The following is a 144,179-nucleotide window of genomic DNA, read 5'->3' on the forward strand; positions in this document are numbered from 1 at the left end:
TTGTTATCCACAATCACCAGAATTGAATATTCTTAAATGTTTTAAAAGGGAGTGTTTTTCTCAAGTTTGATTTAATTTATCAAAAGTGACATGCAAAATGGAATGCATCCAAGCCAGGCAGGGTCGTGGTCAACACTCTTATGTATTAATTCATTGATGTTGTCACTGGTTATTGTCGTGATATATTTGTACTGTCAATACCCAATATTTGTGTACCAGATAAGAGCAATAACCCATTCATTCACTCACTTACTCCCTCACTCACTCGTTCATGATGTAACTGAATTATTGATCAAAGCTGTTTCATCTACACACTTACGATTAATTTGCATATTCAGTGAATCGAACTTTACCCTTCATATATTTGATATGTTATCCGCTATCAATAATTCAATCAATGTTTTAATAAGGAGTGATTTTTATTAATTTTGATATGATTTATCAAAGTGATATGAGGTTGCAAGCCAGGCAATATAACAGTCTACACTCTTGTGTATTTAATTCAACATTGATGTGGTCACTGGTCATCGGGATCAATTTGCAGAACACATTTGTCCACATGGTCAAGAGACAAAGAACACATTTTGTTATTGTTTCCTGAATGTAATGACTGAATCAGCTGCTGCCATGTTATTGTATTCATTACCTAACCCGGGTTTTGTGTAGTATGTACCATATTTGTCTCATAGTGGATTCATTGCTATTTGTGTCAAAACACAACTTGTGGATTAACTTGCGCAGTTCAGTATGGATTGTTGATATTGTACCTCCAATGACTGATCACCATGATGAGACCATACAGCCTATGTTCCAGACTTTTGATACCGATTTTAAGGATCAAGACATTTTATAGATCAAGATAGCCACATGCAGTGATACATGACATTTATTTAACCCTAGACCTGTAAGTTGAAATAACAAATGTTGTAATATTCAATTACCATGTGAAAGCTGTTCTTAACATTGTGAGAAACATGACCCACATGCGTTCTTCTTGGACAAGCCGAACACCCACCCGTGCCCATTGGAATGATGTCATACTGGTGGATGAACATCAGATCTACTTCACACATGGAACTCTATTTGTGTTGAATTCCATCAGTAATAAGCATTGCTGATGCACTAGAAGCTGCTACTTTAGAGATATATTAACCTGTTTTATACAATACATTTGATAATGAAGATGATGATGATTTATTGATAACACGGTCAGTGTAATTATTACCAGCTGTTCACCTTATATTTGTAAATATATATTTCTGAATATAGTGTAATAATTGCAAATGGGATTTTGGTCTTGAATTTATCATATTAAAGATTTTTCTCAGCTGGGATGATGATGATGATCTGTAGTCCCAAAATGGACCCACAAAAAGAAGATGTCATGGAGAGTTCAATTATGGAGATTAAGTGTATGCGGTGTCTACCAAATGCCTGAACTTGCATGTAACCTTGCAGCCAAATACACATTGCCTTTTAAGAAAGTGGTCAAATGTAACAGATTTGGGATTACACTTTCTCAGTAAAGTACAGATTCTAGAACTTTTGTTGGGTTGAGTAACATCTAGGATTCAAACCAACACTCAGTCAGGCTCCTAATCACCAGCACACAAAGTCAGCTGCCTAACCCCTCGGTATGAAACTCCCTAAAATTTCAGCCAGACCACAAAGCTGGTTAGATGAAAACCTTGCCAGCTCTGACCAAAACTTACCTGCCCCCAAAATATCTTCATATATACATATCTAAATTTTAACCCGACCATAGGACAGGTGAATTTGATAATCTGGCAGTCCGTGTTGAAAATAACCCGTCCCAGGCAGACAGGTATTTCAAACGCTACTAACCCATCTGGGGTAGCTTCAGTGGGTGTGTGGGTTAGATGGCTGACATTTTGTGCTTTGTTCAAAGGATAAGTTCGTTTTCTTTTAGAACAAAAGCACATGATCTCAATGCACAACAATATGTTTAATAGTAAATATACTAGAAATTGTTTAAATATCAACAAGTCAGTCAATCACCCGTCAAGATCCGAGTTAGAATTGGTCTTCACCAACACATGCTCGTCGTAAAAGGCAACTACGGAGTAGTCAGACTCACTGACTTGATTGACACGTCATCGTATCCCAATTGCGTAGATCGATGCTCATGATGTTGATCCCTGGATTGTCTGGTCCAGACTCAGAGACCGCCTATAGCTGGAATAATGCTGAGTGTCTCACGAACTGCATCATTTGCCCTTCTGCCCAGGCCTGTCTGCAATGCTGTAGCTCTCTGTATGTAGCAAGTCTAGATTTTCTGAGGTTCAGGTTCTGAATCTCTCACCTCCTTTTCAGTTGAGACAAAATTATTTGTTTCTATTTAAATAGTATATACAAGTATTCAGAGACGAAGGTGAATGTTGTGTGTCCCTCGTGCAGATGTCCTACAATGTATGGCACATGGCTCTCCATTTATCCATCTCTTGCATGTTTTGAATGAGTTCAGTTTTATGCCACTATAAGCAATATTCCCGCAATATCATGGCGTGGGACATCAGAAATGGGCTTCACACATTATACCCATTTGGGGAATCGCACCCGGGTCTTCAGCGTGATGCTTACACCACTAGGCTACCACCCCGCATGTTTCGAGAACATGACGACTGGGTGAATTCTGAGAGCCCAAAACACGGAGATACGGTTCTCCTGTTTTTAAGCCTTTCTCACCACAGGTGAATTGCAAAAAAATGTAGAATTCAACATTGTAACTTGCAAAGGCGTGTGCTCAAGAACTCCCAACAAGGGTACCATTGTGTGAATCCCATTCCAGGTGCTATTGTTTAAATATTGTGAAAGCAGGTAAAACCTATATTTGCTCACTGGTTATACTAATCCAGACTTATACTTGTTCTATAGTGCTAGCCTAACCAGATATCATGCATCTTGTTGAAGCAAAACATGGATACTTCTTTCACACGCAGTATACTAATTGTGCTTTGGAGGTCGCCTTCGCCGGTTGGCATGTCGGCAGTTTTCAAGATGACCAGCTTGTTATATCCCAACGCCAGGCATCAGGCAGGGTAACAAGAAGTACCATCTTCCAGGAGGCTTTGAGCCTCGGACCTTCCACTCCCTGGCCAGGCACAAGGCAACATACTGTCACAATGAGTGGGTTCAGTTTTAGGCTGCTTTTAGCAGTATGCCAGCAATATCATGGCGGGGAACGCCAGAAATAGGCTTCACACAATGTACCTATTTGGGGAATTGAACCCAGGTCTTCAGTGTGATGAGCTGACACTTTAACCACTAGGATGTCCCACAGTGACAAGGGTAACAATGTAACACATTATGTTTTAAATATTTTACACTTTAAGAATATTTTGAAATATGTAGGTGTTTGAACAAAATATAAACATACTGGTTCACAAAATGACAAACATAAGCAGCCAGTTATCTGAAACTACCTCCAATGCAAATTCTCTGTGAATCTGAAAAGACTTAATTCAAGCTACCCATCAAGTAACTCAGTGAAAAGACAAACAGCCTGTTGGAATTGTCGTCATATTTATTTGCCCCGGATGAACATAATTATTCATGGCCAGATTTACTTACAAATATTTACATATGTACATACAAGGTATTTAAATACACACTGGTGCATCACACACCTGACATACACAACAAAACATTCTCTCTGTATCATACATATGAGCATCATCAAAAACATCGACATTTGATTTTATAAAAACAGGAATAAAAATGTGCAACTCCATTGTTTCCGTGCTAACATGCAGTGATACGTCACTCCAGATCCCCTCCAGACATTCCTATTCCTATTCCTATTCAATGATACAAGTCGAAAATATCCATTCCAGATTGTCAGTGTTCAAAAAGACTTACTGTGCAGCTTGTGAACTGGACATTTGGACGATTCCAGTCAGTAGTTGTCATGATTAACAGGGTTCTATTATGAATGCACCTGGAACTATCACTACAGTACCAGTTAACAGCAAGAGGAGTGTAAAATCATTCTGTTTCAGATTTAAGGGAATCTGGCCTAACATAGTGTAATAGGGAACAGTGGGTGTATTGAGGTTGGAATATGGTGTTACCTCTTTTGGTTTAAAATGGACCAAACACCAGACAGAAACAAATTATGTTACCTTTCCAAAAATCCAATGAAATGGTTCAAATCTTTGCAACTGTGAGATTCTTGTGTTTCTATCGTTGGCAATAACTCCCAAAGGTTTTCGATTTTGATATTTAATTATATTTTTATTTATTTGGGAAAAGATGCAAAATAAAAATAAATAAATGAATAAATGGGTACAAATCGGGCCTACTTACGATGCCCATTGCAATAACCATGATCACTTATAGATGATACAAACATGTGACACTTTTTTATCAACAAATTTCAAATTTCAACATTCACACCAAAACCCATTCTCTTCCCACAGAGGTTACTTGTCCTATCTTCCTACGAACCTCTGTTCTAATACGGCCATATTACCCGGTTCTCGTAAAATCCCCTAGCGGCAAAAGATCGCAACACGAATTATCTCCCTTCTTTCTATCCAATCAGAACACGTGTTACATCGACTCAGATTCAACTTGACTAACACAAGCAAATGTGGGGCCACAAATATCCCCCCATCTGCCGGGGGACTTGTGTTGATGTTACACACAGGACGTTTAATGGCTAGCTTGTCCGTTGTCAACGAGTGCGATGGAGACGCCACTGATCCGCCATAACATGACTGAGTTCTGTCTAGAAGAAATGTTTGCGCATCGCGCAGGGGAAGAAGTTTAGTTTTCTCGAAGCATACGGAAATTACCGAGGCTTTGCGAATGATCACTTTTGAAACAACGTCGCTGATTGCACAACTAAATCTGATTGCCTCCAATCACGAGTGTTGAACGCTCACACCATGAAAGGGCCGTATTAGAACAGAGGTTACGTAGGAAGATATGACAGGAGTAACCTCTGTGGGAAGAGAATGACCAAAACCTTATATACTATGGAATGAGTATCAAACAATGAAAGGGTGATGTAGTTTAATTCAAACCTGTAAGTTCCATCAAATTTTGATATCACATGTAGACAGGTTGTAATTTACAAGATAAATCCAATCAGCTTAATATATTGTACAAACTGTTGCCCTATTGCATGGTTTTTAGACCTGACAACTTTAGTGGTAGAGTTACATCCCTTTGAATACAATTTGAGGCAGGGTTGTGTCCCTTTGAGTGCAATCTCGGTAAGTCCTTCAGTTTTAGAGTTCAATGTAAACAACATAAACCTTGTACAATTTTTCTCTCAAACAAAATCAGAAAGTGAAACAAAGCAAGACAGTTGACAAGATACTGCAGATTAATGGCAGAATGGAAGATATTATTTTCCCTATCCTGGGATATAAGAACTTCCTGAGCCATGTGACCAAACCTTTAAAACAGAATAAATTACACAATTACTTGCATACATATCTGTAATTCAACTACATGTATTATAATTATATAATAGTTGAAATATGTCACTTTTTACATTTGCCATATGCAGTCACCATGGAATGGCATTTGTGTGTGCTGAATTCAGCCAGTGAAACAGTGTTTCAAATATCATGGATTTCATGACATATGGTTACTAAGAGGAACAAGAACAAACTTATCCAGTTATCGTAGCTACAATTTTTCAATCCCAAAGTGATTTTTCCAATGACATAGTGGAAAGCATATCAGAAACTGTCTCATATGCTGCCACACGTCAACATATTATAACTAAAACTATTAACACAAAGAGTTTTGATAATCTATGTTAAAACTGGAATAAAACTAAATGTAACTGAACAACAGCAATAATTTATATATCCAGTACACAGTCCATATAATTATTGTTTGCCTTTTATTTATCGGCACATTTCGGATTTCTAGAAAAATGCAGTTTTAATGTTTAGGAGCATGCCAATTTAAAGTGATTTTGTTCAAATTTCATACACTTTGTATCCTGGGATTCTTAAATTCAAATACCAAAGATGACCTCATGGGCTCCTTTCATTTTGAAAACCAATGAACAGATGAACATGATAGATGAATATGACAAAATAACATATCATGACATGTCTTAAAAGCTAATTTGATGATTGTACACATGCTCTCTAGTTCAGTGCTCTTTAAACTTAAGAAAGAGTCTTAGAAATGTATGATCTTATATCTTCCATTTGCAACATCACACGGAAAATTGGATGAAGCCAAGCCATTTATCTGTACTGAAGAGTTGTGGTGTACTCTGCATCACAATGATTGACATACCGTCGATGCTTCACATTAGGACAGCCTCGACCCTTTGATCCGCACAACCGACACAGCTGTCTGGTGAATTATGCCACCTGTACGTTTCTATGACGATACCTGTCAGTCAAGGCTGACAGCTTGAGATAGTGTTCATATCACACGAACAGTGCATGATGGTCCATCAGCAGAGATAAGTCACTGAGTTGGTCATCAGGAGAATTTAAACCTCACGAGATTCCGGACAACAGTTCACTCTTCCTTTGTTTGCTGTCATCCTGAAATGAATGAATGAATTCTTTATGTTCCACAACTGGAGTAATAAAACAGTAGCAGCATCAGAAACAGACACAAATGGGAACTTATCCATGGTATCAATGTTATCTCTTCAAGTGCCGCTTTTAGCAATATTCCACAATATCATAGCTGGGAACACCAGAAATGGGCTTCACGCACAATACCTATGCAGGGAATCAAACCGAGGTCTTCAGCATGGTGAGTGAACCTCAAACCACTGTACTTTCTATTGTACTGTCCCTATCTCTTTAACATGGGTGGTGGTTAAAACGTTCGCTCGTCACACCGAAGACCTGGGTTCGATTCCCACATGGGCAAAATGTGTGAAGCCCATTTCTGGTGTCCCCCCGCCATGATATTGCTGGAATATTGCTAAAAGCGGTGTAAAACCAAATTCATTCACTCCCAATCTCTTAAAAAAATCGACACTAAAGGAAAGTCATTCACTGTGTTAACAGTTTAGCATAAAAACACAACTTAATGGTTATTTGAAAACATTTCAGATAGAATTATTTAAATTTGGATATAAATATACAATTTATAGTAGAATTTCCAAACTTTTAAACTTATCCTATCTCACGGTATACATTATCCCACGGTTGGCTGGTGGGGGATTACCCTGTGTCAACTCTACAAACGTGAGGTCGCATAACACAAGGCGGCCAGGAGAAAGCACCAACTCCCGATATGCTAACTCCGAACTTGTGATGGGTTGCTTCAGATAACCCCTTAGCTTACACAGCACAAAAACTCTAGGGAGTGGGCGGTCCCGAATTAACGTGGTTTTCAGCCGCAACATTTGACAAGCCAAAGGACTCAGTTTGGCAAGTGGATCCCGCCACCCGCGATTTATCAAGTGACCCCAGTGAATTAAAGTCGAAGACCTCAATCTGGACAGTCCCTGCTTCGAAACTACCCCCCACAGACACATGCTGGAAGGCGGTAAAAGAGGGAATAGCCCGGTTGCTCAACTTGTTCAGTACCAATCCCCCTAACTTACCGAAGGTGAGAAAGGACTTAGGAGCGCAACGCTTCGAAAAACACGAAGGTAATCGGAAATCAACACTTCACTGACGTAATTGCTCAGAGAGTAGAGGTCAGTAAGCGGAGTGTCGGCCACCTCTGCATGTAGCACAAGACTGGCCTCTGTTTTTATGTTTTATTTTTCTACATATTATTCGTCTACCTCAAGCAAATTGGCTTTGCTATGTACCAGCCTCACGATTCCCATTTTGTTTAACGTTTTATCTTATCACTCACACTCACTCACACACACACACACACACACACACACACACACACACACACACACACACACACACACACACACACACACACACACACACACACACACACACACACACACACACACACACACACACACACACACACACACGTACGTTAGCGCGCGCACACACACACAGCAGAATCTGCAATAAATGCATCCCAAACAGTATGTGTGTTTGAGAGAGGCAGAAGTCAGCTGGAATCAAATTTAGATATCAAATTGAAACTGCAATACAATCTACCCCCTACACACACACCTTCTCCTTTCCCCAAATTACGTTTACTATAAATGCTTGTTTTGGAGGCACTATCCACCCCCTTTCAGATGACGTAATCATAAGGACATATCTTATTCTAATGTTTTTACTTATTCATACATGACGCCTATGGTTCAAGCTAAATATTGAATATTGTAAACAGTGCGAGCTTGAATATCTGGACACTATGTTTTTGAAAGATTAAAAATGGGGTGTCCTTAAAATACAACCCCGTCTAAACATATATCAGGCAAATCCAAATCTTTGAAAGTTGATTATGACGGGAAGTCATCCAATACTATACTGAACATATTTTATATGATATTATCTGAGGGCATACCATTATCCAAGAGGATACCAAATGTCAGATGTTTTTTCATAAAGAAATATTATACTCCAATGTGGTTTGATGACTAATATCTCTCTTAACCCCACATTAGCCCCACATACGAGAATGTGGCAAGAATTTTGCTTCTGATGAAGAAAGTCTGGCTTTGCTGATATTTTTTCCTTCAAAATAAAATGGAAGCAAGTTTTCTAAAACATAGGACATCGAGATATAGCTTTGCTGATGATTCCTTAGACTGAATACATTTTTATATAAGCATATGATATGATCCTCCTTAGTAAAACAACGTATTTGGTTAACAAAACCTCGAGCATGTAATGATAGATTACCGATTGAAACCGGCAGATGGCCTAATATAAACATAAATTTGAAAAATAGAATAGGTACAATTTGTAACCACCATATTGTTATATGTGACGAGTTTCATATTATCTTATCATGTGCAGCTCTTGATGTATAAGAAAGGTGAGGTGAGGTGAAATGGGGTTTAACGTCGTACTTAAGAATATATCGCTGATATGACGACGTGCATACCTGTATGTGTGGCTGGTTGTACTAGCCCAAACTTGAGCTGGTTTTATAGTGCTAGCTCACTGTGATTATGATATCATGCCGCAGTTAAACATCAGCGCGCCACTCACATTAAACTGACTCCGAACCGGCCAGTCCTTGTTGTACCCATTACTATTGGTGTGACGCGGCCGGGGATCGAACCCGCGACCTTCCGCGCTCCGTACAAGCAAACGCCCTGGCCCGCTAGCCCGGGGCTAGTAAAAATCCAGTCGGGCCAGTAAATCTCAACAGTCTCTGGCCAGTCTGGCTAGTGAATTTTCACCAAAACAAATTTGATTTTTGTAAATACATGTATATCACTCTCTCCGACTTGTTAAGTTATAATACACTTTTAAATCGTGCAATATTATGGCCTGATAAAAATGTTCATAATATTAGCTGCTTAATGATGAAACCCGTGTCTACATTAGAGTTTCGGGCCAGTGAATACTTTTGTGGGCTAGTAACTTTCTGGCATAGCTAGCCCGTCTGGCTTGAAAAAAATTGGAACTATTTCGCACACTGGGTGTGATGGTGATTTTTATGGAGTAGTATGTACAATGTGAATGCCCGCCCACCATCCCACCCTGCCTAAAATTTATGTTTTTTATGTACAAAATTGATAGAAAATCTCTCCCCCCAACCCCAATCATCATCACACACGCACGCACGCACGCACGCACGCACGCACGCGCACACACACACACACACACAGAGGTGTGTTAAACCAGAGACCATATAATATTATTAAACAGCTAAAGTTTGATTGTAATAAAAACCAATGGAAATATGTTTTCCTATTTGCTGCGGGACAAAGCTATAAATAGCTTTGGTTTTCCCGTTTTCATATTTCCCGTTCAAAATAGCCAGCATGTAGATGGTGTAGTTACCAAATCTCACAAAATACCTTTATATATCAGGGAAAGAAAGACAATCGATATGGTAGGGCCAAATTGAAGACGGAGCGGGAGCTTGTTTTGGTGTAGATCTACGAAGTCACTGCAAGTGAAAGTGAAAGTAGGATACGGAAGTGGGTGTAACCCGCTCGGTTCAAGTCGTCGTCCACTGCCTCGCAACATTTGGAAGGCTTGCAACGTGTGCCGTGACTTCTTGCGTCGTGAGTAGGTTCAGAAATGTGTATGTAATTAGTTGGTAATGTGACTATGTCTACAGTGTTTTTCAAATCTGTGTGCCGAAGATTGGGCATCTACATACAAACGCCCGAGGTGAAGTAGATACAGGCACGTTAGTGAGTTATATCAATGTCAGACAGCCCCACTGGACTCAATTTTGTGTCCGTCCGATTGTACACCTGTCGTCATATTATATCGACCTATTTTAAACCACAAAGAGTATAAAGCTGAAACTTTGAACACAGATTACAGTGTCTCATAATAGACTCATATTAAACGCTGTATATGTTCACACAATTTCAAAATGGCTGCAATTTGAGCTCTGTTCGTCCTTGTCAGAAGGTCATTTGTGCTTCACAAATGTTTTCTCTGGAAATACACAAAGGGAGCGGAAGCTCATCATAACATCCCAGTCTCATTGGTGACATGGCAAGACAGACAAACTCAAAACTCTCATTTATGGCCATCATCAGTATGATTATTCAGCCACATTTTGTTATACACCGACCTTGAGAAGTCAAGGGTATATATACTAGGCACATAAAGAAACTGTGCATACAAAAATTTAAAATCTAAATTTATCAAACCTGTGTAGACACATAAGGATTTAAACTCAGAGATTAGTGATATGTATCCAACATGCATGCATGTGCCATGTTCCGTGATGTCAGTGGTTTCGTCCTTGAGACGTGCAAGACTTTGTTGCACGTGCAGTCCGGGACATTACTTGCTAGCAAACAGTTATTGCTGCATTATTGCAATACATCAGTAACACACATGCACAGTTCTGGTCAGTTACAGTTCCGGTAGTTTTTCCCCATGGTACTTGAAAACAATAAAGGACAGTAGAAGTAAATTCTTCACGGTAAGTAACAAGTTCACAAGTCATTAATTGTTTCATTCCCTGTCAATCTACTGTAAAAGAAACACTCAAATAGTCACACAATCAATTATTCGGGGTGACTGTATGATATAAATATATATACTGAGTCAAAAAAGAAACTTCACAGAATGTAATTTGAAAATTAATGAATAATTTTTGTCTGATGATACATCTATGTGTCCGAAATGGGATCCCTATCTTTTGACTCTAGAAAAACGTTAGCAAAACCCACTCAAACCCATCCATTCGTCGTGCACATGACGTTAGTGCCAAATCAGGTTTTGCACGTGCAGTCGATCACGTGATCTTCGCATCGAAGTTTTCTTCATATGCACGTGTTTGCATTGCCCTCAAGAATTGAAAAAACACTTTTGAACCACAGTTCTAACGGTACTTGAAATGCCACCATTGTCAAATGTGCAACGTGAACGTGCCGTTGGCATGTTGCAAGCAGGAAGATCAGTTATTGACTTCGCAAGAGCAATGGGATGCAGCCGTCGTACTGTGTATGACTTACGAGGTCGTCTACAACAAACTGACACCATCTTTGATCGCCCAAGGTCGGGTCGTCCACGTGTCACCTACGTGACAGATTTCTGCCGGCTACACGAACTAGGGCTGAGATGTTTAGAAGTCGACTGTCCTCACAGACCATTCGAAATCGGTTGCGGGCTGCCTATCTCCATTCTCGACGTCCATATCGTGGGCCAATATTGACACCGTTTCATCAACGTCAACGTCTGCTGTGGGCCTAACGTCACCTCCCATGGACCCAGAGAGACTGGAATCGAGTCGTCTTTAGTGATGAATCCAGGTTTACCCTCAGATTCGCGGACGGCAGGCATAGAGTCTGGAGACGACGTCGTGAACGGTATGCCCAATGTTGTGTACAGGAAGTCGACAGATTCGGGGGCGGAAGTTGCATGGTGTTGGGTGCTTTCTGTGAGAACAACCGTTCCCGACTTCTGGTCATCCGTGGAAACCTCACAGCTGCTGCTTACCGCGACCAGGTGCTCATCCCTGAACTCGTTCCTTTCATGGCGGCTCATGGCCCAGGTCTACAGTTCCAGCATGATAATACTCAGCCGCATACTGCGATGTTGACACAAAATTTCCTTCAAAACGCTGGAATCAACGTCATGGACTGGCCATCGAGGACCCCTGACCTTAATCCAATAGAGCACGTTTGGGATGCACTTGGGAGAAGGCTTCGTGGTCTTAGGAACCAACCTCAGAATTTGCAGGAACTTGGCGCTGCCTTGCAAGAGCAATGGCGCAGAATCCCCAACCATGTGTTCACAAGCATCAGGCAGTCGATGAGGAGATGGTGTTTGGCAGTGGTGAATGTGCGGGGCGGCCATACACGATATTGAACTGAGAAATTTCGCATTTTTATTTTTGTGACTTGACATTCTGTATACCCATGTTTTAGAACGGCGGTGTAGCCTAATGGAACTGATTATGGCACTGTCAGTGTATCGAGTACATCACACAGATCTCAGCAATGAAATAATAACAATTTAACCATCTTACCATCTCTTGTTCTTTCATAGTGCCCTGAAGAAAGAATGTGAAGTTTCTTTTTTGACTCAGTATATACATTTTTTCACAAATGACATGAGAAATTCTGAACGGCAATAACTGTTACAGTTAGTTGTGAGAAATCATCTATTTGTACCGACATGATTCCCTTCTGCTGCATTATATGAAAACATGATCCGCGGCAGTGAACGGGCTGGACACATCGGTGAATAGCTAATTAAGTATCATAATTAATTCTGTTTCATTAATTTAACTAAAGGCGGAGTAATTTTCTTAATACCATTAAAATATCGTGATAACTGTTCGCTAGCCAGTACAGCAATATAAGAACTTGAACTTCGAACGTTTTTCAACCAAGAGCTTGAAAAGTATTTGTGTAACAGAGAGCTGTCAGCAAAGCTTGGTTCCGATTTTCAATTCTTTTTTTAAAAAATTGCTTCAATTTACATATTTCAAATCCAAGGGAAGTTTTGTTCTTGAACTTGATGACGTTTGAATGGATTGTTTGCAAACTTTGGGGATATCTACAGGAGAGATGCAGTGCAAAGTTACATTGTGATATTGTTAATGTAACGATAATCATCACAAATTGCATCTCTGGAACTTGAGAAAAAGTCCCACATCAATTTGTTCGACCAATAATTTTACAATCACTTAATAGATTGTTTTTTTCAGATTTAGGTTATGACGGAGGCGCAATGCAAAGTTCAGTTATCAATTGTAACTCAGCCATAGTTGGGAGTTCTGGGTTTTACTGAGTCCTGCTTACTTGAACACATGTTCCAATAATATGAAGTACAGTCTTGACCATGTTTCTAACTTTTCTGAAACTAAACTTCCCAATGATGTTCCAATGGACAAATAAGCTGAAACTGAACCAGCTTGGAGCGGCCATTTTGAAAGATGTTTGTGGTCATTGGACCATTACTTAAAATGAAATGGAATCTGGTTTTAACGAAGTTAACAGTTGCACTGTTACCGTTGCATTCATAACTAAAGGTTTTCTACTATTTAATATTAGTTTCCTTGATTAACATTTGTGTTTTGGCCACATTGACACTCGTCCTCTGCTTGTGTAAACATCATCACTTCCAAAACTGAGGAGACCATCGGTATGTGGTCTTGGCCTGAACTTAGACAAGCATGTTTCTTATTTCACAAAAAAACACTAATGAATTGTGACACTTCAGAACGCTAAACACTTGATCTGATTGTTTGTTGGGGTTTTTTTTGGTTTTTGTTGTTGTTTCATTCCACACAGCAATATTCCAGCTACATTGTGGCAGTCTCTAAATAATTGAGTCTGGACCAGACAATCCAGTGATCAACATCATGAGCATCAATCTATGAAAATGTTGCAGTTTCGTGCAGTCCAAAATGGATACAAGGAACATAAAAAAGAAAAATCTTGGTTTGATGTGGTATGAACCATCTTCCAGGTAGTTAATTTGAACTGTTGCTGGGAATAAATCTGGGTGGCTGCATGGTTACCTGACTTTGACTTACATCATAGACACCAGACATATGATGGAATTTAACTCGGCCATTATAATTCTTTCATCATCAAATATATACAAAGTATGAGTCCAGTCAGGTTGTTTGTAAAAGATATATGAGGTCATTCAATAATAGCTACAGAGCCCTGGAACAGTGTTGTCAGACCGGCTTACTTATTGTCACAGCATGTTTAGATTTCCCACATGATTTTGACAGACAGAGCACGTTGAAGTGAAGAGGTGAACTTGAGATGGCCAGTAGAGACAAGGACAATGGACACCATCTGGTCAAGGCCACTTCCAGTGAGTCATCTGAAAGTCACATGGCCACTTCTGGTGAGCATTCAGAATCTGATGTTGACATGGCCAGTTCAGACAAGGAACATGAAGGTCACTTGGTACTCGCAGGTTCAGCTGAGCATGAACGTCATATGACCCCTTCCAGCGAGCAGCCTGACGGTCACATGGACATGTCAGCTTCGAGAGGTGACTTGCATTTTGCTGATGCTGACATTGCCAGTTCAGACGAGGAACATGAAGGTCACTTGGTACCCGCAGGTTCAGCGTACGAGGAGGTTCTAGAGAGCCAAGCAATCTCAATAAGTACAGGTGGGCGTCACTGTTGTCCTCCATTTTGTCATCTGAGGTGACATTTATATGAAATGAAATACACCAAGGGGGCCTGTTCTTCTTCTTGTTTCAAATTACATATCAAATGTTACATCGGTGAATTTTCGCTCAGCTTGTCATTGATGTATTTATTTCTCATTAATATGTTTAGATCAATTAAATCAATTGTTCCTGACAGGATAAGATTTATCATCATGAGAAAAGTGAAAGTCTGCAGGGCTCCAGATAAGGGCCGTATCAGCGTATGTACGGATAGAACATATGCTTGATACGGTAGGAAATAATTTAGAAAACGTAGCAGATACGCCTCACAGCAATGGTGTACGGTCTTTGTATCATTTACAGACGTATTTATCTGAAAAAGTATTATTGTATTGTTTATTGACCCATTTACACAAGAGCAGCAATGTTGTGGTGCATATATGAAACGAAACACAAGATCACTGATACTGCATTAAATTCCATTCAGTACTTGAAATGTACTCTTAAGGTTTTCAGTACTCCTATATTTTAAAAAAAAAAGGAGTACGTACACCTGATGTTGAAAAATTATCTGGAGTCCTGCTTCTGAATGATAGAAACCCGACTCTTTTGCACAGCAAACCCGTGAAGGTCCGGGTATGAATCTTCAGTAGTCCATGCTTGTCATAAGAGGCGACGATCAGGATCGGGTGGTCAGGCTCGCTGGTTTGGTTTACACATGTCATCGGTTCCCAATTGCGCAGATCGATGCTCATGCTGTTGATCACGGGATTGTCTGGTCCAGACTCAATTATTTACAGACCGCCACCATACAGCTGGAATATTGCAGAGTGCAGCGTAAAACTAAACTCACTCACTTTCACACTGCAATAATCTGAAATAATGTTATTCCATGTGGAAAGGAAACAACTGATCAATTATGGTTTTGGTAACCATGGTTACTGATGATTCCTCCTGTTTGGTGTTGACAGGTGAACATCGTTCAGGGAACGCCCAAGCTGCCAACATGATCAACATCGTCACTGGAGGGGCAGGACAAGGAACACTGGGGAGAGGTGAGTGTCGATGGCGGAAGGGTCAGTAAGTGACCAGATCTTGTTCAAGACTGTTACCATTCCCAGACAGAAGATCATCATCCCTGGTCCTACCTGTCACCCTTATGGATTGAAATGGGTGATAGAAGAAAATCTTGTATACAAACTCCTGATGTATTGACAGCAGTATTTTGCAAAACTACTGAATCTCGAATGATGTATCTGTATAAAAAACAACTGTTACACACCTTGTGTCAATTGTGGTATGCTTGCACACACAATAGAAATAAGTGAATACTTTGTCGTCTTATGTTTACATCGAAGTCTTTGCTGTTATTTTTAATTATTTTTTTTCCTACACAGATACCCTTGATTTACGCACAGATGAAGCAAGGAAGAATTTTGCTCCAACTGAAGCCTACAGAAAAGTGAAACAGAAGTTGAAGGAATTTGGTCATGTGACTGTCTGTGGTGCTTCAGGAGAGGGCAAGACAACAATGGCTCTGGTGCTGGGTTCACAGTATAGACAAAAAGGGTACGAGGTAGTGTTTGTGGACAGCCTTAAGAAGTTTGACTTTGACCGCTGTCTTAGTACCTACTCAAGAGTATTCCTGATTGTTGATGATTTGTTTGGTACTGTTGGAGTATCTGCTAATACTTCACATGTTAAAAACTTTCTGAACAATCTTCTCCCCCATTTAGAACAAAAGCAGAGAGCAGAAGAGAAAAGGTCAGAATTGAGGGAAAACAGTGATGCTGGTGAAAAATTCAGAAACAAAGTGCAAAGTTTAACAGAATCTCAAACAAAGGACATTCATGTTATCTTCACATCAAAATCATACAATTTCCATGATGGACTTGCAAAACTGCAGTATGAGGGTTTCAAATTGTTCAAGGGTCAGACAGTAGTGGACTTAACAAAACAAGAAAAATACAGGCTTTCTGACAAAGAGAAGAAATCAATATTTGAACGACATAAACATGCTTTTGGTGACTGCTCTGTGCAACATATTCCAGATTACAATGAGCTGGAAATCTGTTCCAACATCTTTGGATTTCCTCTCATTTGTAAACTTTGTTTTGAATTTTCCTCTTTCTTTAAAAATGCAAAATCGTTTTTCAAGGAACCACTCTTTTATCTTAGGTTAGAACTGAAACAGTTACTTGAAGACAGGAATGATAGATCTGCCAGTTTGGTTCTGATGCTGCTGTGTGAAGACAAACTGAACCTGACCAGGTTAGACAGTGGAGATGAAGACAAGGAAATGGACAGGCTGGTCAAAACTGTTCAAGACCTGATGCCAAATACTACACGTTCAGGCATGTACAAAGCCGCTAAAAGTTTTAGAGGTACATTCTTCACAAGAGGAGACACTGTTGGCTTTGCCCATTCTGCAATCTATGATGCTTGTGCCTGTGCTTTGTTCAATATCAGTCCAGTCTTTGTTTTGAAGAACTGTAGTGATGACTTTCTGTTTGAAAGAGTACAAGGTGAAAAGGTTGAAGAAACTATAGTTGATGACCATCTCCATCTGATATATGTCTCAGATAATTATGATGACCTACTTACCACAAGGTTTGCACATTCTATTAAACAAGGAAAGTTTTCTCAATCAGTGACACATTCTGTTCTCAAACTAGACACAACAGCTTTCAAACTGCTGAACAAACTTCAGTGTGATGGGACAAAGCACCACCATCCGCATAATCAAACTGATTCTAAAGATGAACTTTGGTTCCACAGGAGAGAGAAAGGAAAATGTTTTTTGTACTGGGCAGTTCTTGGACATAATGCACATCTAGTTACAGATATAGAACACACAACTGGAGAAGAGTTCTCTCAAGAGGAGATCAGTCAAGCTATGGAAGGGTGTGCCCAAAGCAACAATGTGACAGTATTGAAATGGCTCTTCACTAGCTCCGAAAAACATGATCATCAATTGACACTCAACAGACTCTTGTTGCAAGCTGCTGAAAATGGCAGCTCCGATATTCTAGTTTATCTGCTCCAGGAAGGTGCTGATGTTAACACTAGAGACAAGAAGTTACAAAACATCTTCCATCTGGTTTGTAAGACAGGAATTGAAAAATCCCTGAAAATCCTGTTAAATAGGAAACCTGGAGATAATGTTATAAACTCTGTTGATGTGAATGGCCGAACCCCTGTCATGGTTGCAGCACTTTCAGCATCAGAAGGTTGTTTTGAGTTACTACGGAAAATATCAAACTTGAAAGTGAAAGATAAATATTGCAATGGAATTATTCATCTTGCCTGTCATGGTGGCATCAACGCTGTTGTGAAACATCTCCTGTCTCCTTCTAACATCAACAGTAGAGGTCAGTATAGCTGGACTCCAGCAATGTGGGCAGCTGTGAGTGGACATCAAAGTGTTTTTGACCTCCTTGTGTCCAACCATGCTGACCTGACACTGGTGGCTACATCTGGTGATAGTTTACTTCATCTTGCCTGTCAGGGTGGGAACACTGCTATAGTACAACACCTCCTGTCTCCCTCTAACATCAACAGTAGAGGGAGACATGGATGGACGGCAGCAATGAAGGCAGCTGTCAATGGACATCAAAGTGTGTTTGACCTCCTTGTGTCCAGGCAAGCTGACCTGACACTGGTGGATACATCTGGTGATAGTTTACTTCATCTTGCCTGTCAGGGTGGGAACACTGCTATAGTACATCACCTCCTGTCTCCCTCTAACATCAACAGTAGAGGAGAACATGGCTCGACACCAGCAATGAGAGCAGCTGTGAGTGGACATCAAAGTGTGTTTGACCTCCTTGTGTCCAACCAAGCTGACCTGACACTGCTGGATACATATGGTGATAGTTTACTTCATCTTGCCTGTCTTGGTGGGAACACTGCTATAGTACAACACCTCCTGTCTCCTTCTAACATCAACAGTAGAGGGATGTATGGCTGGTCACCAGCAATGAGAGCAGCTGTACATGGACATCAAAGTGTGTTTGACCTGCTTGTGTCCAACCAAGCTGACCTGACACTGCTGGATACATCTGGTGATAGTTTACTTCATCTTGCCTGTCAGGGTGGGAACACTGCTATAGTACAACACCTCCTGTCTCTCTCTAACATCAACAGTAGAGGGAGACATGGATGGACGGCAGCAATGAATGCAGCTGTCAATGGACATCAAAGTGTGTTTGACCTCCTTGTGTCCAAGCAAGCTGATCTGACACTGGTGTCTACATCTGGTGATAGTTTACTTCATCTTGCCTGTCAGGGTGGGAACACTGCTATAGTACAACACCTCCTGTCTCCCTCTAACATCAACAGTAGAGGTGTGTATGGCTTGACACCAGCAATGATGGCAGCTGTACATGGACATCAAAGTGTGTTTGACCTCCTTGTGTCCAACCATGCTGACCTGACACTGCTGGATACATATGGTGATAGTTTACTTCATCTTGCCTGTCTTGGTGGGAACACTGCTATAGTACAACACCTCCTGTCTCCTTCTAACATCAACAGTAGAGGGAGACATGGATGGACGGCAGCAATGAATGCAGCTGTCAGTGGACATCAAAGTGTGTTTGACCTGCTTGTGTCCAACCAAGCTGACCTGACACTGCTGGATACATCTGGTGATAGTTTATTTCATCTTGCCTGTCAGGGTGGGAACACTGCTATAGTACAACACCTCCTGTCTCTCTCTAACATCAACAGTAGAGGGAGACATGGATGGACGGCAGCAATGAAGGCAGCTGTCAGTGGACATCAAAGTGTGTTTGACCTCCTTGTGTCCAACCAAGCTGACCTGACACTGGTGGATACATCTGGTGATAGTTTACTTCATCTTGCCTGTCGTGGTGGGAACACTGCTATAGTACAACACCTCCTGTCTCCCTCCAACATCAACAGTACAGGGAGACATGGTAGGACGGCAGCAATGAAAGCAGCTGTCAGTGGACATCAAAGTGTGTTTGACCTCCTTGTGTCCAACCATGCTGACCTGACACTGGTGGATACATCTGGTGATAGTTTACTTCATCTTGCCTGTCACGGTGGGAACACTGCTATAGTACAACACCTCCTGTCTCCCTCTAACATCAACAGTAGAGGGAGACTTGGATACACACCTGTATTGAAGGCTGCCTTCTGCGGACATAAAGATGTGGTTGACCTCCTAATCCAGCACAAAGCTGACCTGACACTTCTGACAGACAGTAATGAGGACATCAGACGTGTATCTGAGATGGGAGGGCATCCTTCATTAACCAGTTATCTACAAACTGTACACCAGCCTCACTAACTACACCTATCAAACAGCACCACAGGACTGCAGTGGTCGAATTCAGGAAACAAGAGTCACAGTGATCTTCTATTCAACAACCTATTTAATGTCTAAAGGTCATTTGATATTCAAGTGGTGTTGGGCACTGGGATTTCTTGAAATACCAGATAATATGTGGAGAACAAAATCAGATGTTACATATGATTGCAATGAAACTTATTTTTTTGCAGGACAAGTTCACCTTTCTTTTAGAATGTTTATTCTTCCTGATCAAACTGCTGCCACTAATGGCACAAGGCCTCCATTTTGTCTGTAACCTATGGCTGTTTGATTTCTGGTTTGCTCAAATTATATTTCTTGCTTTGTCAGCACGATTCCTGTACTCATGGGTTTCCCCAAAGTAGTAACATGTGCGACATGCCTCACTTCAGGATTTCCTTCCTTTCTGAGACACCGTGACATCTAGCTGACACACCATGACATCTAGCTGACACACCGTGACATCTAGCTGACACGCCGTGACATCTAGCTGACACGCCATGACATCTAGCTGACACGCCATGACATCTAGCTGACACACCGTGACATCTAGCTGACACGCCGTGACATCTAGCTGACACGCCATGACATCTAGCTGACACGCCATGACATCTAGCTGACACGCCATGACATCTAGCTGACACGCCATGACATCTAGCTGACACGCCATGACATCTAGCTGACACGCCATGACATGTAGCTGACACGCCATGACATCTAGCTGACACGCCGTGACATCTAGCTGACACGCCGTGACATCTAGCTGACACGCCGTGACATCTAGCTGACACGCCATGACATCCAGCTGAAACGCCATGACATCCAGCTGAAACGCCATGACATGCCATGACATCTAGCTGACACGCCACGACATCTAGCTGACATGCCACGACATCTAGCTGACACGCCACGACATAACTCAATTACTGATCAAAGCCACGAGGTCTAGGCACTTGTGATTCATTTGCATATTCAGTGAATCAAACCATATCCCTTCATGAATTTGATTTGTTATCCCCAATCACCGGAATTAAATATTCTTAAATGTTTTAAAAGGGAGTGTTTTTCTTAAGTTTGATTTAATTTATCAAAAAGTGATATGCAAAATGGAATGCATCCAAGCCAGGCAGGGTCGTGGTCAACACTCTTATGTATTAATTCATTGATGTTGTCACTGGTTATTGTCGTGATAAATTTGTACTGTCAATACCCAATATTTGTGTACCAAATAAGAGCAATAACCCATTCATTCACTCTCTTACTCGTTCATGATGTACTGAATTATTAATCTAAGCTGTTTCATCTTCACACTTACGATTAATTTGCATATTCAGTGAATGGAACTTTACCCTTCATATATTTGATATGTTATCCGCAATCAATAATTCAATCAATGTTTTAGAAAGGAGTGATTTTTATAAAATTTTAGATGATTTATCAAAGTGATATGAGGTATGCAAGCCAGGCAATATAACAGTCTACACTCTTGTGTATTTAATTCAACATTGATGTGGTCACTGGTCATCAGGATCACTTTGCACTGTCCACATGGTCAAGAGGCAAAAGAACACATTTTGTTATTGTTTCCTGAATGTAATGACTAAATCAGCTGCTGCCATGTTATTGTATTCATTACCTAATATTTGTGTAATGTACCATATTTGTCTCGTAGTGGATTCATTGCTATTTGTGTCAAAACACAATTTGTGGATTAACTTGCGCAGTTCAGTATGGATTTGTTGATATTGTACCTCCAATGACTGATCACCATGATGAGACCATACAGCCTATGTTCCAGACTTTTGATAGATCAAGATATCCACATGCAGTGATATATGACATTTATTTAACCCTAGACCTGTAAGTTGAAACAACAAATGTTGTAATATTCAATTACCAAGTGAAAGCTATTCTTAACCTTGTAAGAAACATGACCCACATGCGCGTTCTTCTTGGACAAGCCGAACACCCACCCGTGCCCAATGGGAGGATGTCATACTGGTGGATGAACATCAGATCTACTTCACACATGGAACTCTATTTGTGTTGAATTCCATCAGTAATAAGCATTGCTGGTGCACTAGAAGCTGCTACTTTAGAGATATATTAACCTGTTTTATACAATACATTTGATGATGATTTATTGATAACACGGTCAGTGTAATTATTACCAGCTGTTCACCTTATATTTGTAAATGTATTTTTCCTGAATACAGTTTAAAAATTGCAAATGAGATTATGTCTTGAATATATCATGTTAAAGATTTTTCTCAGCTGTGATGATGATCTGTATTTAGTCCCAAAATGGACCCACAAAAGAAGTCATTGCGAGTTCAAGTGGTGTCTACCAATTGCCTGAACTTGCATGTAACCTTGCTGCCAAATACACATTGCCTTTTAAGAAAGTAGTCCAATGTAACAGATTTGGGATTACACTTTCTCAGTAAAGTACAGATTCTAGTACTTTTGTTGGGCTGAGTCCCATCTGGGATTCAAACCCACACTCAGTCAGGCACCTAATCACCAGCACACAAAGTCAGCTGCCTAACCCATGTGGGGAAGCTGCAGTGGCTGGGTGGGTTAGATGGCTGACATTTGGTACTTTGTTCAAAGAATATGTTCAAGTTCATAAAGAAGAAAAGAACATCATCTGAATGCACAAAACAATATGTTTAATAGTAAATATACTAGAAATTGTTTAAATATCAACAAGTCATTCAATCACCCGTGCAGATCCAGGTTAGAATATTGTCGTAAGAGGTGACTAACCGGATCAGGTCAGGCTTACTGACTTCACATGTCATCGGATCTCAATTGGCTACATCGATGCTCATGCTGTTGATCACTGAATTGTCTGGTCCAGACTCAACTAATTACAGACCGCCACAGAGAAAATAAATGAAGCAGACTTTTTTTATTGTCAGCATAGCCATTATCATGACACTGGTGGGGACAATGACTGGTTGATTCGGAATGTAAACGTGCCAGGAATGAAGCAAGGCGTAGGCTGAGACAATTAATAACTGTAATAACACACAAGAAAACAGACTACTTTCTCTGCAAGAACAGATGAATAGTTAGCTTGTTTTTATGGCAAAGATCTTTATAAAATGTACTAGTAAACTGTCTCCGCCTATGCCTTGCTTCATTCCTGGCACGTTTACATTCACGATGAGAGTTTCCAGTGGAACAAAATTTATACGCTTCAGTGAGTCCTGAAACAGTTATACGCTCACAAGGGATGAATATTTCTGTGTCAAAACTGTGAAGGATCTTTATTAGTAATGTTAATTATCATTTAATCATTGAGTTTTTAAAAGAAATGGAGTTGATTGATCAATTTTGATTTATATGCTTTGTGAATAGATAAGTGATATTATACAATTGGTAGAATAACTTAGCAACTAAGATAGTTAGTGGCTGTATCCTCGAAGGGGGTTAAACTGCTGTAAAATGATTATCCTCCTGAGAGGGAACGTAAGTCCCAAAACTTTCAAAGTCAATTTAGCTCTACACACGTTTTTAATCGTAGAATATTTGTTTTATTATGGCCAAATATCAGTACAATCGCCAATGGCTGAAGGGATGGTATAAATCCAGCTAGGGTCCATGCAGGTAGCCAAAGTACTGTAAGTCCCCGTGGTCCCTAGAGTGGTGGTTTACCTTCAGTTGTTGACCATCCTCAGCCCTTTTTGATGTTGTATTGTCCTAATCTAAAATCCTATTTTAGAGAGAGAGATGGTAGTTTTATTTCTTGATACTGTGATTTACTAGTTGGTTTTACTGTCATTCGTCGAAAGGTTTAAGAGTTTATTTTACACGACGTTTCAGAGTTAATTCTTGCTCCTTCATCAGGTGAATACTGGGTCAGTACAAAGAGTGATGTAAGGAGGGAGAATGTACAAAGATACAATATAATTACATAGCCAACAATATAATTACATAGCCAACAATATAATTATGAATCCAATAAGATTACGAAGCCAATAAGATTGGATTAATGCATAAAGAAAACAATGTATTGTGTACACAAATCCAAGAGTGGGGGTAGTGTGATGTACAAGAATAACAACATGATAGGAAACCAATTGGATAAGCACTTTGCCCCTCATTGGCGAAACATGTAAATTTACCTGGATTACCGTCATATAGCCTGTCGTACCAAAGTCCTTGTTTTCCCTACCAGAACTTCCTGAGCCATGTCAGCAAACGTTTATAAACAGAATAAATTACAGAATTACACTGTAATTCCGCTACATGTATTATATAGTAGTTGAAATATATACATCGTACCACTTTTTTACATTTGCCATATGCAGTCATCATGGAGAATCGCACCCGGGTCTTTGCCGTGACGAGCAAGCACTTGTTTACACCGCACTCAGCAATACTCTAGCTATAAATAACCGAGTGAGTTAATATTTAATGTCACATTGGCAATGTTTCAGTCATATCGTGACGAGAACAAACGTTTACAAACAATATGTATATTTTATAACCTGTCGTCAATGCACCATGGGGACTTACAGCCATGCTACCAGCATGGACCCTAGTTGGATTTACACCATCCCTTCAGACGCTGGCGATTGGAGGAAAATTTAGCCAAAATTTAAAATAACAAAAATACTAAGTTTACGGCATTAAGGGATGCTACAATTACTGAAGGGTTTACCCTGTTACACAAGGATTGGTCAGATTACTAAAGGGTTTACCCAGTTACAAAAGGATTCACCAAATTACTGAAGGGTTTACCATGTTACTCAGGGATTGGATAACCTAAACTGGACATGCAACTACAAAATACATTGACAATAGTATATGTCCTCAAATATTCCTTAAAGTCCACCCCGTACCTACACCAAGTATTATCCTGAATATTCTGCCACAATCCTAAACATCAATACAATGTCAGAAAACAACACAATTCCCCAAATATTAAATAATGAAATGCACACTGAAATAGGCTGCACAAGCTCTATAAATTTCAGATAGAGTAACAGTTAAAGGGAAGCAACTCCGTATGGCTTATTCTGCATGTAAACTGCACATATTTTATGAGCGCTTCAATGGAGCAACTTGAACATGAAAGTTTGGCAAACTTACACCTAAACGACTTACGCATTTATCAAGAGTGCAAACTGTGTTTCTACAATACCTAAAGCATAAAGGACTTAAAATATCACATGCTGTCACAGAAGTCTAAGGCAATAAACGCCATAAAGTGCTGTACGTGAATTATGCCTGATCGAAAGCTGAACAGTGCTACTTCTTAGATTACAATAACAAACTTATAATCGCTTTAACATGCCTCAACTGATACTTATGCATCTAGATTTACATGAAATACAAAATAGAAGACTTAATACATACTCGCTCGTTGCTGTGTTACTCCTATATTACTCAAAATGACGAGGATTCCTTAGTCTGTCGTACAGACCCTGAAGCAAATATATCCAAGAAAGCCCACACAAGTCTAGAAAATGTGGTAAGTCTAGATTTCCTCAGCTTCTGAAATTGAAGAAAGTCTCAGGACTCCTTCTCATTATATTTTTTTTTTTTTTACTATGAACTTTTTTCAGTAAAATGTTCATTTCAGAGACTAGTTGTTAGTCTAAGGATTCCTGAATATTTGGCCATGCCGCCTGAAACCTGCAAACTAGTCCAAACCGGATAATAGTTCTTAGACTGGTCATTTATATAAATTACGCAAGAAAATAAACCACCAGACTAGGTTTAATCTATAGATGGGTAAGAAATAGAGAGCTGTTTCGCACACGAAACAGGACAGGTTGAATCCTTTTTTGACAGAACTACTTAATTTGATGAGTTTGACATGGTGTAAGAGAACTCAAAATCAAAATGCAATGCAATGAAAAGAACAAAAGCCAACAAATCAAACATCCATTTCTATGAAACAATCCAGCGAACTAACTGCCTGAGTAAGGTAACTTCGTGTAATAAAATCGATTTGTTTTAAAAATGTACTTATTTGTCATTGCATTGGTTCAGCTGTAGGCGGCATAAATAACCCAGTCTAGACCTGACACTTCAGTGATTGATATTATGAAGCACAGGTCCACTTGCGCAATGACCATGCGATTAGTTAAAGTGTTCGATCATCACGCCGAAGACTCGAGTTCGATTTCCCATATGGGTACAATACGTGGAACCCATTTCTGGTGTTCCCCATCGTAATATTGCTGGAATATATAGCTAAAAGTTGTGTGTAAAAGCAAACACCCTCACCACCCGTGAAGATGCGAGGAGACTAACGGGATCGGATGGTCAGGCCCTCTGACTTGGTTGACTCATGTCATCGAATCCCAATGACGTAGATCGATGTTCATTCTGTTAATCACTGGATTGTGTGATCCAGACTGGATTATTTACCGAGGCCGCCATATAGGTGAAAGATTGCTTTTTTATCATTTTTTTACCATCACATTCTATAACCCTGTTGCTGTTTGCCATTAAACAACAAACCAACAGCCCATATCTCCATTAACGCAAAGATATTAAAATCAATTCTGAAATTATTCAAACCTACAACAGCCAAGAAACCTAACCCTTTCCTGGGTCAAACTGACATTGAAAGAAGCACATTTTAAACACAAGGTTTTCCACTTAGTGGCTCCAGATAAAATGGAGATTTGACCGGGGGTCTTTCCCCGTTACATGACCTTTAGGATCATAGTTCTACATTCTTCCACCATGTATTGTTTTGTTTATATTCCATTACTGTAAGCAGCATTTCAAGTTGATTTAGTTGATGAAATCCAGTTGTTAGTGCTCTCATAAACAACCTTGCTTGGCAAGCAAAAGTCCATTAAAACTGCCTGGAAGCGAAAAAACTGGAAAATATCATACTGAATTCTCAAATTATTACAAGGGGTTTCATTCTCTTTTATTATAATTTAATATACTCACTCCAAGGAATGTTATGTTCCGATGGCTAAACATAATACCACATTCAATCCAGCAAGAATCCCCAGCCTTATGGCACTTCTTATCGCCCAGTCAGATGTAACAGAGAGACGATCCCTGGATGTAGCAAGCATTCCTTTTTACATTATCAAATGAAGACAAGCAAAACATATATGATTATGGTATTAATGTAAGCTGGGTAAGGAATACAGAGAGTTTTTTATCTTCTATAGAGAGACTTTATTGTTCATTGTGGATGGATGAATCCATGTAACGAAAAACCTACAACAAAAGACAAGGCAGTTTGTCAGGACATGCCGAGATACATACTCTTATCAACAAATCATACTATAATTCAAATACAATAGACATGATAATTACTACTTATTGATGTTGACCAGCAAAAGTATTACATATGATCAATCAATATTATAACATCACTCTTGACTTTTTGAACAATAGATGAAATGTACATGAACTGAGGTTGATTAATTAACATGGCTGAAAATACCAGTAACATTCAAACCCATCTCTACACATGAATCTTATTACAATACAAAATATCCTATGAGACGTGTTACGCTTACGGTTGAGAATTACAAAATGCAATTGATGTTAATAATTATGAAAATAATGATGTACAGAACTGCCCCTTTAACTCACCCCCAGGAGACAAGAACACTCCTTTCAGCAACGGTCAGTGGTCACATGACCCAGGGCACGGACCAACTAGTCCTAATATCAAAACAATAATTATACTTAGTACAATAATAACCAAACGTTATTATGCAGTAAAATACAATATAATTCTAACAACTGTGCATAGAAATGGCATAGTTTATGAATATAATCGAGGAGAGGTAATCAGAAACATTTGTAAACAAACACTGCACAACGAGGGAAGGGAGGTAACTCTTTGTGATCATCACGAACAAAGAAAAACTCGCTTGGTTCAACCCATAATGGTCATACAAAACTATTCTACAAATAACAACAAGTTCAGTGAATAATTTACAATTCACTCGCAATAAAATATGTTGAAACAAAGACTAGGATTACTAATACTAAAAGCACGTGGACTACACACAAGTTGTTGTGAATCTTGTGAGGATGACCATCTCGCTTGTGCTTGAATGTTATGAATGAAATATTACAAAACACGCCCTTTCTAACACCTCTAACCTATTGTGAACATAAAAGCAAAACACTACGAGCCAAGAGCATGTACTCACATTGAAACTGTTGTGACTAGCAGAAGAAACGATTGACTTGTCTGCTTGAAAACTGCGCTTCATCTGAGAGGTGATGTCGCGAAATGGAACAATAGCGAACTGCACTATGGGAAAAGATTTTATATCTTTTTACATCAAACACCTAAAAGTTGGATAAATGTTAATGGAACATATTATTGTTAATGATAAATAGATAAGAAAGATTTATAATTACGAAAATGGTGTATTTGTTGGTGATATGAAATTCATGTTTCCGACTACTTCCGGAAACTGCCGAAGATTACAACGTGAAAACAAGGGCAAAACAAAAGTGTATAGAAACTCCTTTACATTAAGAAACAAATATAGTGAAAATTAAAAATATAACCCAAACGAAATTAGAACTATAGTTATTTTAGCTCAATGCTGACACGATGGAGCTATGCGGCACTAAGCAACAGCCAACCAGGTTCAGCTGTAGGCGGCGTAAATAACCCAGTCTGGACCCGACACTTCAGTGATTGATATTATGAAGCACAGATCCACTTACGCAATCTCCATACGATAACATGCAATCAGCCATGTCAGGCAGTCTGACGGTGACCACACTACCCGCGAAGGGGCGGTGGGGTAACCTAGTGGTTAAAGCGTTCGCTCATCACGCCGAAGACTCGAGTTCTATGTTCCATATGGGTACAATGCGTGAAGCCCATTTCTGGCCACCATTTCTCGAAACAAACTTAAGTTTTTCTCAAATTTCAAACTGAGTTTCACAATTTGAAACAGCTGAATTTTTAACTCAACTACATTTTTTAAATAAAAAAGCTCAAACAACTTAAGTAATCTATCCACCAAACTCAAAGTGTCTACTAAGTTTGAGTTTAATATTGATTTCAGTTTATTCTGGAAATGCATTTCCTGCGTTTTCTCAAATTTGAGTAAAAACTCTGATTTAAGTCAAAACTCAGGTTAAGTTTGTTTCCAGAAATCGGGGCCTGGTGTCGTGATATTGCTGGAATATAGCTAAAACCGGCGTAAAAGCAAACGTCCTCACCACCCGTGAAGTTTCGAGGCGACTACCGGGATCAGGTGGTCAGGCTTTCTGATTAGGTTGACACGTCATCATATCCCAATTGCGTAGATCGATGCTCATGCTGTTAATCACTGGATTGTGTGATCCAGACTGGATTATTTACCGAACGCCCCATATAGCTGGAATACTGCTGAGTGCGGCATTAAACAACAGCCAACCAACGTGATCACAGGATCCCCAAGTCTACTCCAACGGTCGGCATGCTTACTGGTCACCAATTCCAATCTGGGGTATATCATGGTATTGAAGAATACTTTGTTCTGATTGGTTTAAAAGCGGTATTCCTTTTCCTACTGAAAGGTCTTTAACAATCAGCCTGACATACCGCCGCTTATAGTCTGTCTCACAGTCTCTGAACCTCCTTATTTTCCCTACTGCATAGCCCTTTCTGCTATTTAAAACCCTAAACGAAACTAGTCTAGATATCCTCAGGTTCAGGATCTCTGATCTCCCTTGGGCTCCCTTTCTGAGTTGATTTGTTACAATCAAAATTATATATATTCAGAGACTAAGCGTTAGTCTAACCGCCGCCATATAACCGGAATATAAAATTTGCTGGGTGCGGTGTTTAACAACAAATATTTTAGCGTGGAAAAGAAAACTGACATCTCGAAAGTTGGTTTGGACCTGGACTATGCATGTAAGTCCTCCTTCATGTCACGATTGTACACAGCCTGAACACAGGCCCCCACTGCGGGAAAGAAAATCGATAAACTAGGCCCCGGTTTAGTATCAACACCGCCTACTATATATGTATTATATAGTAGGGGGTGTTGATACTAAACCGGGGCCTAGTTTATCGATTTTCTGACCCGCAGTGGGGGCCTGTGTAACGGAAGTACTGAAAGCAGGGGTACGTGTTACTCGGGTGCTACCCGCTCGCTACAAGTCGCCGTCCACCATCGTGCAACACTTTGAAGGGGTGCTACGTATGCCGTGACTTCTTGCGTCGTGAGTAGGTTCAGAGGTGTGTATGTAATTAGCTTGTAATGTGACTACAGTGTTTTTCAAATCTGTGTGCCGAAGATTGTGCTTCTACAAACAAACGTCCCAGGTGAATTAATGGCACGAATTAGTGAGTAATGTCGAGGTCAGACAGTCCCACTAGACTCAATTTTGTGTCCGTCCGATTGTACACCTGTCGTCATATTATATCGACCTATTTTAAACCACAAAGAGTATAAAGCTGAAACTTTGAATACAGATTACGGTGTCTCATCGATAATAGACTCAAGTATACGCTGTATATGTTCAAACAATTTCAAAATGGCTGCAATTTAAGCTCTGTTCGTCCTTGTCAGAAGGTCATTTGTGCTGACCCTATTTTATCTACCTATGACTAGAAAGCCGAAACTTTGAATGGACGATACTGATTATACAGTGTCTCTTGTTAAACGCTCACTTTAATGTTCACCCAGTTTCAACATGGCTGCAAGTTAAGCCCTGTTCGTCCTTGTCAGAAGGTCATTTGTGCTGACCCTATTTTATCTACCTATGACTAGAAAGCCGAAACTTTGAATGGACGATACTGATTATACAGTGTCTCTTGTTAAACGCTCACTTTAATGTTCACCCAGTTTCAACATGGCTGCAAGTTAAGCCCTGTTCGTCCTTGTCAGAAGGTCATTTGTGCTGACCCTATTTTATCTACCTATGACTAGAAAGCTGAAACTTTGAATGAACGATACTGATTATACAGTGTCTCTTGTTAAACGCTCACTTTAATGTTCACCCAGGTTTCAACATGGCTGCAAGTTAAGCCCTGTTCGTCCTTGTCAGAAGGTCATTTGTGCTGACCCTGTTGTCATATTATCGACTTATTTTATCTACCTATGACTAGAAAGCTGAAACTTTGAATGAACGATACTGATTATACAGTGTCTCTTGTTAAATGTTCACCCAGTTTCAACATGGCTGCAAGTTAAGCCCTGTTCGTCTTGTCAGAAGGTCATTTGTGCTTCACCAATGTCTTCACTGGAAATACACAAATGGAGCTGAAGCTTCATGACAGCCCAGTCTAATTGGTCATGTGGCAAGACAGACAAACTCAAAAGTCTTATTTATGGCCATTATCATTATGATTTTTCAGCCACATTTGTTATACACCGACCTTTAGAAGTCGAGGGTATATAGTTATACCCATTAAAGAATTACGTAAGAAGACAGATTGGTTCAACGAATAACTTGAAAACTAATGGTTGGATTGATTTCAAAGTTGGTGATCACATTTGATGTCCCACGACCTATGTATAATAGCAAGTTCAAGTTCACAAGTCATTAATTGTTTCATTCCCTGTCAATCTACTGTAAAAGAAACACTCAAATAGTCACACAATCAATTATTCGGGGTTACTGTATGATATAAATATATATATATTATTTCACAAATGGCATGAGGAATTCTGAATGGCGATAACTGTTACAGTTAGTTGTGAGAAATCATCTATTTGTACCGACATGATTCCCTTCTGCTGCATTATATAAAAACATGATCCGCGGCAGTGAACGGGCTGGACACATCGGTGAATAGCTAATTAAGCATCATAATTAATTCTGTTTCATTAATTTAACAAAAGGCGGAGTAATTTCGTAAATACCACTAAAATATGGTGATAACTGTTCGCTAGCCAGTACAGCAATATAAGAATTTGAACTTCGAAAGTTTTTCAACCAAGAACTTGAAAAGTATTTGTGTAACAGAGAGCTGTCAGCAAAGCTTGGTTCCGATTTTCAATTTTATTTTTTTTTAAAATTGCTTCAATTTACATATTTCAAATCCAAGGGAAGTTTTGCTCAGCCAAGAACTTGATGACATTTGAATGGATTGTTTGCAAAATTTGGGGATCTCCATATCTACAGGAGAGATGCAGTGCAAAGTTAAATTGTGATATTGTTAATGTAACGGTAATCATCACAAATTGCATTACTGGAACTTGAGAAAAAGTCCCACATCAAATTGTTCGACCAATAATTTTACAATCACTTAATAGATGGGTTTTTTTCAGATTTAGGTAATGACGGAGGTGCAATGCAAAGTTCAGTTATCAATTGTCACTTAGCCATAGTTGGGAGTTCTGGGTTTTAGTGAGTCCTGCTTACTTGAACACATGTTCCAATAATATGAAGTACAGTCTTGACCATGTTTCTAACTTTTCTGAAACTAAACTTCCCAATGATGTTCCAATGGACAAATAAGCTGAAACTGAACCAGCTTGGAGCGGCCATTTTGAAAGATGTTTGTGGTCATTGGACCATTACTTAAAATGAAATGGAATCTGGTTTTAACGAAGTTAACAGTTGCACTGTTACCGTTGCATTCATAAGTTAGGGTTTTCTACTATTTAATATTAGTTTCCTTGATTAACATTTGTGTTTTGGCCTAATTGACACTCGTCCTCTGCTTGTGTAAACATCATCACTTCCAAAACTGAGGAGACCATCGGTATGTGGTCTTGGCCTGAACTTAGGCAAGCATGTTTCTTATTTCACAAAAGATACAACCACTAATGAATTGTGACACTTCAGAAAGCTAAACACTAGATCTGTTTGTTTGTTTTTTTGTTTTGTTTTTTTGTTGTTTCATGCCACACAGCAATATTCCAGCTACATGGTGGCAGTCTCTAAATAATTGAGTCTGGACCAGACAATCCAGTGATCAACATCATGAGCATCAATCTATGAAAAGTTGCAGTTTCGTGCAGTCCAAAATGGATCCAAGGAACATTAAAAAGAAAATTCTTGGTTTGATGTGGTATGAACCATCTTCCAGGTAGTTAATTTGAACTGTTGCTGGGAATAATTCTGGGTGGCTGCATGGTTACTCTGACTTTGACTTACATCATAGACACCAGACATATGATGGAATTTAACTCGGCCATTATAATTCTTTCATCATCAAATATATACAAACTATGAGTCCAGTCAGGTTGTTTGCCAGGATATATGAGGTCATTCAATAATAGCTACAGAGCCCTGGAACAGTGTTGTCAGACCGGCTTACTTATTGTCACAGCATGTCTAGATTCCACATCATTTTGACAGACAGAGCACGTTGAAGTGAAGAGGTGAACTTGAGATGGCCAGTAGAGACAAGGACAATGGACACCATCTGGTCAAGGCCACTTCCAGTGAGTCATCTGAAAGTCACATGGCCACTTCTGGTGAGCATTCAGAATCTGATGTTGACATGGCCAGTCCAGACGAGGAACATGAAGGTCACTTGGTACCCGCAGGTTCAGCGTACGAGGAGGTTCAGAGAGCCAAGCAATCTCAATAAAGTACAGGTGGGTGTCACTGTTGTCCTCCATTTTGTCATCTGAGGTGACATTTATTTGAAATGAAACACACCAAGGGGCCTGTTCTTCTTTCTCAACCAAATTCCATATCAAATGTTACATCGGTGTATTTTCGCTCAGCTTGTCATTGATGTATTTATTCCTCATCATGAGAAAAGTGAAAGTCTTCTGCAGGGCTCCAGATCAGGCCGTATCAGCGTTCGTACGGATAAAACATATGCACGATACGGTAGGAAATAATTTAGAAAACGTAGCAGATACGCCTCACAGCAATGGTGTATGGTCTTTTGTATCATTTACAGATGTATTTATCTGAAAAGTATTATTGTATTGTTTATTGCCCCATTTACACAAGAGCAGCAATGTTGTGGTGCATATATGAAACGAAACACAAGATCACTGATACTGCATTAAATTCCATTCAGTACTTGAAATGTACTCTTAAGGTTTTCTTAAAATTATCTGGAGCCCTGCTTCTGAATGATAGAAACCCGACTCTTTTGCACAGCAAACCCGTGAAGGTCCGGGTATGAATCTTCAGTAGTCCATGCTTGTCATAAGAGGCGACGACCAGGATCGGGTGGTCAGGCTCGCTGGTTTGATTTACACATGTCATCGGTTCCCCTATTGCGCAGATCGATGCTCATGCTGTTGATCACTGGATTGTCTGGTCCAGACTCAGTTATTTACAGACCGCCACCATACAGCTGGAATATTGCAGAGTGCGACGTAAAACTAAACTCACTCACTTTCACACTGCAATTATCTGAAATAATGTTATTCCATGTGGAAAGGAAACAACTGATCAATTATGGTTTTGGTAACCATGGTTACTGATGATTCTTCCTCCTGGTTGATGTTGACAGGTGAACAGCGTTCAGGGAACGCCCAAGTTGCCAACACTCTCAACATTGTCACTGGAGGGGCAGGACAAGGAACACTGGGGAGAGGTGAGTGTCGATGGCGGAAGGGTCAGTAAGTGACCAGATCTTGTTCAAGAGAGAAGATCATCATCCCTGGTCCGACCTGTCACCCTTATGGATTGAAATGGGTGATAGAAGAAAATGTTGTATACAAACTCCTGATGTATTGACAGCAGTATTTTGCAAAACTACTGAATCTCGAATGATGTATCTGTGTAAAAAACAACTGTAACACACCTTGTGTCAATTGTGGTATGCTTGCACACACAATAGAAATAAGTGAATAGTTTGTCGTCTTCTGTTTACATCGAAGTCTTTGCTGGGATGTTAAATAGTTTTTTTCCTACACAGATACCCTTGATTTACGCACAGATGAAGCGAGGAAGATTTTTGCTCCAACTGAAGCCTACAGAAAAGTTAAACAGAAATTGAAGGAATTTGGTCATGTGACTATCTGTGGCGCTTCAGGAAAGATGCCAAGACAACTATGGCTCTGATGCTGGGTTCACAGTATAGACAAAAGGGGTAACGAGGTCGTGTTTGTGGACAGCCTTAAGAAGTTTGACTTTGACCGCTGTCTTAGTACCTACCTCAAGAGTATTTCTCATTGTTGATGATTTGTTTGGTACTGTTGAATTATCTGCTAATACTTCACATGTTAAAAACTTTCTGAACAATATTCTCCCCCATTTAGAACAAAAGCAGAGAGCAGAAGAGAAAGGGTCAGAATTGAGGGAAAACAGTGATGCTGGTGAAAAATCCAGAAACAAAGTGCAAAGTTTAACAGAATCTCAAACAAAGGACATTCATGTTATCTTCACATCAAAATCATACAATTTCCATGATGGACTTGCAAAACTGCAGTATGAGGGTTTCAAATTGTTCAAGGGTCAGACAGTAGTGGACTTAACAAAACAAGATAAATACAGGCTTTCTGATAAAGAGAAAAAGTCAATATTTCAACGACATAAACATGCTTTTGGTGACTGCTCTGTGCAACATATTCCAGATTACAATGAGCTGGAAATCTGTTCCAACATCTTTGGATTTCCTCTCATTTGTAAACTTTGTTTTGAATTTTCCTCTTTCTTTAAAATGCAAAATCATTTTTCAAGGAACCACTGTTTTATCTTAGATTAGAACCTAAAGCAGTTACTTGAAGATAGAAATGATAGATCTGCCAGTTTGGTTCTGATGCTGCTGTGTGAAGACAAATTGAACCTAACCAGGTTAGACAGTAGAGATGAAGACAAGGAAATGGACAGGGTGGTCAAAACTGTTTCCAAGACCTGATGCCGAATGCTACACGTTCAGGCATGTACAAAAGCCGCTAAAAGTTTTAGAGGTACATTCTTCTCAAGAGGAGACACTGTTGGCTTTGCTCATTCTTCAATTTATGATGCTTGTGCCTGTGCCTTGTTCAATATCAGTCCAGTCTTTGTTTTGAAGAACTGTAGTGATGACTTTCTGTTTTGAAAGAGTACAAGGTGAAAAGGTTGAAGAAACTAAAATTGATGATCATCTCGATCTGATATATGTCTCAGATAATTATGATGACCTACTTTACCACAAGGTTTGCACCACCATTCTATTAAACAAGGAAAGTTTTCTCAATCAGTGACACATCCAGTTTTCAAACGAGACACAACAGCTTTCAAACTGCTCAACAAACTTCAGTGTGATGGGACAAAGCACCCCCATCAGCATAATCAAACTGATTCTACAGAAGAACTTTGGTTTCACAGGAAGAGAGAAAGGAAAATGTTTTCTGTACTGGCTGTTCTTGGACATAATGCACATCTAGTTACAGAAATAGAACACACAACTGGAGGAGAATTCTCTCAAGAGGCGATCAGTCAAGCTATAGGAGGGTGTGCACAAAGCAACAATGTGACAGTATTGAAATAATCTTCACTCGCTCCGAAAAACATGATCATCAATTGACACTCAACAGACTCTCTGTTGCAAGCTGCTGAAAAATGGCAGCTCCGATATTCTAGTGTATCTGCTCCAGGAAGGTGCTGATGTTAACACTAGAGACAAGAAGTTACAAAACATCTTCCATCTGGTTTGTAAGACAGGAATGGAAAAATCGTTGAAAACCTTGTTAATTAGGAAACCTGGAGATAATGTTACCTGAAACTCTGTTGATGTGAATGGCCGAACCCCTGTCATGGCTGCAGCACTTTCAGCATCAGAAGGTTGTTTTGAGTTACTACAGAAAAATATCAAACTTGAATCTGAAAGATAAATATGGTACTACAATTATTCATCTTGCCTGTCAAGGTGGCAACAAGACTGTCGTGAAACATCTCCTGTCTCCCTCTAACATCAACAGTAGAGGGGAGACATGGCTGGACACTGTGCAACAATGAATGCAGCTGTCAGTGGACATCAAAGTGTGTTTGACCTCCTTGTGTCCAACCAAGCTGACCTGACACTGGTGGCTACATCTGGTGATAGTTTACTTCATCTTGCTTGTCAGGGTGGGAACACTGCTATAGTACAATACCTCCTGTCACCCTCTAACATCAACAGTAGAGGAGAACATGGCTGGACACCAGCAATGGTAGCAGCTGTCAGTGGACATCAAAGTGTGTTTGACCTCCGTGTGACCAACCAAACTGACCTGACACTGGTGTCTACATCTGGTGATAGTTTACTTCATCTTGCCTGTGGTGGTGGGAACACTGCTATAGTACAACACCTCCTGTCTCCCTCTAACATCAACAGTAGAGGGCAACATGGCACGACACCAGCAATGAGCGCAGCTGTCAGCGGACATCAAAGTGTGTTTGACCTCCTTGTGTCCAAGCACACTGACCTGACACTGGTGGCTACATTTGGTGATAGTTTACTTCATCTTGCCTGTCGTGGTGGGAACACTGCTATAGTACAACACCTCATGTCTCCCTCTAACATCAACAGTAGAGGGATGTATGGCTGGACACCAGCAATGGTAGCAGCTGTCCATGGACAACAAAGTGTGTTTGACCTCCTTGTGTCCAACAAAGCTGACCTGACACTGCTGGATACATCTGGTGATAGTTTACTTCATCTTGCTTGTCAGGGTGGGAACACTGCTATAGTACAATACCTCCTTTCACCCTCTAACATCAACAGTAGAGGAGACCATGGCTGGACACCAGCAATGGTAGCAGCTTTCAGTGGACATCAAAGTGTGTTTGACCTCCTTGTGTCCAAGCAAGCTGACCTGACACTGCTGGATACAGCTGGTGATAGTTTACTTCATCTTGCCTGTTGTGGTGGGAACACTGCTATACTACATCACCCCCTGTCTCCCTCTAACATCAACAGTAGAGGGAGACATGGCTGGACACCAGCAATGGTAGCAGCTGTCGATGGACATCAAAGTGTGTTTGACCTCCTTGTGTCCAAGCAAGCTGACCTGACACTGCTGGATACATCTAGTGATAGTTTACTTCATCTTGCCTGTCAGGGTGGGAACACTGCTATAGTACAATACCTCCTGTCACCCTCTAACATCAACAGTAGAGAGACCATGGCTGGACACCAGCAATGGCAGCAGCTGTCAATGGACATCAAAGTGTGTTTGACCTCCTTGTGTCCAAGCAAGCTGACCTGACACTGCTGGATACATATGGTGATAGTTTACTTCATCTTGCCTGTCAGGGTGGGAACACTGCTATAATACATCACCTCCTGTCTCCCTCTAACATCAACAGTAGAGGGAGACGTGGTTGGACGGCAGTGATGAAGGCAGCTGTCAAAGGACATCAAAGTGTGTTTGACCTCCTTGTGTCCAAGCAAGCTGACCTGACACTGGTGTGTATATCTGGTGATAGTTTACTTCATCTTGCCTGTCAGGGTGGGAACACTGCTATAGTACATCAACTCCTGTCTCCCTCTAACATCAACAGTAGAGGGAGACATGGTTGGACGGCAGTGATGAAGGCAGCTGTCAATGGACATCAAAGTGTGTTTGACCTCCTTGTGTCCAAGCAAGCTGACCTTGACACTGGTGTCTACATCTGGTGATAGTTTACTTCATCTTGCCTGTCAGGGTGGGAACACTGCTATAGTACATCACCTCCTCTTCTCCCTCTAACATCAACAGTAGAGGCCTTGGTTCTGGACTTGCAGTGATGGAGGCAGCTGTCAATGGACATCAAAGTGTGTTTGACCTCCTTGTGTCCAAGCAAGCTGACCTGACACTGGTGTCTACATCTGGTAATAGTTTACTTCATCTTGCCTGTCAGGGTGGGAACACTGCTATAGTACATCACCTCCTGTCTCCCTCTAACATCAACAGTAGAGGGAGCCATGGTTGGACGGCAGTGATGAAGGCAGCTGTCAGTGGACATCAAAGTGTGTTTGACCTCCTTGTGTCTAAACAAACTGACCTGACACTTATGGATACATATGGTGATAGTTTACTTCATCTTGCCTGTCAGGGTGGGAACACTGCTATAGTACAACACCTCCTGTCTCCCTCTAACATCAACAGTAGAGGGAGACATGGTTGGACGGCAGTGATGAAGGCAGCTGTCAATGGACATCAAAGTGTGTTTGACCTCCTTGTGTCCAAGCAAGCTGACCTGACACTGGTGTCTACATCTGGTAATAGTTTACTTCATCTTGCCTGTCAGGGTGGGAACACTGCTATAGTACATCACCTCCTGTCTCCCTCTAACATCAACAGTAGAGGGAGCCATGGTTGGACGGCAGTGATGAAGGCAGCTGTCAGTGGACATCAAAGTGTGTTTGACCTCCTTGAGTCCAAACAAACTGACCTGACACTGCTGGATACATATGGTGATAGTTTACTTCATCTTGCCTGTCAGGGTGGGAACACTGCTATAGTACAACACCTCCTGTCTCCCTCAGACATCAACAGTAGGGGAGACATGGTTGGACAGCAGTGATGAAGGCAGCTGTCAGTGGACATCAAGTGTGTTTGACCTCCTTGTGTCCAAAGCAAGCTGACCCTGACACTGCTGGATACATCTGGTGATAGTTTACTTCATCTTGCCTGTCAGGGTGGGAACACTGCTATAGTACAACACCTCCTGTCTCCTTCCTAACATCAACAGTAGGGGCTTTATGGCTGGACACCAGCAATGGTGGCAGCTGTCAGTGGACATCAGAGTGTGTTTGAACTCCTTGTGTCAAAGCACGCTGACCTGACAGTGTCGGCTACATCTGGTGATAGTTTACTTCATCTTGCCTGTCAGGGTGGGAACACTGCTATAGTACAACACCTCGTATCCTCCCTCTAACATCCCAACAGTAGAGCTGGGGAGACTTGGATCTACACGCCTGTATTGAAGGCTGCCTTCAGCGGACATAAAGGTGTGGTTGACTTCCCTAATACAGCAACAAAGCTGACCTGACACTTCTGACAGAGAGTAATGAGGACATCAGACGTGTAGCTGAGATAGGAGGGCATCTTTCATTGACCAGTTATCTACAAACTGTTCACCAACCTCACTAACTACATCTATCAAACAACACCACAGGACTGTAGCGGTGGAATTCAGGCTAGAAGAGTCACAGTGATCTTCTATTCAACCAGTTATTTAATATCAATACAGGTCAAATGTAAGTCATTTGATATTTAAGTGGGGTTGGGACCTGGAATTTGTTGAAATACCTGATAATATATGAGAACAAAATCAGATGTTACATATGATTGCAATGAAACTTATTTTTTTGCAGGACAAGTTCACCTTTCTTTTAGAATGTTTATTCTTCCTGATTTAACTGCTGCCACTAATGACACAAGGCCTCCATTTTGTCTGTAACCTATGTGTGTTTGATTTCCGGTTTGCTCAAATTATGTTTCTTGCTTTGTCAGCACGATTCCTGTACTCATGGGTTTCCCCAAAATAGACATAACTCAATTACTGATAAAAGCCATGTGATCTAGCCATGAGATCAAACCATATGCCTTCATTGTCCCCCTCCGTAACGCGGAACGGGGGACTATGTATTCAGCGGCCTCTGTATGTACGTAGGTAACACTTTTCAAACTCTTCACGCAATATCTCATGAACTGTTGTACCCAATTTCTTCAAGTTTGGTGACAGCCTACATTAGGGGATAACGCAGACAACTGTAGATATTGGTGACCTTGACCTTATTTTCAAGGTCACACTTTTCAAACTCTTGTTAACACGATATCAAATGAACTGTTGTACCCAATGCCTTCAAATCTGGTGACAGCCTACCTTTGGGGATTACGCAGACACCAGTCGATGTTGGTGACCTTAACCTTATTTTCAAGGTCACACTTTTTAAACTCTTGTTAACGCAATACCTCATGAACTATTGTACCCAATGTTTTCAAATTTGGTGACAGCCTACATTTGGGGATTACACAGAAACCAGTCGATTTTAGTGACCTTGGCCTTATTTTCAAGGTCACCACGCCACTTTGACCACTTTTCTTACTCTTGTTAACGCAATATCTCATTAATTCATAAACCCAACCAATGTCCTCAATTATGTTGACAGCCTACATTGGGTGATTATGCAGACACCAGTCATTTCAGGCATCTTTTATATGACAAAAATTAAAAAAGTAGTAAATATGTTATGAATATTTCGTTCTTCTTTAGCGACGGGGGACATTACCATTTTAGTGGCAAACACTTGTGAATTTTGATTTGTTATCCACAATCACCAGAATTGAATATTCTTAAATGTTTTAAAAGGGAGTGTTTTTCTCAAGTTTGATTTAATTTATCAAAAAGTGACATGCAAAATGGAATGCATCCAAGCCAGGCAGGGTCGTGGTCAACACTCTTATGTATTAATTCATTGATGTTGTCACTGGTTATTGTCGTGATAAATTTGTACTGTCAATACCCAATATTTGTGTACCAAATAAGAGCAATAACCCATTCATTAGTATCAGTTTATTGCATGAAGGCCAGAGGCCCATATACAGAATAAATATGTATGATATGTACAACATATACAACATGCGACACACACGTTACATTGAATCTCTTCTCAATATAAGCGCGTGATATATAAATAGAGCTACCTTATATTGTAATAGGGATGCTTTACATGAAAGTATTGAATACAGTTTTGTAGCATTAATATTTGATTGTAGCCATTGCGGAAAATACAGTTGCCTTAAATCATTATATGCAGGACAAAGAAATAGAAAGTGTAATTCATTCTCTACAGTATTACAAAATGGACAGAACCTTTGTGATTTTATAATAGATGAATATCTTCCTTGATTGATATATATAAATCATTTAGGCCAAGTCTCAGGCGCATGAAAACACTACGAAGCTTTTACTACGTAAGTTGTATAGATACGACTCAGGTTCAAGTAAAGATTTAAACTCACGATAGCAATCATATCTTGAACTTTCATATAAAGATGAATGCCAGTCTTGTTTAAAGATATCAATAGCCCTGGTACTGAAAGAGTTTGATAAATGCATTAACGTCGCCCAGGGTTTGGGATATGAGACAAATCCAAAGCCGTATCTAAACAAAAGAATACGAATACGGGTTGCCCAAGTATTTTTACCAATATTATCAAGATGGACAATCATATTGTAGGTTTTTTTGGGCAGACGATGTTCTGGCATATTTATTACTTTACACCAGTACTTTAAACAGCGAGAGTAAGAAATTATGTACAAAGGAAATCTCCCACATTCACCGTACACCATATTATTAGGGGTAGACATCCCAACATTTAAAAACCTTTTACATGCACTTTTTACATTCATTCACTCACTTACTCACTCACTCACTCGTTCATGATGTAACTGAATTATTGATCAAAGCTTTTTCATCTACACACTTACGATTAATTTGCATATTCAGTGAATCGAACTTTACCCTTCATATATTTGATACGTTATCCGCTATCAATAATTCAATCAATGTTTTAATAAGGAGTGATTTTTATTAATTTTGATATGATTTATCAAAGTGATGTGAGGTTGCAAGCCAGGCAATATAACAGTCTACACTCTTGTGTATTTAATTCAACATTGATGTGGTCATTGGTCATCGAGATCAATTTGCACCGTGCACATGGTCAAGAGACAAAGAACACATTTTGTTATTGTTTCCTGAATGTAATGACTGAATCAGCTGCTGCCATGTTATTGTATTCATTACCTAATATTTGTGTAATGTACCATATTCGTCTCATAGTGGATTCATTGCTATTTGTGTCAAAACACAACTGGAGGATTACCTTGCGCAGTTCAGTATGGATTTGTTGATATTGTACCTCCAATGACTGATCACCATGATGAGACCATACAGCCTATGTTCCAGACTTTTGATACCGATTTTAAGGATCAAGACATTTTATAGTTCAAGATAGCCACATGCAGTGATATATGACATTTATTTAACCATGGACCTGTAAGTTGAAATAATAAATGTTGTAATATTCAGTTACCATGTGAAAGCTATTCTTAACCTTGTAAGAAACATGACCCACATGCGTTCTTCTTGGACAAGCCGAACACCCACCCGTGCCCATTGGAATGATGTCATACTGGTGGATGAACATCAGATCTATTTCACACATGGAACTCTATTTGTGTTGAATTCCATCAGTAATAAGCATTGCTGATGCACTAGAAGCTGCTAGTTCAGAGATATATTAACCTGTTTTATACAATACATTTGATAATGATGATGATGATGATGATTTATTGATAACATGGTCAGTGTAATTATTACCAGCTGTTCACCTTATATTTGTAAATGTATATTTCTGAATATAGTGTAATAATTGCAAATGGGATTTTGGTCTTGAATTTTTCATATTAAAGATGTTTCTCAGCTGGGATGATGATGATGATCTGTAGTCCCAAAATGGACCCACAAAAAGAAGATGTCATGGAGAGTTCAATTATGGAGATTAAGTGTATGTGGTGTCTACCAAATGCCTGAACTTGCATGTAACCTTGCAGCCAAATACACATTGCCTTTTAAGAAAGTAGTCAAATGTAACAGATTTGGGATTACACTTTCTCAGTAAAGTACAGATTCTAGAACTTTTGTTGGGTTGAGTAACATCTAGGATTCAAACCAACACTCAGTCAGGCTCCTAATCACCAGCACACAAAGTCAGCTGCCTAACCCCTCGGTATGAAACTCCCTAAAATTTCAGCCAGACCACAAAGCTGGTTAGATGAAAACCTTGCCAGCTCTTACCAAAACTTACCTGCCCCCAAACTATCTTCGTATATACATATCTAAATTTTAACCCGACCATAGGACAGGTGAATTTGATAATCTGGCAGTCCGTGTTGAAAATAACCTGTCCCAGGCAGACAGGTATTTCAAACGCTACTAACCCATGTCGGGTAGCTTCAGTGGGTGTGTGGGTTAGATGGCTGACATTTTGTGCTTTGTTCAAAGGATAAGTTCGTTTTCTTTTAGAACAAAAGCACATGATCTCAATGCACAACAATATGTTTAATAGTAAATATACTAGAAATTGTTTAAATATCAACAAGTCAGTCAATCACCCGTGAAGATCCGAGTTAGAATTGGTCTTCATCAACACATGCTCGTCGTAAAAGGCAACTAAGGAGTAGTCAGACTCACTGACTTGATTGACACGTCATCGTATCCCAATTGCGTAGATCGATGCTCATGATGTTGATCCCTGGATTGTCTGGTCCAGACTCAGAGACCGCCTATAGCTGGAATAATGCTGAGTGTCTCACGAACTGCATCATTTGCCCTTCTGCCCAGGCCTTTCTGCAATGCTGTAGCTCTCTGTATGTAGCAAGTCTAGATTTTCTGAGGTTCAGGTTCTGAATCTCTCACCTCCTTTGCAGTTGAGACAACATTATTTGTTTCTATTTAAATAGTATATATTCAGAGACGAAGGTGAATGTTGTGTGTCCCTCGTGCAGATGTCCTACAGTGCATGGCACATGGCACTCCATTTATCCACCTCTTGCATGTTTTGAATGAGTTTAGTTTTATGCCACTATAAGCAATATTCCAGCAATATCATGGCGTGGGACATCAGAAATGGGCTTCACACATTGTACCCATTTGGGGAATCGCACCCGGGTCTTCAGCGTGATGCTTACACCACTAGGCTACCACCCCGCATGTTTCGAGAACATGACGACTGGGTGAATTCTGAGAGCCCAAAACACGGAGATACAGTTCTCCTGTTTTTAAGCCTTTCTCACCACAGGTGAATTGCAAAAAAATGTAGAATTCAACATTGTAACTTGCAAAGGCGTGTGCTCAAGAATTCCCAACAAGGGTACCATTGTGTGAATCCCATTCCATGTGCTATTGTTTAAATATTGCGAAAGCAGGTAAAACCTATATTTGCTCACTGGTTATACTAATCCAGACTTATACTTGTTCTATAGTGCTAGCCTAACCAGATATCATGCATCTTGTTGAAGCAAAACATGGATACTCCTTTCACATGCAGTATATTAATTGTGCTTTGGAGGTCGGCAGTTTTCAAGATGACCAGCTTGTTATATCCCAACGCCAGGCATCAGGCAGGGTAACAAGAAGTACCATCTTCCAGGAGGCTTTGAGCCTCGGACCTTCCACTCCCTGGCCAGGCACAAGGCAACATACTGTCACAATGAGTGAGTTTAGTTTTACGCTGCTTTTAGCAGTATGCCAGCAATATCATGGCGGGAACGCCAGAAATGGGCTTCACACAATGTACCTATGTGGGGAACTGAACCCAGGTCTTCAGTGTGACGAGCAAACACTTTAACCACTAGGCTTCCCCACAGCGACAAGGGTAACAATGTAACACATTATGTTTTAAATATTTTACAATTTCAGAATATTTTGAAATATGTAGGTGTTTGATTGTCATGCCAAAGACTGAGTGGAGTTCCCAGTGTTTGACTTCAATTATGGTGTCTGTGGGTGTTACTGCCGGAACATGGCTGTAACAACAAACAATAAACATACTGGTTCACAAAATGACAAACATAAACAGCCAATTCTCTGAAACTACCTCCAATGCAAATTCTCTGTGAATCTGGCTACTCAACAAGTAACTCAGTGAAAAGACAAACAGCCTGTTGGAATTGTGGTCATATTTATTTGCCCCGGATGAACATAATTATTCATGGCAAGATTTACTTACAAATATTTACATATGTACATACAAGGTATTTAAATACACACTGGTGCATCACACACCTGACATACACAACAAAACATTCTCTCTGTATCATGCATATGAGCATCATCAAAAACATCATCGACATTTGATTTTATAAAAACGGGGAAAAAACGAGTAACTCCACTGTTTCCTTGCTAACGTGCAGTGATACTACGTCACTCCAGATCCCCTCCAGACATTCATATTCCTATTCAATGATACAAGTCCAAAATATCCATTCCAGATTGTCAGTGTTCAAAAAGACTTACTGTGCAGCTTGTGAACTGGACATTTGGACGATTCCAGTCAGTAGTTGTCATGATTAACAGGGTTCTATTATGAATGCACCTGGAACTATCAGTACCAGTTAACAGCAAGAGGAGTGTAAAATCATTATGTTTCAGATTTGAGGGAATCTGGCCTAACATAGTTTATTAGGGAACAGTGGGTGTATTAAGGTTGGCATATGGTGTTACCTCTTTTGGTTTAAAATGGACCAAACACCAGACAGAAACAAATTATGTTACCTTTCCAAAAATCCAATGAAATGGTTCAAATCTTTGCAACTGTGAGATTCTTGTGTTTCTATCTTTGGCAATAACTCCCAAAGGTTTTCGATTTTGATTTTTAATTATATTTTTATTTATTTGGGAAAAAATACAAAATAAAAATAAATAAATGAATAAATGGGTATAAATCGGGCCTACTTACGATGCCCATTGCAATAACCATGATCACTCATAGATGATACAAACATGTGACACTTTTTATCAACAAATTTCAAATTTCAACATTCACACCAAAACCTGATATACTATGGAATGAGTATCAAACAATGAAAGGGTGATGTAATTTAATTCAAACCTGTAAGTTCCATCAAATTTTGATATCACATGTAGACAGGTTGTTATTTACAAGATAAATCCAATCAGCTTAATATATTGCACAAACTGTTGCCCTATTGCATGGTTTTTAGACCTGACAACTTTTAGTGGTAGAGTTACATCCCTTTGAATACAATTTGAGGCAGGGTTGTGTCCCTTTGAGTGCAATCTCAGTAAGTCCTTCAGTTTTAGAGATCAATGTAAACAACATAAATCTTGTACAATTTTTCTCTCCAACAAAATCAGAAAGTGAAACAAAGCAAGACAGTTGACAAGATACTGCAGATTAATGGCAGAATGGAAGAAACTATTTTTCCCTATCCTCGGACATAAAAACTTCCAAGCCATGTCACCAAACCTTTAACACAGAATAAATTACACAATTACTTGCATACATATCTGTAATTCAACTACATGTATTATAATTATATAATAGTTGAAATATGTCACTTTTTACATTTGCCATATGCAGTCACCATGGAATGGCATTTGTGTGTGCTGAATTCAGCCAGTGAAACAGTGTTTCAAATATCATGGATTTCATGACATACGGTTACTAAGAGGAACAAGAACAAACTTATCCAGTTATCGTAGCTACAATTTTTCAATCCCAAACTGATTTTTCCAATGACATAGTGGAAAGCATATCAGAAACTGTCTCATATGCTGCCACACGTCAACATATTATAACTAAAACTATTAACACAAAGAGTTTTGATAATCTATGTTAAAACTGGAATAAAACTAACTGTAACTGAACAACAGCAATAATTTATATATCCAGTACACAGTCCATATAATTATTGTTTGCCTTTTATTTATCGGCACATTTCGGATTTCTAGAAAAATGCAGTTTTAATGTTTAGGAGCATGCCAATTTAATGTGATTTTGTTCAAATTTCATACACTTTGTATCCTGGGATTCTTAAATTCAAATACCAAAGATGACCTCATGGGCTCCTTTCATTTTGAAAACCAATGAACAGATGAACATGATAGATGAATATGACAAAATAACATATCATGACATGTCTTAAAAGCTAATTTGATGATTGTACACATGCTCTCTAGTTCAGTGCTCTTTAAACTTAAGAAAGAGTCTTAGAAATGTATGATCTTATATCTTCCATTTGCAACATCACACGGAAAATTGGATGAAGCCAAGCCATTTATCTGTACTGAAGAGTTGTGGTGTACTCTGCATCACAATGATTGACATACCGTCGATGCTTCACATTAGGACAGCCTCGACCCTTTGATCCGCTGACAACCGACACAGCTGTCTGGTGAATTATGCCACCTATACGTTTCTATGGCGATACCTGTCAGTCAAGGCTGACAGCTTGAGATAGTGTTCATATCACACGAACAGTGCATGATGGTCCATCAGCAGAGATAAGTCACTGAGTTGGTCATCAGGAGAATTTAAACCTCACGAGATTCCGGACAACAGTTCACTCTTCCTTTTGTTTGCTGTCATCCTGAAATGAATGAATTCTTTATGTTCCACAACTGGAGTAATAAAACAGTAGCAGCATCAGAAACAGACACAAATGGGAACTTATCCATGGTATCAATGTTATCTCTTCAAGTGCCGCTTTTAGCAATATTCCACAATATCATAGCTGGGAACACCAGAAATGGGCTTCACACACAATACCTATGCAGGGAATCAAACCGAGGTCTTCAGCATGATGAGTGAACCTCAAACCACTGTTCTACTATACTGCCCCTATCTCTTAACAGGGGTGGAGGTTAAAGCGTTCGCTCATCACACCAAAGACCTGGCTTCGATTCGCCACATGGGCAAAATGTGTGAAGCCCATTTCTAGTGTTCCCTGCCATTTGATTGCTGAAATATTTTCAAAAAAGGAGTAAAACCAAATTCATTCACTCCCTATCTCTTCAACAATACTTTGACAGTAATAGTAGCAAGGTACTGATAACATGAAATACTCCTGCTATGGGTGTCTGCTGGTCAAAAGCAAGAGTAATGCAATATACAATCTGCCATAAACGGAAACTTTTTATCTTTGACATTTCATCTGATTTAATCTCAGCATCACAGCCTCAAAATCATAATGGATTAAGGAAACAATTTAATTAAGCAAATCCAGGTAAAACAATGTAGATAAAACAAACACACTCAAGCAGACATACATGAAGATTTCAGTTAGCCATGAGGTTTGTTTGAAGCAAACTCCTGTCTTGAACATATTTTTTCAAATTTCATTGCACACTATGAGTGCATGAACAAAGACAAATACATCAAAACTTTAAAATCCAACGACTACTTACTATTGCAAGTTGTCGTCCAATATTGCCCATCGTTACTCCGCCCGAGAAAAATACACATGGCAGCCATGACCTCACGAACAGGAAATCTGGCTCTGTGTACCTGGAAAAAACATAACAATCCAATTAAAAATATTTAACACCAACACTATCATCAGTGAACAATAGACAGGAGGAAGAGTACTGCATTTGTATGTTATTTTATTGTCATCTTTTCACATTCAGTTTACATGGTTCACCTGACTCAAGAGGCTTAATGGTTAGACTAATGGTTAAAGTGTCATTACACGCTGATGACCCCAGTTCGATTCAATGGGTACAATGTGAAGCCCATTTCCGGTGTCCCCCGCCATGATATTGCTGCAATATTGCTAAATGTTACATATGTTATGTTTGGGATTACACTTTCAAAGTAAAATACAGATTCTAGTTCTTTTTGGGGTTGACCCTCAGAGTCAGGCACCTAATCGCCAGCACACAAAGTCACACGCCTTGACTGCTCAGCCACCACGGCTTCCATAAAAATTGAAGTCAGACAACTGGTAGTCTAGACTGGGACTTTGTGTACAGATTCTAGTACTTTTTTGGGTTGAGTCCATCCAGGATTAGGTGCCTGACTCTGAGGGTGAGGGTTCGAGTCCCAGATGGGACTCAACCCCAAAAAGTACTAGAATCTGTACTTTACTAAGAAAGTGTAATCCCAAATATAACATGTTAGATTTGACCACTTTCTAAAATGGCATTGTGTATTTCAATATTGCTAAAAGTGGTGTAAAACCATACTCATTCACCTCAAAATAAACTAAGCACCAAAACAAACTTGGAATTAGAGTTAAAGGCCACCAAAGTTTTAACATGCAGTTTCTTTACATGACTAATGCCTGTTCATATTGACTGAAATTTGAACAAGAACTGAAACTTTTTTGAGTGCCACGTCACCATAAGCTTATTTGAACAGACACAATCTTGTTGATAGTCATACGTGGACATACCATGAATTTGATGAAAATGATGAATGTAAATTATTTTGTCCTTTAACTCACCTATAAACTCCATTATAGACTAGAAGTTGAGCTACAAATGTTGCAAGCACTGCAATGGCCACCCCCAGTCCAAATCCACTTCTGGACCGGTCAAACAACCACCAGAGACCAATAGACATTGCAGCAAGTGACAGAGAAAGCTGCAGGTTGTTGGCAAAGTCAATTTTCTGTATCAAGTTAAGGAACAACAAACAATGCAAAATACAAAGCTCGGGAACAAAATGCTTACAAACACAGGTGTCTGAGCCATGAGTTCTAAGACAATGTTGCTAAGCATGGACATCATTAGTCAAGTCAAGTAGTTGGTAATACACATTAGCACTGGTAGCCTAGTGGTTAAAGTGTTTGCTAATCACGCCAAACACCCTTGTTCGATTCTCCACATGGATACAATGCGCAAAGCCCATTTCTGGAATTGTGAAGCCATGATATTGCTGGAATATTGCTAATAGTGGCATAAAAACTAAACTCACTCAGTCACTATTTTGCACTGATAGAGCTTTTTGTGGAAAAACAGGACACTTCAAACACAAACATGTTAGCACTTAATTAGGCGCGATATCTTAATCTGGCACATCCACTTTAGTCATACAGTGTAACCTGCCAACACTGGCACCTGTCTAATCCAGCACACTGTCAAAACCGGCAAAATATTTTGGTCCTGCCATTTTACAACGATATAAATTGTCTAATCCGGCACCCTGTCTTAACCAGCATTCTATTTCGGTCCAATGGGGTGCCAGTTTAGACAGGTTTCACTGTCTTTGTTTTTGCCATCATTTGAAACAGTGAAAATGTTGTCTGCCAATTTCTTAACCATATTAATACCATTTTTCACAATCTTTACCACATTAATCATTACATTATGCAGGTGAAAACAAGAGTGATGTGTTCTCATCAAAGGATACTGCACTTGCATGGTTGATTCCAACAAAGACTGCTACACATCGCATCACACTTGACCATTCCCGCTTGAAGCAAGGAGTCTCCCCAAGCTTGTGGTCAAGACAAGGATACAGCAAGCCTATCACGGCTGAAAAAATAAAACAAACCCAAATGAAAAATCAGTTAATCCCATGCTTGAAAAAATTCCAGCTAAACCATAAATTTGTATCCTAATTTAACTTTTCATGTAATTCCGTAATCAATTCCATGCTGCAGCTGATATAATTACAGACATTTGTTATGAACCCTGCACAATTCACATTCAAGATTATTTTGAAAACATAAATGTTCCGAGTATACAACTATCATAATTTAGTAATTACTTTATGATATTAACTGGGTTGTTTTATGGTTTATGTGAAAGTTTCATTGTGCGGACTCAGACATTTGTCCCACTTCATCATATGATGATAATTAGGACAGTATGTGTCAAAACCATTCTTGCTTGAGTACATGTCTTTGGGATTTTTTTACACTGTATTTTTAGTAAGTTAGAGGAGTTTTTCAACCATCTTTAAAATAGTGGCCAAAGTCGCAGACTGTCACAAAAACCAATGATTGATCATAAAATAGTTCATGAGATATTTTCCAAGCCACATGAGATTTCTTTAGGAATAGGATAGGAGGATTCTTCTATTGCTGGTGCATTTTCAATTTCTGTTAGTCTAATACCAAAACCGCAGATTTCAAAATACAAAACCTCTGACATAATAATTCATAGTTAGTAAGTATTATTATTAATCATTTTATTCTACCACTGCTTCATTGTGTTGATATTATAGGCCCCAAACATGTATCTTCCATCTTTGTAAGTTCTCACCTGCTGCTGTTCCACAAGAAGGAGGCACCCACCATGCCGAAGAGAAAAGACTGGCTAGAACCTCTAGGGGGAAAAACTGTAACTTGACGTTGAACTTGCAATAAATTTAGAACAAGTGCAAAGAATACTCCAATACTAAATAACACAGTCCCACGGATAATCAACTGCTGCAGTGTAGCCATATTGGAATACCTGGAGGGGAAGACAAAATATATGTTCATACAAAATAAAGAATTATAAATATATGTCATAAATAAGTAATTTAAAGCTACACAAAACGATTAAAACGGCTATGTTTAAATTTCACTACATATTCGGCTTGCACAGTCTGTTATCATGGTCGTGACGATAGTGTCTTGTGTTACAACCTGTCACGACGTTTGTGCAGAATTAAAGTATTAGGCTGGGCCTAACAGTTAGTTAGTAAGTGTTTTCTTACACTGAAAATGAACATTTATTTAAGAAACAGGAACAGCTCTGGTGAACGATCGTCGACAAAATATATTTAGGCTATTACGTTATCTTACGTCACAGCGAAGTTTGGAAGATCTGTCAAAATGCGATGTTATCAGCATTTAGATTTACATGCGTAAACTGAAAATTAATATGCAATTATAGCTCTTTTAAGTCCAAATACTAACCTAATATCGATAGAAATCAGAATACTGTGAACTCTGCTGAAAACGGCTAAATATATCCCAGGGTCTAAAGTCCACCAGTCTATAAGACATGCCAAATGCATGCAGCGATTCCGTGATCAGCTGACGAACAGAACATCAACACCAATGAAAGTGTCTTTGCTTCAAGAAAATACAGCAGTTCATATATAAATCTGTTATTCCTTACACAGCATACTAAACTCACCTAAGCGTGCGTGAAGCGTTCCAACTGCCAGACTACGATATTATGTCAAGCAATTGTTGTCCAAACAGTAAAATACTATACTACCGGCACAATCGCACGGTGTTGAATCGTAAGACGAGCATCACACCATCGCACTCGCCTGACGAGTGTTAACCAATCATATTCAGCTACGTCACCACGTGTTCATTCCTTTGAATGGGGTCACGCGGTCGGTAACATTCTCGGTCAGTCAATCAGCCAATCAAACTTCAGGAGATCGAAAAATGCGCGCTTTCATGGGGTCGCAGACGCTCCTAATTACTTCCGGGTCATATATTTGTTTACATCGAAAACTGCCGATTCTGCCCGAAGACGATTGGTCACATGATTAACTATTCTTCAAAATGGCTGCGCCCAGTCCTGGTGGTAGCATCTTTGCAGGAAGGCCTAGAACAGGCTCAACAAAATTCCCTCCCACTCAATTAGATGCAGACGGTCGAGAAGTTGAGGTATTTCTTAACCAAACAATTACATCTAGTATGTCATGATCGTACAATCCAACAACAATACATTCAGAATAAAATATGGCAACCAAAACATTGATCATATGTCGCCTTGAAAAGGGGCGTGGTTTAAAGCAGTCCCCAACATATGAATATCGTTATCTACTGTAAATGCACCCACATACACTGTCTGCTGTCTACTGCTTTGAACAGACAGCGTAAAAAAACTATCACAACGTTTCTACGGTTTTGCTTTTTCTCTTGTGTATTAAAGAAATGTGAGATTGCCATATTCTCAATGTAAAAGCCACCAAGTTGATGTAATGTAAAATCTCTCTCTCTCTCTCTTGGATTGGTATTTTTTAAATGATCTAATCTTCACCTCCTTGCAGGTTGAGACCAGGGAAGATGAGGAGCAAAATGTTAAACTACAACAGACGATTGAGTTGCTCCTTGCTGCAGGGTATTTCAGAGCCAGAATCAAGGGGCTTTCTCCCTTTGACAAGGTGTGGCGGACTTATATATTTTATATGTCTTATTTTGTCTGTCTGAATTACTGTAGGGATGTTGCTTTGCCCATGTTTATATGTCATGTCTTTGCACTAGGTCATTGCAGAGTATTTGCCCAGAACATTGAATAGCCTACATATTTGTATAATACTGTTGATGTATGAAAAATACCCATCTTTTTACTAAAGTGCACTTTTTGACTCAAGTGCATGATGCATGCAAGCTTCTCACTCAAGTAAATATAAAAACTAACAACATGATTTCATTGAAGTCGAAAAATCTGAGGCCAACTATTCTCCAAATGGAAATAATAAAAACATGCACTGTGTATATCTTCAGTGAAACCTGATATTGCATGATTATCAGAAGAATTTGAAAGTAAGGATAGAATATGAAGAGAATTGAGGCTTGAGACAGCTTTGTGGTTACCAGCTGACAGTGTGTCATCAATGGCACATATTGAGATCATCAAGGAAGACATAAGTAAAAGCATACGATCAAATCTAAACATATGCATAAATATTTTATTGATTTTAATTTCCGTTTCCAAGCAATATTCGATATATACACTGACACACTAGAAAAATGTAATGTCATGATGTCATGTGTCTTTGTTGTTGTGACAGGTGGTTGGTGGCATGACGTGGTGTATCACCACCTGCAACTTTGATGTCGATGTGGACCTGCTGTTTCAAGAAAACTCAACGATTGGTCAGAAAATGTAAGTTGCGCCACTCATATCTCTTCTATAAATATTCAAGGGTGGTGGGGTAGCAAAGTAGTTAAAATGTTCACTCGTCATGCCGAATGCCCACGTGGGTACAATTGAGTTGAGTTGAGTTGAGTTGGGCTTTACGTCACATCGGCATTATTCCAGCCATATAGTGACGAGAACAAGTCTGCATTAATATACATTGTAAGTACCAAGTGGTTTCATTTCAAAGACGTGGGTACAATGTGTGAAGCCCATTCCTGGTGTCCCCTGACGTGATATTGCTGGAATATTGATAAAAGCAGCATAAAACCATACTCACTCACTCTATAAATATTCAGTTGATACAGGATATGATTGCAATGATATGACTTGAATATTGTCGGCAATAGTGCTGTCTACACTAGTGGTAGATGGTGCAGAATTGATTAAATCTTGTGAGATCAAACTGTCAAAATCCACATGTATTCACTTGAAGATCACTATTTTAGGATATAATCACAACTTGTACATTGCAGTTTTGTGTATATCCTGCATAAGATGCCAGGTGCTTTAATTATCCCAAATAAGTCAATCTACACATTTTTACCTGTTGAGCAAGTGATCAATAATCAATAACCTAATCAATGAGAAACTTTACAAGCCACTTGACTAGCAAAGTGGATACAGGCCTTGTCAAATGAGGGTGCATTTTGATGTCTTCTTGTTGGGTTGCTTTGTAATAATACCCATGAAGATCCATATTAAAATCCATCTTCAGCAAGCCATGCTTTGCCATAAGAGCCTAAGAGGCTATTGATAGGATCAAGCAGTCAGGCTCAGGGCAAACGGTTGGTTGACCATGTCATCCCAGTTGCATAGAAAATTTGTAAAGAATGAAAAGCCTCATTTTAAAATGTGTTTGGAAATAATTCCAATCCAAATTATTAAGAAATCAGTAAATTTACCTTTTTTTAAGGCATTTGTCTGCTCGAATTTGGGGGATTTTCTCGGAAGTCAGAGTGAGTCATTATAGGCAAAGTCTGTTTATCAAGACAAAGACATGTATCTTTTATTTGTGTTGCAAGGGATTTCCTGACTTATCAGAGGTGTTATCAGCCTTAGGTGTTTAATAGATGATAATTCTGTTTTATGAATCAAATTTTTTTTCTAATTTCAAAACAATGAGAATTTTTTACGCTTTTAGCAAATTCCTGTGGGTTTGACACACACTGGGATCAACCCGGTTCTTGTGAATCATCTTAACCCTGTGGCCCGCAAGACCCCGGGTCATTTTTTCTCTCTCATACCCATTCTCACCCCTGCATCAAAACAATTTCAAGGCAGTTCTGAAGCATCTTGATGGTCTTCTTCACAGAGCTCTAACAGAGAAGATCGTGGCTGTATTACCAAAGATGAAGTGTCCACATCGTATCGAGCCTCATCAGATTCAAGGCCTGGACTTTATTCACATATACCCGGTTGTACAGGTGCGTTATTCTTCTGAAGGTTGGGATAAGTGATGAAAGTCTCTGCGTATCAACTCTGTTCATTAAAGTTCACAAATATAGATTCCTCAAAGGCAGATAAATGGGTATGATGTAGTGAACAGAGAGGAGTACCTGGACACAGAGATCTTAGCACTAGGATGATTTAACACTAGTTGTATAAAACTGATTTAAAGCATGGTTGATCTTAGCACTAGGATGATTTAACACCAGTTGTACAAAATTGATTTAAAGCATGGGTGATCTTAGCACTAGGATGATTTAACACCAGTTGTATAAAACTGACTTAAAGCATGGGTGATCTTAGCACTAGGATGATTTAACACCTGTTGTATAAAACTGATTTGAAGTGTGGGTGATCTTAGCACTAGAATGATTTAACACCAGTTGTATAAAATTGATTTAAAGCATGGGTGATCTTAGCACTAGGATGATTTAACACCAGTTGTATAAAACTGACTTAAAGCATGGTTGATCTTAGCACTAGAATGATTTAACACCAGTTGTATAAAACTGATTTAAAGCATGGGTGATCTTAGCACTAGGATGATTTAACTCCAGTTGTACAAAACTGATTTGAAGCATGGGTGATCTTAGCACTAGGATGATTTAACACCAGTTGTATAAAACTGATTTGAAGCGTGGGTGATCTTAGCACTAGGGTGATTTAACACCAGTTGTATAAGCTGATTTAAAGCATGGGTGATCTTAGCACTAGGATGATTTAACACCAGTTGTATAAAATTGATTTAAAGCATGGGTGATCTTAGCACTAGGATGATTTAGCACCAGTTGTATAAAACTGACTTAAAGCATGGGTGATCTTAGCACTAGAATGATTTAACACCAGTTGTATAAAACTGATTTAAAGCATGGGTGATCTTAGCACTAGGATGATTTAACACCAGTTGTATAAAACTGATTTAAAGCATGGGTGATCTTAGCACTAGGTGATTTAACACCAGTTGTATAAGCTGATTTAAAGCATGGGTGATCTTAGCACTAGGATGATTTAACACCAGTAGTATAAAACTGATTTAAAGCATGGGTGATCTTAGCACTAGGATAACTTTATCTCCTATTCTTTAAAATAAACTTAAATTATGAAATCTTATCACTGAGATGAATGTTAATCTTGTTCATTAAAATTAACTTGAAATGTAGGATATCTTAGCTCTAAAATGATTGCATCTCCTGTTCTTTAAAATTGACTTAAATTACAGGAGAATTTAGCGCTAAGATGATTGTAATTCAAATCTGACATATGTATAGGATATCTCAGAGCTCAGATGATTGTAACTCTTTTAAAATGTATATTGAAGTGCATGATACTTTAGTACAAAGGTTTTGTAACTTGCGATCCTTAAAACTGCCTTAAAGTGTTGGCGACTACACTAATACTTATACGGCTACCTCATGTTGCAGCGTTCTGGTGTACCCCACTGTGATATTGCTGGAATATTGCTAAAAGCAGCACAATACTAAAACTCACTCCTGTTGCAATGGGGGTGATGGGTAGCCTAATTGTTAAAGCATTTGCTCGTCACACCAAAGACCTGGCTTTGATTCCCCAATTTGTGAAGCCCATCTCATTGTCACCTGCCATTATATTGCTGGAATGTTGCCAAAAGCGGTGTAAAACTAAACTCACTCACTCATGTTTCAGTGGCTGGTGAAACGTGCTATCGAGACCCGAGAGGAGATGGGTGACCAGATCCGTATGTTCTCTGTGTCTCAGTTCAACAAGAACTATGCTACTCCCGAGGTAAAGAACCATTTTATTTCCTCAAGATCACAGACATATCCAAGGGTCACTACATGTGGCTTTAGTGCAGAAATTTTCCTTTTTCTCAGCATGAAACTTAAAAAATTTAGCAGAAGGGTGTGTGAAAGAGTATGAAATATTTAGTTAGATTTCTGTTCACACTGAGATTCAAATGCAGCTGATGGATATTGGTATAAATTAATAAAAGAAAGATTTACAATTTAGAAATTATTTGAAGTGGGACACAACAATATTTATCCAGAACAGTCAACCTTCAACATTTTGTCCTGTATGTTTTTAGTTACATTGTGTGTTCTATCCTTGAGTGGGCTGGGGTAGCCTAGTGGTTAAGGCGTTCGCTCGTCATGCCGAACACCCGGGTTCGATTCCCTTTCCTTGAGCAGTAATTTGTAAAACTTCACCTTTTTTTAGGTTATGTACCTCCTCTTGTTCTTACGACTATGGAGAGGAAATGACAAGGCACAAAGTTTTCATCCTCTTTAAACACTTCATACGAATTCACCCAGCTCTATCTATTGTTGTAGATGGTCACAGGTAGCTCATGCATTGCATGAATCATGTTCCGGTCGATCATGTGACTTCCATCTCTCTTCATTCACTTGTTCTGCATCTTCTGTAATCTTCAGGGTCAGGTTTTAACTTCTAGTTCTAGAAATGATACAAAAATCAATGAAATTAATTTGAAGTTCATTGAGAAACAAAGATTTAGGGGCAAAACCTTCATGAGATTAGACAAAAGCCTACACACTTCTGCCCCTTTCCTGAGAAGATCCAGGTTAGAAGTGGTCTTCAGGAAGCCTTGCTTGTCCCCCTCTGTGAAGATCCAGGTTAGAATTGGTCTTCAGCAACCCTTGCTTGTCATAAGAGGCAACTAATGGGATCGGGTGGTCAGGCTCTGTAACTTGGTTGACAGATACCGTCATATTCCAATTTCGTAGATCGATGCTCCTGTTGTTGATCACTGAATTGTCTGGTTCAGACTCGATTATTTACAGACTGCCACCATATAGCTGGAATATTGCTGAGTGTGGCGTAAAACAACAAACAAACAGACAATAGTCCTGTTCAAACCAACTCTTACATTACTTCCGCCTGTCTAATTTAGGTTAACCAAACCATCCCAAACAAACCTTCTCTATTTCTCGGCATGCCTTGACTATCCATATGATAGAGCTCAAACATGGCTGCCACCAAGACATGTGATGGTTCCCAGTCACTATCCACACTTGAAGGGCCGCCGTGAAAAGCGGCGAAAGCTACAACTCAGAATGATTACAAAACTAGGCTCTATTTCACTCATATTATTTCCCTTAAAACTAACTTTTGTGCCAGACATTTACACCTGAGCCAAAACCACTTATACACCATCCCAGTATTGTCTGATGTAGGGTGACTTGGGTGATGCTCTTGTAAATCAGCTTTAAATTTAATTGTCATTTAAGTGTAGGCTTTTACTGACATACTGCAAATAAGTTAATATAATGTCCAACCTACACTATATGTGAATGGGCTGTAACAGAAGAACATGTGTCAAATTTTTCTTGCCATGTTTACACGCACACAGACACACACTCACTCACTCCTATTTATGCACGCGCACTCGTGCATGGGACATACACGCACTCACACACACACACACACACACACACACACACACACTTACACACATCACACACACACTTGCAATGTTTCAATACATTGTCGGATACTTGCTTCTCAGTGAAACAAGAATCTGTATCGAATCGTCGCATCACCTGAATATAGAAATTGTTCATCCATAAAGTTGGTCCTTATGTAAAAGGTTTGTCAGTTTGAGTAGATGTGTGAAAACTTGTGTAAATGTGCGCAGGGGTGCATATGTCAGCTTTATCGAAACGTCGCATCACCTGAATATAGAAGCTGTTCATCCATAAGGTTTGTCCGTATATAAAAGTTTTGTCAGTTTGAGTAGATGTGTGTAAATGTGTGAAAATGTGTGTAAATGTGTGCAAGGGTCCATAGTCAGCTTTATCGAAACGTCGCATCACCTGAATATAGAAGTTATTCATCCATAGTTTGTCTGTATATTACGCTCCAACTAAATAATGTCACACAAAGACATCAACACATGTGTACACCTTTGTCAACAAGTGTGTCTAGTGCTTCACAGAGTTTTCCTGTAGGTACTTCCAGTGAATGGGGGTGGTGGGGTAGCCTAGTGGTTAAAGCATCTGCTCTTCATGCTGAAGACCCGGGTTCGATTCCCCACATGGGTATAATATGTGAAGCCGATTTCTGGTGTCCCCCGTCGTGATATTGCTGGAACATTAGTGCCGTAAAACCATACTCCTTCACTCACTCTTTCTGGTAAAAGTAGTTAAGTAGCATTGTACCCTTGTTTTGCAAAATGGCTGGAATATAGTCTGAAATGCCAAGACAAGAAGATGAACATGATTACAGAAATCGTCTTTCTTTGAAGAACTATCTGCTTAAACCTAAGTGAACACAGCTACACTTTTCCAGGGTAGAATAGACTGTATACTGCCCCAGTACAACCTGCATGTTTTGGAGCCAAATATATGGAGCATTGTCAGATTACGTTTTGTTGCCTGATTAATTATGTGTCTTCATGAAGTGTCTGTTCAACCACTGGTAAGACACTCACTCACTCACTCACTCACTCACTCACTCACTCACTCACTCACTCACTCACTCACTCACTCACTCACTCACTCACTCACTCACTCACTCACTCACTCACTCACTCACTCACTCACTCACTCACTCACCGACCCACCCACTCACTGACCCACCCACCGACCCACCCACTCGCTGACCCACCCACTCACTCACTCTATTTGGTTAAGTTTAACCTTGACCTTTCTTTTAGAGCATTTTCTGAACGGGTGACCTGAAGACTACTAGTATCTCATAAAACTTTGGTACTTCATTCAAAAAATCTGAATGCGTCTTATCTTTGAGCGTGACTACAGAATGTCATGTTGTCGTGGTTACTTAGATAGTGGGTTGTATTTAGGGAAGGTAGGAGAATTCCTTATCTGTCTGTTAACAAAACAGATCATTCTCCTGATGTTTACTACCAAGTCCTTGGACCGTTTTCTGACAGTGAGTGAGTGAGTTTAGTTTTACGCTGCTTTTAGCAATATACCAGCAATATCACGGCAGGGGACACCACAAATGGGCTTCACACATTGTACCTATGTGGGTTATTAAACCCTAGTCTTCGGTGTGACGAGCGAACGCTTTAACCACTTGGCTACCCCACCGCCTGACAGAGTGTTATAGAATACAAATGCTGTTCCAGTAGCCCTACAGATCATTTCATTAAGCATCCTTTAATGTTTGTGTGTGCGTGCGTGCGTATGCATGCAAGGCATATGCAGGAAGGGCATGAGTGTATTTGAGCGCGTGCGTCATATGCAGGAAGGGTGCCTGTGCGTTGATGCGTTAGGTGCCTGTGCCACGTTCGTGTGTGCCTGTGTGTGTGTATACATGTATGTGTAGGTAAGTGCATGCCTGCATGTGAGTGCTTTATCATGTTTCTGTTTCTGTTTCTGTTTCTGTTTCGAGTGTGTGTGTCCCTGTATGTGCCAGTATTTTCAGACCCGTGAAGGTCTGGGTTAGAATATTGATCTTCAGTTACCCATGTTTGTGGTAAGCGGCGACTAACGGGATCAGGTGGTCAGGCTCGCTGACTTGGTTGACACATGTCATCAGTTCCCAATTGCGCAGATCGATGCTCATGCTGTTGGTCACTGGATTGTCTGGTCCAGACTCGATGATTTACAGACCGCCGTCATATAGCTGGAATATGAATTCAGTGTAAAACTAAACTCACTTACTCACTCACCTTTATTTCCAAATTTGATTTTTTTTCCTATTCTGGTCCACGCAGATTGGTAAGGGTTCCTTTAGATTCTGAAATTTACAACTAACTTTATTTCTGTGACAGTATGTTAATCTACTCTGTGACCTGACAGACTGTTTCAGAAGTCCACACTATTTTACTTCATTTCTGGATATTCTGATATTGCTGAGTGAGTGAGTTTAGTTTTAGTATTTACTCCGCACTCAGCAGTCTTCCAGCTATATGGCGGCAGTCTTTAAATAATCAAGTCTGGACCAGACAATCCAGTGATCAACAGCATGCGCATCAATCTACGCAATTGGGATACGATGACATGTTTCAAACAAGTCAGCGAGCCTGACCACCTGATCCCATTAGTCGCCTCTTACAACAAGCATAGGTTACTGGAAATCAATTTTAACCTGGATCTTCACTGGTTGATACTGCTGAAATATGATGGTTCTGACAGACTACATTTCTGGTGTCCCCTACTGTGATATTGCTGGAATATTGCTAAAGGCAGTATAAAACTATACTCACTCACTCACTCACTATACTATATATCATTCTACTAAATTATTCTGTAGTTATTGCAACTCTTTACAAACTTAAAAACAATTGATATGAATCTCAATTTCAAATACAATCTACCTCAACTAAATATATGAGTCCGAGCCAACCAGTCATTGTTGTACCCATTAATGCTGCCAAGCGTCAGGCAGGGACCAACAAGTACCATGTTTTAACGTCTTTTGGTATGACGTGGTCGGGGATCGAACCCACGACCTTCTGCTCTCCGGGTGGACGCTCCAACCACTACACCACGGAGGAGGTCGCTTCTGGTGTATATGTGACAGTGTGAAAGTGTTTTGAGAGGAGATAACGTCCAAGGACAAGGAGGTATGATTGCTGGTGGCGATCTCTCCTCGTCAGACACCGCCACTGAGTGTCACTCAATGTCACTTGAACTTGGGGTCAGGTATGGAACACAGACGTGGTTCAGATAGTATATCCTTCCTGGCTTCTGGTTGTAAACTGGGACGGACGGTTTATCTCCGTGTATTCCCTCCCAGTATGGTCACAGCTATTGACTCTTGCCGACAGTTAGTTGACTTTTGGCTTTGTTCTGGAGGAATCATGTCTCTGATGAGGGTTGTGAAACACTGGTCCCTGTTTGGTTTGTTAAACACTGGTCCCTGTTTGGTTTGTTAAACACTGGTCCCTGTTTGGTTTGTTAAACACTGGTCCCTGTTTGGTTTGTTAAACACTGGTCCCTGTTTGGTTTGTTAAACACTGGTCCCTGTTTGGTTTGTTAAACACTGGTCCCTGTTTGGTTTGTTAAACACTGGTCTCCCTGTGTGGTTTGTTAAACTGGTCCCTTTTGGTTTGTTATACACTGGTCCCTGTTTGGTTTGTTAAACACTGGTCCCCCTGGTTTGGTTTGTTAAACACTGGTCCCTCACATGCAACCAAAAAATCAAACATAATTAAAACACAATTATCACTTATTCATGACATATAATATGCATTGCTGTTTATGAAAAAACATATGAACAAAATTATAAGCGTATAATCGCTAATCAAAAGTGCAATATTTTGTACTTGGGTTTACTTCCCTCGAAACGAAGCAGCCGGGATACCGAACCCAGTCAGAGCGGGTGGGTGTGCACTCAAGTGTAACGGCTGGTTCATTAGCAGATGCCGCCTGCTCGGCTCGTTGTGTGTGTATATATAGAGATGTTGGGTTTTGTAAATACATGCTCATTTTTTGTGTGTAACATTTTGCAATCAACAGGCATCATAACATGTCATGTGTTCAAGTATCACACCTGCCTGTCTGTGTAATTACATCATGTGACAGAGACCGAACTCGGGCCATAAATCAATGCGTTTTGTTTATGGTGTATAGCCTGATTGGTGTTAAGTTCAAATTGCATGTGGTCAGTGATCGCAGTTGTGTATTGAATATTGTCATTAGCAGACAGGCAGGCAGACACACAGGTGTCAATAAAACAAGACATTGAGTTTTGTCTGTGACAACGACATATCTATATCACAGTTAGAAATTGTGTCAACGCTAAATAATGACATTGCTTTTAAGTATCGAACTGAGAACGTGACTCGGTAAGAAGAACGTGTGGTGAAATAGACAATTGAAATTATATAAACAGTTTATTTCCTGTCATAACATATAAAAAGCTCGCGCCTGTGAGATATCAACAAAACATTATGAAAATAGCTCACACCAAAGCCTTCACCAGACAGCCCGCTTCCAAGCTGCGCGAACCTATTTCACTGCGCACGTGCTGTGGGCGCAGCCCAGCTGTTGAAACCCGTATTCCCCAGAAAAGTCTGGGGAAAATTAGTGAAACGCTTGAACTCGATTTCACGCTTTTTTCATCGCGTTATTTTTCAACTTTATAAGTTGAATTTGCATTTTTGACGCTTAGTTTCGGTAAGTCCATACCGAAAGGTATCAGAATCTGCAAAGTTGTGTTTTACGTTGCATGTGACCTTTAAACACTGGTCCCTGTTTGGTTTGTTAAAGACTGGTCCCTGTTTGGTTTGTTAAACACTGGTCCCTGTTTGGTTTGTTAAACACTGGTCCCTTTTTGGTTTGTTATACACTGGTCCCTGTTTGGATTGTTAAGCCCTGGCCTCTGTTTGATATGTTAAACACTGGTCCCTGTTTGGTATGTTAAACACTGGTCCCTGTTTGGTTTCTTAAACACTGGTACCATAAGGACTATTAAACACTGGTCCCAGTTTGGTTTGTTAAAGACTGGTCCCTGTTTGGTTTGTTAAAAACTGGTCCCTGTTTGAGCTGTTAAACACTGGTCCCCATTTGGATTGACAAACACATATTTTTTCCATCATGATCTAGAACATACTTTTGAATTGAGTAGTATACCAGCACATCATCAGTGGAAAATTTAGTGCATGTAGAAGAAAGCGTTTTTGACAGTTTTGAGGCAGCAATTTAGAAATGCAATGAGATTAATTCTAAAGTAAATATTCTGACATCTGTATTATAATTGTGCACAATACGAATTAGTTAGAAAAAACAAACTCCAGTTCATTCATTTATTCTGGGAGTGTCAAGAAGGTCAATCCTTTTGGATATCTTTATTGTTATCATGGCTCAGTTAGGAGATAAACATCATGTGTTGGCCAATTTCCAGTGTTATTGAGTATTTGAAATATGGGAATTCACTTGGAACTGATGGCATTAGACGGAGGTTTCAAATTAATTATTCCCGTGCTTCAAATACTCAATAACACCCGGATATTGGCCAACACATGATGTTTATCGACATTTTAAACACAAAAGTAAACTAAAAGGTCCACACACGTTTTTGTGTCTGCACTCATTGACATAGGGTACGGGTACAGCAGTGAAATGTCATCATCCGGCTGTTTCCACTGTCTACCATGGTAGCATCTGGATCTGCTCATTTGTGACGTCATTCACACTTTATGTCACAATATGATTTGAATGACATCACCACTTCAGACGACGCAACAATACAATGGTGTGTGCAGTGTTTGTACTTATAAATACGCAGCGAATTCTCTTGCAATTTCTTGGAATCGAATACCATTCGATCATGTTTTTCAACCAATCAGATTAAAGAACACAGTGGCTTTTGGATTACAATGAACATTGTTCGCATTCTCACAACATGACTTTTAGTTCAGGGCCCTGTTCCTCAAAGCAATCGTAAACCTAAGAAGATCGTAACTCCCATACTTAAACATAGACTTACGACAGTCGTAGTGTTACGATTGCTTGGAGGAACGGGGACGAACTTGTACTGTTTGTCCTTGAGGAAAATATTGTTACAGATGATGTATTTGATCACATTCTGTTATTAGCCAAATCTTTCATTTACAAGAGTAACCTGGAGGATTGTAAGATCAGCTTGAAAATGTTTAAACACATTCTAACAAAGCTATACTGTTGAGCATCACACATATTTAAGCAGGTCTAACCATAATAAATTCTAGGTTAAGTGGTTTATGTACCATCCACTCTTTGAGAAGTCTTAGCTTTACTTGAGATGCATGTGTGTATTGACACCAGCAGCTTATTATGGTGTCCTCCCATTACGCAGACAGCCAGTTCGCAGACACCTTAAAACAACAACATTTACGGTTCAGTGAGCAGATTATCTACTACCTGTTACCTACACATTATAATAGAATAGTCCAAATAAAAACACAGGAACAAACTGAAGCTATATTATTCATTTTGAAAGATGGACGAAAAGACAGTAATTTGAATTTTTATTGCGGCAATATAAAAACAGTTTATTTTGATAAACATTTCGGTTTAACCTTATTATCACTGATCATGTGAATCTTTGGTATTGCATGTTTTCACAGTATGTAATTCTTCTCTTTCTTTTTCTTCTTTGTGTGTGTGTGTGTGTCTGTGTCTGTGTCTGTGTGTCTGTGTCTGTGTGTCAGTCTTGTTAAGAAACCGGATCCTTTCTTTTGTCTTTTCCTCAAAGACGGCAAGGAAATCCCTGGCTCCTTGTCCCCACCTGTAACGGGGATTCAGCACTAAAATATTAATTACAACAAGAAAAGAACTAGTTATACCAAGTAACAAGCCTGATTTCATAGATCTTACAAAATAAAATCAAATAGTATGTAATCAAACTTACAATAATATACTACCCGTCAAAAGTTATAATCACTTAAAGCACTCACTATATGTTATGTATATATATATATAAGGTTGCATCAAAGATGAATTTCTCCACTAACTTTGGGGAACCAACTGCAAACTTTATGCAGATGAATTGCACGAGGATCATGCATTAAATTGCTAAAAAGCATGTGCAAATTTCGTGCATGTGAACAGCTGTGTTGTGGTGTAAAATTTTGTTAAAAATTCGCCAATTCTCACTCTGTTTCATCATTTTTTTAACCCATGACAATAATCTTTTCAACGTTACAAATTCGTTTTACAATACATCAGTTCATGTGTAAACAGTACCTTTAAACAGTATGAAAATTTTGCAAAATCTAGTTTAGAAGAGTTGACTTTAGTAAGTGGCTGTATTTACACTAGTGAGTCTAAACTTTTAATGGGGTGTATATAAAATGAAAGAGAAAAGGCATGTAAATATGTGTACTACATTAATAAAAAATATATTTAAACTAAAACATGACAACACTAACACAAACACTTTATTTGTCAAGTCATGAAAACATCCACTCCACATGTCCACACGTAACAACAATATGGACGATTTGAGTATTACAGAAAACTAGCCTTCAGGAAAATATTTTGAATGAGACAAGCTGTGCGGTAATAATGTCACTCCCAGCATGTAAATATAGAACCGTGTTGGGAGGAGTGAAGTGTACTGACGCGATTATCTCACCACACACATGGTGGTGTGACCAGACAGACGATAGCCGACATATATATTATGCAAATGAGGCAGGTCAGCTGAGGTTAGACATGTGGCATGTTGCCAGAATCAATATTGTGACTGTGCAAGATTCTTGATGTTTGGAATTTAAGATCTGGATTTTTGTTTTGTTAAAAGCAAATAGTTTTAATTTAATGTTCAAAATTTCACTTTAGCCTATTGAAAATGTATGTATAAACTCAGTTATGTTTATAAATGGTTTAAATTGATAAATTTGGATATGCTATGAAATTGAATTGAGTGATTATTTGTGGCATAAAGTCTTTTTCTCTGAAATGCTACTGGAACAATTTTGATTAAAAACTAACACCCCCCCCCTGTAACTCTTGCCAACATACTCTCACCTACAACTATTCATCAGAAAATGGTGGCTCCAAGATGGATTTGGCAACAATCCCTTGACATTCATGCTTTAATTTTAACACCAGGCGTTTTGTTATTTCAGTAAGGATAGGTCATTTTATAAATGTTTTATTAATTGTATGATTAACTGTGTAAATGTTAGGTCATGGTAAGATTTAAGGAGGCAGAAATTTAGTTGTATCCACATATGACTGGAAGATTATTTCAAAGAAAAAACATCATAGGTTTAATTAAATCATGTCTTTGAATGGCACATTTAGAAGTGATGCACATCAGGAAGAGAGTATTTATGGATGTCAACTTCTTTTGTATGAGGAACACAACATCTTGGAGTATATCCTTACTCCATTATCAGGTTCCTTTAATTAAGGTTTCTGCTTTTGGCCATTGATTTTTGTATTTTAAGAAGATATCTTAGAAGTCTTTGAAAAATTTGAAATATTTTATATGTATAAGATGTATATTTATATTACAATGCAAGGTATGGATTAGACTAACAACTAGTCTCTGAAATGAACATATTTTACTGAAAAAAGTTCATAGTAAAAAAATATAGAATATAATGAAAAAGAGCCCTGAGACTTTCTTCATTTTCCTGAAGCTGAGGAAATCTAGACATGCCACATTTTCTAGACTTGTGTGGGCTTTCTTGGATATATTTGCTTCAGGGTCTGCACGACAGACTAGGTATGGATTTACAACTTATTTCTTATTAATCACTTCATGAAGGGGCAAGAAGTAGCCCAGAAACGTCATGTTGGAATAATAAAGAAGTTGTAAATCCAGACCATATTGTTTATGTTACCTTCCAAGTCTTTCATCACCTCATTCCTTCACTTAAGTTCTTTTTTTTTGTCGATTGATTTTTGTATTTTGTAAAAAGGTTTGCTTTTGAGAAGAGGATATATTAGCAGTTCATATATGGTAGACTTTAATATGTAAATGATGTAAATTTATACAGGAAAAATTGGGCATTAGTCTTTATTTGAAATTTTGTTTGGAGATTGCTTGACAGTTTTAAAATTTCATTTCGTGAATGCAACTTTTGAGATTGCTTGACTGTATGTTATCAAAGCAGTTTCTGCTTGACTATCACTCGACATGATTATTGCCTTACCTATGTGGCCTTGAAACAACAGCAAACACATGACGTAGTTGTATACTACGTGGCTGCCGCCTCTTATCTCATCTGCGTAGTTTTCAACTACAGAAATATGTGGTGTCATTGGGTGGGAGTAAACAGTTTGCATTGATATCACAGCGCAGTTATCATTAAATATCATTATCAAATACGTGTCAAAATTTCGAACAGAATTCGTCTCCAGGGAACCATAGTTGTCATGAACACCCACAGTGTGTATCAGGGAACCCATAGTTGTCATGAACACCCACAGTGTGTATCAGGGAACCATGGTTGTCATGAACACCCACAGTGTGTATCAGGGAACCATGGTTGTCATGAACACCCACAGTGTGTATCAGGGAACCATAGTTGTCATGAACACCCACAGTGTGTATCAGGGAACCATGGTTGTCATGAACACCCACAGTGTGTATCAGGGAACCATAGTTGTCATGATTAACACCCCACAGTGTGTATCAGGGAACCATGGTTGTCATGAACACCCACAGTGTGTATCAGGGAACCATGGTTGTCATGAACACCCACAGTGTGTATCAGGGAACATTGGTTGTCATGAACACCCACAGTGTGTATCAGGGAACCATAGTTGTCATGAACACCCACAGTGTGTATCAGGGAACCATGGTTGTCATGAACACCCACAGTGTGTATCAGGGGAACCATGGTTGTCATGAACACCACACAGTGTATCAGGGAACCATGGTTGTCATGAAACCCACAGTGTGTATCAGGGAACATGGTTGTCATGAACACCCACAGTGTGTATCAGGGGAACCATGTTGTTGTCATCAGGAACCAGTGTTATCAGTGGTTATGAATACCCACAGTGTGTATCAGAGAACCATAGTTGTCATGAACACCCACAGTGTGTATCAGGGAACCATGGTTGTCATGAACACCCACAGTGTGTATCAGGGAACCATGGTTGTCATGAACACCCACAGTGTGTATCAGGGAACCCATAGTTGTCATGAACACCCACAGTGTGTATCAGGGAACCCATAGTTGTCATGAACACCCACAGTGTGTATCAGGGAACCATGGTTGTCATGAACACCCACAATGTGTATCAGGGAACCATAGTTGTCATGAACACCCACAGTGTGTATCAGGGAACCATGGTTGTCATGAACACCCACAGTGTGTATCAGGGAACCACAGGTTGTCATGAACACCCACAGTGTGTATCAGGGAACCATGGTTGTCATCATGAACACCCACAGTGTGTATCAGGAACCATGGTTGTCATGAACACCCACAGTGTGTATCAGGGAACCATAGTTGTCATGAACACCCACAGTGTGTATCAGGGAACCATGGTTGTATCAGGAACATGAACACCCACAGTGTGTATCAGGGAACCATGGTTGTCATGAACACCCACAGTGTGTATCAGGGAACCATGGTTGTCATGAACACCCACAGTGTGTATCAGGGAACCATGGTTGTCATGAACACCCACAGTGTGTATCAGGGAACCATAGTTGTCATGAACACCCACAGTGTGTATCAGGGAACATTAGTTGTCATGAACACCCACAGTGTGTATCAGGGAACCATGGTTGTCATGAACACCCACAGTGTGTATCAGGGAACCATGGTTGTCATGAACACCCACAGTGTGTATCAGGGAACCATGGTTGTCATGAACACCCACAGTGTGTATCAGGGAACCATGGTTGTCATGAACACCCACAGTGTGTATCAGGGAACCATGGTTGTCATGAACACCCACAGTATGTATCAGGGAACCATGGTTGTCATGAACACCCACAGTGTGTATCAGGGAACCCATGGAATAAGTCATTGGATGAGCACTAAAATAAGCAAAAGTACTCTAACATCTTGACTATTTCAACAGTCACTAAGCTCTGTAAAGGATTAAAGGCAGGGCAAGGATTATAGCTGCTGCTGAGTCACAGCCTCCATGTTGGGTAAACAGTGTGATGTTATATTTAGCGCCTACATCATGTGTGCAGTCAACCTGACAGCTCAGTGTGTGTTGTTTTATGTTTCCTGATGGCACATCAAGATCAACAAAACTGTGCAACATTTTCTTTTGAGCTGTAGGTCATATGTCTTGTGACCACCTAAGTCATACATACAGCCAGACCAGCTGACTGAATTTAGTTGTCGCTTACATCGTTTTGGGTGTTTTGCCGCACTTTGAAATGTTCCAGCTATGAGACAGAATATTGTAAATAATTTGGTGGGATACTATGTCAGTAAATGACTGATGATGAGACAGAATATTGTAAATAATTTGGTGGGATACTATGTCAGTAAATGACTGATGATGAGACAGAATATTGTAAATAATTTGGTGGGATACTATGTCAGTAAATGACTGATGATGAGACAGAATATTGTAAATAATTTGGTGGGATACTATGTCAGTAAATGACTGATGATGAGACAGAATATTGTAAATAATTTGGTGGGATACTATGTCAGTAAATGACTGATGATGAGACAGAATATTGTAAATAATTTGGTGGGAAACTATGTCAGTAAATGACTGATGATGAGACAGAATATTGTAAATAATTTGGTGGGATACTATGTCAGTAAATGACTGATGAACTTTATTGGTTCCAAACAGCCTAATGGTTAAATTATCCACTCGTCATGCTCAAGACCCAAGTTCAATTCCCCATGTGGGTACAATGTCTGAAGCCCATTTCTGGTGTCCTGTGTCATTATATTGCTGGAATATTGCTAAAAGCGGCGTAAAACCATACTGATTCATTCACTCCAAACAGAAATTCTACCCTGCAAATAGTGAATACATCCTGCAAGTCTAAAATCATATCCTACAGATCTGAACAATGGCAAAAGCTATATTTTTATCAGTTTGCTTTCATTAATCGCCACAAAATACAGAGGTTTTACAGCATGTCCACATCTGGGTCCCATTCCACCAAACCCATGGAGATCTGGGCTAGAATTGGTCTTCAGCAACCCGTGCTTGTCGTAAGAGGTGATTAACAAGATCGAGTGGTCAGACTCGCTGACTTGGTTGACACATGTCATCGTATCCCAGTGGTGTAGTTTGATGTTCATGATGTTGATCACTGGATTGACTGGTCCAGACTCGATTATATACGGACTGAAGCCGTGTAGCTAGAATATTGCTGAGTGTGGCGTTAAACAACCAACCAACCCTTTCCACAAAGCGACTGTCTCTATGGCTGATATTGATTGAAACACACTGTCTCTCTGTGAAATCTCACAGCAGTAGACATGAATTCGTCTTTAGCAACCCTTGCCGTAAGACAGGACTGACTAGATCTGGTTTTGAGGCTCACTAACCGTTCTTGCCATAGTATCTCACCCAATTATTCACAATATGCTGTCACGTAGCTGGAATATTAAAAGTACGGAAAAGAAACAAAACATTGTAAGCGACAACTAAATTCAGTCAGCTGGTCTGTATGACTTGGGTGGTCGCAAGTCATTTCAACTTATGCTCATGATATCCACCCTCTGTTTGCCAGAACGGCTCAGTTATTTGCAGGCTGCTGTCTCAGTTGCATGATGCAGAATTAGGGGCGGTGAGGTAGCCTCGTGGTTAAAACGTTTGTCCATCACACTGAAGACCCGGGTTCGATTCCCCACATGGGTAAATGTGTGAAACCCATTTCTGGTGTCCCCAGCCGTGATATTGCTGGAATATCGCTAAAAGTTCCGTAAAACTAAACTCACTCACTCACTGATGCAGAATGAATGCAACAAAGTATGATGCAAGACATACATACAGGGCATAGGTGTCCCATATGCTCAAACAAGATGTTTGCGCAGTTACCTCCCTTAGGTGTGTCACGATCCACTGTAGATTCCAATTCCATATCCACCCTAGTCGTAACTCTTTGTTTGTCAGTGTCATATCCATGATTGCAAGGTTCACATAATGTCTGATTTACCTCCCACTTCAAGCTGGATTGCTGTGATATGATGGAAGGACTGAACAAATTCACTTCCTCACAATATGAGCTGATATCTGTTAACAAAAGTGAACTTAATATATTTTATGCCAGAAGATTTTATCCACCATCAACAGGTTCCTTGTATAATTGTAGTCAGCACCAAAGCCATGTGTGTCTGTTTCACCAAAGTGGTGCACATCCATGAACCTATTTGTATTTGTAATAATCAAAGTCTTGAATGAATCGATACAATACATCCTATCCACAAAAATGCCTGAATGAATGTCTATATAAAGAATCTTCTTATTTATTGCAGGATCAAGCTTTTGAAGAAGTGAAACCCAAAGCTTTGTCAACTGTTGGGGGAGTAAAGGTGAGAACTGTAACCTAGAGCTTTGTGTGCGTGCGTGCGTGAGTGCGTGCGTCGCGTGCGTATGCGTCGCGTCGCGTATGCGTAATGTCGTGAAGGACCAAACAATCCAGTTATCAACAGCACGTGCATCAATCTACATAATTGGGATACAATGACATTTGTCAACCAAGATTTTAACTTGAAAATTCACAGGTTGGTTTCAATGGTGTAGCACCTTTTGTTTTCTGTGCGGGGTGGTGGGTTAGCCTAGTGCTTAAAGCTTTGGCTCATCACGCCGAAGATCCGGGTTTGATTCTCCACATGGGTACAATGTGTGAAGCCCATTTCTGGTGTCCCTCACTGTGATGTTGCTGGAATATTGCTAAAATCTAAACCACTCACTCACAATTGTTTTCTGTGCAGGATGTGTACAAGCCCCAGCGGCAGTATCGCCGTAGCGACAATGCCAAGCTTAGAAATGAGGAGACGAGGGTCCACTCGACACTTCTGGAGTATGGCAGGTCTGTATAGAAGATTTTGTTGTTGTTCAGTGCTGTTCTAATCCAGGGTCCCATTTCACAAAGCGATCGTAGTGCTGAGGTGACTCCCATACTTTAGTGTATGAAATAAGGCCTGTCAGACTGCCTGAGACAGTATAGAGTTTTGACAGACGGTCTAAATTTACAGCTAGCCAGCCCGATGCTCTAAAAAATTTTAGATAACATGTTCATTACATCTGTGTAATAATAATGACTGTTGTCAATAGACTGTTAGGCAGTAAATACATGTCTCAGTTTCATTAAATCATTTATTGTAACGAAAAATTGATTTATTTTCTTTGGATTGTTTGGTCTGGTTAAATCCATTTTCGGCCGGGAACATTTTGAAGTTACCAGCCCTGATGTCTGGCTGGGTTTTTGGCTTATTTCATACACTGCATAGTTTATCATAGACTTATCAGGGCTCCAGATAATTTGTCAACATCAGGAGTATGTACTCCTTATTCTATTTCTATTCTTTTCAATATAGGAGTACTGGAAAACCTTAGAGTACATTTAGAGTACTGAATGGAAATTGTGGCGGTGGGGTAGCCTAGTGGTTAAAGCGTTCGTTCGTCAAGCCGAAGACCCAGGTTCGATTCCCCACATGGGTACAATGTGTGAAGTCCATTTCTGGTGTCCCCCGCCGTGATGTTGCTGGAATATTGCTATAAGCGGGGTAAAACCATACTCACTCACTCACTCACTGAATGGAAATCAATGGAGTATCAGTAATCTTGTATTTCGTTTCATATATGCACCACAACATTGCTACTCTTGTGTAACTAAACAATGAAACAATAAATGATTCTAAGAACACCATTGCTGTGTATCTGCTATGTTTTCCAAATTATGTCCTACAGTATCATGCATATTTTTTATGAGTACATATGCCGATACGGCCCACATCTGGAGTCCTGGACTTCTGGCAGCCATAACGCTATGATTACTTTGTGAAATGGGCCCCAGGTATACAATGGCATACACCATTTTTCACTTGTCATCTACATCTGCTATAAGTTCAATATCATCCAAGGCCAAGTTTAACACAGCCACTGTAAGGTGATCAGAACTCCCATACTTTAACCCTGATCTAAAAGGCCCCAAAAATGCTTATTTAGAGCAGAGGGAGAAGAACTTTCTCATGTATGGTTGCCTCCATTATTATTCCCGACACGAAATGTGAGTCGGATATAGGTTTGAGCTCCGTCTGTCCGAGCTGATGGGGACAGATTTTCTCAAAAAATGTTATAAATAGGGAAACCAAATTTTCAGGACATGAATGCCTTCATGGAGTGATGGATGGAAACCGTGTTACAATTTGTTACAGAGTTATGGCCCTTGTCATGTGTTTCTTGACTAAGTGCACGGTATCGCCAATGGGGACAAATTTTCTCACACCGTTATAGATAGGGAAACCAAATTTGGTAAGTGTTGTCAGGACATGAATGTCATGGTGGAGATATAAAAAAAAAACAGGAACCAAATAAGAACAGAACACTGTGGCGGGGGATATTGATGACTCTGTCTTCTTGTTCACTGTAGTATTTTGTTAAAATCATTACATTTTGGAATATTTGCAAACAAAATTTGAATAACGGCGCTGATAGTAACCATTTTAATCTCTGCCTTCGTTACCATTTTGAACTATTGACTACATTTAAAAGTGAGCTCCAGTGCCAAAGCTCTATTTTCTTCCAGGGGCGGTGGTGTAGCCAAGTGGTTAAAGCATCAGCCTATGAAGCCCATTTCATGTGTACAATGAGTGAACATTGCTAAAAGTGGCATAAATTCCAACTCTCACTCACTCACTCATTTTTTTTTCCTCACTTCAGAGCCCAACATGACAGATGTTGACACATAACTAGTATGTAAGAAAACAGCACAGCAACTAAATTTTGAATAATGATAAGAATTCATGTGGATTTCCTGAAAATCAACAAATTTTAAATCTGGTTTAAGGTTTACTCCCAAAATGTCATGAAGACATACATGTTCGTTCACTTCTGGATAACTTTCAAAGTCTTTGCATGACTATGTATATATGATACAGGTGATGGCTTGTCCTGGTTCAGTATAATGATTATCTGTTCAACATTTGAGGAAAAACTTTCAACAGCTGGATCACTCGTGACAATTATTGATCTTGTGAAACAGGTCATCATGACCTCCTGGATTGGATCAACAAGTTCATTTTCAGGAGTGAGTGAGTGAGTTTAGTTTTACTCCGCACTCAGCAATATTCCAGCTATATGGCGGCAGTCTGTAAATAATCGAGTCTGGACTGGATAATCGAATGATCAACAGCATGAGCATCGATCTGCGCAAATGGGAACCGATGACATGTGTCAACCAAGCCAGAAGGCCTCACCACCCGATCCCGTTAGTCGCCTCTTACAACAAGCATGGGTTACTGAAGGCTCATTCTAACCCGGATCTTCACGGGTTCATTTTCAGGAGGATACTATGACTGGGATATTCCATTTGTCTTTATGGGGTGTCATACTTATTTTGCTGGAACAGTCCACTTCATCTTTCACATTTTTTTCTAAATTTGTGCCAAATAATTTTTTCCAGTATGTTTATAAACAAAATATTTTACTATTCAAGAACAAATCTCAAAACATTTAGTGGTCTTACAAGACAAATCTTATCGATAACAACTTCTTTATTTGTTTGCCACAACGTTTCTGGGCTAGTTATTGTCCCTTCTTCAGGTGGATGAATTTCATATGATGGTCTGTTTCTTATATCCCAGGTTCAAATGTCTAGCAGCTCAAATGCGTGGTGGCCATGATAGATTGTGAAATGGATAAAATAAGGATTGACCATAACAGAGTCAAGGCAGTGGGGTAGCCTAGTGGTTAAAGCTTTGGCTCATAACACCAAAGACCCGAGTTTGATTCCCCATATGGGTACAATGCCCTCCGCCTTGACATTGCTGAAATATCACTTAAAGCAGCGTGTTAAGTGTTAAATGCTGCCATTATGTAACTGCAATAATCTTCAGCACACGGAGAAACTCCATTTCATGTCATAGGTAAATTTACGCAGGACAGGAGTGGACAATTGCTTTGATTGTTGATTATCAGGAGTGCTGTTTGAGATGAAGTGAACAATGTTAAGGATGAATCAGTAATAACATATTTCTCTCTGCAGGCGGTATGGTGTGAGCAAGACGCAGAAGGAGGAACAGGTAAATATCCTGGGGTTTCTCTTAGAACAGACCGCCTCTGTGGTGTAGTGGTTAGAGCGTCCGCCCGGAGGAACCGGAACTGGGGTTTCTCTTAGAACAGACGGCCTCCGTGGTGTAGTGGTTAGAGCGTCCGCCCGGGGACCGGAACTGGGGTTTCTCTAAGAACAGACCGCCTCCGTGGTGTAGTGGTTAGAGCCCACCGACCGAACTGGGGTTTCTCTAGAACAGACTGGGGTAGTGGTTAGAGCTGGCCCGCCCAGACCGGAACTGGGGTTTTCTAAGAACATGACCTTCCGTGGTGTAGTGGTTAGAAGCGTCCCACGAGGGGACGGAACTGGGGTTTCTAAGAACAGACCGCTTCCGTGGTGTAGTGGTTAGAGCGTCCACCCGGGGACCGGAACTGGGGTTTCTCTAAGAACAGACCGCCTCCGTGGTGTAGTGGTTAGAGCGTCCACCCGGGGACCGGAACTGGGGTTTCTCTAAGAACAGACCGCCTCCGTGGTGTAGTGGTTAGAGCGTCCACCCGGGGACCGGAACTGGGGTTTCCCTAAGAACAGACCACCTCCGTGGTGTAGTGGTTAGAGCGTCCACCCGGGGACCGGAACTGGGGTTTCTCTAAGAACAGACCGCCTCCGTAGGTGTAGTGGTTAGAGCCCACCCGGGAGCGTCGCCTCCGTGGTGGACGGGAAGGTTGAACTGGGTTTCGAACAGACCGACCGCCGCGTCATACCAAAGAGACGATTTAAAATATGGCACTTGTTGGTCCCTGCCTGGCGCTCGACATTAATGGGTACATCAAGGACTGGTCGGTATAATGTGTCTCAGTGGGGTATTCATGCTTCACTGCGGCATGGTATCTCAGTGGGCTAGCACTATAAAACCAGCTTCAGTCTGGGCTAGTACAAGCAGCCGCACCTACACATACACATGCATGCACGTTGTCATATGAGTGAAATATTCTCAAGTACGACATTAAACCCAATTTCACCTCACCTGACCTCTCTTAGAACAAAAGTATATGAAAGCTTAAAAGAAACACCCAAAGGTATGATTGATATCACTGTCAATCTAAGCATCTGAGATACAATGACCTAGTGATTGACATCATGAGCACCAATATAATCAATTCCGATATGACATGCATCAACCAAGTCAATAAGCCAAACCGGCCAATCCTGTTAGGTGCCTCTTGAGGTAAACTTGTTTGCTGAAGACCAATCTAACCTGGTCTTGTTTTGGGAGGGGCGGTGGGGTAGCCTAGAGGTTAAAGCGTTGGCTCATCACACTGAAGATCCACCCACATGGGTACAATGTGTGAAGCCCATTTCTGGTGTCCCCCGCCTTGATGTTGCTGGAATATTGCTAAAAGCGGTGTAAAACTAAACTCAGTCAGTCAGTCAGTTGTTTTTGGGAACACAATGAGACTAGATGTATTGCGAACCATTGGTGAGGAGAATCTTCAGCGGTCTGTAATCAATCGATTCTGAATTATCACTAGTTACTCCTTGCAACGTGCTTATCTTGTGCACATTTTGTACAGATTTCTTGGTATGCTATTTCTAATGGCTTGAACATGAGTGGTTTAACAGAGAGACTGTGGTATCTGAAATTGTGAAGTTTGGTTGGTTTGGTTGGTTGTTTAACGTCGCACTCAGCAATATTCCAGCTATTTGGCAGCAGACTGTAAATAATCGAGTCTGGACCAAACAATCCAGTGATCAACAGTATGAGCATCAATCTATGCAATTGGGATACGATAATGTGTCAACCAAATCAGCAAGCCTGACCAGCCGATCCTGTTAGTCGCCTCTTACGACAAGCATGGGTTACTGAAAAACAATTCTAACCCGGACCTTCACGAGTGCCTTCAACCTTGGCTCAAAAGTGGACTCTATATTATACGATCTTATAGATCCATACTTGATCAGCATGGTATCCTGAAACAACAAGTCGATGCATATCAGTTTGGTACATCTTATTTATGATTCTATTGTAGGAAGATGAGAAAGCAGCAAAGAAAAAGGCTGTGGCTGCTGGGTTGTCAGGGCAACAGGTGCCTGAGGCCACTGAGGAAACACAGGAAGAGGAAGAGGTAAGAGGCGATAATGGGAAGAGGGGATTTGTGGGTAACAGTGTTTTCACATTCAGAATTTATTGTCAGCCTACAGACAAGGAGATGAAAAGTGAAAGCAAATTGTAGGGGAAAAAGAGATGAATTAGTTCACCCAGCATAAAATGGGTACCCGGTGGGATAAGTCATGTGACTATTAACCTTCTAGCGCCTCACAGGCAGCTTGGGTTGTCGGGGGAATAGCGCTTTGAGCATGCACAACTGTGTGGAAAAGGCAGTTTATAAATGGCCATTAATAGTAGTAGTAGTGTTTGGAAGTAGTTGAAATCTCAAAACATGATTTTTCAAATTTTCCTGTTAAGGTTGTTTATGCAGATAAAAGTAAAGAAAAAAACATGTAGTTCTTTGTTTCTTTCCTTTTGTTTGAGAATTCACAAAATCCATTAGCAAATTTCACAGCCAACTTGAAACTGGTGACTAAAATGTCATCAACATAAACTTCCTGTAATCTTGAAGAAATATTGCAACAACATGACTAGGAACAAAGAAATGTAAATTTGATGACACAGAAAAAAACAACCCTGTGAAAAATATGTTTAATGCAAAAAAGTGTTCCAAAAGCCTTACCACTTGATCCCAATACGATGGGGTAGCCTAGTGGTTAAAGCGTTTGCTCATCACGCCAAAGATCCAGGTTCGATTCCCAACATGGGTACAATATGTGAAGCCCGCCCTCGCCATGATATTGCTTGAATATTAGCTAAAATCGGTGGAAAACTAAACTCAATTAATTCATTGAACTGGTTCACACCTAATTCTGATTAGTAAATATTTTTGCAAACTTTTTATTTTTCAGCGTCGAATCAAAATGCTGATGAGTGACATGATGGCAACAGGCGCCCTTGAGGTATGTTACCATGGAAATGGATATTTATTATTAATAAAATGTTAGCGTACAGCATGATGCTCCTAGTAATGTCGGTAGTGTGCTGTACTTGCTGATGGTACGTGTTTGTTTGATATTGTACTGCAGTCATATGTTAAAGATAGTTGGAATCAAATGTCATACAGCTGTATCGTAATTAAATATCAGTTTTGGTTTTTAACAACGTATGGAAGAAGGTTCATTTTTATTTTATAGTATTTAAACTTAGTAGAATATGGTGGTTGTTTTAATTATAAATCAATTTTAAAATAATTTTGTTTTCATGATTCTTTTAGTTTTTGATCCCATTATATGTAGATGATTCTTGACTAGTATATGTAGACACCATGCTGTGCTTGTAAACCAGAACAAGCCCAGCTGATGCATGACACGACCTTCAAGCTTCTCTCTGTTCACTCTCACAGGCTAGCTTTGTTTGTTTGTTTGTTTATCGCCACTATTAGCAATGTTTCAGCTATATGGCAGTGGTCTGTAAATCTGTCTGGAACAGGTGCAGTGGGGTAGCCTAGTGGTTAAAGCGTTCACTCGTCACGCTGAAGACCTGGGTTCGATTCTCCACATGGGTACAATATGTGAAGCCCAGTTCTAGTGTCCCCGCCGTGATATTGCTGGAATATTGCTAAAAGCGGCGTAAAACTAAACTCACTCACTGTCTGAACCAGACAATCCAGTGATTGATGTGACGGGCATTGATCCCTGCAGTTGGGATACAACAATATGTCAGGAAGATGTTGCCTTATGACGGTCTGGATTATGGAAGATTCAGGGCCCCACAGGGCACAGGCTAGCTCATCCTATGTTTTTCATTGGCTGTGTCTCCAATGAATTATACCTTTTGTTTTTTTATAGGTTTCTTTGTGAAAAGATGTCAAATTAAGTATTACTGGGTGATTACATTAACTGTTACAGCTCACAGGTTCTTGTTCTTCCCAGAAATCTTGTTTCAACATTTTGCAGAAATGGAGGGAATAAGATATTATGACAGGAAGAACAGTATCTAGATACCAATTGTATTCCACCCATATTGGTAGGACAGGGATGATGTCACAGCCTTAGCAGTAACGCATCTTGGCAGAGCAAGAATGACAAGCCTACATGGAAACATCTTTAGTTGTACAAGTTCTCCGTGTCGCAGAATAAGATGTATGTCATGGGTAGAGTGATCAGTTAAGGGAATAGAAGGTCACTTAATGTAGCATTGTAGGACTGAATGTTCCCTGCACTGAATGTTCCCTCCATGTTGGTTGGCTCTGTTGTACAAACCTGGCCTGTTATCACAGACCATGTCACTGTGTGGTACCTATATTCCCCACCATCACAGACCATGTCACTGTGTGGTACCTATATTCCCCACCATCACAGATCATGTCCCTGTGTGGTACCTTTATTCCCCACCATTACAGACCATGTCCCTGTGTGGTACCTATATTCCCCACCATTACAGACCATGTCCCTGTGTGGTACCTATATATTCCCCACCATTACAGACCATGTCACTGTGTGGTACCTATATTCCCCACCATTACAGACCATGTCCCTGTGTGGTACCTATATTCCCCACCATTACAGACCATGTCACTGTGTGGTACCTATATTCCCCACCATTACAGACCATGTCCCTGTGTGGTACCTATATATTCCCACCATTACAGACCATGTCCCTGTGTGGTACCTATATTCCCCACCATTACAGACCATGTCCCTGTGTGGTACCTATATTCCCCACCATTACAGACCATGTCCCTGTGTGGTACCTATATTCCCCACCATTACAGACCATGTCACTGTGTGGTACCTTTATTCCCCACCATTACAGACCATGTCCCTGTGTGGTACCTATATTCCCCACCATTACAGACCATGTCCCTGTGTGGTACCTGTATTCCCTACCATCACAGACCATGTCCCTGTGTGGTACCTATATTCCCCACCATCACAGACCATGTCCCTGTGTGGTACCTATATTCCCCACCATCACAGACCATGTCCCTGTGTGGTACCTATATTCCCCACCATCACAGACCATGTCCCTGTGTGGTACCTATATTCCCCACCATCACAGACCATGTCCCTGTGTGGTACCTATATTCCCCACCATCACAGACCATGTCCCTGTGTGGTACCTATATTCCCCACCATTTCAGACCATGTCCCTGTGTGGTATCTATATTCCCAGCCATCACAGACCATGTCCCTGTGTGGTACCTATATTCCCCACCATCACAGACCATGTCCCTGTATGGTGCCTTTATTCCCCACCATTACAGACCATGTCCCTGTGTGGTACCTATATTCCCCACCATCACAGACCATGTCCCTGTGTGGTACCTATATTCCCCACCATCACAGACCATGTCCCTGTGTGGTACCTATATTCCCCACCATCACAGACCATGTCCCTGTGTGGTACCTTTATTCCCCACCATTACAGACCATGTCCCTGTGTGGTACCTATATTCCCCCACCATCACAGACCATGACCCTGTGTGGTACCTTTATTCCCACCATCACAGACCATGTCCCTGTGTGGTACCTATATTTCCCCACCATCACAGACCATGTCCTTATTTGGTACCTGTATTTCCCACCATCACAGACCATGTCCCTGTGTGGTACCTTTTATTCCCACCATTACAGACCATGTCCCTGTGTGGTACCTATATTCCCCACCATCACAGACCATGTCCCTGTGTGGTACCTATATTCCCAGCCATCACAGACATGACCCTGTGTGGTACCTATATTCCCCACCATCACAGACCATGTCCCTGTGTGGTACCTTTATTCCCCACCATCACAGACCATGTCCCTGTGTGGTACCTATATTCCCCACCATTGCAGACCATGTCCCTGTGTGGTACCTATATTCCCCACCTTCACAGACCATGTTCCTGTATTGTACGTATATTCCCCACCATCACAGACCATGTTCCTGTGTGGTACCTATATATTCCCCACCATTACAGACCATGTCCCTGTGTGGTACCTATATTCCCCACCATCACAGACCATGTCCCTGTGTGGTACCTGTATTCCCCACCATCACAGACCATGTCCCTGTGTGGTACCTGTATTCCCCACCATCACAGACCATGTCCCTGTGTGGTACCTGTATTCCCCACCATCACAGACCATGTCCCTGTGTGGTACCTATATTCCCCACCATTACAGACCATGTCCGTGTGTGGTACCTATATTCCCCACCATCACAGACCATGTTCCTGTGTGGTACCTGTATTCCCCACCATCACAGACCATGTTCCTGTGTGGTACCTGTATTCCCCACCAATCGCAGACCATGTCCCTGTGTGGTACCTCCTATGACCAGTATGTCCAGGTTGTGTTGCGCCCTCTGTGGAGCTTCCTGTATGAAGCACTGCATGGTTATCCCCCTTGTTTGACGTTGTTTAGGGCAAGCTAACGGCAGGTGCTGTTGGGTCGATCGTGGGCATGCAATCAGAGGAGATCCAGCAGATTGCATCTGAGTATGCAGAGAAAGTGAGTCTTTTTATTTTCTTGTTTACTGCATGTTTTTGATATTCATTTTTAAATATTGGCAGAAACTGTTTTGAAAATATAGTTTCATACCTTAGACATTATCAAAAGCTTGTCTGTCAGCCTTTTTTAATCACCCATTCTTGCTTTCTATTTTTTCCAATTTGCATGATTTGAATGTTGAGTTATAATCAATATCGCAGCTTTATTGCATATGGAATATATTGTATTTCTATGTTGCTAAAAAACCTTTCTTACAGCACCAGATTGTTTGTATGTTATGATGGTCATCTGTTGAATATCTTGTTTGATGTTTTTACATTGTTTGACAACTGGTGCAGCTGTCATTGACTTTTCTGTTTAGAACAGACAAACATATCCGTCTTCAAAAGCTTCCAGTTTCTGACAATGAAAGTTAAATTAAATAAATGATTGTCAGGTTGTCTTGTGTTATTTGGGTAATGAAAAAAGTAGCTTAGACAAGACCAATTTTATTTCTTGTTTTACGGATCCGCCTGTCATGTTTTTTCAAGAATAAGAAAAAAAATATAAATTATTTTTCCCTGCTCAAAAAATAAATTCATTATGTTTTATTGGCCAAACTTACAAGAGAATTGTTTTTGATTGTTTTTCTGCCCCAGATACACTTCATAGATTGCCAGAAGCAAAATACTTTTAATATTCATCCTCCTTCATCAACTGGATCCATGCGTTTCAATGTGTGAAGCCCATTTCTGGTGTCCCCTGCTGTGATATTGCTGGAATATTGCTAAAAGCTGCGTAAAACCATACTCACTCACCCACCTAAGTGGAAACATGAATACTACTATGCATGGGCTTGCGAGTGTGTTTTGTTTTTCTGCAGTGACTGAGGAAGGGCAATGTTGGAACACACAACTTGTTTACGAGGCAGATTTCAGCTCAAGCTGTACTTACTCTCAGTAGAGAAGAAATGCTTTCTTCATTGTGGCCATGTGGTCAAAGCGTTTGCTCATCTCGCTGAAGGCCTAGGTTCGATTCCACACATAGGTACAGTGTTTGAAGCCAATGTCTGGTGTCCTTTGCTGTGATATTGCTTGAATCTCAAATGTTATTGGAACCCAAACTCTTGGATGGACCTGAGACAATCTAGAATCTCTACTTTCCATACGGTCACGATATGGCTGAAATATTTCCGATGTGACGTTAAATAATAACTCACTCACTCACTTTCCATACGAGCGTAATCCCAATAATAACGTGTTACATTTTACCGCTATCTTAATGGCATTGTGTATTCATAATTATGTCATTAGATGGACAAAGTGTCATTGGAAACAAAACTCACGAACCTAGGCCTCGTTTCACAAAGATCTCATAAGCCTAAGATCTCGTAACTTTTCTCGAAGCATTCGTACCTCCTACACTGTAACATAGGAGGTAAGAATGCTACGAGCAAAGTTATGAGATCTTAGGCTTACGAGAGGTTTGTGAAATGGGGCCGAGATTCAAAAGCCTCAAAGGATAAACTTTCATCTTGTGAAACAATGCCTGCTTCAATGAATAACCTTTCAAAATAGATATACATCCAGTACTTATTCAAAATCTCAGAATAGCTCCTGTTCTGGTCAAATGTTGACGAGAGTTATAAAGATATTAAAAATGCTCTTAATGTTAAATCAGAAGTAATTACAGTAGGTGAGTTAGTCTTGTTCTTTAGCAGTATTCTGCCTCAAGCAATATTCCAACAATATCCACAAAGGGGACTCCAGAAATGGACTTCCCAGGAATTCAAACCCTCTATTAGGTAATGAGCCAATGCTTAGACCAATCGGCTACCCCACCGCTGAGTTTGACCGTTGTAATAAAAAAGTGCAAAACATTTAACCCCAGACAGGCAAGTAAAGTTGTATGCTCCCCAGGAAGCTGGGAATACAGATTGAATGTATGCTGGTCGGTGATCAGGGTAGCAGTTGCATGCAGTCATTGTGTGGAATTAGTGCACTCTCCTACCCAGAGTTCCATGCGGCAAGCCAACATAGTACCTCTGCCACAGGCCGGAAAAATGTGACGATTCGTCACATCTTGCAATGTCCATTCAATATAATGTACAGATTTCTTTACTCTTTTATTTTTGACGAGTCTACACATCTAACTAAACATCTTTAATAGAATGGTTTAGTTTCACTGAGAAAATATCCAAAATCATGAAACACTATTTCGATCTGCGTAGCGATCCTTTGTTTACATAGGTTGTACGGCTCCACGTGCTGTCATCGAAGCTGATGGAGAGCAAACGATGCAGCCAGTGTGATATATAAATATGTATTGTGATAGACCTTACTGTCGCAGCTGTGGAAGAATATATATGCAACAAAGTAAAACATTATGAAGAGAGCACACTGAAAAGCTTTCATGAGTCCAGTATCTTCTTATTATGAATATGCGCGTTTGATTACAAACAAAAGAAAAGTCTGGTCACGTGACATGCAAATTAGCCTGTGGCAGTGATGTTATGCTAAGTCATCACTGCGCCGGAGTGTGGAATTAGTGCTTATTTTCACTGTTATGTCCATTTTTCAGCAAGCTGAGATAGAACAGATTGAGAAGACGGAGCGTGTAGGTGGCGCTCAACAACACAAGCGAGTCACCACTGCCCTCCGGAAACAGATTGAACAACAGAAGACAAAGCTGGAAGAGGTTGGTAGACTGGTTTATTTGTTTGTACATGCTGCTGGTTGTTCACTTATTACATTCAGCTTCAGTAGACAGGAAACAAGTCTTTCGCTGCTATTGAGGTGAGGTGAGGTGAAATTGGGTTTAACGTCGTGCTTGAGAATATTTCACTCATATGACGACGTACATGCGTGTGTATGTGAATGTGCGGCTGCTTGTACTAGCCCAGACTTAAGCTGGTTTTATAGTGCTAGCCCACTGGGATACCATGCCGCAGTGAAGCATGAATACCCCACTCAGACACATTATACTGACTCTGAGCCGACCAGTCCTTGTACCCATTAATGCCGAGCGCCAGACAGGGACCAACAAGTACCATATTTTAACGTCTTTTGGTATGACGCGGTCGGGGATCGAACCCGCAACCTTCCGCGCTCCGGGCGGACGCTCTAACCACTACACCACAGAGGCGGTCTCGCTGCTATTGATTCTGACTCCTGACAGAGTTCATTTTTCAGTGGATGTAAGTTTGTTTGCTTTTGTTGTTTAATGCTGACTCAGCAATATTTCAGGTATATGGCGGTGGACTGTAAATAATCGAATCTGGACCAGTTAATCCAGGAATCAACAACATGAGCATATATCTACAAAACTGGGATATGATGACATGTGTCAACCAAGTCAGCAAGCCTGACCACCCAATCCCATTAGTCGCCTCTTGCAACAAGCGACACATGTAATCGTATCCTAATTGCATAGATTAATGCTCATGCTGTTGATCACTGGATTGTCTGGTCCTGACTCTATTATTTACAGATTGTCGCCATATAGCTGGAATATTGCTGAGTGATAAACAACAAACAAAACAACAAACTTTACCAACTGTCTTTTCACCCCTCCCAAAATGTGAAGATGTCATCAGAAAGTCATATAATAATAATAATAATAATAATAATAATTAATTTGTATAGCGCCAATCGCCTATTTTCCAACTTTGAGCTGCTCAATGGTGCTGAACAGGGTAGATAATTTACATATCATATGCTTGATTAAACAGGAAAGTTTTTAGAGAGTTCTGGAAGGATTTGTGAGAGCTTGCTGTTTTGAGTTCAAATGGCAGATTGTTCCACAAGGTAGGGGCAACTTTGGAGAAGGCACGATCAGCAAGTTTAGTGAATGTTGAGGGAACCGAGAGATTGTACATATTCTGAGATCGGAGATATCGTCCTGGTGTATACATCTGGATCAGGTCCTTTAGGTAGAGAGGGGAGTTATCATTGTGCAGAGCAGCGTAGATATAGTTGATTACATCTCTATGGTAACGGTTTTGTTATAATACAATTTTTGTGTTGCTAGGTAACAGCAAAGCATGCAGAACTTCATCAAACCTACCTGGACACCCAGACGAAGCTCAAGGAGGTTAGTAATATTCGTCGGAAATGAAAAACGGTTGTTTTATCTATTATGTCAGTGTAAATGTAAAGTTTTAAGCCATGTTGATGATAAGATGAGCACAAGGAGATGTCGGTCAAATTATTTTTAAAATAGTTTGTTTTCAAGTTTCAGCATTGATGGTATTGAATGAGGGGCATTCGTTGGGTGTTTGTACCCCGCTTGTGTTAAGAGATGTAGAAAATAGGGATTAGACTGCCCCAATGGCTGCTGACTATGGTCTTGTGGGAAGGGAGACAAATCTATCACAACTTCCAGCAGTGTTCTAGAAGGCTTTGGAACATGTTTGATCTCACCTGTTGACTTATTATACACCTGTTTTACATCTGCAATAATGATGTCACAAAGTGACGAGTATCAACTTTTTATCAGTTTTTATCATAGTCTGTTACTGAATCTTAGTATATACATTCCAAAATGGAGTTCTGGGCCTAGATTTTCGAAGCGTTCATAGCCCTAAGAATTCTTAACTTTGATCGTAGCCAATGTGTAAAGATTGGGCTTAAGAAGTTTGTAGGTGTATGAACGTTTCAAAAATCTAGGCCCTGCTATAAAACAGTTTCTTCCAAAGTGAGACAAAAGTCAAGGTTAAAATATTTTTTATGAACCTTTTTTATTAGATTTTATCACAGTCATAGTTACCTCCCAACAGCTTGAAACAGTATTTTACACAATTCTTTACCAATCCTACTACATGGATTATTTGTTCTGTATTTATGAAAACATCATTACGCCAGTTTTTGCTAGTTAGCTTTCACTTGTACAGTCTTGAAACTTGGGAATTGTTGATTATCAACAAGTTTTGGGCAAGGTCAAGCATGTGAAGTTGTTGCTCACCTATAAGGTCGTCATTTGTAAAGGTCACTTAAAACAGTCAGTGGAGCCTCTTTATGAGTGACATCCTTGCAAAGTCTTTCTCTACCTGTAGAGTCATTACACACCTGTGAATGATCATTCACCTGTTTCAGGTGCAAGACAAGAGTGAAGCTATCGACACTGAAATGGAGAAACTTGCTGAGGTTGAAACAGAGGAGAATCAGGGGTAAGCATAGGCGGATCCAGAGGGGGGGTGCAGGGGTGCACCCCTCCTTTTGTGCTGAAAGTTTGTTAAATGACCATTGAAACTCAGTTGAAAATGAAGTGTGTACCCCCTTTTCTCAATAGTGTGCACCCCCCCTTTCTCAAATAGCTGTATCCGCCCCTGGTAAGTACAACAGATATTGTTTGTTGCCTAACCCTGTTCTTGGCAGTATTCTAGCTATGTGACGGCAATTTGTAAATAATTGAATCTGGACCAGACAATCCAGTGACCTGACAAACCAGGAGTCGTCAGTTCCAACTTGCAACAAGCTGAGTGGTCTTCTTGTTCACTGCGTTTCTTGTTGTTGCGAGACCCCCTCCATGGTGTAATGGTTAGAGCGTCCGCCAGGAGAGCGGAAGGTCGCGGGTTTGATCCCCGACCTCATCATACCAAAAGACGTTAAAATATGGTACTTGTTGGTCCCTGCCTGGCGCTCGGCATTAATGGGTACAACAAGGACTGGTCGGCTCGGAGTCAGTATAATGTGTCTGAGTGGGGTATTCATGCTTCACTGTGGCATGGTATCTTTGGGAGCTTGCACTATAAAACCAGCTAATGTCTGGGCCAGTACAAGCAGCCACACATATACATGCATGTACGCCGTCATATGAGCGAAATATTCTTAAGTACGACGTTAAACCCAATTTCACCTCACTTCACCTTCTTGTTGCTACAGAATCCTGACCAGCCTGAGGTCACTGGTGGCCATGAATGAGAACCTCAAGAAGCAGGAGCAAGAGTTCAAGGCCCATTGCAAGGTCAGGGTCGTTTCTCCATTCACAAGTTCACAATAACTGAGTTGATAAAACTAAAAAGACAAACTCAGGAGTTCAAGGCCATGTCATATATATTCTTGTACATATATTCTTCTGAGTCTTGTCTATTCTTTGATCACCTGCTCAAGAATGAATGAGTTGATAAAACTGTAGAAGACCATTCAGCTCATGTCTCTATTTTATATCCTCAAGTAAGTTCATCAATACAGCTAAGGGGCATGTTTATAAGTTCAAGGTCCCTGCAAGGTCTGGGTTTCTGTTATGCATGTGGTTTAAAGTTAGTTGCTTGTTCCTGCAGGAGGAGATGGCACGACTGAAGGACAACATCAGTCGGTTGAAGGAAGACATAGATGAAGATGACTCTGAGGATAAGGTAACCACTTCTTCAAGTAAATTTACATTATTATTTTTGGGAAGGTCCTCTGCAAAATCAATGGCCCAGAAGCTGAAATTGACTACATCTTCAGACAGTATTATATATGTTTCAGCTTAAAAACAGGTTTAGTCGGTTTGAGAATATTGTAAGAAAACAGTTTTGGTTCATACACACTTTTGCTCAATATCTTTTAATGGCTACATGACTGAGTAAAGACCTTGTCGTGGCAGTGGGTAGCCTAGTGGTTAAAGTGTTTATTTATGATTCCAATAATCTGGGTTTTATTCCCCACATGGGTAGAATGTGTAAAGCATTTCTGGTGTCCCTCATCATGATATTACTGGAATATTCCTAAAAGTGGCATAAAACCCAACACACTCATATTTAAAGCATTTTTTAGAATTTAATGCCTGCACATTGACATCTAAAAAACGTGTAAAACAAAGATGATATTCCTAAAAGTTGCATAAAACCCAACTCACTCATATTTAAAGCCTTTTTTAGAATTTAATGCCTGCACATTGACATCTAAAAAACGTGTAAAACAAATATTGATCAATGTAAGAACTTAATTATTATGTATCTGTTCCATTCTCAAAAAATTTCATATATCTGATTTATTTATTTATTTTTCTTTCTGGAGACACTCTTCCATTCTCTACAATTTGAGGTAGATTTATGGTATTGAAATAGAGGATGACTCATGCACCTATTTGTACCCAGATCCTTCAGTGATGATTAGTTGTGTTCATCCTTTAAATATTGAACTTGGTTATCTCCCTTGTGTTTCCTGTGTCCCCAGGCTCGAGCTGGACTGATCGACAAGCAGTACATCGCCGACAAGGAGAAACTCCATAAGATACGTCTGCTGCTGGTATGTAAACAATACTTGTTTCAGTGTACTGGATAACCATCCTAGTTCACTGGAAATAGTTTCTGGTTGGCAAGTCGAAAGTAGTATCATATGTTCTATTTGGGATTTGGGCGGTGGGGTAGCCTAGTGGCTAAAGCATCTGCTAGTCATGCTGAAGACATGGGTTTGATTCCCCATGTGTAAAGCCCATTTCAGGTGTCCCCCACAATGATGTTGCTGGAATATTGCTGAAAGCGGCGTAAAACCATACTCACTCTGTTTGGGATTATACTTTCTCAGTAAAGCACAGATTCTAGTGCTTTTGTCAGGTTGTGTCCCATTTGGGTTTTGAACCCACACTCCCTGAGGGAGGCACCTAATTGCCAGCACACCAAGATCAGTGGTTGCTATGCCGTACCAAAACTGTAAAGATGGAATTTCATGTTAACCTGCCAAGTATTTGGCATTAAGGGTACAGTTAGGATTGACAGACAGTCAGTAAGCAAGTGATAACAGTGTTAGCATCTTCACAGAAACATCACATCTATTGCAACAAAGAAGTTGTCTGACCATACAAAAATTGTTCTTCTTTATCATACATAAACGCCACTCAAAGAAGATAGTCAGTATGATAGGTGTCATGTTAAACTGCAACATCGTACCCGTGAGGATCCGGGTTAGAATTGGTCTTCAGCAACCTATGCTTGTGGGAATAGTCGGGTTTCGGGTGGTCAGACTTGCTGACTTGATTGACACGTCATCATATCCCAAATGTGTAGATCGATGCTCATGGTGTTGATCACTGGATTGTCTGGTCCAGACTTGATTATTTACATATTGCTGCCATATAGCAGCAACATCAGAAGGATGATATGCAACCGGTGCAAGTCCAGACAAGTGAAAGTAGCCACACACACACGCGCATGTTGGTTGCTAAATAAGTGCAGTTTTCTTGAACGCAGCTGATGTTTGTTACTACTTCCAACTTGTCGTTATATATTTAATCTCGGGTGACGCTGGGTTTAGATTCTTTCTTTGTATCCCACAGGCCCGGAAGAATCGTGAGATCGCCTGGCCTGCAGCGGAACATAGATGAGGTTCCAACTCGGGCCGAACTCAGTCAGTATCAGCGCAGATTTGTGGAGCTGTACAGCCAAAGTAAGTTACAGGGTTGCTTCCCTTAGATGTGCCAGGAAACTGTGATTGTGGGTTTGAATCTCAGAGTAGCCTTGGTTATGTTTCAAGGTTTGTCTGCATCATACTCCAGGTTTCACAAAAGTAGACAACATCTGAAACGTATATAACTGTCCTCCAACATGAAGCTGATACACTGGGAACCCGAGAGGATTCAGGTCAGAATCAGTCTTCAGCAAGCGCCATGCTTGTTGTAAGAGGCGACTAGGCGACTAACGCGACTAACGGGTCATATGTTCAGACTTGGTTGACACATGTCATTGTATCCATGCTTCCATATATACATTAATGCTTATGTTGTTGATCACAACTGGGTTGTCAGCTAAGGGAAAAAAACAATCATCGGCATATGTCAGTGTAAGACTCGATTATTTACAGTGACACTGTCTTCCATATATCTGGACATTAATGCTGCATGAGTGATGGCTTGGGTTGTTCTAAATCACATATTTCCCGGTTCGACATGCCCCTACAGGCAAAAGCTTCCATATTATCTGGAATATTGCAGAAGTGTGGCGTGAAATTCAACAAACCAACAAAACACAGTCTTGTGCATCAGCATGTGTTGGCCATAACAAAAGTTCAATCAGAAGGTTCGGCATATAGTCAGTGTACACAGTCAATATACCCTGATGGCATGGGCAATTCTGAAAATGTCAATCATCTGTTGTTGCCACAGGTGTCAAATCACAAGATTGTATTACCGAGATTCAGTTATTCAAAGGCTGCCATGCTATAGCTGAAATGTATCTGACTGTGGCATTACAAAATGCATGCTAGATTGTATGCTTCTTGATATGGAGATGGGTTTTTTGGGGAGGCCTGGTGGTTAAGTGAAAGACTCGGGTTAGTTTCCCAACATGGGTTCAATGTGTAAAGCCCATATCTTGTGTTCCCACAATACTGCTGGAATTTTGGTAAAAGCAGCATAAAACCCAACTCACTCACTCGACAAAGAGAAAGAAATGTAGATATGTTTTGTTGTTACAGTTGCAGCCAAGCACAAGGAGACGAAGCAGTTCTACACACTGTACAACACTCTCGATGACACCAAACTCTACCTGGCCAAGGAGGTACTGTGTTGTTTCACTGATAGTGGGCATCAGTGCTGTACTTATCACTGGGCCGAAGACCCGGGTTCGATTCCCCACATGGGTACAATGTGTGAAGCCCATTTCTGGTGTCCCCCTCCGTGATATTGCTGGAATATTGCTAAAAGCGGCGTAAAACTAAAACTCACTCACTCACTTATCACTGGGGTTTGTTGTGCAGAGTTGCCTCCCTTAGGTGTTACAGAATCTGATTCCATTCAAATTCAAGATTGGCCCTGATAATGACTGTGTAATGTCTGCTGGTTCATCCACAGTGGTAAATGTATGGGGTCTGCAACTCTTCAGGCAATTTTACCAGTTTAAGCTTGCAGGTAATAATATAACTCAAGTACTGTTCAATGTAGTGTTAAACAGAGCTACAGATAACTTTTGGGGTCATTGAGTTATGTACTCACTTGTGTTCATCTCAACTGGGTATCCTAATTTTCCTTTGAGTAACCAAATAAATTGTACTCACCTCACTCAAACTCAATTGGGTATTTTGCCATTTTCCATTAATTTTAAAAATATAATAAAGTTTAAATTTTAGTGTTTGTTATTTATATTTGATCTGTAATATGAGAAACAATAACAAAGACTGCAAGGTGTCAAGTTCATGTCCTGAAATAGAACCTCTCAGTATACCTCAGTTATTTTATCTATCCACCAGTACGCAAGCTAAAATTTGACATTTTCGTGTGTACGCATGTAAGATGACATTTATTGAGTATTTACCAAAATTCAAGCATACTTGTATGCAATAGACTTAATAGGAATTGAATTTTCACATAAATATATGCGTAAGTTACGCAGATACACAGCGTATCTGTACCTCTGGTTAAACCCAACTCACTCGCTACTGCATCTAAGGTGGTCAGTGTCTTGGGTCTTCGTAACTTTCGGCTTCCTTCCCGCAATAACCAGACAAATGGTACAATAGTTGAACGGCTGTTTAAAGCAACATTCCACCCAATTCACTCACTAATTTCCATAATTCAAGTCAGGATCTGTCATTAAGATTTGGACTGTCCTCAGTTCAAAGTCTGACCATCACAATGGAAAAGTCACATTTAAATATGGCGTTAGCTGTGTGTTGCTATAAACTAATAGATGTGTTGTGGTTTCAGTTCAACCTGCTGAACTCCATCCATGATAACTTTTCTCAGTAAGTATTGACATCAGTGTGTGACAGTAGATCATCAGATCCATGGCAGGGCCCAATCAGCTGATGCTAGTCCAACCAGCTGATACCAGTCCAACCAGTTAATGCCAGTCCAACCAGCTTATACTAGTCCAACCAGCTGATACCAGTCCAACCAGTTAATGCCAGTCCAACCAGCTGATAACAGTCCAACCAGTTGATACTGGCCCAACCTGTTTATACCAGTCCAACCAATTGATACTAGTCCAACCAGTTGATTCCAGTCCAACTAGTCGATACTAGTCCAACCAGTTAATACCAGTGACGAACAGACATTTAGTTAGAGACCCTTTCAAGAAATAATCTGTTTGTTTAAAAGTAAAAGCTGGAATATCTTTTCATATCTTTCATGTCTTGTACTTGATTCATGTGGGGGCAGGATGGGGACCTGAGTATAAAGAATCTTTTTATGAACAGGTTCCAGTGCCACCCTCCATTCACTCACTCACTCGGCATTTGTGGCTTGTGTTTCAGAGCGATGTCATCTCAGACCAACAAGGACCAGTTCCTCAAGCAGTTTGAGCAGATTGTGGAAGGGGTGAAGGGCAACAGGGCCAAGGTCAGTCCAGGGGTTTTCGTCAGTGTTCAGTATAGAGATCTGGGTGCCGATCCACAAAGGATTCATGACATTACGACCTGTCGTAACTTTGGCGTTTATTATTGGCTTACAATGTCGTAGCACTCGTACGTTTTGTGGATTAGGTCCCTGTCCTTTTTTGTCAGTGTCTTTTCTTTGAAAGGATAGTGTTCAAAGAGATGCACACAATAGCCATTCTCTACTGATGGAAACTGGAACTATGTGTAAAACCTTGTTTCAAGAATGTAAGAAACTCTATATGAGTCTGCTGTAGGAAACTGAAAGCAACTGTAGGAAACAGGAAACTATCTGTTTTGATGGTTGTGAGAAACTGGATAACCTTGCTGTTTGCATCTAGTGTAGGAAACTTTAAACTGTCTGTTATGACTGATGTACAACTATACTCTTTACGTCTGCAGTACGATGAAACTTGAAATTGCTAAATGAAACAGGATGAACAGCAGTGAGAAGACAGTGTTCACGTGATAGCAGAAACTGAGGTTTGATATTTTTTGCTTCAGGTGGAGAAGAAGAAACAGGAGGAGAAGATGAAGAGGGACCGTCTGAACGATGACTATCTGAATCTGGTAGAGCAGCAGAGACTGTACTTCAAGACTGTGAAGGACTTCAAGGAGGTAGGTCATGGTGTTGGCAAGGGAGACTGTACTTCATAGAGGTAGGTCATGGTGTTGGCAAGGGAGACTGTACTTCATAGAGGTAGGTCATGGTGATGAAGACTGACTTCAAGGAGGTAGGTCATGGTGTTGGCAAGGGAGACTGTACTTCAAGACTGTGAAGGACTTCAAGGAGGTAGGTCATGGTGTTGGCAAGGGAGACTGTACTTCAAGACTGTGAAGGACTTCAAGGAGGTAGGTCATGGTGTTGGCAAGGGAGACTGTACTTCAAGACTGTGAAGGACTTCAAGGAGGTAGGTCATGGTGTTGGCAAGGGAGACTGTACTTCAAGGAGGTAGGTCATGGTGTTGGCAAGGGAGACTGTACTTCAAGGAGGTAGGTCATGGTGTTGGCAAGGGAGACTGTACTTCAAGGATAAAGGACTTCAAGGAGGTAGGTCATGGTGTTGGCAAGGGAGACTGTACTTCAAGGATAAAGGACTTCAAGGAGGTAGGCCATGGTGTTGGCAAGGGAGACTGTACTTCAAGGAGGTAGGTCATTGTGTTGGCAAGGGAGACTGTACTGCGAGGAGGTAGGTCAGGGTGTTGGCAAGGGAGACTGTACTTCAAGGATAAAGGACTTCAAGGAGGTAGGTCATGGTGTTGGCAAGGGAGACTGTACTTCAAGGATAAAGGACTTCAAGGAGGTAGGCCATGGTGTTCAAGCAGGGGAGACTGTACTTCATAGAGGTAGGTCATGGTGTTGGCAAGGGAGACTGTACTTCAAGGATAAAGGACTTCAAGGAGGTAGGTCATGGTGGTGTTGGCAAGGGAGACTGTACTTCAAGGATAAAGGACTTCAAGGAGGTAGGTCATGGTGTTGGCAAGGGAGACTGTACTTCAAGGATAAAGGACTTCAAGGAGGTAGGTCATGGTGTTGGCAGGGGAGACTGTACTTCAAGGATAAAGGACTTCAAGGAGGTAGGTCATGGTGTTGGCAGGGGAGACTGTACTTCAAGGATGAAGGACTTCAAGGAGGTAGGCCATGGTGTTGGCAAGGGAGACTGTACTTCATAGAGGTAGTTCATGGTGTTGGCAAGGGAGACTGTACTTCAAGACTGTGAAGGACTTCAAGGAGGTAGGTCATGGTGTTGGCAAGGGAGACTGTACTTCAAGACTGTGAAGGACTTCAAGGAGGTAGGTCATGGTGTTGGCAAGGGAGACTGTACTTCAAGACTGTGAAGGACTTCAAGGAGGTAGGTCATGGTGTTGGCAAGGGAGACTGTACTTCAAGACTGTGAAGGACTTCAAGGAGGTAGGTCATGGTGTTGGCAAGGGAGACTGTACTTCAAGGAGGTAGGTCATGGTGTTGGCAAGGGAGACTGTACTTCAAGGAGGTAGGTCATGGTGTTGGCAAGGGAGACTGTACTTCAAGGATAAAGGACTTCAAGGAGGTAGGTCATGGTGTTGGCAAGGGAGACTGTACTTCAAGGATAAAGGACTTCAAGGAGGTAGGCCATGGTGTTGGCAAGGGAGACTGTACTTCAAGGAGGTAGGTCATTGTGGTGTTGGCAAGGGAGACTGTATTCTTGGGGCAGGAGGTAGGTCATGGTGTTGGCAAGGGAGACTGTACTTCAAGGATAAAGGACTTCAAGGAGGTAGGTCATGGTGTTGGCAAGGGAGACTGTACTTCAAGGATAAAGGACTTCAAGGAGGTAGGCCATGGTGTTGGCAAGGGAGACTGTACTTCATAGAGGTAGGTCATGGTGTTGGCAAGTGAGACTGTACTTCAAGGATAAAGGACTTCAAGGAGGTAGGTCATGGTGTTGGCAAGGGAGACTGTACTTCAAGGATAAAGGACTTCAAGGAGGTAGGTCATGGTGTTGGCAAGGGAGACTGTACTTCAAGGATTAAAGGACTTCAAGGAGGTAGGTCATGGTGTTGGCAGGGGAGACTGTACTTCAAGGATAAAGGACTTCAAGGAGGTAGGTCATGGTGTTGGCAGGGGAGACTGTACTTCAAGGATGAAGGACTTCAAGGAGGTAGGCCATGGTGTTGGCAAGGGAGACTGTACTTCAAGGATAAAGGACTTCAAGGAGGTAGGCCATGGTGTTGGCAAGGGAGACTGTACTTCATAGAGGTAGGTCATGGTGTTGGCAAGTGAGACTGTACTTCAAGGATGAAGGACTTCAAGGAGGTAGGTCATGGTGTTGGCAGGGGAGACTGTACTTCAAGGATAAAGGACTTCAAGGAGGTAGGTCATGGTGTTGGCAGGGGAGACTGTACTTCAAGGATGAAGGACTTCAAGGAGGTAGGTCATGGTGTTGGCAGGGGAGACTGTACTTCAAGGATGAAGGACTTCAAGGAGGTAGGTCATGGTGTTGGCAGGGGAGACTGTACTCCAAGGATGAAGGACTTCAAGGAGGTAGGTCATGGTGTTGGCAGGGAGACTGTACTTCAAGGATACAGGACTTCAAGGAGGTAGGTCATGGTGTTGGCAGGGGAGACTGTACTCCAAGGATGAAGGACTTCAAGGAGGTAGGTCATGGTGTTGGCAAGGGAGACTGTACTTCAAGGATGAAGGACTTCAAGGAGGTAGGTCATGGTGTTGGCATGGGAGACTGTACTCCAAGGATAAAGGACTTCAAGGAGGTAGGTCATGGTGCCTGTGTTGGCAGGGAAGAGACTGAGCTTTCATTATAACTGAAAAACTTGTGAACTTATGAAATTGACAACTGCATTGTTTGTTTTAACCTTGATTATTTTAAGGTTTCTGTGATCGAGCATACTGCAAAATATAAAGATAACATTTCCTCATTTACTCAGAACATTAATGGTATGCAAGCAACGATCACATATTTGCAGACTGCCATCGTGTAGCTGACATATTGTTGAATTTGACGTTAAACTTAATAAATTTGTACTCATTTAAATACATTGTATACAGACCATTTGATACTTTTGTGAGAGCCTTGTGACTTTTCTAAAACAATGTTGCCTTAACCTTTTGATAAATTCCTTCTTTTGATTCAGTCCTAACATTTACATTGTTTTCCAGGAATGCCGCAGGAATGAAACTCTCCTCCGGAAGATGAAGGGATGAAGAACGGACACAAACAATTTGTCCTGAACGTGTGCAATGTGATATGTGACGATTATAATGATTTCTTACTAATGCAGGCATACAACCAAACGAGGTCGCCATCTTGTCCTAGATATGAATACATTCCACCAGTTAAGGGAGGTGAACCAAGTAGACAGTGTTTTCTTCTGTAGGAATTTTCTTCCAACATTACCCTGACTAGCCACAATGAAAGACTATCCAAAGTATTAAAATCAAATTTGTAACTCAAAATGCCAATACTCATCTGATCAGCTCATGGTAACCTGACATTTAGTCTTTGAGTACATGTACCTTATATCACCACATATAAGGCACTGAATATATACGGCGATGCCCCCCAGACCCACCTTCTCAGCCCCGCCCCCTCACCTCCACCCTCCATCCCCCACCTCCTTGTACACTCAGGGCTGTGGGGTAGTCTAGTGGTTAAAGTGTTTGGTCATCACGCCGAAGCCCGAGTTCATTTCCCTAGTTTAATTTCCCTCCCCTGCTGTGAAATTGCTGGAATATTGCTAAAAATGGCATAAAACACAACTCACTCACTCCTTGTACAAACCCTCAAAATCAATGCTAATTCATCTGCCCCGTCAAGGAACCAAACCTGTAATGTGAGATGTTCAACCCTGACCCACCATCAAATCCAACTAATTCTAGCTACGAAAGGCTTGCCTCTTATACAGTAATCTTGATAGAGACAAACACTTCCATTTAAATTAAAAAGGAGCCCCAGTGAGATGGGAGCCTGAATCTGGAGAAACCTAGACTTGCTTCATCAGGGACTTCAGCATTGGTAGGCAGAAGGGAAAATAATGTGGTCCAAGGACTGTGAGACAGACTAAGTTCATGGAAGCCTTCACTAATTTCAGTAGCAAAGTGTTAATGGGCATTTTGAGATGCTGTGGTGTGTGTAAAGGGAAGCAACTCTTGTAAACTTTTTCACCAAAAAGGTCTGTAAAGGGAAGCAACTCTCTTGTTCTGTAGCCAATTTTCTCTGTGATGGGAATCAGCAGGATATATTTTTGTGAGCTGATCAGTGAGACAAGTTGTGAGGAACAAACAATAATAGTCTGGACCAGACAATCCAGTGATCAACAGCATGGTTCTGCTTTATTTAAAGAAGGCAACTTTCAGCAGAATATAGCCTTTATTACTAAGCCTTTTCATATGTCATGATGTACAATGTTTAATGTCTGTTAGTGATATGGTTGGATTTTCTTATAAGCTACAAAGGTTTATCCATAAGGTTTGACTGTATATTACTCTCCAACTTCTAAGCAATGCCACTCAAAGAAGTTACAAAGGTCATGATGCTTCCATGGAACTATTGTTATTGTATTGATTAATAAATGCAAATAAATATACCTTCTTATACAGAAACCCCACTCAAGTTGTGTTTTATCCCAGATAGCCATAATGGGAAAACTTTGCCCAAATCATGCTGGATTATGTGACTGACTGACTGAGTTTGGTTTTATGCCGCTTTTAGCAATATTCCAGCAACATCACGGCAGGGGACACCAGAAATGGGCTTCACACATTGTACCCATGTGGGGATTAGAACCCGGGTCTTCGGTGACGAGCCAACGCTTTAACCATTAGGCTACCCCACCGCCCCGCTGTATTATGTGAGGTCCTTGATTATGGAAAAAGGGAGTGCTTAATATCCAAGCCCCACAATGACTGGTTCAAGGGTATATTTAAAATGTGAGGTGTTAGCAAAAAGGGGGTCACAGACCCACGGAGTATGCCAATGGAAGATTTCTTCCCGCTTTCACTGACATCCCCATCTGTTATATGCTCAAGAGCTTGTGCAATGATTTGACATGGTAAATTGTGTGGAAATCTCACATGCCTTGGATAGCATGTTAATTGTTCATACACTTGATCTTCAGAAATTGTATGTAAGAGTCGCATGGACTTGGAACTAGATGGGGTGGGTGGAGTAGCCTAGTGGGAAAAGCATTCACTCATCACACAGAAGGCCGGTTCAATTCCCAACTTGGGTACAATTTGTGAAGCCCATTTCTGGTGTCACCCTCCGTGATATTGCTGTAACATTGCTAAAAGTGGAGTAAAACTAAACTCACTGGAAATAAAGACCCTGGTCAACACCTAAGATGTCTGAAATCAATAGGGGCAGCTGATCCATTCACCATGGGTTGATCTACGGGTTACATCTATTTGAAATGCCATTCTTACACAGTTCCTCTGGACCTGGACCCATAACAACACATTCCAGGTGTTCCCTGGACCCATTACAGCACATGCAGGTGTTCCCTGGACCCATTACAACACATTCCAGGTGTTCCCTGGACCCATTACAGCAGGGTGCAGGTGTTCCCTGGACCCATTACAGCAGGGTGCAGGTGTTCCCTGGACCCATTACAGCAGGGTGCAGGTGTTCCCTGGACCCATTACAGCAGGGTGCAGGTGTTCCCTGGACCCATTACAGCAGGGTGCAGGTGTTCCCTGGACCCATTACAGCAGGGTGCAGGGTGTTCCCTGGACCCATTACAGCAGGGTGCAGGTGTTCCCTGACCCATTACAGCAGGGTGCAGGTGTTCCTGACCCATTACAGCAGGGTGCAGGTGTTCCCTGACCCATTACAGCAGGGTGTTCCCTGGACCCATTACAGCAGGGTGCAGGTGTTCCCTGGACCCATTACAGCAGGGTGCAGGTGTTCCCTGACCCATTACAGCCTGTGACCTGACCCATTACAGCAGGGTGCAGGTGTTCCCTGGACCCATTACAGCAGGGTGCAGGTGTTCCCTGGACCCATTACAGCAGGGTGCAGGTGTTCCCTGGACCCATTACAGCAGGGTGCAGGTGTTCCCTGGACCCATTACAGCAGGGTGCAGGTGTTCCCTGGACCCATTACAGCAGGGTGCGGGTGTTCCCTGGACCCATTACAGCAGGGTGCGTGTGTTCCTGGACCCATTACAGCAGGGTGCGGGTGTTCCCTGACCCATTACAGCCAGGTGTTCCCTGACCCATTACAGCAGGGTGCGGGTGTTCCTGACCCATTACAGGAGGGTGCGGGTGTTCCCCCATTACAGCAGGGTGCGGGTGTTCCCTGGACCCATTACAGCAGGGTGCGGGTGTTCCTGGACCCATTACAGCAGGGTGCGGGTGTTCCCTGGACCCCAGCATGCGGGTGTTCCCTGGACCCATTACAGCAGGGTGCGGGTGTTCCCTGGACCCATTACAGCAGGGTGCGGGTGTTCCCTGGACCCATTACAGCAGGGTGCGGGTGTTCCCTGGACCCATTACAGCAGGGTGCGGGTGTTCCCTGGACCCATTACAGCAGGGTGCGGGTGTTCCCTGGACCCATTACAGCAGGGTGCAGTGCAGAATGAAAGACGTGGCCGTATGCACATGTTGGGCGTAGCTAACGTCAGGCGTAACACACTACGTCGGGCTTAGCAGCGCCCTCCTCTTACACGTCATGCACAACGTCGGTTAAGCCTAGGCGTTACTACGCCCGGCTTAACGGATTTACGTCAAGGCGCGGTGTGCTATTTTTAGATTTTCGAACGTTTTTAAACCACCGGTAAAAGGCGCGAAACAACTTCGCGGTACATCCCTTGCAGCCGTAATCATGGAAAGCCAAAGAAAACCGAGAAAACCCAACTTTACCGATGGATCCTGATGGAGAAATAACATGGACTTTCAAAATGGGCTTCACCATAAATGTCGCCATATTTGACACATTACGAAATCACGATTCACAGCGTTATTTGGTGTATGTTTTCAAATGTTCAAATCGGATAATTACTACTCAGATGTATTGAATTTCAAAAATAGCATATTAATGATCACTGATATCAGGTTTTCATGAAATCACTAATGATAATTCTGAAAATACACTTGTAAACACGAACGCCGAAGTGCGCTTTCCGTCATATTGGATAGTGTTTACAAAATCAAGTTTCGCGGAGGACGGTAATGAGACGCCAATTACATCACGTGTATATCACATTTACCTGCGACAAATGCATCACTGAATTCCCCATACATTTTAGAATCAAATTACTAATGGTCTTTGTCACCAATATCAACTGTCTGGATAAAATGAAACGAAAGATATTGAGTGTCAATACGCTGTGCTCGAAAGGCTGCGCTTGTAAAGAAAGAAAAATTCCGATTTTATACTACGTAGCATTTTCTGAAATTTTCCGACATGCAGCCGTCTATTCATTGCTTGCAATGGCTCAATAGCTTTAGAATATGCATGGAAAGAGTATCGTAGCAAGAAATGGGAAATTAAAAAGAAGCAATGCAATCATTTGATATTTCATAAGAAATTGTCGAAGTGTCCGTGCAGCGTGACGCCATGACTGACGCAGAACGACAAAGGTTTTTATCAGCATTTCTGGCTTCTTCTCTTACTTACAATGAAAACGATAAAACATATAACAATACACATATAGTCAGAATCATTCTGATTACTTACATCTCATATTTATGTACAAACGATCCCTGAATCAAGGGAAGGGTCCTCGCAAAATCCTGTGTACCCTTGTCAGCGTGGCCGCCATTTTATAAGTAATCGGTCGGTGGTAGTGATGTCATACGTCAACATTGTTGTACATGTTAGACAATTTCTTTGAGGTGAAGGTCGGTTGAACAAGTGTAAACACAATCGCCCTATCCTTCCGATTACACTTTCAGTATTATGATGTATACTTTGCGTATCGTTCAGATATTTTTTCATCAAACTATTTTCAGTATATACATTTAGCCTTGTTCAATACCATATTATACCTGGATATAGGGTAGGCGTTTTTTATTCTTTGAAAGTTTTTGATTGTTTGAATAATATTTACATAAGAAATTGGCACACGTAGCCATAACTGCAAAATATTTGGGTGTTGTGAAATATTATTTTTCATTTACGTTAAATTGATGCCAAACAGGTGCGCGTGTTGCTCACAATAAGATACGCAGTCAAACCGTCTAATTGTTGATATATTCAGGACACTATTTAATTGGTAAAATCATTCATTTTATGTTTGGTCTAAAGAGTGTTAAATTCAGACATAGAAGCCGAGACCTTTCATACAATTAATGGAATTTAGGTAAGATATATACTAATCAGCAAACCAATGTCGTCTTTTTCCGACGTCGCAAAATGCATATAACAAGCCATGACGTCAACTAAAATGTTGTATTATTATCAGTAATTTCAGTACATTTGAAGATATGGCTAGTACTCCGTTAATAATGATGCAAAATTAGTCAATATACATCTACACAAACAGGAGAATATGGGAATCTAAGAACTAACTTACATATCGGATAGGGCCATCCAAATCGCTATTCTGCTTTCTCAAGTAGTACATTGCCATCTTTTCTTATAAATTGTGAAACTACCAAAACGTATCCGCTCACATTGGGGAACTTTGTAATGGAATAGGTTGGTTCACCGTGAACACAACATAACGAAAATATAGCGTAAGTATCCACAACAACTTTTCTCCAAGTGATCTGAGTAACATTGACCTAGTGTTAAGCATAACTCAGTTATGCCCCTTATCTTTATATACGTGTATGACCTCTCTGTCGTCAGTTGACGTCATAGAAGAAAATCCATTTTTGACACTTATTGCGAGTCATTTTTAATGTTGAGCGTCTAACGTTATGCATTAGCACATAAACCCAATTCATATACACTTATGTCGTTCAGATATCAGGCTGTATTTTCTTCGCTCACACTTTCTGTAAAGATGCCAAATTAAAAAAATCGTAGCAGAGTGCTTTTATCGGTGCACGACAAAAAGCGGAGAAATTGACAGTTTCTTAACGCGTAACAAAATTTTAGACAACATTTAGCAGTGTCTATTTCTCAAACCGCCGAGGTAGTCGCACTTATATTTATACCAACGGATATGAAATTAAATATTCTACATTTCTGTGTAATTTTATAGCCGTACGCAGATCCAGGACCACGCGAGCGCAATTCTCGCACAACGTTCACTTTTAAAAACTTTTGAAAATGTGCGCCTGATAAAAAACTCGGCATCCAGTGCCGCCATTACAAGGCTACGCCTGGCTTACGCCTGCTGGGTAGGTGGCGTAAATATAGAGCGCTACGACTGGCGTAACTTTAACTACGTCTACTATGTGCATACCGGTTAACGTTACGTCCGGGCGCACATTTTACTTTACGCCCGGACTAGAATTTACGCCCGACATATGCATACGGCCACGCTTTAACCAATTGGCTGGTATCTTCCCATAAGACAGACCTCCCAGAAGTCAGACCGCTTTAAACAACACAGTTTATGGTTGGTTGTATAAAGCTTAATTAAGCTGTACCCTTGATAATTTAGGTATGTGCCCAAATAAATAAGACATTAAGTATTAACTATAGTTTTATTAATTCACGCAATGAATCATGATTTTTAAATTAAGACACATTGCATCAACATATATATGTACATCAACATATATTTGCCAGATCACATTTACTTGTGGATATTATCAAAAACAATATACATATATACCTATGCATATATACACCATATACCTATGCATATATACACTATATACCTATGCATATATACACTATATACCTATGCATATATACACTATATACCTATACATATATACACTATATACCTATACATATATACACTATATACCTATACATATATACACTATATACCTATACATATATACACTATATACCTATACATATATACACTATATACCTATACATATATACACTATATACCTATACATATATACACTATATACCTATACATATATACACTATATACCTATACATATATACACTATATACCTATACATATATACACTATATACCTATGCATATATACACTATATACCTATACATATATACACTATATACCTATACATATATACACTATATACCTATACATATATACACTATATACCTATGCATATATACACTATATACCTATACATATATACACTATATACCTATACATATATACACTATATACCTATACATATATACACTATATACCTATACATATATACACATATACCTATACATATATACACTATATACCTATACATATATACACCATATACCTATACATATATACACTATATACCTATAAAACATATGAGATAGGTTCACAGATAACACTTATTCGAGAGTCACTTGAACATCATCAGTGGTCCGACTGCATCAAGGAACTCATGAGGAGACTTCTCTCTGCATCTGAGCTGCTCCTTCAGCCCCACACGCCGGCGTTCTTTCTCCCTGTAGGCAGCTTTCTTGGATGGTAGGGCAGCACCAACGTTTATCTGGGCAAGTTTAGCTCTCTCCGCGTTAAAGTCGTCCTTATCAGATGATAGGTGATAGGTATTTACTAGAATGAATTCAAATCAGGGGCATGGTACGAGGCGGAAGTCTTTCCACACTGGCTCGAAGGCCTTGGTTTGCTTGGTTTGATTGCCCTGGGTACAATGTGTGAAGTCTTGTTTGTTTCTGGAGTCTTGTTTGTTTCTGGTATCCCCAACTGTGAAATGGCGGGAGTATTCCTAAAACTTCACTCAGTCACAAATTAAGTCTATTAAGTCATGATACAATTATGAAATTGAAAAAGGATTTAACATGTATCACCTTTTAGGCTAAACCCAATGGTAATCTTTTTATGTCGAAAAGTCAGTAAATAAATCCCTGCGATCACAAAACTTGGAAAATATGTAAAACCGGCTTCCATACATGTACAAGTGTGACCTGGGTTCCATTCCCCCCGTGGGTATATAACCGCGGTGCTCTGATCCTGACAAAGACAAGGGAGTACTTGCTGGGTTTGAAGGAATTTATTGGAAAGAAATGGTAGTCCAGATCTGTCCTAAAACGTACATAATTTAAGCGTAAACATCATAGGAATAGGCAGTACATAGACACAAGATAACAATATTATTTACAATACTTTTAAGATTTACAGTTCATTTCTATATACGCTTTAGCAAATCCCTATAGATAAAACATAAATTTATTACACTTCATATAGAGCTCACGCATATGCAATTAAACATAATATATTACCTCGTCTCTGGGACGCAGGTGTGAATGCCTCAGAGATGAACAGTGATTACCCTGCACAAATAGATATACCATCTATAAATATATAATAGTTACAGTTATGTTAGTGTAGCGGGGTGGTGGCTGGGGTTATGACCACTTAAGTACCATCCTCTCATAATCCCCCAAGCTCCGTCACAGACACGGGAAGAGCACCCATCGTACTTAAACGGGCAACAGTACCCACAAGTACCGTCTGAGTCGCGCGGTAAAGTTAGACTCCTGGTTTCAAATTTCTTAATGTGAAATATTTGCTGAGATGTTTATGTGTACTTTTATGACGCTAATTACATGTATTGGTATTATTTGGCACTGATCCTCTAAAACTCTCAATTCTAGCTTATTACTAAAAATCTTGCTTCTCACTAACAACTGTAATTTAGCAATGGGATAAGATAGGTCTCAACCTTAACACGTCGGTGTTATTAATAGTGCTAGGAGATAGAGACGGCCACTCTACTTCACCCCAGACCTATCTCACCCCTAATTTCAAATATCTTTTTAATGAATGTTTATTGAATCTGTCCAATGCAGTAAATACCTGCATGTGAAATGTACATTACAACACATCAGACTGGCAAGATGATCATTCCTATACTGTCATGGCATAGGCATATCTGTTGCACGAGATTTCAATGACTTTAAGAATTGTTCCTTTGTGATTATTTACTGATCTGAACTGTTGCTATTTATATAGCTTCAGTCTTATCAGTTTGGACTCAATTTATTTAAGCTTGGGGTCCAAGCTTTACTGAGCAGAGGGAAGTTGTTATAGTGACTAATTCAGGACAGCCATCGTCCAAATATTTAAAAAGTCCAAACCTATGTACTCAAGACATGTGAGACCTTATTGTAATATATAAATGACGCTAAGCTGTATTTTTAATCACTACTGTACATCCTTATCACTACCGCATTGTAAATTGACTTGTCAGCCCATTAATTATTGTATAAGAGTCTGACATTTATAACCTCCATTGGTAATCCCCTTGGCCGTGTCTGCCATCACATCAACTGGTCAAGGAAGTACTATTGTTTTTCTGTCCATCCATTGATGAGTCGTCGCCTGACCATTGTTGTCAAAAAAACTGTATATATATATACTAGGTATACTCACAAGCAGAGAGTGAAAGTGAAGGAGTACGAGTTCGGTATTCCGACTGTCTGTTGGGACGACCACGAGCAGGATAATGCCGCTCGTAGGAAAACGCCCTGGGTTGAGCAGGTACACCGCTCACCTCGCTCATGTCTTCTGTATTTGTTTGTCATGTACTAAAGACGTTTGAACTCAACTATGCCTTCGACTTCATCAACGCACACTTCATCTTAATTATGAGCTAATTCCCCAGTTCACGCGTACACCACGCGGTGACAAATTGGTGTTAGAATCCGGCTGGAGTAACTTTTAGCTTACTCCCGATCTTGAAAACCTCTCTATGTGCCTACCATTAACATGATGTATCAAGGATGATTCCCCAAGTTCTACGTCTACTTGACTTGAAGAGATTACAAGCGTCTTGATCAACATGGATCCTCAACGCCGCCATCTTGAATGGAGCATCATACAGCAACCACCTGATAGACAACCTACAAGTTAAGGATGAAACACCCAGATACCACAGTCCAAACAAGTACACGTGTCTCTCCCACAGAGATCTGATCACAGCCGTCATTGTGGAGATCCTGTATTCATACAGAAAATACCCCAAGGACATCTTCAAGATGGACATTGTGTACAACAGAACTCATCAGGACTTACTTATCTGTGTGTTCTTAAATGGACTCCGTTCAGGATATACAATGTGTTATTGTTGATAAGTGCAACCAGGTATGTTAGATCACAGGCCAGTACATTATTACCTGCTTATGTCTATACCATAATGTATTAATTGCATGTGAACAATGTGCACCAAATTACTTCTGTCAAATTAAGTCAGAATAGGGATATTCTTGGGGCCCAGCCACCCACAGACACACACATGTATATCATGTGTCAGTATTAAGAAGACATTGACAACGAAGCAATATTCAGCATTTTAGAGTTTTGAAGTCAGAGTAGGATTATTGTTATTTTTTTTCTCATTGGGCATAGCACCAACAATATATGGGCAAGCTCTGTCAACGACACAGGAATAGCACCCATTGTAGGATTATTATTTTTTATTGGGCATAGCACCCACACTATATGGGCAAGCTCCGTCACAGACACGGGAAGTGCACCCATCGTACTTAAACGGGCAACAGTACCCACAAGTACCGTCTGAGTCGCGCGGTAAAGTTAGACTCCTGGTTTCAAATTTCTTAATGTGAAATATTTGCTGAGATGTTTATGTGTACTTTTATGACGCTAATTACATGTATTGGTATTATTTGGCACTGATCCTCTAAAACTCTCAATTCTAGCTTATTACTAAAAATCTTGCTTCTCACTAACAACTGTAATTTAGCAATGGGATAAGATAGGTCTCAACCTTAACACGTCGGTGTTATTAATAGTGCTAGGAGATAGAGACGGCCACTCTACTTCACCCCAGACCTATCTCACCCCTAATTTCAAATATCTTTTTAATGAATGTTTATTGAATCTGTCCAATGCAGTAAATACCTGCATGTGAAATGTACATTACAACACATCAGACTGGCAAGATGATCATTCCTATACTGTCATGGCATAGGCATATCTGTTGCACGAGATTTCAATGACTTTAAGAATTGTTCCTTTGTGATTATTTACTGATCTGAACTGTTGCTATTTATATAGCTTCAGTCTTATCAGTTTGGACTCAATTTATTTAAGCTTGGGGTCCAAGCTTTACTGAGCAGAGGGAAGTTGTTATAGTGACTAATTCAGGACAGCCATCGTCCAAATATTTAAAAAGTCCAAACCTATGTACTCAAGACATGTGAGACCTTATTGTAATATATAAATGACGCTAAGCTGTATTTTTAATCACTACTGTACATCCTTATCACTACCGCATTGTAAATTGACTTGTCAGCCCATTAATTATTGTATAAGAGTCTGACATTTATAACCTCCATTGGTAATCCCCCTTGGCCGTGTCTGCCATCACATCAACTGGTCAAGGAAGTACTATTGTTTTTCTGTCCATCCATTGATGAGTCGTCGCCTGACCATTGTTGTCAAAAACTGTATATATATATACTAGGTATACTCACAAGCAGAGAGTGAAAGTGAAGGAGTACGAGTTCGGTATTCCGACTGTCTGTTGGGACGACCACGAGCAGGATAATGCCGCTCGTAGGAAAACGCCCTGGGGTTGAGCAGGTACACCGCTCACCTCGCTCATGTCTTCTGTATTTGTTTGTCATGTACTAAAGACGTTTGAACTCAACTATGCCTTCGACTTCATCAACGCACACTTCATCTTAATTATGAGCTAATTCCCCAGTTCACGCGTACACCACGCGGTGACAAATTGGTGTTAGAATCCGGCTGGAGTAACTTTTTAGCTTACTCCCGATCTTGAAAACCTCTCTATGTGCCTACCATTAACATGATGTATCAAGGATGATTCCCCAAGTTCTACGTCTACTTGACTTGAAGAGATTACAAGCGTCTTGATCAACATGGATCCTCAACGCCGCCATCTTGAATGGAGCATCATACAGCAACCACCTGATAGACAACCTACAAGTTAAGGATGAAACACCCAGATACCACAGTCCAAACAAGTACACGTGTCTCTCCCACAGAGATCTGATCACAGCCGTCATTGTGGAGATCCTGTATTCATACAGAAAATACCCCAAGGACATCTTCAAGATGGACATTGTGTACAACAGAACTCATCAGGACTTACTTATCTGTGTGTTCTTAAATGGACTCCGTTCAGGATATACAATGTGTTATTGTTGATAAGTGCAACCAGGTATGTTAGATCACAGGCCAGTACATTATTACCTGCTTATGTCTATACCATAATGTATTAATTGCATGTGAACAATGTGCACCAAATTACTTCTGTCAAATTAAGTCAGAATAGGGATATTCTTGGGCCCAGCCACCCACAGACACACATGTATATCATGTGTCAGTATTAAGAAGACATTGACAACGAAGTAATATTCAGCATTTTAGAGTTTTGAAGTCAGAGTAGGATTATTGTTATTTTTTTCTCATTGGGCATAGCACCCACAATATATGGGCAAGCTCTGTCAACGACACAGGAATAGCACCCATTGTAGGATTATTATTTTTTTTATTGGGCATAGCACCCACACTATATGGGCAAGCTCCGTCACAGACACGGGAAGAGCACCCATCGTACTTAAACGGGCAACAGTACCCACAAGTACCGTCTGAGTCGCGCGGTAAAGTTAGACTCCTGGTTTCAAATTTCTTAATGTGAAATATTTGCTGAGATGTTTATGTGTACTTTTATGACGCTAATTACATGTATTGGTATTATTTGGCACTGATCCTCTAAAACTCTCAATTCTAGCTTATTACTAAAAATCTTGCTTCTCACTAACAACTGTAATTTAGCAATGGGATAAGATAGGTCTCAACCTTAACACGTCGGTGTTATTAATAGTGCTAGGAGATAGAGACGGCCACTCTACTTCACCCCAGACCTATCTCACCCCTAATTTCAAATATCTTTTTAATGAATGTTTATTGAATCTGTCCAATGCAGTAAATACCTGCATGTGAAATGTACATTACAACACATCAGACTGGCAAGATGATCATTCCTATACTGTCATGGCATAGGCATATCTGTTGCACGAGATTTCAATGACTTTAAGAATTGTTCCTTTGTGATTATTTACTGATCTGAACTGTTGCTATTTATATAGCTTCAGTCTTATCAGTTTGGACTCAATTTATTTAAGCTTGGGGTCCAAGCTTTACTGAGCAGAGGGAAGTTGTTATAGTGACTAATTCAGGACAGCCATCGTCCAAATATTTAAAAGTCCAAACCTATGTACTCAAGACATGTGAGACCTTATTGTAAATATATAAATGACGCTAAGCTGTATTTTTAATCACTACTGTACATCCTTATCACTACCGCATTGTAAATTGACTTGTCAGCCCATTAATTATTGTATAAGAGTCTGACATTTATAACCTCCATTGGTAATCCCCTTGGCCGTGTCTGCCATCACATCAACTGGTCAAGGAAGTACTATTGTTTTTCTGTCCATCCATTGATGAGTCGTCGCCTGACCATTGTTGTCAAAAACTGTATATATATATATACTAGGTATACTCACAAGCAGAGAGTGAAAGTGAAGGAGTACGAGTTCGGTATTCCGACTGTCTGTTGGGACGACCACGAGCAGGATAATGCCGCTCGTAGGAAAACGCCCTGGGGTTGAGCAGGTACACCGCTCACCTCGCTCATGTCTTCTGTATTTGTTCGTCATGTACTAAAGACGTTTGAACTCAACTATGCCTTCGACTTCATCAACGCACACTTCATCTTAATTATGAGCTAATTCCCCAGTTCACGCGTACACCACGCGGTGACAAATTGGTGTTAGAATCCGGCTGGAGTAACTTTTTAGCTTACTCCCCGATCTTGAAAACCTCTCTATGTGCCTACCATTAACATGATGTATCAAGGATGATTCCCCAAGTTCTACGTCTACTTGACTTGAAGAGATTACAAGCGTCTTGATCAACATGGATCCTCAACGCCGCCATCTTGAATGGAGCATCATACAGCAACCACCTGATAGACAACCTACAAGTTAAGGATGAAACACCCAGATACCACAGTCCAAACAAGTACACGTGTCTCTCCCACAGAGATCTGATCACAGCCGTCATTGTGGAGATCCTGTATTCATACAGAAAATACCCCAAGGACATCTTCAAGATGGACATTGTGTACAACAGAACTCATCAGGACTTACTTATCTGTGTGTTCTTAAATGGACTCCGTTCAGGATATACAATGTGTTATTGTTGATAAGTGCAACCAGGTATGTTAGATCACAGGCCAGTACATTATTACCTGCTTATGTCTATACCATAATGTATTAATTGCATGTGAACAATGTGCACCAAATTACTTCTGTCAAATTAAGTCAGAATAGGGATATTCTTGGGCCCAGCCAACCCACAGACACACATGTATATCATGTGTCAGTATTAAGAAGACATTGACAACGAAGTAATATTCAGCATTTTAGAGTTTTGAAGTCAGAGTAGGATTATTGTTATTTTTTTCTCATTGGGCATAGCACCCACAATATATGGGCAAGCTCTGTCAACGACACAGGAATAGCACCCATTGTAGGATTATTATTTTTTTATTGGGCATAGCACCCACACTATATGGGCAAGCTCCGTCACAGACACGGGAAGAGCACCCATCGTACTTAAACGGGCAACAGTACCCACAAGTACCGTCTGAGTCGCGCGGTAAAGTTAGACTCCTGGTTTCAAATTTCTTAATGTGAAATATTTGCTGAGATGTTTATGTGTACTTTTATGACGCTAATTACATGTATTGGTATTATTTGGCACTGATCCTCTAAAACTCTCAATTCTAGCTTATTACTAAAAATCTTGCTTCTCACTAACAACTGTAATTTAGCAATGGGATAAGATAGGTCTCAACCTTAACACGTCGGTGTTATTAATAGTGCTAGGAGATAGAGACGGCCACTCTACTTCACCCCAGACCTATCTCACCCCTAATTTCAAATATCTTTTTAATGAATGTTTATTGAATCTGTCCAATGCAGTAAATACCTGCATGTGAAATGCATACATTACAACACATCAGACTGGCAAGATGATCATTCCTATACTGTCATGGCATAGGCATATCTGTTGCACGAGATTTCAATGACTTTAAGAATTGTTCCTTTGTGATTATTTACTGATCTGAACTGTTGCTATTTATATAGCTTCAGTCTTATCAGTTTGGACTCAATTTATTTAAGCTTGGGGTCCAAGCTTTACTGAGCAGAGGGAAGTTGTTATAGTGACTAATTCAGGACAGCCATCGTCCAAATATTTAAAAAGTCCAAACCTATGTACTCAAGACATGTGAGACCTTATTGTAATATATAAATGACGCTAAGCTGTATTTTTAATCACTACTGTACATCCTTATCACTACCGCATTGTAAATTGACTTGTCAGCCCATTAATTATTGTATAAGAGTCTGACATTTATAACCTCCATTGGTAATCCCCCTTGGCCGTGTCTGCCATCACATCAACTGGTCAAGGAAGTACTATTGTTTTTCTGTCCATCCATTGATGAGTCGTCGCCTGACCATTGTTGTCAAAAACTGTATATATATATATACTAGGTATACTCACAAGCAGAGAGTGAAAGTGAAGGAGTACGAGTTCGGTATTCCGACTGTCTGTTGGGACGACCACGAGCAGGATAATGCCGCTCGTAGGAAAACGCCCTGGGGTTGAGCAGGTACACCGCTCACCTCGCTCATGTCTTCTGTATTTGTTTGTCATGTACTAAAGACGTTTGAACTCAACTATGCCTTCGACTTCATCAACGCACACTTCATCTTAATTATGAGCTAATTCCCCAGTTCACGCGTACACCACGCGGTGACAAATTGGTGTTAGAATCCGGCTGGAGTAACTTTTAGCTTACTCCCGATCTTGAAAACCTCTCTATGTGCCTACCATTAACATGATGTATCAAGGATGATTCCCAAGTTCTACGTCTACTTGACTTGAAGAGATTACAAGCGTCTTGATCAACATGGATCCTCAACGCCGCCATCTTGAATGGAGCATCATACAGCAACCACCTGATAGACAACCTACAAGTTAAGGATGAAACACCCAGATACCACAGTCCAAACAAGTACACGTGTCTCTCCCACAGAGATCTGATCACAGCCGTCATTGTGGAGATCCTGTATTCATACAGAAAATACCCCAAGGACATCTTCAAGATGGACATTGTGTACAACAGAACTCATCAGGACTTACTTATCTGTGTGTTCTTAAATGGACTCCGTTCAGGATATACAATGTGTTATTGTTGATAAGTGCAACCAGGTATGTTAGATCACAGGCCAGTACATTATTACCTGCTTATGTCTATACCATAATGTATTAATTGCATGTGAACAATGTGCACCAAATTACTTCTGTCAAATTAAGTCAGAATAGGGATATTCTTGGGCCCAGCCACCCACAGACACACATGTATATCATGTGTCAGTATTAAGAAGACATTGACAACGAAGTAATATTCAGCATTTTAGAGTTTTGAAGTCAGAGTAGGATTATTGTTATTTTTTTTTTTTCTCATTGGGCATAGCACCCACAATATATGGGCAAGCTCTGTCAACGACACAGGAATAGCACCCATTGTAGGATTATTATTTTTTTTTATTGGGCATAGCACCCACACTATATGGGCAAGCTCCGTCACAGACACGGGAAGTGCACCCATCGTACTTAAACGGGCAACAGTACCCACAAGTACCGTCTGAGTCGCGCGGTAAAGTTAGACTCCTGGTTTCAAATTTCTTAATGTGAAATATTTGCTGAGATGTTTATGTGTACTTTTATGACGCTAATTACATGTATTGGTATTATTTGGCACTGATCCTCTAAAACTCTCAATTCTAGCTTATTACTAAAAATCTTGCTTCTCACTAACAACTGTAATTTAGCAATGGATAAGATAGGTCTCAACCTTAACACGTCGGTGTTATTAATAGTGCTAGGAGATAGAGACGGCCACTCTACTTCACCCCAGACCTATCTCACCCCTAATTTCAAATATCTTTTAATGAATGTTTATTGAATCTGTCCAATGCAGTAAATACCTGCATGTGAAATGTACATTACAACACATCAGACTGGCAAGATGATCATTCCTATACTGTCATGGCATAGGCATATCTGTTGCACGAGATTTCAATGACTTTAAGAATTGTTCCTTTAGGATTATTTACTGATCTGAACTGTTGCTATTTATATAGCTTCAGTCTTATCAGTTTGGACTCAATTTATTTAAGCTTGGGGTCCAAGCTTTACTGAGCAGAGGGAAGTTGTTATAGTGACTAATTCAGGACAGCCATCGTCCAAATATTTAAAAGTCCAAACCTATGTACTCAAGACATGTGAGACCTTATTGTAATATATAAATGACGCTAAGCTGTATTTTTAATCACTACTGTACATCCTTATCACTACCGCATTGTAAATTGACTTGTCAGCCCATTAATTATTGTATAAGAGTCTGACATTTATAACCTCCATTGGTAATCCCCCTTGGCCGTGTCTGCCATCACATCAACTGGTCAAGGAAGTACTATTGTTTTTCTGTCCATCCATTGATGAGTCGTCGCCTGACCATTGTTGTCAAAAACTGTATATATATATACTAGGTATACTCACAAGCAGAGAGGGAAAGTGAAGGAGTACGAGTTCGGTATTCCGACTGTCTGTTGGGACGACCACGAGCAGGATAATGCCGCTCGTAGGAAAACGCCCTGGGGTTGAGCAGGTACACCGCTTACCTCGCTCATGTCTTCTGTATTTGTTTGTCATGTACTAAAGACGTTTGAACTCAACTATGCCTTCGACTTCATCAACGCACACTTCATCTTAATTATGAGCTAATTCCCCAGTTCACGCGTACACCACGCGGTGACAAATACATTTTCAATCATATTATCATCATCATCATTTCATGCTGTTTTCAATATATGTTGTCCTTGTCGGCAGTTGAATGTCAGCCCACTAACATCTTCAGTCTTCAATACCCTTAGCAGCCTCTGAGTTCTCCAGCTTCACCTGGACCTCCCCTTCTCTTTTTTAGACACTTCCACCACCTAATATACCTGTTCAGCAGAGAACGGATATGGACCTAGAAGAACTTAAAAGAACCTAGAAGAACACTTCACCGGAATCTCCTTCTTCCAATAGGTTCATTATCACCCCAGGAGCAAGTAAAGACAAGGAAACTCAACCCCGATCTCATCCCAAATGTCACTGAGGATGTAATGATCGAGGCAAATAATGAAAGAGAGGAAGAAGATCCAGTAGAGATCTTTGTCTTCTCATCCAAACCTGCGGTAGCAACTGATAACCCAGCTGCAAGGCCAACCGAGGAGAATACAGAAGACACTGTAGATGCCATCAGTTAACAAGTATAGTGCCACTACCATCGGAACAGGAGGAAACTTCAGTCAGTACTGAACTAGCATCGGATCTAGATGTTCAATTGGATGAGGAGGAACATGTGGATGAGCGTGGAGATGTTCACGACTCTGGGCATCAGGAACCTCAAGAACTGGACATAGAAGCAATAAAGGAAGAGCCTCAGGATCCAGAGGAGGAGACACTCAGTGAAACGACGATGTCCACTGCAGTACCACCACAGGATGCTGATGGTTTGGAGGAGCAGTCCACATAGGAAGAGACAGTCCCGAAGACGTGTGATGTGCACCCTGGAAATCCATCACCGGAACCTGATGGAACAGCTGAAGAGGTACCTTCTGCATTGCAATCACCACCGAGACGACGGTTACTGCCGCAAGTACCAGTTACGGTTTTGAGGAGATCGACGCGATAAAGAAGAGCACCTCAGCGCTATGGTGACATTGTGATGTCGACGTCTGCATCTGATATCAGTATATGATGACGGAGTTTTCGACAGGATGCCAACTCACATCTCAGGACTGACTCAGTTTGGCTTTACGCCGCTTTTAGCAATATTCCAGCAACATCACGGCGGGGGGACACCAGAAATGGGATTCACACGTTGTATCCATGTGAGGATTCGAACCCGGGTCTTCGGCGTGACGGGCCAACGCTTTAACCACTAGACTACCAAACCGCCCCCACATCTCAGGAGCCACCATGGACCTGATGCATTGTAAGCCCAAATGCTGAGGACATCATTCCCCTGTGGAGGGAAGTGCGTGGCAGGGACATTGTTTGTATGCCTGAGTATTATGATTAGTTTGCGCTAATTAGCTTCTTTTAAGTATTGTAACTAATAATTAATTCTCTATCTTTATTTCAGCATTCAACAGACGCTGTCATATGCAATGTAAATATATATTTTCATACATTACTTTGCTTCAGCTTACTACAGTGGCTGAAATAAAATACCTAATAATTCATGCATTTAAACAAGCTTCTTGATTTCAGCTCATATAAGCCCTGAAACAGTTCATATAGGTAATAGCTTAGTTTTAAAACTAAATAAAATCAATAGTGTTTACTCAACCGTGACAACACGTTACGATTGGTCCATTCAAACCTGCATGTTATTTTTCTATGCATGAACACCTCGCACCCTGACACGTCATATCGTCACCAGACACGACTGACAAAACTTGTGTGACAGACGCACATGTAAGAACAGCCGTCAACTAAATTCTCATCAGGTTAGTAAACTAACTACTAGTATCTTAAATAATGTTTATGCATATCTAATGTGGCAATAACTTAATAAGTAATCTTAAACACATAACATATATCAAATAAGGGTAATTAATGCCGTGTGTTGTAATCAGCACGCGGGTAAACGCAAAGATTTTATTTAAATGTGTATCATATATTCCCTTTAAACGATAGAATGAAATTTATGGGGGATACGGGCGGAAGTCGTTCCATGTTGCTATTAACAGCGGCGTAAATCCATATTCACATTCGTCACCACTCGCCCCTTTCCGTAACCTGCAAGAAGATATTCGGCTTGTCCCGGAATATCACGAGTTGGTCACGAATGCCATAGTCACTCACTAACGTCCTTGAGGAAAGATTTGGCTTAGGTGTAAATTTCAAACCAAAATAAAATCAGAAAATACTCAAGATCAAAAGTGTTTTATTCTAACACATCACACGTACAGATACCATTAATGTCTACTCAATTTATACAAAAGTCTAAGTTTGGTCTCATGTTACCCAAATCCACTTTAAATCTCACGAGAGTAACCATGGACGTAGCTGGCTGACAGAATTATCTCCCTTAGACCGCAATACTAATAACGATGTTGCCTCAAGCTCCCATTCCAAACGTGCCATTGTGTTATGTATCTATCGGGAGCCTTTTTTACCACGGTAAACGATACACTTACTGCAACAATGGCCCACAGGAAAACTGGCATTCAGTGGGAAAAGATTTTATCTCGAAACATGGCTTTGTTGCCATAAAAACAGCTTTGTGTGTTAATTACATTATTGCACAGCAGTGAGTTGTTTAAACTGTCGAAAATGTGCGGAACGTGAGCGCGTGCCTTGCGTTTCAAAGCTGCGGAAATTGAAACAGGTTACATTTCGACTCATTAACTTACGAAAACAACCCGGCCCCCGAGGCTTGTTCACGTTACTCGCCTATACAAAAGTCATTGCACACAATTCAAGTATATTTCTACAGATATATAATCCAACGTTGAAATATTTTGGGATAAAATTTCTTTCGGACATTGAACAGAATTATACACGGATTGAATTTATACCTTCACAGCAGAGATTTGATAAAAAGTTTCGTAGAAACAAAAGTATCATGTTCCAAAATGAACATTAATAAATTTGCAAATAAAAGAGCAAAATTATAAAAACTTAATGAAAATCGCCCACGTATACTACAGTCCTTCAGAGGTATGTGTTTAACACGGAATTCTTCTACTGGCAGGTTTGGTATGTTTTCAAGAAGATGCATTTATGATAGCAATATTTGTTCCGAGTGGAACTAATTACACGGGGAACTAATCATCGTTGACACAAAACGGGAATGTTTTCGTCTTTGTTTAGAAATCTATTTTTAACAAACCGGTGATTGTCTTATTTTGACAATATATACTATCCGAAAAAAAAGAAACGCATAAGCGATTTGTATTTTTAAAAACTTATTACCTATTGTGTTCAAACAATCGTCAAAATATGCATTAAAAGTGTTGATAAAATGATTTTACACAATTGCTCAAGTAAAAAATCGACTTAACCTGAAAATGTTGATTTTGATGAGATTTCCTACAAGGATTAAAACGCATCGCCACAACGCAACAAAAATCACCTTCCAGTTGAAATTGAGCAGCAAAGAGCATGCACTGTTTGGCTATAAAAATCCAGATTACTTTCTGAAACCGGCATTCGCTTTGAAGGAGTTTCAAGGTCAAATCACTACGCGACGCCATGAGGCTGCGACACGGAACATCGCCATTGAAAGAATGCACGCTGGAGATTACCAATCTTCTGTTGCCAGGCGTCTGAATGTTAGTCAGAGCACCATATCACGACTTGCAGTGCGTTACAACCAAACCGGTATAACAAATGACCGTCCCCGTACAGACAGACTTCGAGTCACCACTGCAGCCCAAGATCGGTACATCCGGGTACTACATTTGCGTGATCGTACTGCCACGTGTGAGAGCACAGCAGTCAGGGTGCCTGGACTTCGGAGGATATCCAGACAAACTGTACAGAACAGGTTGAGAGAGATTGGACTGAGAGTCCGTGGCCGTCATCACCATCGCGCTCAACGTCTCCGTTATCTAGAAATATCCACTTGGTTGTATAGACACTTCCTTCTTCTAAACTGATATAAAAATTCATGCACTAAAGTCTATTTTTGGACGATTTATACATGTTTGAAAATACACCATTTTCGCAAGAGATTTCTGGTCTATGCGTTTCTTTTTTGGAATAGTATATTTCAATGACATATGGTAAACATATCGTTGTTTGTTTGTTAAACACTGCGCTCAAGGGTACTTCAACTTGTGGTGGGAAAACTGTCGAGTGAGTGAGATTTTACATCGCATCGGCAATATTGCAGCATTATCGCGATGAGAACAAATTGACTCTAATTAAACATTTGTCGACAGAGGAGAGTTAAACAGTATATTCAGTATCACAGTTTAGTTAGAAAACAACCCAATTCTATATTACAAATATAACTTTCTCAGACTATTATAAATTAAACCTAGGAACACTAAGACCACTAGCGACCAAAGTTAGAACAGCTTCCTGGAGACCAAGGGGACTTCTTTTTCCCCCTGATTCCCGATTGGGTTTACGTCATCACTTTGGGCACCAGTGGCTGTATGCAAAGCTAACCAATATTCTAAAAAAAGTTCACTGTAATCGAGCAATTGAAATACTAGTTGATGTTATGTACTTCAAGAGGAACGCTGTCTTGATTCAATGGCACGCAAACAACCAAGTCTCGGAACGTGACCGCCAAATCCGTTAATCTCCCCGTATGACAAGGCTAACAGTTGTCATTCTGACTTGGGAAACCCCATTCGTCACCACTCGCCTCTTTCCGTAACCTCCAAGATCGCTATTCGGCTTGTCCCGGAATAACACGAGTTGGTCACGGATAACCCATGCGCTGTGGTCATTCGTCACCACTCGCCCCTTTCCGTAACCACCAAGATCGCTATTCGGCTTGTCCCGGAATAACACGAGTGGGTCACGAGTGGACTGTTGAATCCCACCCAGGCTGTAAATGAACCCTACAAAACCAGTTGTTGACAGCATGAACAACGACCAACGCAATCGGAATGACACAGCACACATATTCTGTTCACCCGATCCTCATTTCAGTGTCGTCACGCCGAAGACCCGGGTTTGATTCCCCACATAGATATAATGTGTGAAGCCCATTTCTGGTGTCCCCCGCCGTGATATTGTTGGAATATTGCTAGCTTAAAATCGGCGTAAAACTCACTCACTCATTTCAGTGTGAGTGGTTTCAGGGGGTTCGACCCCCTTCCCCTTTCAAAATTCCTGGATCCGCCTCTGGACGACAATAAAAACTGATATAGGGGATCCGTAATTTTCCGTACTTTCATTAACTGCACGTACATGGATTATTTACAGACCGCAGTCACAAGGCTGGAATGTTGTGAGAGACCCGATAAACAACAATCCTTGAGAGTTTGGACTGCCTCATATTTCCACGGAATACCAAAGGTAGAAACTTTTAAGCAACGTTGAAATTTCAGAAACTATATCCGTGAAGATCTGGGTTAGAATTGGTCTTCAGCAACTCATGCTTGTCGTAAGAGGCGACTAACAGGATCGGGTGGTGGCTCGCTGACTTGGTTGTCACATGTCATCATTTCCCAGTTGTGTAGATCGATGCTCATGCTATTGATCACTGGATTATCTGACCCAGACTTGATTATTTAAAGACCGCCGCCATATACGACAACTGGAATATTGCCGAATGCGGCGTTCAACAACCAACCAACAACTAACCAACAGTATTGTGTCTAAACGGCAGTGAAACCGACATCACTCGCACCGACAAAGTTGGCTATTGGATATCAATGGCACGAGATGTCAACGACCACTGACACCAGGACTTGCTGGTGACACGCGTGCAGCAGGTGACAAAGAAATCCAGCTGCTGCTGACAAAAAACGTTTTCCTCGTGGACTAGCCGCAAAACATGCAGCAAATATATCGCGTGTTTTGGGACCGGTTAAAAACAGTTCAAACGTTAACTTGGGATATATTGGCTCGAATTTGATCGATGAGCAAGGCTCGAAAAAAAGCTGGGTTTCTTTTCACACAACACGGATTCTTTTAGTGAAATTCGTTTCGCCGCTGAAACAAATTATTTGTATTTTTGTCGGCCTTCTTTAAAAACCTGTTTTCATGTTTTCCTGACTTAACCGTGGTGTAGTGGTTAGAGCGTCCGCCCGGACAGCGGAAGGTCGCGGATTCGATCCCCGACCGCGTCATACCAAAAGACGTTAAAATATGGTACTTGTTGGTCCCTGTCTGGCGTTCGGCATTAATGGGTACAACAAGGACTGGTCGGCTCGGAGTCAGTATAATGTGTCTGAGTGGGGTATTCATGCTTCATTGCGGCATGTTATCTCAGTGGGCTAGCACTGTAAAACCAGCTTAAGTCTGGGCTAGTACAAGCAGCCGCACATACACACACACACGCATGCACGTCGTCATATGAGCGAAATATTCTCAAGCACGACGTTAAACCCAATTCCACCACCACCACTGACTTGGTTGATGCAGGTCGTATTCTGACTGCGTAGATTGATGCTGACGATGTAAATAATAATATGTCCATTTACAAGAACTCCACACTGGTATGCTCAGCGCTACCAATCAAGGCCATTATTACCCCGGATAACCCAAGCCGCCTGTTAGGCTCAGAAGGTTGTAATCATATGACCTTTTCCACCGGGTACCCATTATCCTGCTGTATACAGAAAATTTTGAAAAAACTTACTTGCCTAATATAGGATTTCACATGTGCTTCGTTTAGTTAGGAGAAGTCCTCAGAAATCTCAGGAGTCAAGCTGCCAAAGACGGTGACATATCAAGGTTCGAGCTCGACGCTATTAATCACTGATTTGTGACCTCGAGCTATTCATAGCAGACCACGCGCCACCAGCTGAGTGACCACGCGCCACCAGCCGACCACGCACCACCACATACGATGTATGTCATAAGATCGCGGCAGACTGTAAATAATCGAGTCTGGACCAGACAATCCAGTGATCAACAGCATGAGCATCGATCTGAATTTTGCTGAGGGAGGCGTTACAAAACTGGCATTTGAACCTTTCGGGGTGGCCAAATCGGAAATGCCACCACTATTCGCTGTGCAGAGTTGCATCCCTTTAGCGTGTCAGAATCTTGGTTTCGAACTCCAGATTCGCGCCATACCTGTGCAAGCGGGTTTCACCTAAGTGACTCTGAGACTTGCATGGTTTGTGTGTCTCCTCTCGTATCACAGTGAAACATTGTGAAATAACTGAAATACTGGTGAAGGCGGTCATATACCGAACTCACTCACTCACTTGCCTTGACATACTGGTGAAGGCGGTGTTATACCGAACTCACTCACCACTTGCCTTGAAATACTGGTGAAGGCGGTGTTATACCGAACTCACTTGCCTTGAAATACTGGTGAAAGCGGTGTTATACCGAACTCACTTGCCTTGAAATACTGGTGAAGGCGGTGTTATACCGAACTCACTCACTCACTTGCCTTGAAATACTGGTGAAGGCGGTGTTATACCGAACTCACTCACTCACTCTGCCTTGAAATACTGGTGAAGACGGTGTTATACCGAAACTCACTCACTCCACCACTCACTTGCCTTGAAATACTGGTGAAGACGGTGTTTTACCGAACTCACTTGCCTTGAAATACTGGTGAAAGCGGTGTTATACCGAACTCACTTGCCTTGAAATACTGGTGAAGGCGGTGTTATACCGAACTCACTTGCCTTGAAATACTGGTGAAAGCGGTGTTATACCGAACTCACTTGCCTTGAAATAACTACTGAAGGCGGTCATATACCGAAATCACTCACTCACTTGCCTTGACATACTGGTGAAGGCGGTGTTATACCAAACTAACTTGCCTTGAAATACTGGTGAAAGCTGTGTTATAATCGAACTCACTTGCCTTGAAATACTGGTGAAGGCGGAGTTATACCAAACTCACTTGCCTTGGGGAAATACTGGTGAAGGCGATTGTTATAACGAACTCACTTGCCTTGAAATACTGGTGAAGAAGCGGTGTTATACCAAACTCACTCACCTTGAAATACTGGTGAAGGCGGTGTTATACCAAACTCACTTGCCTTGAAATACTGGTGAAGGCGGTGTTATAACGAACTCACTTGCCTTGGAAATACATCACAAAGCGGTGTTATACCAAACTCACTTGCCTTGAAATACTGGTGATAGCGGTGGTATATCTAACTCACTTTTGCCTTGAAATACTGGTGAAAGCGTGTTATACCGAACTCACTTTGCCTTTGAAATACTGGTGAAGGTGGTGTTATACCGAACTCACTTGCCTTGAAATACTACTGGTGAAGGCGGTGTTATACCAAACTCACTTGCCTTGAAATACTGGTGAAAGCGGTGTTATACCGAACTCACTTGCCTTGAAATACTGGTGAAGGCGGTGTTATACCGAACTCACTTGCCTTTGAAAATACTGGTGAAGGCGGTGTTATACCAAACTCACTGCTTTGAAATACTGGTGATAGCAGTGGTATACCGAACTCACTTGCCTTGAAATACTGAAAGCTTGTGTTATACCGAACTCACTTGCCTTGAAATACTGGTGAAGGCGGTGTTATACCGAACTCACTCACTCACTTGCCTTGAAATAACTGGTGGAAGGCTGTGTTATACCGAACTCCTCACTTGCCTTGAAATACTGGTGAAGGCGGTGTTATATACCGAACTCACTTGCCTTGAAAATACTGGTGAAGGATTGTTAAGCTATACCGAAACTCACTTGCCTTGAACTACTGGTGAAAGCGGTTGTTAAACCGAACTCACTTTGCCTTGAAATACTGGTGAAGGCGGTGTTATACCGAACTCACTTGCCTTGAAATACTGGAAAGCGGTGTTATGCCGAACTCACTTGCCTCCTGATTTGAAATACTGGTGAAGGCGGTGTTATACCGAACTCACTTTTTGCCTTGAAATACTGGTGAAGGTGTGTTATACTGAACTCACTTGCTTTGAAATACTGGTGAAGGCGGTGTTATACCGAACTCACTTGCCTTGAAATACTGGTGAAGGCGGTGTTATCCCGAACTCACTCACTCACTTGCCTTGAAATACTGGTGAAGGCGGTGTTATACCGAACTCACTCCACTACTTGCCTTGAAATACTACTGAAGGGTGTTATACCAACTCACCACTACATTTGCCTTTGAGAATAATGGTGAAGGCGGTGTTATACCGAACTCACTTGTCTTGGAAATACTGGTGAAAGCGGTGTTATACCAATCTCAATTTGCCTTGAAATACTGGTGAAAGCGGTGTTATACCGAACTCACTTGCCTTGAAATACTGGTGAAGGCGGTGTTATACCGAGCTCACCTTGCCTTGAAATACTGGTGAAGGCGGTCATATATAACTCACTCACCACCACTTGCCTTGAAATACTGGTGAAGGCGGTGTTATACCGAACTCACAGTCACTTGCCTTGAAATACTGGTGAAGGCGGTGTTATACCGAACTCACTTGCCTTGAAATACTGGTGAAGGCGGTGTTATACCGAACTCACTCACTCACTCACTTGCCTTGAAATACTACTGAAGGCGGTGTTATACCGAACTCACTCCACTCACTTGCCTTGAAATACTGGTGAAGGCGGTGTTATACCGAACTCACTTGCCTTGAAATACTGGTGAAAGCGGTGTTATACCGAACTCACTTGCCTTGAAATACTGGTGAAAGCGGTGTTATACCGAACTCACTTGCCTTGAAATACTGGTGAAAGCGGTGTTATACCGAACTCACTTGCCTTGAAATACTGGTGAAAGCGGTGTTATACCGAACTCACTTGCCTTGAAATACTGGTGAAGGCGGTGTTATACCGAACTCACTTGCCTTGAAATACTGGTGAAGGCGGTGTTATACCGAACTCACTCACTCACTCACTTGCCTTGAAATACTACTGAAGGCGGTGTTATACCGAACTCACTCAGTCACTTGCCTTGAAATACTGGTGAAGACGGTGTTATACCGAACTCACTCACTAACTCACTCACTTGTCTTGAAATACTGGTAAAGGCGGTGTTATACCTCACTCACTCACTCACCCTGAAAGAACTAAAATACTTATTTGCATGTAAAAATACTTAGGAATTAAAGCAAATGCTCCCAGTGTTATGATGTATGGGGATACGGGGCGTTATCCCATGTATATATATATGTGCTTATATAAAAGTAATTAAATATTGGTTCAGACTTATCCATATGCCCCCTTACAGATACCCACGACAATGCTATGAAATGATGTAAGTATAATTATGATAAAAATGGTAAACGAAATTGGGCCATATACGCGAAGGAGATCATCCCATGATATCTTTGTGGAAACAGGAAGGTTCACAAATATCTCTAGGGAAAATAGATATTGTAAACTTTGTAATATGAATATCATAGAAGACGAATATCATCTACTTCTTAAATGTTCATTTGATTCAACAATAAGAGAAAAATATCTGTCTAATTATAAACTTAGACACCCAACGACTCACAAATTTATTGCTCTTCTTCTCAAATTCTACGAAATGTATACAGAAAGGCTGTCATGTCTTAATTGTGTCATGTAATATCCACGTTAATGATTGCTTATATTCTACCATATGCATATTGTAATTGTACTACTGGCCTGTGGTCTCTTCAGTACTGAATAAACGGATTGAACAAAAATACTGGTCAAGGCGATGTTACACCTCACTCACTCACTCACTCACTCACTGACTCAGAAAGAACGGATACTGCTCAAAGCGGTGTCATACCGAGCTCACTCACTCACTCACTCACCCTGAAATAACTCATATCACTCACCCTGAAATAACTGATGCTCACCGCAGTAACTTATACCAAACGAACTCACTCACTCACCCTGAAATAACTGATGCTGCTGCAGTGTTATACCAAACCCACTAGTGTTATATAACTGATAAACTCACTCAGTTATGCCAAACTCACTCACTCACCCTGAAATAACTGATATCACTCACCCTGAAATAACTGATGCTGCTCAAGGCGGTGGTGTTAAACCGAACTCACTCACTCACCCTGAAATAACTGATGCTGCCGCAAAGCGGTGTTATACCGAACGAGCTCACTCACCCTGATATAACTGATACTACTCAAAGCGTTGTTATACCGAACTCACTCACTCAGTCACCCTGAAATAACTGATGCTGCTCAAAGCGGTGTTATACCGAACTCACTCACTCAGTCCCCCTGAAATAACTGATGCTGCTCAAAGCGGTGTTATACCGAACTCACTCACTCACCCTGAAATAACTGATGCTGCTCAAAGCAATGTTATACCGAACTCACTCACTCATCCTGAAATAACTGATGCTGCTCAAGGCGGTGTTATACCGAACTCACTCACTCACCCTGAAATAACTGATGCTGCCGCAAGTGTTATACCAAACCCACTCACTCACTGACCCTGATATAACTGATACTACTCAAAGCGTTGTTATACCGAACTCACTCACTCAGTCACCCTGAAATAACTGATGCTGCTCAAGGCGGTGTTATACCGAACTCACTCACTCACCCTGAAATAACTGATACTACTCAAAGCAGTGTTATACCGAACTCACTCACTCACCCTGAAATAACTGATACTACTCAAAGCGTTGTTATACCGAACTCACTCACTCACCCTGAAATAACTGATGCTGCTCAAAGCAATGTTATACCGAACTCACTCACTCACCCTGAAATAACTGATGCTCACTCGCAGTGTTATACCGCCCACTCACTCACTGACCCTGATATAACTGATACTGCTCAAAGCGGAGTTATACCAAACTCGCTCACTCACCCTGAAATAACTGATATCACTCAGAGCGGTGTTATACCGAACTCACTCACTCACCCTGAAATAACTGATGCTGCCCAAGGCGGTGTTATACCAAACTCACTCACTCACTCACCCTGAAATAACTGATATCACTCAAAGCGGTGTTATACCAAACTCACTCACTCACACTGATATAACTGATGCTGCTCAAAGCGGTGTTATACCAGACTTATCCTAGACTAACATCTGTAGTGTACGAAATGAACATATTTACAAAAATTAACCAGTTCCTAAATTATAATCATAAATATAATGAGGGAGCTCAAAGACTTGCCATATATTATAAACGTGCTTGGGCTTTTTATATGTTTGTTAAAGATGACATGAATCTTTAAACCCACCTTCAGTTGTTACATAGAATTTAGAAGTTGACTGATATTTAAGCATCTTACATCACGGCGTGGGGACCAGAGGTCCAGCCTCAATAAATGTCGGAAGAGGTCCAGCCTCAATAAATGTCTGACGTTAAGAAGTCATATTCATCCTGGGGTATGAAACGATCACCCCTGAGAGGGTTCGTAACACCACGTTATTCAAAGTATATTTATTCGTACCAAGTTTCTAATCTTAGGATATGTGTTCATTTAATTCATGGCTAAATTCGTCAAAACCGCTAACATGTGAAGGGATTATGTAAATCCAACTAGGGTCCCTGCAGGTGGTGAGGTGAAATTGGGTTTTACGTCGTGCTTGAGAATATTTCGCTCATATGACGACGTGCATGCGTGTGTAAGTGCGGCTGCTTGTACTAGCCCAGACTTAAGCTGGTTTTATAGTGCTAGCCCACTGAGATACCATGCCACAGTGAAGCATGAATACCCCTCTCAGACACATTATACTGACTCCGAGCCGTCCAGTCCTTGTTGTACCCATTAATGCCGAGCGCCAGGCAGGGACCAACAAGTACCATATCTTAATGCCTTTTGGTATGACGCGGTCGGGGATCGAACCCGCGACCTTCCGCTCTTCCGGGCGGACGCTCTAACCACTACACCACGGAGGTGGTCTTCCATGCAAATGTAGTCCCCATGGTCTCTTGTATAGTGGGGGCGTGGGTGGGGTAGTGTTAAAAGAATCCCCCACAAGGGGTACAATGTGTGAAGCCCATTTCTGGTGTTCGTGATTGAATATCGGTGAGTCAGTATGGTGATGTACCTTCAGTTGTTGGCAATCTATAGCCTGTGTTTATATTATATCGTTGCATGTATAATTATTGTTTTATGGTAGCCTGCTAGTTTTAATTCCTAATCTGTGATAGTCTAGTTATTTTGCTGTCTTTGTCGACATACATTTATATTGTCAATTTTATTTTCATTTATATACAACTCTCATAGTCACGATTTGGCTGGAAATATGCCGTGTACTTTGAATTGTAACTCTCACTTAGTCAACCTAGGGTTAAAGCGTTGGCTGCACGCCGAAGTCCCGGGTTCGAATCCCCACAAGGGTACAATGTGTGAAGCCCATTTCTGGTGTTCCCCGCCGTGATGTTGCAGGAATATTGCTAAAAGCGGCGTAAAACCAAACTCAGTCACTCGTCTTTAAAGAATCATCCAGTGTTCACTTTTACATGAAACCCTTCCACTGATCACGCCATGACGTTTCTGACATTTTGTTTTTAGAGCCACTTGTTGAATTTATGCCATTATCTTCAGCATATGCTATGGGTTTAATCAAAACCGAGATCGTATTCAGACAAAGTTTCTATTTTCAGAAATTTACCAGTACGCTTGAACGAATATTTTTAGGCGAGGAAAGGTCACCAGATCCATAATATATTCGTGCATGTTGTCTGTAAAGTTAAGGAATAGTCACCATGCCATATTATAAACTGAACAAATAAAAGTTAAGAATCATGAATGTTTTTTATCATTTTTCTCCTTTTTTTCCCTTTTCTTTCTTTTCTTTTTCTCTTTTTTTTTTTTTTTTTTAGTAAACACGCGAGTTTCTTTAATCTGTAGGTATCTGAACATATTTTAGGATCCACACTTTTTGTTTCAGAATATGAATATATCCCATTTTTATGCATTAGCTTCCCTCAGTCAATACTTGTCAGCCAGTCTATATCTGGTGTTTGCAGTGACATTTGTATTAAGCAACAAGAATTGTAACCGAAATAACCTGGTTTAAAATATAACTGACAAACATGCTAGATCATTGGATGTTTATTCTGTAATACATGTTTATTTATGACCTTATTGTGAAACATGGTGATTATATGTATCAAGTTGTAGTGCACGTATCTTGTTTAAGCTAAGCATCTGTCGTCTATTTATTCGTTTGATATTTTCCAAAGTACATCTTCAAAATAGAAAGGAAATGTCCATATATTTACTCCATGACATTTAAAACGGTGCTTGTGCATAAGTCTCTGGAGCTTACCTACTGAAAAACTAGCAGTACATCTAGATGCAATTATTTCAAAATGTAATAAGTGAGTGAGTTTAGTTTTACGCCGCTTTTAGCAATATTCCAGCAATATCACGGCGGGGACATCTGAAATGGGCTTCACACACTGTACCCATGTGGGGAATCGAACAGGGGTTGTTTTAAGTTTTGTAAAAATTAAACGGGAGCAAAACGGTTACCTGATAATTTCAATATGGCGGTCGTGGCGGACATGTTATAAAACGAATCTAAATTCTGTCCGCAAGGTCTTCATCAACCCATGCTTGTCATAAGACTAATGGGATCAGGTGGTCAGGCAAATAATTTACATACAGGCGTTACATATAGCTGGCGCATGGGTATTGCCGATTATGACGTTAAACAAAACAATTATTATCAAAAACATCGGATTTGGGATTTGGGTTTCAGCTCATCATCGATCCGACAGAAACATGTCCTGTGACAAGCTCGGGTTGCTGAAGACCAATTAAATTACATTTGTGACGTCATTCCATTGTCTACTTGCTCCATTAGTTTTCAGGAATGGAGCGATGTGTACCAGTTTCAGACCTTGATAGTCTTTGCATTATGTTTGGCTTATAAAATTACCAATACTTTGAATGTAATTTCATTCAGGCAGGGTAATATCCTCGAAACTCTCCATTCCTTAAAAATAATGTGCTTCGGCCGCTCCGGGGCCTCGGCTCCATTATCTTTCAGGAATGGAGAGTCAATCGGACATTAGTCATTACCCTCTTTTTTGTATGCGTAGATCGATGTCCATGCTGTTGATCACTTGATTATCTTGTCCAGAGTCGATTACATACAGACCGCCGCCAAATAGCTGGAATATTGCTGAGTGCGGCGTAAAACTATTCTCACTCACTCATTTCTGGTGTCCCCCGCCGTGATATTTTTTTAATCGTGATGAAAGCGGTGTAAAACCAAACTCTCTCACTCAAATATTAAGGACACTCAAAGGAGACAGTCATCTCGACAAAGTGGGTCACTTGCAAAGCGGGAGGTCATGTCATGTTTTAACGCGATGTGTATCGTAAATTGTGCCACGGTAATTTTTATGTGTGAAACTGTCATTTATTGCAGAAAGTGGTCGCAAGTCAAGTCGGTGACCGTAACGACCCGCAGCTCAACTTTGGGCAACGACAACTTTGTACTGGGTCACATGTTGACATTTTCCAACAATCGTGCTGAACTGTCTCTGGGTGCGTTCGAGGTCGTTCACATGCAAGATTTCAGGGGATTCGTGATCGTTCGTGACATTCCGGGACGAATGGGGAGGTGCGTGCGTGCATGCGTGTTTGCGTGCGTGCAAGCAGGCGGGCGTGCGTGTGCATGACCCACCCGAGCGCCTACCCCAAACCAAACACACACACTTTCTTTTCTGGCCTCCTTAAACCTTTAACTGCACACTCGAGTCTTTGACTGTTATATGCGCCCTTACCCTACCACCCTATTTGAACCTTGGTTCCTCTGACAAGGCTTAGGGGCGGTGGGGTAGCCTAGTGGTTAAAGCGTTCGCTCGTCATGCCGAAGTCCCAGGTTCGATTCACCACATGGGTACAATGTGTGAAGCCCATTTCTGGTGTCCCCCGCCGTGATATTGTTGGAATATTGCTAAAAGCGGCGTAAAACCAAACTCACTCACTCACAAGGCTTGGGACGGGGGTAACTATCGAAATGTTTTCTGTATACATATTTTACGTGGTATTTTGTGAAGCATACCCAGGTAACAGTTTATTTGCATCCATTAAACTGGACCCGGGGAGATCTTGGTTAGAATTGGTCTTTACAACCCATGCTTGTCGTAAGAGGCGACTAACAGGATCGGGTGGTGAGACTCGCTGACTTGGTTGACACGTGCCATTGTATCCCAATTTGGAAGATAGGTGCTCATGACGTTTATTCGATGTCTCGATTATTTACAGAATGCCGCCTTGTGGCTGGAATATTACGGCGGTGTTTAAAAAAACAACAAACAAACAAACGCGTTAAACCGAGACTCCGTGTTGCTATGACTGTACTTACTCTAAGGGTTTATGTATTCTTCACTTGAAATAGTTCAGCCTCTGTTAGCCAGTCAGTGTGTCATATCTTCATTTTGTAAAAGGAGATATGAGAAACTGGATATCCGAGGTTGGTAATTTCGGTCGTGTTTTTTTGAGTCAGCTGTTTACATGTAACATGGTGCTTCGGGGTAGCCTAGTGGTTAAAGCGTTCGATCGTCACGCCGAAGACCCGGGTTCGATTCCCCACATGGGTACAATGTGCAAAGCGCATTTCTTGTGTCCCCCGCAGTGATATTGCTGGAATATTGCTAAAAGCGGCGTCAAACTAGTTTCTCAAATAACTGACATAGGTGAGGTGAGGTGAAATAGGGTTTAATGTTTAATGACGTGCATGCGTGTGTATGTGTAACTGCTTGTACTAGCCCAGACTTAAGCTGGTTTTATAGTGCTAGCCCACTGAGATACCGCAGTTAAGCATGAATACCCCACTCAGACACATTATACTGACTCCGAGCCGACCAGTCCTTGTTGTACCCATTATTCTCGAGCGCCAGGCAAGGACCAACAAGTACCATATTTTAACGTCTTTTGGTATGACGCGGCGGAACTCATATATAACGAAGAATGAAACAAAAGATCGACTAATAGGAGGTTTAACTAAGTAACAGCCACTTTAAAGGAAACAAGAAAACAGCGAACAGAGCACACAGTGTTTACAGGCGTGTACAGTGTCTTTTATCACCCTGTCGTTAGCGGTTGAAGAATGGGCGGATACGTTTAAACACGATCATTTTCTTCAGCATTTGATGGCGATTTTACGTACCTTAATGTTCCTTGTCATGAAGAACGTGACAACGCTCTTCAGTGGTAATTAAAAAAAAATATGTATGTTTTCCAGCACGTGATGTTCGCTTCACGAACTGGTTCTTAGCTCCTAGAACATAACATAATGTTTTTCACATTATTCCTTCGGATATTTGGGCTGTGTAAACTGATATTTTAGGTAAAGCTTGGAATAACCTGTGCATGCCTCGAGGCACGATTATATGTTTGTTAGCAACATCGTCAACGGTGACTTGTAGTGCCGTTGTTAAAGTCGTGTATAAATATATTGCAATTACATATGGACCTGAATGTTATTGGAGCGTATATTTGTACAAGTGCGGTGTTAGAGTGGTTTAATAGTAAGTTGTGACGATATGTCGTAGTATCGATAATCGTGATACTTTACCTGACGATAAATATATCGATACGTTTTTTCGTATCTAATTTTCATTAGATATTGGCGGTTATGTCAAATTTCTTGCTATTAAAATATAATTTTTTCAAGAAAATAACTAAAGAAAAGATATCGTTATATGCATCGAATCGAATCGTATTGTTTCATGATATCGCGATACGTATTTCTGTATCGTCACACCTCTATTTAATAGTGTCAAACCATTGCTATACCATTCTGCAGTTCGACATAGATACCCTGGGGGCGGTGGGGTAGCCTAGTGGTTAAAGCTTTGGCTCGTCACGCCGAAGACCCGGGTTCGAATCCTCACATGGGTACATTATTTGAAGCCCATTTCTGGTGTCCCCCGCCGTGATGTTGCTGGAATATTGCTAAAAGCGGCGTAAAACCAAACTCACTCACTCACTCATAGAAACCCTACTCTGACTTATAGCTGACCATTTCTTGTTTAATCCCTTAACTCGAACCAGGCAGGGTAACAACAAGTAGCATTATTATACTGACTTTTGGTATGGCTTATTGGGTGAGTGAGTGAATATGGATTTACCACGCCTTTAACGTCCCCTTTTTGCTCTACGAATCCCAAACATTTGGAAAACAAACTCCAATATAAAGACAAATTATGGACTATACGTCCAAAAGGACTTTACTTTGAAAGTTAGTGTTCTGAGCGAGTGGGGTATTATTTATGATACCGAAAAACACAGAAAGGTGAGTTTCCTAGCTTCAAGTGGAAATACCAACTGGTACTACCTTTTACAACGTCATCTTTAATGACGTCATTACTCATTAGCATTGGATGACATCACCTTGAACAATGTGTTCATGACGTAACGTTGCTGTGAGCCTTTGTCAAACAATGGAAGCAACTGGACAATTGACTTGAAAAAACAATCATCATCAAGCAAAAGTTATTATTCTCAGTTGGTATCATTAAAATAATTTATCGTATGATGCATCATTGCCTCTGTGAGTAATATGTTCCTTTAATCCACTGCTACCTGAAGTTACAACAGAGACCATCTATTATATGGTCTCTGGTTACAATAAATATATTTGTTTGTTGTTTAACGTCGCATACGTCAATAGTAATAGTTCATAGTCTATAAATAATCGAGTCTGGATAAGACAGTCCAGTGATCAACATCATGAGCATCGATCTCAGCAACTGGGATACGTTAACATGATTGTGTCAACCATGTCAGCATACCTGACCACCCGATCCCGTTAGTCGCCTCTGAAGGCTCAGGGCCAACTCTTACCCGATCTACGCGGGTTACAATTAACAGGAAGTATATATCCGAACAGGCATATTTAAACTTGTAACTCAAGTTAGTTCCACTTTTTCCAAATTAAATGTCAACTCACAATGAGCCCAGTACAATAATTAAATCGACATACCCGAAGTCGTGCATGACTGATAGCTCGGAGAAATCCGTGACAGTTCACGTGGCAGGTCACGGTGTGTACACAATGAATACACAATTATGACTGTCAGTGGGAACCTTTTGAGAGTAGAGGTGAGGTGAAATGGCGTTTAACGTCCTACTTAAGAATATTTCGCTCTTATGGCGACATGTATGCATGTTTATGTGTGGCTGCTTGTACTGGCCCAGACTTAAACTGGTTTTATAGTGCAAGCTCAGAGATACCACTCCGCAGGCATGAATACCCTACTCAGACACATTATACTGACTCCGAGCCGACCAGTCCTTGTTGTACCCATTGATGCCAAGCGCCAGGCAAGGACGAACAAGTACCATATTTTAACGTGTTTTGGTATGACGCGGCGGAACTCATATATAAGGAAGAATGAAACAAAAGATCGACTAATAGGAGGTTTACAGACACTTTAAGGAAACAAGAAAAAAGCGAAAACGTGGCCGGGGATCGAACCAGCGACCTTTCGCTCTCCGGCGGACACTCTAACCACTACACCACGGAGGCGTTTTTAAGACTAGACTGATTTTATATTTCTGTTTACGTTGTATGGGTTATGTATGAGCAAAGGGACGAGTTTTTTTCCCAAATACAGCCTTACACGTGCACACACCATGGCCGTATGTCGGAGAGCATACAACGGTCCGTGTGTTAGTGTCAACCTCGAGGGATCCTCGCCCTGTTCTACTGGCAGACTGATGCAGTCAAACAATGAAGTGTTCATGTTTTAACGTTTATCAAGAAGATGACGGTCGTTAATAATGATTTGGAGATTTAACGTGCGCTTTCCTACATAATGCGTATTTTGGACACGGACGATTGTCGTGTTTTTGTATGAGCGATAATTTGTGGGTTTAACGCCTGCTACTGCTGCTGCTACTACTACTGCTACTACTACTGCTACTGCTACTGCTACTGCTACTACTACTACCAGTACTACTGCTACTACTACTGCTACTACTACTACCACTACGACTACTGCTACGGCTACAGCTACTACTACTACTGCTACTGCTACTGTTGCTGCTGCTGCTGCTGCTACTACTACTACTGCTACTACTACTACCAGCTGCTACTACTAGCACTACTACTACTGCTGACTGCTGCTACTACTACTACTACCAGTACTACTGCTACTACTACTACCAGCACTACTACTACTACTGCTACTATTGTTACTACTACTACTTTTTCAACGTCCTTTACAACAACTGCTGTTAGTTAAACTAACCTCCAGTACTTCCACTACTACAGCCATCTGTTACCACTACTAAAGTTATTTGTTAGAATTGATCTTCAGTAACCCATGCTTGCCGTTATAGGCAACTAACGTTATCGAATGGCCAGGGAGGCTCACTTGGTTGGCACATGTCATCGTACCCTATACAGTTAGTGTCCCAATTGCGTTGATCGATGCTCATGGTGTCAATCACTAATTGTCTAGTCCAGCCTGGATTATTTACAGACCGCCGTCACAAGGCTGGAATGTTGTGAGAGACCCGTTAAACAACAATCTTTGAGATTTTGGACTGCCTCATATTTCCACGGACTGCCAAAGGTCCCAAAGTTGACATATAAAACTTGTAAGCAACGTTGAGAAGTCAGAAACTATATCCGTACAGATCCGGGTTAGAATTGGTCTTCAGTAACCCATGCTTGTCGTAAGAGGCGATTAACGGGATTGATTGGTCAGGCTCACTGAGTTGGTTGCACATGTCATTCTATCCCAATTGCGTAGGTCGATGCTCATGATGTTGATCATTGGATTGTCTGGTCCAGACTCGATTTTTTACAGACCGTTGCCATATAGCTGGAATATTGCTGAGTGCGGCGTAAAACTAAAGTCACTCGTGCACTCGCTCCAGAAAATATACATAAAAACCGTTTTGAAAAAGATATATAACAGAAATAATGAGTGAGATGTGTTTAAGCGCCGGTTTAACGAACATGAACCTGGTAAAGACTACCAATGGGTGAATCGGTTAGTATGGTTTTACGCCGCTTTTAGCAATATTCCTGCAATATCGCGGCGGAGGACACCAGAAATTAGCTTCACACATTGTACCTATGTGGGGAATCGAACCAGGGTCTTCGGCGTGCCGAGCGAACGCTTTAACCACTTGGCTACCCAACCGGCCCAGACTACCAATAGTGACACGCGTGATCAAATATAGGGTGCTGATTAAGACAAACAGGAAGATTATGGTATTTGAACCACGAACATAGGTTCTTGGCACGCCTATACGCAAGACAATTGCGACTACTTAGAGACGCCGAGTTCATGCCTGTATAATCGTTTTAGACAATGTGATTGATGTATTTGTGTGGATGTGTATATTAGTCGTAGCTGTCTGACGATATATCTCACAACTGATGTTGAAGTGGCACTTGTTAACGCTCTGAGAACGTTACCATGACGACGTTAAGGATGTAATACAGCATGGGCGGATCCAGGAATTTCGAAAAGGGGGGTTGGGGGGTCAGGGGTTCGAACACCCTGAACCACCCCATTGGCTCCGCAAACCCATTGGCGCAAACGCAAAAATCTTCAATGTGGTCTTCGGTCATTTTCAAAGGGGGGGGGGGGAGTCCCAACCACCTAACACACACACACACACACACACACACACCCTCTGGATCCGCCAATGTACAGTACCGGTGGACATAAGTTCCGCACTGAAGTGCCCGTTACTACCGACCCATTCAACTTTACCATCACAGACTTTACCTTTGCAACGCCTACAATATGAGCAGATCGCCTGTATGTAGTGGCGCTAATATTGTTCGCATCGAACTATGTTTGCTTTCATTGAACCGATCAATGTCAAATGTAAGAACGCCGGTCCCTAAGCTGCTGCACTCGCACTAATGCAACCATTGTGTCAATGCCGCATAGATATAACGGTTGATTCAAATCTTGAGACTTTTTGATATTCAGATCACGGATGACCTCACGATACGGATCGATACTCATGCTATCGACCACTGGTTTGCCTCACCCAGACTCAACCAATCCCTCCCCCACAGACACAGTGGCGGTGGGGTGGCCCAGTGGTTACTGTGTTCGCTCATCACGCCGAAGACCCGGTTTGATTCTCCACATGGTACAATGCCTGAAGCCCATTTCTGGTGTCCCTCGTACGGAATGCTAATACCATCGTTAAACCATAGACCGCCTCCGTGGTGTAGTGGTTAGAGCGTCCGCCCGGAGAGCGGAAGGTCGCGGGTTCGATCCCCGACCGCGTCATACCAAAAGACGTTAAAATATGGTACTTGTTCGTCCCTGCCTGGCGCTCGGCATTAATGGGTACAACAAGGACTGGTCGGCTCGGAGTCAGTATAATGTGTCTGAATGGGGTATTCATGCTTCACTGCGGCATGGTATCTCAGTGGGCTAGCACTATGAAACTAGCTTCAGTCTGGGCTAGTACAAGCAGCCGCACTTACACATACACACGAATGCACGTCGTCATATGAGCGAAATATTCTCAAGCACGACGATAAACCCCATTTCACCTCACCTCACCTCTCACACACGCCATTTGACAGATCTGGCAAAACATAAATCCAGCTCGCAACAGCTGCTGTGTTTCAACAAAAGATACCCAATCTCAAAACCACATTTCTTCCATGCAGCCTTCTACTTTTTACACATACACATACACCAAGAACTAATTCGTTCTATAATGGCCCTCAATACAACTCCCCAACGTGTCCAAGTAACAATGTGATCAATGGCAAAAACTCCACCTAATATGCATTTCTTCATTACCTTGAGTTTCTTCCAGCTTTGATGATCATTCCAACTCTTAAAGCAATTTCCCAGATCGCAATTCATCAATGGAAATGACAAAAGTTATATTCGTCTTTGTTAGTTTCCCTTACTTTCAATATTTAACTCCTCAACGCATCAAAGTCTCTTTCACAACCCTTCGTGATTGAATGCACAGTACACATCCTGAGAATTGAGAATCGCACACAAGAAAGCAGTATGAATAATTTAATTTTACATTGTCAATAAAACAGCGATATCAGAATCTGCAAAGTTGTGTTTTACGTTGCATGTGACCTTTAAGAAGTCAAGCAATATTCATTACGTGAACAGATGGGTATATCTGTGTAAATCAGAATCCTAGCATTATAAACATAATCAATATAATCGAATAAAATTAATCAAATTTGGATGCTTTAGCAGCCTAGAATTAATGAATTCCTTAATTAGAAATACATTTAATTTTTAATTTACTTGCAAGGGATCAGTCAACAGAATGTTTTTTATAAGACGAGTATATAGATGACAACTTCTTTTTTTTCATATCACCTGAAGAAGGGGCAAGAAGTAGCCCAGAAGCGTCGTGTTATACAATAAAGAAGAAGTTGTCATCCATATTCTCGTCTTATATATTCATCAACTTCTAAATGCCTCTCAAGAATCTCAGAATGTTTTTCTAAAACAATAGATTATTGAAAACTACAAACAATATTTAGTCATGTGGATGTCTCTGTGCATGTGTGTTTTTGTTAAAAAAAATAAAAATGTGACATTATGCTATATGGTAACCTGGGCACGGACCTCTTGATGTTACAGCTCTTAATCGGGAATAATAAAAAAGAAATAATATTAAAAAATCTATTAAAAAAACTAGGAATAAAAACCAAAAGCGTCAGTCATGTATCCCGACAACGTTACAATTATCCGATTTTGTCAGCATCGGACAGTTGACTAAATGGTCAGGGGCCGTAGTTATAAACATTCTCATAATTAAAAGTTACTCGTAAGTGTGGAAAGTATTGAGAAGTTTTAAGAATACGGCTCCAAAGCACAGGCCACATAAATATGATTTATTGCACGGTCTCTGCACAGTCCAACAGTCCATAGTTTAAAAGGTAGTTATCAAATAGGTAATGTTAACCGATGTAAAGAAGATTATTTTGCACATTTGAAAATGAAAGCCCGATATCTGATTTCAGATCTGTGGCAAATCTATTAAAAAAGCGCACCTAAGCACTTCCTGTATGTATATCGAGCGTTCGAAAGAGCTGTTCGTTTTCCCCGTGAACTGCACTGAGTGAATCTTTCTAAAGAAAACAATGACAAGTCGAGTCATCGCCCCCTGGTGGTGACAGGCGAAATCTCTCGGACCAGTCGGAAGTAATTTAGACCCCTGAATTCGTGACTCGACTAAAGCGTGTCTGCATACAGTCAAACCGGCGGATTTTGAAAGTATATATAACGACGTGAGTACTTTTATTTGTCAGCGTGTTTGCAGTCACTTGAGTGGATCGATAATTGGTCTGTAGATCTACTGAACATCAAGACGCAATCGAACCGTCAACAAGTTTCAACAGTCGGAATTCCCCGTCCGTCTAACTTAGATCCTGTTGAGGATGTCGGGATGTAACCGACATGGGTTGGACACATACATTCCGGGTGTTGATTAAACAAAGTCAGTTACCTGTTTAATTTACGTCGCTCACAAACTAAACCGACTTGGGGCAAGTTTTGTTCATGAAGGTGGAGGAAGTCCCCTAATGGGAGGGGTGTTAAAATGGGCGTGTCCAGCTATGATGGTCCTACAGACACGAGCGACATTTGATTTTTACATCAGTATTTCGCACCTCGGTTATTCATATCAACGATAACTGGTATACCCTGGTTGTATTTTCAATTTGGTGAAATACATTTGTACATTGTTCATACATTGTAGCTACTGACAATACTTATTTACCATTTTGAAGTGTGATATATTGACTTGGTTACATATTAACAATATTGCCTTATACTTTGAGACTGTGTTTACAGTTTCAATAAAAAATATAAAAATGTATCTTATAATATCTATTGAAAATAACTTTTCATATCTCTAAGGACTATCATTAGCATAATTAGGCTGTATGTTTAATATATCGATCATCTGCCTATTATCACATAAGTGAGTTTAGTTTTCATATAAACATATAGCTGTGTTCAGACAGAACATATTTATGACTTCAGTGGGACCTACGCCTATTTTAAAATTGCAAGATTCAATGTTGCACAATGAGAAGACAGCTTGTTCAACACTTGCGAAAATTACACTCTTCCCATATTTTCCTTAAACATAAATCTATACTTATTTCATTGAGAGTATACAGTTTACAGGAATTTATAAAATTACTCAAGTCTATAGTATGCAAAGTTTAATATGTCAGCTAAAATTCTCGGAATATATTTGTTAAAAGTTTTGTTGGGAGATATGTAAGTTCATAGGCCCTTTATTGATTTTTGATAAGCTGTGGACCTAACCAGTTGTTGCTTGTTACATTGTTGCCAAACATGGCTGTTAGTTTTATTGTTGTTACTTTGTTAGTGTTGGCCCAGATGTAATGGACCTGTATGAAGAAACTGTCAATGGCATACAGAGGCCCCATTCAATGCATTGTTATATCGTTTCATTAATATAATATTAGCTGTATATTACACTATATAGTAAAATTGATCTCCATGTGAGATATATCTCATATATTAATCGCATTATGGTATATAATTTATAGCAGACAGACAGATTTTTTATTTTAGTCTAACCTTACTAAAAAAGAACATATATAAACATACTTATAAAATATAGCATAAAAGTAAGCCACCCTTTGAGGGTAAGGACTAGATATAAGAGAATGTATTATAAACACTAAAAATGCATAATGATACAGTTATATCCAATATAAAATCTTATCTATATAAAATGTGTGTTCTTTTTTTGTAAAATATAAAAGCAGGTTTTGGCAGTAATATATACATGATGTTTAAAAAGTAAAACTAATTTATCATCATTAACAAGAGCTAAAACTGACATCTAACAAGTTGGGATAGCTCAAAACTGCACTGACATTTTCATATAATCTGTTTTCATGCAAATCATACACAGGGCAAAACAACAAAACATGTCTACATTCATCCTCAACACTTAAAGCACTCACTGCACTGAACACATACCCTCTCATTCACATTCACATTTGTATATCTGTAGGTTTCAAATGCAGATTTAGAGCAGACACCTGATTAGCATTTTAATTCATGTCTTTCACAATTTTGCACAAAGCTAGTTTAGAACAGTGAGTGGCTACATTTACGATATATGATTGTAATACATTGACATCTTAATGATGTATATATCATTACTCAGAGATCCCATTATCCCTCACTCCCTCCTCCTCTCCTCCCTCCCTCTCCTCACTCACTCACTCACTCACTCACTCACTCACAAACTCACTCCAACCACTCCACTCACTCACCCACTCACTCACTCATCCTCAACCACAAACACAGACCACCAACCACTCACCACTCACCAACAAACAAACTCACTCATCCAACCAACCAACCACCAACCACTCACATAAAAACAGATTAAAGAGGTTTCAATGATCACAGAGTCACTGTGACCCATAAGCTCAGCGTTACTAGTGCTTCATACGAAAGGCTTGCTACAAAAGAAGAGATCATTTGTCACCATGCTAATGGGCAGAATGGTAACCTAGGGGTTAAAGTTTTAAATTCCCCACATGGGTACAATATGTGAAGCCCATTTCTGGTGCCCCATAATTTTATGGGAATTTTGCAAGTGTAAGGTTTGAAAGTAAAAAAAATATTAATACAATATTTTACAACACAAATGTTTCCAAAAGAATGTTTGGTGAATATTTATGTTTAATTCTTTGGTAAAAGACTTTATAAAATATTATGAAATTAACAGATATGAGAGATTTGTTGCTCAACTGGAGTAATTCCATGACTGCAACCACTCACAGCATGGCATCAGGAATGGCAGTGTTTCACAATATCTAATTATAAACTGCTTGGATCAAATTTTTCATTTTAGATGTCAAAGGAATTCTGGAATTACATAACATTTATTGAATGTTAATGTACGGCATATTAAAGACACAATATAAACAAGTTTCCTTTATTAGACCCTGTCTTTTGTTCCCTCTGGCACTGAGTGAGTGAGTTGTATCTACTGGGATTTATCCAGCATTTCAAATTAAGTGCTCTTGACAGGCAAATTGGGAAAACATTTTAAATTAATTCAAAATTGGATTATGTTATAAAGTTGTTATTTTCTTAAAACAAGAGGTATGTTGACATTGCATTCTGTGTAGTTGTCTATATCATGCAATGATGTCTTTTTTATTAAACAAATGTATTTGTTGGTCTCGTTATCAAATCACAATTTTTTTTAAGTTTGTATTTTCTTAAATTTCTGAAGTATTCAAATAAATGCAATTATGTAGTCTGTCTCACAAACCTGTAACAATAATTATTTTCCCTTGTGCCTTACTCTTACAGTGATAGATACAACTGTAAGTGCAGAACATCTAGATTTTCCACAGCTTTTAGTACTGAAACTCACATCTCACCAAAGGTCCTTTTCTTTATAAATGCAATTGCTTGTTCCTATAAAAAATATCTATTTTCAAAGACTAAGTATAAAAGTTCCCATCCTTTATTCTTGTTTCCATAGAAATACAAGTCACCTCTTCAAAGCCATGAGTCTTAGCTTAAAGGCATTATATCACACCACACTTTTCTAAATATACATAATGCATTTTTCGCAATAATACTAACTATCAGTCCTCAGGGTACCTGCCATATAATGTATTCCAAAATCAATTACATATTTAGAATACAATATTAAATTCAAAAGTTCAAATGAATTAATGCAATATTGCATTAAATTGATTCATGCTCTCTACCGGCCGAACATTATTTCAAGCAAACCCCATAGGGTTATGTCCCTTTGAGCACTCTTTACAAATACCATGCGCACAACTTGTGATTGAAACCAGTTCAGCAAACACCATCAACACTGCATGCGACAGTTTTCGATGTACGAAGCAATTGTTTACATTCCATATATACCAAGTGTTCTCTTTTTGAAAGTTTTTGAAAGTTGTTTGCCTTGGAAGTTTTAATTACCAATTTCAGGCAATATGCCCCAATATATAATACAAACCAAAATATTGTCGAAATGTGTGATATTGTGCCTTTAAAGTGTAACAACAAGAATAAGGAATGTATTTATTTTATCTAGGAGTATTAGTAGACTTAGACCTGGATGTTGGGCTCAGGCCTATGTTTGATAAATCTGGGATCTTATACGTTTCGGGCTGCAGATGGCCCAGGTTTGTAAGGAGATGTAATTTGGTGTGCAGAGTGACATCCTACTGGCACTGAAGAAACATGTGATTATGGGCTCAAGGTTTGTTTCATCACGCCAAAGACTTGGGTTCGATTCCCCACATGGGTACAATGTGTGTATCCAGTTTCTGGTGTACCCGTCATGATCTTGCTGGAATATTGCAAAACCTTCAAAACCGGCATCGATTGGGGATTTCTGGCTTGCCGTAATATAACTGGAATACATTTCCAAGTGGTGTGACACTCACTCACTCACTATAAAAGTTAAATATGTTAGAAATACCCATGTTTATCGAAAACTTGTGTGTATTTGAAGATCACTGGAACAATTGTCCTCCACTTAACTCACTCACTCACTCACACTCTCATGCACTCACTCATTCACAGGAATCATTTCAAAGTGGACTCACTCACTCACTCACTCAGGAATCACTTCAAAGTGGAATGAGACTCACTCACTCACTCACTCACTCACTCCCACCAAAGGTTTCAAGCAGGTGGAAAAAACCCTGATTACTTAGCATGCTGTCATGGCTGTTTATTCAGTCAACAGGTGCACAACGGCCTGATGAACATGCCCCTGTGTGACACATCAGTTGATCCCTCATTCATTTTCAGAGTCATCATGTTCTTTTGTTGATGTCAGTCCCCTCATACTTTCCCCAATGACAGTGCTGCCTCTACCCTTCCATTGGGTGCAGAACATTAGCATACCAATCAAACA

At 40.5% G+C, this 144,179-nt stretch overlaps 4 protein-coding genes and 4 long non-coding RNA genes across 10 annotated transcripts in view; 5 read left to right on the forward strand and 3 right to left on the reverse strand.

Annotated features, from left to right (window-relative positions):
* Positions 1 to 9,953: 9,953 nt before the first annotated feature.
* On the forward strand, positions 9,954 to 36,929 carry LOC124255139. Of its 3 annotated transcripts, none has more exons than XM_046688979.1 (5): positions 9,954 to 10,130; positions 14,281 to 14,672; positions 15,647 to 15,730; positions 16,073 to 18,228; positions 36,790 to 36,929. In XM_046688979.1, the coding sequence occupies exons 2-5, from the start codon at positions 14,315 to 14,317 to the stop codon at positions 36,832 to 36,834; spliced, it is 2,643 nt and encodes an 880-aa protein (XP_046544935.1). In that variant the 5' UTR covers positions 9,954 to 10,130; positions 14,281 to 14,314; the 3' UTR covers positions 36,835 to 36,929. The 3 variants fall into 3 exon arrangements, with proteins under 3 accessions (XP_046544935.1, XP_046544933.1, XP_046544934.1); XM_046688977.1 differs by having other exon boundaries at positions 9,954 to 10,126; XM_046688978.1 differs by having other exon boundaries at positions 9,954 to 10,126; positions 16,073 to 18,241; positions 36,803 to 36,928.
* On the forward strand, positions 21,729 to 29,567 carry LOC124255142. The gene is made up of 3 exons (XR_006892628.1): positions 21,729 to 21,804; positions 23,423 to 23,425; positions 29,557 to 29,567. It is a non-coding gene; the product is annotated as an uncharacterized LOC124255142 (long non-coding RNA).
* LOC124255143 lies at positions 27,059 to 28,263 on the reverse strand. Its single transcript, XR_006892629.1, has 3 exons — positions 28,170 to 28,263; positions 27,601 to 27,672; positions 27,059 to 27,219 (listed from the first exon to the last, which is right to left on the reverse strand). It is a non-coding gene; the product is annotated as an uncharacterized LOC124255143 (long non-coding RNA).
* A 10,857-nt stretch (positions 36,930 to 47,786) lies between the features above and the next one.
* On the reverse strand, positions 47,787 to 51,778 carry LOC124255140 (insulin-induced gene 2 protein-like). The gene is given in 6 exon segments (XM_046688980.1): positions 47,787 to 47,967; positions 48,785 to 48,884; positions 49,825 to 49,991; positions 50,733 to 50,857; positions 51,590 to 51,678; positions 51,680 to 51,778. Coding segments are annotated over 6 exon segments (600 nt in total). The 5' UTR covers positions 51,772 to 51,778; the 3' UTR covers positions 47,787 to 47,940.
* A 1,013-nt stretch (positions 51,779 to 52,791) lies between these two features.
* Positions 52,792 to 98,546, forward strand: LOC124255128 (coiled-coil domain-containing protein 93-like). Its single transcript, XM_046688966.1, is given in 24 exon segments — positions 52,792 to 52,941; positions 53,328 to 53,441; positions 54,072 to 54,166; positions 55,515 to 55,626; positions 57,311 to 57,409; positions 72,474 to 72,530; positions 72,933 to 73,030; positions 76,208 to 76,244; positions 78,241 to 78,336; positions 79,172 to 79,222; positions 82,673 to 82,759; positions 85,319 to 85,435; positions 86,768 to 86,830; positions 87,832 to 87,905; positions 88,621 to 88,702; positions 89,019 to 89,093; positions 89,899 to 89,970; positions 90,998 to 91,021; positions 91,023 to 91,107; positions 92,134 to 92,216; positions 93,362 to 93,399; positions 93,910 to 93,994; positions 94,534 to 94,647; positions 97,684 to 98,546. Coding segments are annotated over 24 exon segments (1,908 nt in total). The 5' UTR covers positions 52,792 to 52,836; the 3' UTR covers positions 97,729 to 98,546.
* On the reverse strand, positions 57,702 to 62,029 carry LOC124255130. The gene is made up of 3 exons (XR_006892627.1): positions 61,929 to 62,029; positions 61,281 to 61,348; positions 57,702 to 58,078 (listed from the first exon to the last, which is right to left on the reverse strand). It is a non-coding gene; the product is annotated as an uncharacterized LOC124255130 (long non-coding RNA).
* Positions 98,547 to 100,321: 1,775 nt separating the features above from the next.
* LOC124255129 lies at positions 100,322 to 100,749 on the forward strand. Its single transcript, XR_006892626.1, has 3 exons — positions 100,322 to 100,426; positions 100,480 to 100,665; positions 100,728 to 100,749. It is a non-coding gene; the product is annotated as an uncharacterized LOC124255129 (long non-coding RNA).
* Positions 100,750 to 139,392: 38,643 nt separating this feature from the next.
* Positions 139,393 to 144,179, forward strand: part of LOC124255131 (polypeptide N-acetylgalactosaminyltransferase 5-like) — a 392,350-nt gene continuing 387,563 nt past the window's right edge. Inside the window, exon 1 of the mRNA XM_046688967.1 lies at positions 139,393 to 139,515. The gene's annotated coding sequence lies outside the window, so the exon portion shown is untranslated. The remainder of the gene's footprint in view (positions 139,516 to 144,179) is intronic.

The sequence above is a fragment of the Haliotis rubra genome, unplaced genomic scaffold (genome assembly GCF_003918875.1).
Source record: "Haliotis rubra isolate DU_JTF1 unplaced genomic scaffold, ASM391887v1 Scf594, whole genome shotgun sequence".
NCBI classification, from domain to species: domain Eukaryota; kingdom Metazoa; phylum Mollusca; class Gastropoda; order Lepetellida; family Haliotidae; genus Haliotis; species Haliotis rubra.

What these genes read in the sequence shown, in the direction of transcription:
- LOC124255139 (XM_046688979.1), top strand. Translation starts at nt 14,315, where the DNA reads ATGGCCAGTAGAGACAAGGACAATGGACACCATCTGGTCAAGGCCACT. An exon ending in ACAAGGAACACTGGGGAGAG is followed by an intron (nt 15,731 to 16,072) that starts GTGAGTGTCGAT and finishes TTTCCTACACAG; the next exon opens with ATACCCTTGATTTACGCACA. An exon ending in ACCTCCTGTCTCCCTCTAAC is followed by an intron (nt 18,229 to 36,789) that starts ATCAACAGTAGA and finishes TCTCCCTCTAAC; the next exon opens with ATCAACAGTAGAGGGGAGAC.